This window comes from Lithobates pipiens, unplaced genomic scaffold (genome assembly GCF_037356315.1).
Source record: "Lithobates pipiens isolate NorthernLeopardFrog02 unplaced genomic scaffold, aLitPip1_a1.2 Scaffold_25, whole genome shotgun sequence".
NCBI lineage: Eukaryota > Metazoa > Chordata > Amphibia > Anura > Ranidae > Lithobates > Lithobates pipiens.
Window position 1 is genome coordinate 88,920,828 of NW_027507787.1, and position 144,179 is coordinate 89,065,006.

Sequence of the window (144,179 nt, forward strand, 5' to 3'; positions counted from 1 at the left end):
CCCCACCCTATGTGAATGAGTATGGGGTACAATGTACCCTTACCCATTCACCTGTGAACTAAAGTACAATAAAAAACACAACACAGAGAAAAAATATTTTATTGCACAGCTCCGGGGGTCTTCCGTCTTCGGGGGTCTTCTCGCCGGACTCCTCCGCTATGTGTGTGTAGCTCTTTTGCTAGCGGAGGAGTCCGGCTTTCTTCCTCCCCGCCGCCGGCCTCTTCTCCCGACTTCGGGGGTCTTGTCCCCCTCTTCGGTTCTTCTGCCGGGCCACCGCGCCTGGTCCGGTGGCCCGGTCTTCTGTCGCCGTCTTCCGTTCTTCTGTCGCCGCCTTCGGTTCTTCTGCCGGGCCACCGCGCCTTCTTGTAGCTCTTTTACAGGCGGTGGCCCGGTCTTCTGTCGCCGCCGCCGCCTTCCGTTCTTGTTCTTCTTCTTGTTCTTCTTCTTCTCCTGGAGATGTTGACTCGACGAGCTCTCCGGCCGGAATGCCAGGGACACGCTCCGCTGCCACTTATATAGTGACAATGGGGCGGTGTCACATGGTATATGTCACATGGGTTGGTCACATGGGTTGATGTCACATGGGGACTATGACATCGTAAGGGGGCGGGGTCACCATGTGACCAACCCATGTGACATATACCATGTGACACCGCCCCATTGTCACTATATAAGTGACCGCACAGCGCGGCTCTGGCATTCCGGCCGGAGAGATCGTCGAGTCAACATCTCCAGGAGAAGAAGAAGAACAAGAAGAAGAACAAGAACGGAAGGCGGCGGCGGCGACAGAAGACCGGGCCACCGCCTGTAAAAGAGCTACAAGAAGGCGCGGTGGCCCGGCAGAAGAACCGAAGGCGGCGACAGAAGAACGGAAGACGGCGACAGAAGACCGGGCCACCGGACCAGGCGCGGTGGCCCGGCAGAAGAACCGAAGAGGGGGACAAGACCCCCGAAGTCGGGAGAAGAGGCCGGCGGCGGGGAGGAAGAAAGCCGGACTCCTCCGCTAGCAAAAGAGCTACACACACATAGCGGAGGAGTCCGGCGAGAAGACCCCCGAAGACGGAAGACCCCCGGAGCTGTGCAATAAAATATTTTTTCTCTGTGTTGTGTTTTTTATTGTACTTTAGTTCACAGGTGAATGGGTAGGGGTACATTGTACCCCATACTCATTCACATAGGGTGGGGGGCCGGTATCCGGGGGCCCCCTTCTTAAAGGGCGCTCCCGGATTCCGATAAGCCCCCCGCCCGCAGACCCCGACAACCAACGGCCAGGGTTGTCGGGAAGAGGCCCTTGTCCTCATCAACATGGGGACAAGGTGCTTTGGGGTGGGGGGGCCGCGCGGCCCCCCCTTCCCCAAGGCACCCCCCATGTTGAGGGCACGCGGCCTGGTACGGCTCAGGAGGGGGGGGCGCGCTCGCTCGCCCCCCTTTCCTGGCCGGCCGGGTAGCGTGCTCGGACAAGGGTCTGGTCTGGACTTGGGGGGAACCCCCACGCCGATTTTTTTCGGCGTTGGGGTTCCCCTTTAAGCCCATTCCAGGCGGCGGAGCCCGCGACGTCTCCTTCGCGGGCCCCGCCTACCTGTACACGCGCTCGAAATGGGCGGATTTGCCTCCGCCTTACGTGGGCGAGTCCGTTCATTTCAAAAGTTGAGCGAACTGTTTGCCCAACCTTGTTCGTCAAACAGTCCGCTCGTGTGTGGGCAAGTCCGCTCATGCAAATTTTGAGCGGACTGTTTGATGAAACTGTTTGCCGAACAAGGTTGGGCGAACAGTCCGCCCGTGTGTACGCGGCCTTATTCTGTTAAACCCCAGATAAGAGATTTGGTGCAACCAATAAGTATAATAAAGAGAATGGGTTTATTTACCTACACAACACCTAAAGTATATTAAATACAGATTCAGATGTAATGTAGGTTGCATTGCACAGCATTTAGGAAAAATAGCACAGAATCTACTTTTATTTGCATTGAGGGTGTATAATCCTCCTCAACACACAAAAGCACATTCCTTACAGTGCACTGTAGCATCCTGTCAGAAAGGGTCAATACGTTTTTTATCCAAGGATGGGGGGTCTCATTAGAAGGCACCATCTCCCCATAATAGAAACATTAATAACAAAGTGCGAAAATGGGAGTTGTAAGGTGCCAAATTAATCAATTGAAACACAATCAAAATTTACAAGATTTTATTAAATAAACATTAAAAAATGTTAAAATCAACATATGAAAATTCATATGATCATAGTACATGGTATTTTCAGCTCTACATGTTTCGTCATCAGCATGGCTTCATCAGGAGCTTATTATAAACCTTGTGTACAATATCATCAAACTGCAAGCACCACTCCAAAGGACTACCAGAACCCTCAAATGGACAGCCTTTGGCAAAATATAAGTGTGTCACAGAGAGGATATATATATATATATATATATATATATATATATATATATATATATATATATATATACCCCTTAATTGAACACTGTACTGGATCCAGGTATGTAGAAAAAGGCCTCACTAAGCAAAAACCACGTCAGAAAAGCCACATCAAAAAATCTGTATGAACTTGGGGAAACCATATAACCTAGATACATTAATCTTTGAGTGACAAAAAAGCAATGTCTCTTGTACTATGGCATGGTTTCGCAGGTTTCGCAGGACCCGCGTCTTCAGGAAAAGTTTCATCAAGAACACTCATGGTTAATAGTCAAAAACATCAAAATAGAAAACATTGAATGGTCCTCCTACAAATGGTCATTGTCACCTACAGTATATAATGCCATAATACAATGCTATAAAATGGAAAGCGCACACACATAGTGCATTACCAATGATATTTAATAAATAATAAAATTCATAAAAGGTGGGTGCTCACAAAAAGCAACTCAAATAAGCCATAAAAAACATATAGTGTAAAACCATGTGCCATATACCACCCCCGGGGAGGCACCCTCTTTCTCAGAGTTTGACCCTAGTCTTATCAGTGGTTACTCATCTAAGAGGTAGAAATTGCTTACTGATCAAGGGTGATAATGCTCACTCACCAGATTGGAGTTTCAGAATAGCAGCATTGTCACCACATAATGGGACTACAAAACACATTCCCCTCTTCTTGTGTCGATACCACGGGGGGGGGGGTGTTCTGTAGTCTCAGTGGCTGGGACCAATTGAGCTGATAAAAGTACAAAGCAGGCAAGTTGTCAGCTCACATTACTTCTGGCAGGTATTTTTTATTTCAATAATTCTTTATTAGAAATTGTTCAGAGTATTACAAGGTGAAAATAAAAAAATCAACACTTTAACTTTTTTTTTTGTCTTTTTTTAACAGAAATGGAACACATAAGAAAAGTTCCTTGTCAGGCTTTACATATACTTTAATTAGAGTGAACTTTTCTCCATGTAAGAAACACACAGCTAGTCTTTCTCCTAGATAGGATACAGATTCGATTACAACAGCTTTTGTAACCTGCTACAATAGCGGCAGGTGTGAAACATTAATAACTATAGAATGACAGGACAAGACTGCCATAGAAACCTATGAGACCACAAACTACAACACTAGAGTACATGTAATAAGAACCAAATGCCTGCTGCTGAACGTGTCTGTATATCATCAATGATCAGACCTGTTATCACTGAAGTATTAGAAGTACGGTTTTGGAAGTCTGGTCTACCTTGCAGTCTTGACCATCAAGGGGTAAGTCTCTTCAATTTTTTTTTATCACTTTTATTGCTGTCACAAGGAATGTAAACATCCCCTGTGACAGTAATAGGCAGTGACAGGTGCTCTTTATGGGGAGATCTGGGGTCTATAAGACCTCCAATCCCGAGATTCTAAAACGCAATGAAACCACCAAGATCTGTTTATCTGAATGCTTTTGAATTTCAAAAAATGGTGCCAATGGTTTCTGAGTAAATCGGAAGTGACGTCATGTCATCGCTTTCAGGTTACTATTACGTGTTCTTGAAGGGTAGAGATTGCACTGGACTGACTTGGATGGTCACTGGTTGTAGATAGGAGGTCCAAAGGCAAGGTAAGAAAAGTTTCTTTCCAGAGTTTGATGTCCAACTGTTTTGTGAAGATGGTAAATCCTGTTATGGGTATGGGCTGCTACCTCACTTGTGGCCAGGTGGTCACTCCCATAGGTGAATGTAAAGGAGCTCCCAAAATGCAGTAGTTGTGAAATAAATTGCCTTATTTGGAGTACAGATGATAGAATATAGCCAACGTGTTTTCGGGGGACAAAGGACTCATCCTTCCTCAGGGCTGCTATTTGAATATAGATCCCTTCAGGGTCTGTCTGGGACCTGAGCATCAGGTCTGGGAATGTCCAACCATTAGCTGAGGCATGAGAGGCAGCATTGACTCAATGGAAAGGGGATTCATTTGTTCCCCGAAACGCGTTGGCTTTATTCTATCATCTGTACTCCAAATAAAGCTGTTTAAGGACTCCCCCTGCAATTGAGTCAATGAAGCCTCAGCTCACGGTTGGACATTCCCAAACCTGATGCTCGGGTCTCAGACAGACACTAATGGGATCCATATTCAAACAGCAGCCCTGAGGCAGGGGCAGTCCTTTGTCCCCCAAAACGCGTTGGTTATATTCTACCATCTATACTTCAAATAAAGCGGTTTATTTCACAACTACTGCATTTCGGGTGCTCCTTTACATTCACCTTCTTAGGTTACTATTATGGACAGCCGTTAAAAGCCACTCCCGGCTTTGTTCGGCTGTCCAGCCAGCCAGTGGATGCATCAGCTGGTCACTTGTGTCTCTCAGTGGGATGGGAGAGCCCGAGAGAGCCACCGAAGGTGGCGGGAGGGGGAGGGACATCCCCTCCTTCTGCTTGTCATAGCAATCGAAGCAGCTCATGAGCCACTTGATTACTATTAGAAGACAGCTAACCGCTGGCTCTAAAAAAATGGGTATGTAGCTGGATGGGAAGTGCTTAATGTCCCTCCAAAGGTAATTTTCATGACCTTTGCTAATGTCAATACAGTGCTCCAAAATGACAGTGTAAAACAACAAAATGACCGTGCAAAGCAGCGACTTAACCATGTGATATCAGCACTAGATATGTGAAATTTGTTTCGTAACGAATCAAAATTCGGCCTGATTTTGCATCTTTCTGACAGTCAAATGCATCCGAATGTCCGAAGAAAAAAATAATGAATTTCAACTAATACAAAAGAAATTATAATGAAAATAACAAATTAATTTGGGAAGATTTATCAATTCTTTAAAGGTCTAATGAAACTGCAGGTTAACTCGGAGCAAATCTTGCAGTCCAATCAGCTGATTCATTTTGTGCTGGAGGTTGGATTAATAATACTGACAAAGTGCATTCCTGAGAACTGAGTAAGAAGGGTGTTGTATCTGAGCAGAGGAGACGGGTTTTGAGAAGCAGCCAAAGTGATATTGTGTGTGTGTGTGTGCTAATGCAGTGATTCTTAACCTCAGTCCTCAAGTACCCTCAACAGGCCATGTTTTCAGGTCTTCCTTTATTTTGGACAGCTGCTTTAACCACTTCAGCCCCGGAAGATTTGGCTGCTTAATGACCAGAGCACTTTTTGCGATACGGCACTGCTTCGCTTTAACTGACAAGTGCGCGGTCGTGTGACACTGTACTCACACAATGTGAACGTCCTTTTTTCCCCACAAATAGAGCTTTCTTTTGTTGGAATTTTATTATATTTTATTATATTTTATTTTATCTCTGTGGTTTTTATTTTTTGCGCTATAAACAAAAAAAGAGCGACAATTTTGAAAACAAAACACAATATTTTGTACGTTTTGCTATAATAAATATCCCCATTTAAAAAAAAAAAAGCTATTTTTTTTATTAGTTTAGGCCGATATGTATTCTTCTACATATTTTTGGCAATAAAAATCAAAATAAGCGTATATTGATTGTTTTGCGCAAAAGTTACCGTCTACAAAATTGGCGACAGATTTATGGCATTTTTATTATTATTTTTTTTTTTTTACTAGTAATGGCGGTGATCTGCAATTTTTATCAAGACTGTGACATTATGGTGGACACATCAGGCACTTTTGACACATTTTTGGGTCAATTGACAATCATACAGCGATCAGTGCTATAAAAATGCACTGATTACTGTATAAACGGGATTAACACTAGGGGCCGATCAAGGGGTTATCTATTTTCCCTGACTGTGTGTTCTAACTGTGGGGGGGAAGGGACTGACTATAGGAGATGACAAATTGTGGTTCCTGGCTATTAGGAACTCATGATCTGCATCTCTTCTCAGAACAGAAAAGGGATGTGTGTGTGTTTACACACACACACACACACACGTCCCTGTTCTCTCGTGGCCGGTGGCCATCGCGACCGCCGGTCATCACGAGTATTGGCACCCCCCGAGTGCAGCGGGCGCTTGCGTTCGCCTGCTATTCTGCTTAAAGGAGCCGATGTATAGCTACAATGGCTCACGGGATTGTGCCAACCTGTCACAATATAATGGCGGCAGCTGGTTGGCAAGTGGTTAAATCAATATTAATGACATAGTATTGATAAGGAAGTTCCCAAAACATGGCCTCGTTGGGGGTACTTGAACACTGAGGTTGAGAACCACTGCACTAATGGATTCAAGCTCTAAATATCAGGTTTCTCCTAGTACCAGCAGCATTGACACAACCACTAGCAAATTACATTCTGGGAAGGGTGTTGTATTGCATTTGAGCAGAGGAGACGAGTTTTGAGAAGCAGCAGAAGAGACATTGTCATTGTGTGTGTCAATGGATGCAATAAACAAAGGAACTTTCAGAATTACAATTCGGTTATCACAAACATGTATACATAAATAACACATTTTCCAAAAACCAAACAACTATATAATAAAACAAATCAATTTGTTATAACACATATCTATAGTCTACAGAAATAACAAGTTATCCAAAAACGAATTAATGAAACATAACGAATATAACAGATCTAAATTATGTATTTTACGTGGCCATTTACTTGGTTCAATAAATTTTGTCTCATTATTCTGCACTTAGAGGCGCTCTTCCCTTTTCTGTTTCTCTTGCATACCAGACCCAGCTTACTGCTCCATGCAACAGCTTTCCCTAGTGAATGGGCTTTATGGGAAATGCTAATGACTTTTATATTGCTTAACTGATATTGTATGTGATGAGTGCTTATCCATATGTGCCCACTTCTCACTGTTTATTTTTTTATATACTTCCGACTCCTGCACCTTTTATGTAGGCTCAAGTTCGAAGTACCTCCCACCGCACAATTTTGAAAAACCAACCATTTGCTGCAGCAGGCTATACTGGCCACTCTGCTCCCATTATTATTTAAAAGCTCCTAAATAAGAGTTTTTTTAACTGGGAGTGGGAAGGGAAGGGGGTTGGCGCAGTTTTTATTTTTCGTTTTTTTTTTTCAGGTTTTTTTTTGTGGCCTGAGTTGGTCTTTAATTTTCGCAGTGGTTCCTAGACTAGGCTGTATTGCTTGGTAAAGTTCAGACAAGAACTTCCTACAGACTAAGTGGAGTATTTAGCTATTTGCCTGGAGTTTAGGCATAAACAATTCCATCATCCCTGTCTTTTACATATTACACACAATTATTATGTGTTTAAACCTTTGCAATACATCTCACTTATAAAATGGTACCAAAGAAAATTACATAATGAGATATTGTTGTCATCTTATGGTCAAGTTTTAAAAATGCATGGATAAATCTTATTATAGAGAAACATACATTCTTATTTTTTTTATTTATTTGAACGTGCAACACTTTTGACATTTAATGTAAATAAAAAAAATAATAAAAAAACACACGCAAAGCAAGGCTTCATTATAACATATTTTTTTTTTATTTATGCTATTATATGTGGAGCATTCTTGCCATCTAGTGGTTCATTATGGAAGAGCCCTGGGGCCATCAAAAAAAAGAAAATATTAAATTATGTTTTTGAAAAAAAGAAAATCTGAATTCTGAGTTTCAAAGTCAGAATTCTGACTTTCAAACTCAAAATTCTGAATTATTTTTTTTCAAAAACATAATTCTGTTTTTTTTTTTGTTTTTTTTTGTGATGGCCCCAGGGCTCTTCCATATCTTCCATAGTTCATATTATAAACCCATACAATAAAATATACCCATACAATAAAATATATTATTATATAATCATATATTCTTAAACTAACATTAGACATGTGCATTTTGTTACAAATTTGTTTTCAGATAAAATTCAGGATATTCATTCATTCTGAAGAATCCAAATGAATCTTTTGACAAATGCATACGAAAACAAAATCTTTAGAAAGAAGGAAAACCTGAAAGAATGAAAATACAAAAAAAATACAAAAATCCAGTAGAACAAAAAAAAAAGATTAAAACTACGAATTTAAAGAAACAATTACATTTTCATAATTTAGTTTTTCAGATATTCTATCATAATTAAATTATTATTATTATAGTTTTTATTATTATTACAAACTATTAAATTATAGGTAAAAAAGCTGAAGTCAGTAATTCTTCTATTCATGTCTCTGCGCCATAGCAGCTAATTTCGGATAGATTTGATTTACATTTTTTATGGGATTTCCTTTTCAAATTTGGCTAAAGTATCTGTTAGCGAACTTAACGAATATGAATGTATCTGAACTTATGAATTATCCGAAGTAATGAATGCCACATCTAAACAAATGGAACGGAACAAATACGTATGCATCCAAAGTAACGAATGCCGATCATTACGAATGAACTGATAAACGATAAAAAAAAACAAATGAAACAAAAACTAAACTAAACACATTTTTTAGTTGTGTGCATGTCTAATTAACACTACCTTTATGCATAATAACAGGATTTGTTTACTTAGCAATGTCTTGTTTTCCTCTTTTAGGACATTTAACAATGGCCATAGCTCTAAATGCTGTTCGGATACCCTTTATTTTGTCCCCCCAGTGGAGCACACCTTTAATATATCCAGCTGCAAGTACGAAAACATATTTCAAGGTATTTCTGAATGGACAACCAAAAACTCTGGGGGTGAGTCACGGTAAAACATTCCAAATAGAAGCTGTAAAGGGGTTATAATAAAGGGAAGCCCTCTCGGAAATGCATGTTCCCTGTAAAAATAGAATAGATTGATATGATTATATAAACATATAAATATTCCTTGGAATTATGTATACATATACATTTCTGAGAGGGAGCCTGGGCAAATGTCCTTCATAGGAACAGATAAAGAAATAAAAATGTAAAGCGTATCTACACCCAAAACTTTGTTGTTGAGTTTCGGATGGCGTAGGCAATGAATATGACTCTTATCAGGTTTTACTACTGTCAGAGGCTCTATTGGAGAGATTCCTTCACGTCTGATCTGGTAAAAAAGCTGTCCCTGATAAAACATTTGGGATATAGATACACTTTAACAAATAATGTCATCCTTCACTGCTTTACCCAAAACTAAGTAAAACATTTTGACTAATGTTCGGATGTTAAATGTGAATACAGAGATGGCTCTTAAGTTATGTTTACATGGGCATTGAGTGTGAAAACTGAAAGGCCTACAGCACTAGGCTGAAGTGCATCTGAAATGCAGAGTTGTAAGGAATTTTGGCGCTCTCAGAACATTTTGGAAAGAAAGACCGGCATAGTGCCTAGCCGTAGTAGTAAAACGAATGGAAAATTCAAAGGACGGCTAATGCAATTGCAGCACATTTCAATTTACTTGAATTAAAGGAGTTGTATGGGTTTGTTAAAAAAAAATAAAATAAAATAAAAAACATGTTATACTTACCTCCACTGTGCAGTTCGTTTTGCACAGAGTGGCCCCGATCCTCCTGTTCTGGGCTGTCTCGGCTCCTCCCGCAATAGCTAACCCCCCTCTGGGAAGCTCTATCCCGAGGGGGTTAGCTTGCAGGTGCGTTCCCTGTCATAGACGCTGCGTCCGTAGACACAGAGTGTATGACTGGGTTCCGCCCCCCGGTGGCCGCATCATTGGATGTGATTGACAGAAGCGTGAGCCAATGGCTGTGCTGCTATCAATCTATCCTATCTATCCAATCAACAACCAGACTAAGTGGAGAAGAGGATGCCGGGGGACGCGCACAGCAGGTGAACAGGCTCAGGTAAGCAAAGGGGGGGGGGGGCTGTCATTGCCAGGCGTTTTTTCACCTTAATACATAGGATGCATTAAGGTGAAAAAACACAATCCTTTACAACCCCTTTAAGGCATCTGGCAAGCTCTACAATGCGCCAATTGTTGAGGGCAAGATCAAAATCAATGCACAGAAACGCAAACACGTTGCATGTACCAGACCATTTGCTATATACTTAATAAGCAGGCACTTGTTTTTCAAAGCCTTTGTAAGACATTATTAAAGGGAAGCAAATGGTTTATTACACCAATGTAGATGAAGCCTTATTCAATCAAATTCCTTTGGCTAGTTATAAATTGGCATGATGTTTCCTTTTCAGACTTTACAGATTTCAGCAGCCTTCATACAGATCTCACTCGCGGTGATACTCTACTTTGTGTCCTTCTTCAGCTATACAAACCTTACCATAGAAAGTGGCATTCCGTTGTGGGGACCATTTCTTGTAAGTAAAATCTGGAGTCAATCAGACACTTTTCATAAAATAAAGCCAAACTTTAATTAATTTTCTTTTTTTTTTTTAATCAGCACAAGGGACTATACTTACATTCAAGTGTTCCTTGTGCTGCTGGCTGCTCTCTTAGTTTAAAGTGATACTAAAGTCTCATGTTTATTTTTAACTAAAAAACTGTTATACTTACCTGCTCTGTTACAGTGGATTTGCACAGAGCAGCCCAGATCCTCCTCTTCTCAGGTTCCTTTTTGGTGCTCCTGGCCCCTCCCTCCTATTAATTCCCCCCACAGCAAGCAGTTTGGATATGGGGGCACATGAGCCAAGCCACAGAAATCTGTGCCCACCATTCAGACATGGAGTCACGGCCCAGCCCCACCCCCTTTCTCTCCTCATTGGCTGACTGACTTTGACAGCAGCGGGAGCCAATGGTGCCGTACTGCTGTCTCAGCCAATGAGGAGGGGAGTCCTGGGCAGCCGAGACACTCTCGCAACATTGCTGGAACTAGATTTGGCTCAGGTAAGTATGAGTGGGGTTGCTGCACATAGAAGGTGTTTTATATTAATGCATAGAATGCGTTAAGATTAAAAAAAACTTCTGCCTTTACAAACATTCTTACTTTTAATCAGCACAAGGGACTATACTTACATTCAAATGTTCCTTGTGCTGCTGGCTGCTCTCTTAGTTTAAATCAAATGCCCTCTGCCCCACCCCAATACCTGTATCTGCCAGTGCCACAAGTTTAATGTGAGCACTGCATCTGTTCTAGGCGTTTGTCAAGGAATGTTGACTATGTCCGCCCTTTCCACCCTCTCCTCCCCTGATAGAAGCTTTGCTATAACTTCATCAGTGAATATCTCTGTATGAATGGAGGAAGGGTGCATGAATAAAAGGTCAACTTCCTCCATTCATAGTTCCTTTTTTATTGATAGAAGCTGTATTATAGCTTCCAAGAATGGAGGAGGGAGCAGGAAAGGGCGGACATAGTCAACACTTTTGAATAGTGTCTATGACAAGTCCAGCGGCTCATATTACTAACACATTGCCGTAAGCATATGGTTGCAAGGGTATGGTGGGGGCAGAGGACTGTATTTTAAATAAGAGAGTAGCTAGAATCACATGGGGCACTTTGCTTTGAATGCACATGCCATCTATTGTGCTAATTAAAAAATAAAATAAAAATTGCCTAATCAAATCTGTATTCTTCTTCCCAGTATATCATTTCAGGCTCTTTGTCTGTGGCTGCTGGAAACCATGAGTCTAGTTGTCTGGTAAGTCATGGAACTTTCCAAAGAACATTGTCCACCATCCATAGAATGATCACAGCTTGGTACCCCATTTTTTTATGTGTTCTGTACAGATTGGAGGTTGTCTGGCCATGAACATTATAAGCGCTTTGGCATCCATGTTGGAGCTGGGTCTTCTCATTTCAGACATTTCAGATTTTACCAGTGATTGTAATAATTCAGCTTTAACTCCCTGTGTGGACCATGTGCCTGAAACATGGGTGAGTGTTCTTGTTTATGATTATTTTTTTGCACTGATCGTAAATAACATTTGATCAGCTCCTATACATTTGAGGGCATCAAGATAAAATAAATTTCTAACCACCAATCTTAAATCTAAGCCTAAGACCCCTTTCACACTGAGGCACTTCTAAACTGCCAGTAAAACACTGAGCTCCTTTGAAGAGCTTTTCAATCGCTTTCCATTAATTTCAATGGAGAGGGGCATGTTTTTTCACTGCCCTGCTAGTACACTGCCCCAGTGTGAAAGCATTCATTGATTTTAATGGAAACAGGTTTTTGAGAGCTTTCAGGTGCTTTTTTTAGCATGAAGGTGCCTGAAAATCGCCTCAGTGTGAAAAGGGGTCTTATAGTAACATAGTTACATAGTTAGTAAGGTTGAATAAAGACACCAGTCCATCCAGTTCAACCTGAGTGAGTGTCTACGATTGTCCCTATCCCTGTACATTTCACACTCACATTGGTCCCTACCCTCAAGGAGCCCACAATCCATATACTAGGGCCAATCTTTGGACAGAAGCCAATTAACCTACCTGCATGTCTTTGGAGTGTGGGAGGAAACCCACGCAGGCACAGGGAGAACATGCAAACTCCAGGCAGGTAGTGTCATGGTTGGGATACGAACCAGTGACCCTTTTTACTGCTAGGTGAGAGTGCTAACCACTACACCACTGTGCCACCCATTATAAGCTTCTTCCAAACCATATCATCAAGCTTAACTTTCTTCCTGTGCCCTGGACTTCTTCAACAAAACCAAGACTTGGCATAATCCTAAATACTTTCTCCAACAGCAATTGGTAAATACTACCCTTAAAACTAAAACACTTTGGTTTCACCCTCTGTCTAACCTAAAGGAGCATCAGAGTTACAAGATCAAAATGTGAAATGTTGCTTCACTTTCTTGGTAATAAATATTGCAATATATATATTATATATATATATATATATATATATATATATATATATATATATATATTAGGATTTTTATATACAGTTTACCTGTAAAATCCTTTTCTTGAGAGTACATCTCGGGACACAGGAGCTTCATTACATAGTGGGTTATATAGGCACCTCTGGTGATTGGACACTGGTTAACCTCCAATTAAGGAGAATTCCTCCCCTATATAACCCCTCCCATATGGGAGGCACCTCAGTTTTGTAGCAAAGCAATAAGAAACCATGTAAAACCCAAGAAGGGCGGGAGCTTTGTGTCCCGTGATGTACTCTCAAGAAAAGGATTTTACAGGTAAGCTGTATATAAAAATCCTATTTTCTTGATCATACATCACGGGACACAGGAGCTTCATTACATAGTGGGATGTCCCAAACCAATGCTCAGTTTGAGGGGAGAGAGACACAGATCAGAATTATAGACTGCCATGGATCAGAGGATCTAAACTGCAGCCTGCAGTACACTCCGCCCAAAGGTGATATCCTTTTGCCCTCTGACATCCACCTGATAAAATCTGGTGAATGTGTGGACTGATGACCATGTTGCAGCCTTACAGATCTGAGCCAGGGAGGCCTGGTGATGCACTGCCCAAGAAGCACTTACAGCCCTAGTTGAGTGCGCTTTCACTTGAAAAGGAGGACTCTTCCCCTTTACACTATAGGACTGAAAAATAACCTGTCTAATCCAACTTGAGAGAGTGGATTTTGATGCCGCCTGGCCCTTTCTAGGGCCTTCCGGCAAAATAAATAAGCAATCAGTCTTTCTTATCTGAGCAGTTGCCTGGAGATAGATACTGATTGCCCTTACCACATCTAAAGTGTGCAAAGACTCTTCTTCTGCGGACTGTGGATCCGGAAAAAAGGATGGTAGGATTACATGTTGATTCAAATGGAATCCTGAAACCACCTTAGGCAGAAAGGATCTATTAGGACGCATTACTAACCGGTCCTTATGAATAATTATATAAGGTTCCTTGCTGGAGAGAGCTGCTAGTTCTGACACTCATCTAGCCGAGGATATGGCTATCAAGAAAACCTTTTAGTCAAAAGAACTAATGAAGCCTGATGTAAAGGTTCAAATGGTTGCCCCTGCAATGCAGAGAGAACCAAATTCAGATCCCATGAGCATACCGGAGGTTTGACTGGCGGCCTTAACCGCATAGCCCCCTGGATGAAAGCCCGCACAAGGGAACGTGATGCAAGTGGCTTCTGGAAAAACACTGACAAGGCCGAAATCTGCACCTTGATAGTGCTTACGGCCAAATTAATTTCTAGGCCTGACTGGAGGAAAGCCAAGATCCTGTTAATGACATACTTTCTAGGATGCCATCCCCTGAGTTCACACCAGGAAACAAATACCTTCCAGATTTTGTAGTAAATAAGCCTGAAGGCTGGCTTTCTGGCATTGACCAGAGTAGAAAGGACTTGCTCCGAAAGTCCACAATCTCTCAGAATGTGGGTCTCAGCAGCCAAACCATTAAACTCAGACTGTGTAAAGCAGGATGGTAAATTGGACCCTGCGAGAGTAGATCTGGCCGGAGAGGGAGGATCCACAGGCCTGCTTACTGCCAACTTTATGATCTCTGCGTACCAAGATCGCCTGGGCCAAGCCGGGGCTACCAAACGAACCAACTTTGTTTCCCTCTTGACTCTTCCCAGGAACCGTGACAGAAGCGGGAATGGTGGGAAGGCATAAATTAGATTGTACCGATCCCAGGGAACTGTCAGAGCATCTGACCCCTGAGCAAGTACATCTCTTATCCTTGACACAAAATTATCCAGCTTCCCGTTGAATCTGGATGCAAATAGATCTACGTCCGGAGTGCCCCTGTCACGTACCTAGTGGTGAGCCCGGAATGCAGAAGGAGACCTCTCTTGCGTCCCCGACTCACAACCCCTGATAGTGGTGACAGGAGGCACGGGAGTCAAAGGTAGCACGAGTGCCTGGCAGGATCAACAGCCGGAGGATGGATCAGGCAGACTTCAGGAACTGTAGCTGGACTAGCAGGCTCCAGTGGCAGCGGACAGGAACCAGTAGACAGCAGGAGACCAACAGGAACAGGTGGATCACTCAGGGGCAGGCACGCAGAAAAGTCAGGCAAGCCGAGTCAAATCAGACAGTCAGTACAGGAACAGATGCAGCAGACAGAGAAAGGTACGTGGAGCAGGCTGGGTCGGTAACAGATGAGCACAGATGGACCAGAGGATGAGACAGGTGCAGAGTCGTAGACAAGCCGGAGGTCAGAGGCAGGCAGAAGGCAGGGAAGGTTACGGGTCAGGCCGGGTCAATACACAAACAGATCAGATTCAGGTAATAGTCTCAGGAACACTGTAGATCAAGCAGCAAGATCTGAAGGGAGAACTGGGCTTAAATAGCCCGCCTGGCGCCGGTAACCGTGCGCGCGCGTGCATGCGAACGTGCGCAACCACGAACGCCAGCACGGACACACTCAGGCACCCACAGGCACGCACAGACAGATGATGGACAACTGTCTTCAGCCAGCCTTTCCTGACAGCCCCACTTGTGACATATGTTCTGAAATATGTTGGGGTGTAGAGCCCATTCTCCTGGGCATAACTGTTGGTGGCTTAGAAAGTACGCTTGCCAATTTTCCACTCCTGGAATGAAGACTGCAGAAAGGCATGGAACATGCCTTTCTGCCCAAGCAAGTATGCGGTTCACCTCTCTTTGTACAACCAGACTCCTGGTGCTACCCTGGTGATTGATATAGGCCACAGCTGTGGCATTGTCAGACTGAACTCGAACAGGTGGGCCCCGTAGTCTGTAAGACCAGCTTATGAGAGCCATATAAACTGCCCGAATTTCCGAAATATTTATGGGCAATAGCTTCTCGGTCGCAGACCATTTCCCCTGCGAGCACGTCCCCTCCAACACTGCTCCCCAGCCTGTCAGGCTGGCATCTGTAGTTATAATCTTCCATGGAAGAGGAAGAAAAGTTTTGCCTTTCAGCAGATTCTTGGTCTGTAACCACCAAACGAGACACTTGCGTGTCCCTGGGGATAGACACATAAGAAGGTCCAAGGCCTGGGGCTTCCTGTTCCAAGCCGCAAGGATGCATCTTTGCAAAGACCTCGAGTGAAACTGGGCGAATGGAACGGCCTCGAAGGAGGCGACCATTTTCCCTAACAGTCTCATACACAACCGAATGGGGGAAATTCTTCTGCCCAGAATTAGGCGCACCAGATCCCCTATAGCTATGGCCTTTGGCCTTGGTAGAAACACCCTGCCCTGAGAGGTGTCGATGACCATGCCCAGATACTCCAACCTGGTGGCAGGCTGTAGGAACGACTTTTCTAGGTTTATAATCCAACCTAGGCATTTCAGGTGTTCTAATGCTTTGGTAACACTGCAGTTCAAGAGCGCTACTGTTTGCTCTATGAGAAGTAAATCGTCCAGATAAGCCATGACAGTTATACCCTGAGCTCTTAGGTTTGCCATGAGAGGGTCTAGAATCTTTGTGAAGACTCGAGGAGCCGTAACAAGACCGAACGGCAAGGCCACAAAATGGAAATGACGCTGATCTACTGCAAAGCTTAGATACTTTTGGTGTGCAGAAAAAATTGGCACATGAAGACATGCATCCTTGATATCTATCGATGCCATAAACTCTCCCCCTTGCAGGGAGGAGACCACAGAGCGTATTGACTGCATTCAGAAAGACCGGATGTGCAAAAACTGGTTCAGATCCTTCAGATCCAGGATCGGTCTAACACCTCCATTTGGCTTTGGAACGGTGAAGAGATTTGAGTAAAAGCCTGAACCCTGTTCCTTTGTGTCCACTTCCACTATCACCCCCTGGGATAGTAAGTGGTCTAAGGCCAGAAATAGCGGTTTTTGCTTTACTGGATCCTTGGGGATCCTTGACCTTAGGAAGCGAGAAGGTGGAATCTCCTGAAACTCTAGCTTGTAGCCCAGAGATATCGAGGAGGTTACCCACTTGTCCCGAATTTCTTCCAGCCAGGCTTCTGCAAACTGCAGGAGCCTTCCCCCCACTCGGCCGAGTGGGGGGCGCCCTTTCACAAGGAAGCTTTTGGGGTCTGCTTGGCAGGCTTTTGCCCCCAAGTCTTTTTCTGCCCCTGGGCGTGACCTTGGGCCTTTCCTCTAGAGGGAGGTTGGGAAGCCCTTCGCCACTGCTTAGAGCTTGATGCTCCGGGAGAAAGAGTATGGCTAAATGATGGACGTTTGCTCTTTTTGATTGGAAGGAGAGTAGATTTATCCCCTGTAATCTTTTGGACGAAATTATCTAATTCCTCTCCAAATAAGCGTTCCCCCTTAAACCGGAACCCAATCAAATACTTCTTACATGACAGCTCAGCTGCCCAATTTTCTAGCCATAGGGCCCTTCGCATGTGTACCAACAGGAGAGACAAACGAGATGCTTGTTGGACAGAATCCAAAATTGCATCAATCATAAAACACAGAATTTGAGGAATTTCTGCATAATTCTCCACTTCCTCACTGGGAAGGAGGCCAAGCATCTGCTTAACTTGTTCCTTGAGGAACTGACACAGCTCCACAGTTGCGACTGTAGGTTGCACTACAGCACCAGCCATGGAAAAGGAGGCTTTCAATAACGTTTCCAGCTTCTTATCAGTTGGATCCTTAAATACCTGAGCATTATCCAAAGGACAGGTCAGGTTTCTATTCACACAAGAAACAGCCGCATCGACAGATGGGACCCCCCATTTCTTGGTGAAACTTTCCTCCAGAGGATAAAACATAGAAAACCTTTTAGGAGGAGCAAACAGTTTATCGGGATGTCCGCAATCCTCATACAACAATTTATCCATTAAAAAATAAATTGGAAAGGAAAAGGCAGTCTGTGGGATTCTCCTGACCCCCAGGGAAGAAACAGAGGATATAGCGGCCTCAGCAGCGGGCATTCTGAAAGTGGTACGCACCAATTCAGAGTAATATTGAACCTGCTTTCTGAGTGCCTGGGAGGAGGGGACTCTCTCCTCTTCCTCTGACTCATCCGACTGCTCTTGATCCCTATCCCAAGATAGGGATCTCTCCTTATTGTCAGAGGTGTCATCTGAAAGAGGAATCTCAGCAGAGGGAGGGGATCTACCCCTTTTTCTGCTATTTTTTAGGGAAGCTGAAATAAAATTCATGATTCTCCCTTCAAAACCCTCCAATGTAGCCTTAAGGGAGTCTTCAGTGACATACACTGGGGCTGAAACATTAGGAGAGGCTGCAAAACCTGACAGGGGCACTGACTCATCCTGTGAGGCTGGCTCCAGTCTTGCAGGGGGGGATGGTTATCTACAGGCATTTTTAGAACCCCTAAACCTAGGCAGTGATTTACCAGTGCCCTTGTTACCTCCCCCTGAGACCCTCTTACAAGGAGACATAGTCCTAAGCTACAAAGCAGAGGTACTAGTACAAAAATGCAATCACTGTTGTGCTCCAAGTCTCACAATAAATATATATGCTTAAACTGCACAATCTGATGCTGAGTAGGTGTCTTAGGTTTGCCTGGATCCAATCCCTTAGGATGCTTACTGCCCACAGCTCCTGTGTCTTCCACTTACAGCCCCCTGGCGCTCTGGGCTTTTTAAAATTGCCGCTTTGGAGCCTGCACAGTAAAGCGCCGTGCACGCTGGCATGCACGGCCCACAACCACACCCCCCTCCTTCCATTAGTATGGGAGCGCGCTCAGCACACGTGCATGAGGACTGCCGGTCGTCCAGGGGGGGGGATCACCTACAGAGCCGCGCGGACCCCTAGACAACGTAGGACCTCTCTCTTACCTCTATTGTGGCAGAGTCTGCAACAGAAGACGTGAGCCATCTGAAAAATTAGGCTTCACTGAGCGTGTGTGTCTGAAAGGCATGTAAGTATGCATCAGGTTGCTCTTACTCCCTCTAGTGGTGGAAACCAGGTAAGACATACAACTACTCACATGAAGAAATCCATAATATATGATTTATATAGGATTAACTTCACTTACCTGTCCCCGTCGCAGGAATTGCTGAAAACAGACAGATTCCAGCCTTCACCCATCACGGCGGGCAGAGTTGTGCCAACCTTCAGGATTTTTTGGGTTCCTTCTCAGAGGAACCTCTTACCTGGACCTTGTAAAAGACTCTGCCAGAAACTTTCGTGCCACTATGTAAACAGTACACCAAGTCTGGTTTTCCCAGAGCCCAGTCTTCCAAAGGAGAGGACTTATAGGCAAAACCTTGTTTCTTCGGAATGACGAGACCCGGGTACCATATCATCTTGAAAGTCAAATATCGGCCCGAGATATGGATCCGGTTATCATAGCCCTTAGACCCCCGCAGGGACCTGCACAGAGCTTTCTTCATAGCACATGTTTTACATGACCAACCACCTTAGACACTGGCTAAAAAACTGAGGTGCCTCCCATATGGGAGGGGTTATATAGGGGAGGAATTCTCCTTAATTGGGGGTTAACCAGTGTCCAATCACCAGAGGTGCCTATATAACCCACTATGTAATGAAGCTCCTGTGTCCCGTGATGTATGATCAAGAAATATATATATATATATATATATATATATATATATATATATATATATATATATAGAAAGGCCAGTATGGTGGCCTGAAATTATGGGAGGAGCCCGGTGGTGTATATAACCAGCCGCTCGCCCATCTTCCTTGTCGGTTCCGGTGCGCGATATCTGATACGTCAGATATCAAGGGCCGACTATCCACACCAGACGCAGCGTGCCGTTCGGCAGTTCCCGCGTTATTCGTCTTCAGATTTTGACAAACCCGTCTCGTCCATCAGCGTCCGTAGGTTCGCCGTCGTCGTACCCATCGAATTTGTCGCTACGCCTCGGGCCGGCTGTCGCAGGTAGGGCTTCGGCACCCTCTCTTTCATTATGTTTTCGATGTACCGTCACCACGCTTGTACACACGAGCCGCTCGGTTCTTTCATATCGAATGTTTCGGTGGCTTCGTACGCATGTCACTATATGCTACTTTCGACATAGTCGTTATCATCATTCGACACGTTCGATTACGCCACGTCAGGCGATACATTTTGAAACTGTTCGATTGCCCGTGCATTTCTATTTTTTCCGATCGAATCGTTTGACTCACAACCGACTGCTTGTTACGACAAGGCAATCAGTCCTCACGTTTCACTTGCTCTGCTCGAATATGTCTCTTCATTTATGCAATTATGTTATATGTCTCATTTCATCTCGTTCAATCATTTCAGTCCCAGTCATTTCTACCGCTCCAAATCATTTCTGTCACTAGTCGCGCTCCGGCGCGAATCCTGTCGCACCTCTGGTGCACCGATTCGCTTTGAAGTGCCCCAGGGTTTGGCCTCATTTCTGTACATGCTCCAGAGACGGAATCACTCGCAGGTTCACGCACGGTCCCTGATTCTTGTCTTTGTCATGGCATACCATTTCTGTCACTTATTACGCTCCAATTCGAATCCTGTCGCATTCCTCTATGCACCGATTCGTCCTGGTGCGCCCAGCTGCTACGCCTCATTTCGGTACATGCTCCAGAGACGGATTCTTTGTAACCTACAGTCCAGTCGTTGAATCCTGTCTCTGTCATGGGACATCATTTCTGTCACTTATTACACTCCAAATCAAATCCTGTCGCATATTATTATGCACCGATTCGTTCTGGTGTGCCCAGCTGCTACGCCTCATTTCAGTACATGCGCCAGAGACGGATTCTTTATTTGCTACCGTCAGTCCAGTCGTTGAATCTTGTCTCTGTCATGGGATATCATTTCTGTCACTTATTACGCTCCGATTCGAATCTTGTTGCATTTATTTGATGCACCGATTCGTCCCGGTGTGCCCAGCTGCTACGCCTCATTTCAGTACATGCTCCAAAGACGGGATTCATTGTTAGGTGCATGGGCTCGTCTCCTGACTCTAGTCTTTGTCATGGGTTTCATTTCATTTCACCTATCACGTTCCGGTACGAATAGTCACATTTAGGGACCAATTCGTCCCGGCGTGCCCCAGGAATGGCCTCATTTCAGTACATGCTCCAGGTTCCGTTTCGTGCTCGGTCGCAAGTTTGTGGCATGGCGATTCGGAGCTCTGTCATGGCAGTTTCACTCATTTCACGCTCACGTGTCACTTCCCGCTTCTAGTCCAGTTGATTCTTCAATGTTGGATTCTTGTCGGGGGACTCTTGCTCGTCAGCCTCATTTCGAAAAAAAAAAAAAAAAAGGGAAAAAAAAAAAGGGGGGAAAAAAAAAAAAAAAAAAAAGGGGGGGGGGGTTAAAAAAAAAATAAAAAAAAAAAAAAAGGGAAAGAGGAAATATATAGTATGTATATATGCAATAAAGGGGGTGATTCCGGGGAGAAGAGAAGAGGAAATTTCATTTATTTCTTTCAAAAAAAAAAAAAAAAAAAAAGGGGGTGGTGTCGCTTTTATCTCATGTCTGAAGTCTCACCTCCACTGTTAGCTGGCCTTCGTTAGGTGGGAGTCTCAAACAAACTTCACCTTCATCTCCTCAGGTCAGTCGAGTTCAGTAGGTCCAGCCTGCACCTGGTCGGACGGTGCCTCCTCAGGTAAGCATAATCATCTAGCAGGGGAAAACGCCCTTCAGCAAAACGTCCTTCGTTAAAACAGGTATTTCTTTAGCAGTCTCCAACCAGTTGTAATCCATGTCACCCCTTATAGGTCCGTATTAGGAGAAAAACCCGCATCAGAGGGCTTGTAGCCTCGTCAGACCCACGTTCTGCCACCATGTCCCAGGCTGGCAGTGAGGACCTCACGGCTCCATTGTCCCCATCCGTTTCAGAAGATGGCAGCCAAAGGGCCTTCAGGGCATGGACCATTCCCAGGCTAACAGCCGAACTGAGACGCAGGGGAGTGCCCTTTCCAGCAACAGCCAGGAAGGCAGAGCTTTTCCGGCTCCTGTTTCCTCCCCCCGCGGCGGTGGAGGCTTCTGCTCAGCAGGCCTCCTTAGGCTCCATCGCCTCTTCTATCTCGCAGCTCCACACCATGGTGTCATCCATCACGACCTCGATGTCAGATCTGCAGGGCCGAGTGGCCCTCCTCGAGACCCAACCCTCTGTTTCTCCGCCTGTACCAGCATCCCTGCCAGTTGTTAGTCCTCCTGCAGGTATCTCCGGAGGTGCACCAATAGTGTACCCATCTCATTTGGTGTCAGCAAACATCAGGAAGGACATCTTAGAGGGCAAGGACGTCAATTTGGCTTCCCTTCTGATCTCAATTCACGAGCTGGCAGAGAATAAGGCCTATACTTGGGGGGACGTATCAGTGGTCCTCAAAGCCAAGGATCCCAGATTAGATAGGAAACTCTCTGTCACCGAGTTTACCTTAGCCTTCGGCATGATGAGGGACATCATTTGCTCAGCCTCCCCTGCCAGGAGGGAGGAGCTGGATCGGTACCTCCATGTGGTAGTCGACCTGGGCTACAAGTACGGCGGGTTTTCATTTTATGACTACCACCGATCCTTCTCCGCTAAAGCAGCCGCCAGGCTCTCCCAGTTCCAGACCCCTACGGATTGGAGCACCATGGACACCGAACTGTTCTGCCGCCACTTCGCGGGGCTACGGTCCCCTCTGTGTGCAATCTGCCAATCAGCAACACATACTGCGGCCTGGTGCGCTACCTCAGTGGCAGCCCCGCCCTTCGACGGTCCGTCTACCTCGGGTACCGCTCAGGGCCTGCAAGCACCAGCTCGCCCGCCACAGACCGATAAGCTAGGGCGCCCAGTTAAGACCATGGGCGGTGCTCCGATCTGCAATAATTACAATAGTGGGTCGTGTAATTTCAGCCAGTGTAGGCTGCTCCATGTGTGTACCCAATGTCATAGAGCTCACCCCCGGCTCATGTGTGAGATCAAGCAGCTCAAAAGGTCCTGACTAAGCCGGCTCAATGTGTCATGGCTTAGCGTCTACCTGTCCGGCCACCCTACCCCCTCACTGTCCACCTTCCTCGTCCAGGGCTTCACGGAAGGCTTTCACACTGGACTCATCTCTCTCCCTCACCTCACGCACGAGTGCCAGAACCTCCGCTCAGCAGCCACGGATGAACAAGCCATTGATCAACTGCTGCAATCTGAACTAGATCAGGACTTTGTCATCGGCCCTTTCGTTCAGCCCCCATTCATCACCTGGCGAGTCAGCCCTATTGGGCTTGTCAAGGGCAAGTTCTCTAATAAACTCAGATTGGTTTATGATTTGTCAGCGCCTCATTCCTCTACGGTCCCCAGCCTCAATTCCCTTATTCCCTCTGAGGAGTTCTCCCTTAAATATGCATCAGTAGATATGGCCATCCAGGCCATTCTTAAGACAGGCACAGGTACCTGGCTTTCCAAGGCCGACATCGCAAATGCTTTTAAACTTCTTCCTATCCATCCTTCCCTCTGGTGCTGGCATGGAATCAAGTGGAAGCAGCGGTACTACTTTGCCACTAAGCTCACGTTCGGGTCCAAGAGTAGTCCTTGGCTCTTCGACACCTTCGCGCAGGCTCTTGCTTGGATCTTGTTACACGTAGTCCAGTGTCGGGAAGTCATTCATTATCTGGATGACTTCCTGCTGATAGAGCCGCCTGGCTCGCCTCCACAAGATCTGGGTAAGTTGAGGGTAGTCTTCAATAATCTTAATGTCCCCATTGCCGAGCACAAGGTGGAGGGTCCGTCGCAGGCCATCACCTTCCTCGGGGTCAGCCTAGACACTAACACTATGCAGGCCAGCCTTCCCCCGGATAAACTGACCCGCATCAGGACGGTCCTGAGGGACTTCACTCATGCCAGGACTTGTACCAAGAGACAGCTTCAGTCCCTTCTTGGTATGCTCAATTTTGCGATGCGCATCATCCCCCAAGGGCGCTCGTTCGTGTCACGCCTGTTAGCCTTATTATCCCACTCTCAGGACCCGGAGCAAGTACTCAGCCTGGATTCCGCGGCCGTTGCAGACCTAGCCATGTGGGAGGAATTCCTGTCTTCCTGGAACGGAGTGTCCCTGTTCGTCCCCTCCGTGTCCGCCCTTTCACCTCGGGTGGTGACCGACGCGGCGGCCTCCACGGGCTTCGCGGCAATCTTTGGCAACCTCTGGCTCGCAGCCCCCTGGCCTCCACAGATACTGGCTATTCCTGGCTTCACTGAGACGTCCTCCCTATTTGAGCTATATCCCATTGTAGCCGCTGCACACACCTGGGGCCGCAGCTGGTCGGGCCAGACGGTGGTCTTTTCTACAGATAACCTGGCCACTGCGGAGATTGTGAATAAAGGCAGGTCCAGGTCTCTACAGATTATGTCCTTCCTGCGGCGACTGACCCAGCTCTCATTATTGTTTCAGTTCAACCTTCATTGTTCTTTTGTCCCCGGCAAGTTTAATCAGGCGGCGGATGCCCTCTCCCGCTTTAACTTTGTTTCATTTTTTGATCAGGTGCCCGGAGCCGGACCAACTTCAGCAGCTATCCCGGACTGGTCTCAACTGACCTTGGATTAGCCCCACACTTGTCAGCAGCGACTCAACTTATTGATCACTCCCTCTCAGACAATACCCGCAAGGCCTATCAGTCGGCCTGGAGGGCCTTTACTCGCTTCACATCATCTCACAATACAGAGTCCTCCCGGGTCAAACAAGTCCTTGCCTTCCTTTCCTACTGCCATTCGGACTTGGCATTGTCCTTCAACACAATCCGATTGTACTTGGCCGGGGTACAACACTTCACGTCCCTCCAAGACCCTACCAAGCCCTCCTTATTCACCTGTCACGCCGTCCGAGCTCTCATGCGCGGCATTCAGAAACGTCGGCCGGTTTCCAGCATCAAACGGCTGCCTATCACAGGCGAAGTGTTTAGGGACATGTCAGACATTCTGGCCTCCTCACCTTTCGGTCTCCATGTCAGTGTCGTCCTGCAAGCAGCCATACATCTGGCCTTCTACGGCTTCTTGCGGCCAGGCGAGTTTACCTGTACTAGCCCCTCGGCACGCATGCTGTGCAAGCACCATCTAGTCAGGTTCGAGGACCATTTCATCTTACATTTAGCGGTTTCAAAGACACAGCAGCTTGGTCCAGGTACGGACATACATCTCTACAAGACCTACAACCGCTGGTGTCCGGTTGCTGTCCTCACCCGCTTGCTGACCCTTTTGGCCGATCAACCAGGGACTGGCCCACTTCTGCCCTTTCACTCAAAACCTCTCAACACAGCCCAGTTCATGGAGCATGTCAGGATACTCCTGGGCATCCTTCACCTCAAGCCTGCGCACTACTCGGGACATTCATTTCGCATCGGGGCAGCTTCAACGGCCTCCCGCCAAGGAGTCCCGGTCCATATTATCAAAAAGCTGGGTAGATGGAAGTCCTCCTGTTTTGCCCGTTACGTACCCAATCCGCAAATTGAGATGGCCCAGGCCTTTGTCAAACTTACCCAGTAACAGTCTTGGTTCAATAAAAATGCATCCCCTACCTGAGTGTTTTGCCCCCTTATTTTGGTATACCGTACGTTAGACCAGGGCACACTTTCAGGTCCATTTCAAGTAGCGAGTTTATGTTGTCCTTGTCTATCATCCTTATCCGTATCGGTCAGAGGGCTCTTCACCATAAATAGAAAGGCCAGTATGGTGGCCTGAAATTATGGGAGAAGCCCGGTGGTGTATATAACCAGCCGCTCGCCCATCTTCCTTGTCGGTTCCGGTGCGCGATACCCGCCCACCCGTCCCCTTTATCAGGCCTTCACTCTAGCATACTCCTCATACGAGTACTCATTTCACCCATTTCATATTCATTTCATTTTAAGGTATGCCCCCTTATTTTGGTATACCGTACGTTAGACCAGGGCACACTTTCAGGTCCATTTCAAGTAGCGAGTTTATGTTGTCCTTGTCTATCATCCTTATCCGTATCGGTCAGAGGGCTCTTCACCATAAATATATATATATATATATATTATCTCTCAGATACAATTGTTACACAAGCCATATTGTAATTTATTGGTATTGAAACTGTTATTTATTTATCAATATGCAATACTGTCATTTAATAAATGGCTTTTATGGGTATTATGATGGGCAATTTCTCTTTTGTGTCCTCACATTTATGCTTACAGTAATACTAACAAGGAGTGGAGGAGTTAAAGGGGTTATAGTGCGATTGCATAATCTTTAGAGGAGAGTGAGCATCTACTATTTCATGTAACCCTTGATCTGAAGAGCTGCCTAGCCTTCTATAAATTAGAGGTCTGCCTTTCTAGTAAACCGCTCTATGCCTTATGGAGGTGTTATATATGGATGTGGCATGTGAAGATTGTAAAGATACCTGGGTGTAACTATAGATTGTGGAAAGACTGATTTAGCACTACTTTCCTGTGAATGTACATGCCATTATTTAAGTATACTTCTCAATATTTTTATATTTGATAAAAGTGCAAGGTTATTATATTTTTTATTCACCAATAAGTGTGCAATTCATACTGTTCATATTTTTTCCTGGGTGACCATACCACCTTATCACTGCAGACGTGAGCAAAACTTATCTCCCATGAGTCAAATAATGCTTTCCTAGCTTTGTCAAGTAGCTGTTGTTAGTCGAATTGATCTAATAAGAAAATGGAGGGTTATTCATATTTTCTTAGGGTGTCAGAAAAACATATATATTGGGCTTCAATGGAAAAGAAAGCCAGTTTCCGTTAAAAGTGATCCATACAGGGAACTTGGTGTTGAGTCATTCACTTTCAGGTCATCACAAAGGACAAGGGGAAGTCTGGAAGAAAGAATATTCCTTCACATATAGAAAGGCTTCCTCACAGTAAGAGCTGTAAAAATGTGGAACCAGTTATGGCCAGATCAGTAGATGTATTTTTTTTTTTAAACAAAGAGATGGTTGCATTCCTAAAGACTGGTACACATGGGCATAATATCAGTCGGTTCAACAGAAACCAGCCGTCATTTGGACAGTGTGTACAGCAGCCTGTCCAGCTTTTGTTGAATGGAAATTCTGGAAAACCAGTGGCTGTGATCAATGTGTCCTGGTGAGGATGGCAGTACCCCTGTCAGAACACAATAGTTCAGTTGGGAAAATTGCCACACTAACATTGCTTGGCTAATACGGCAACCTCTAGTTAGTGATGGCCGAATGGTTCGCGGTTGTTTCGCGGTGAATTTCGGCTGTTCGCGGTCCGCCCGTTCGGCGGACTATCGGCGCCATTCGCCCGGCGGACTTCCGTGTTTACTGTGTAAAAGAACTTTGACCTATGATGACACATCCATCATGGGGTACAGGACAGCCAATTGAGACATTACAGCACATGGACACTTGGACATTCCCCCTAACTTATAAATAGACCAGATCCGGCGGCCAATTTACATTCTTTCTTCTGTCACTATAGGGAGAGGTTGCTGTGTGGAGCATGGAGAGATTGCAGTGACCCAAATCGCTAGATATTTGGTACACAAAAGTTCTTTTCAGGACTGGTATAGGTGTTAGGTGTATATAGGTTTGCTGTGCTACTGATTGTTGCAGCAGCCTGAGTGTCTTTTGTCAGTTTAGAGAAAGGGACAGGATGGTGTGTCTGCTGTAGGGACAGTCAGTTTAGTCATTAGCTGTTACTATCAGGTCCACAAAAGTGCTATTCCAGTTATTGTTCCAGCAGCCTCTGTTTTGTCAGTTTATATAGGGACAGGCAGGAAGCTGTGTGTGAGGCAGTGAGGGTCAGTTTAATCAGTAGCTGTTACTATATTAGGTCCACAAAGGTTCTTTCAGTACTGGTATCAGTGGTATGGTAATAGGCTTGTACACGTATAATATTCTTTTTTCCAAATATAGAAAGAATATTATACTTGACTGCTGCCCTTCTGCTGCAGTCTGCTAATCATTCACAACCTACTTGTTCCACAAAGCTCCTTATAAGGACTGGTAATAGCCTGGTGTAGGGTGCTATAGTACATAGGGTTGAGTGAGGTACAGTCTGCTATTCTATAAGGACTGGTATAGGTCCACAATACATAGGGTTGAGGTGCACTACTGCTGACTGCTGCCCTATACTGCAGCAGTCCTTCATCGGTATAGGGACTGACATACAGTCTGCTAATCAGTCACACAACCTACTTGTTCCACAAAGGTCCTTATAAGGACTGACAGTTGGTAAAGTGGTGTGTGACAACGGTGCCAATCTGCTTAGCGCTTTGAAACAGGGCAACATCACGCACGTGCCATGCATGGCACACGTCTTAATCGTGGTCGTGCAGCGATTCCTTGTCAAATACCCTGGGGTCCAGGACATCTTGCGGCAAGGAAAATCTCGGCCCATTTCAGAAGATCTTACACGGCCATGGCTCGCCTTGCTGACATTCAGCGGTGACACAATCTGCCAGTCAGACGTCTTATTTGCGATTGCCCGATGCGATGGAACTCAACCTTCTATATGCTTGATAGGCTGCTCCAGCAGAAACGTGCAGTTAACGTCTACCTGTATGAACTCTGCAGCAGAACAGGTTCTGGGAAGCTGGTTTTTTTTTCACCGCGCCAGTGGCTGCTCATGCGCGACGCATGCAGACTTCTGCGCCCATTTGAGGAGATCACCAAACTGGTCAGTCGCAGCCATGGCGCCATCAGTGACATGATACCTTATGCCTTATTTATGGAGCGTGCATTGCGTCTTGTCATTGATCAAGCTGCGGAGGAGCAGGAGCGGGAAGATGAGGAAGTCGCAATGCTGGATGAATTCCCAGGGGGGGGCTACTCTATCTGAGACAAGTCAACAACAGGAGTCTGAAGAGGAGTCAGAGGAGGATGGTCCCGGGGCGGATGAGGAGGAGCAAGAAGAGCATGCTTTAAATCTTTCTGGGATCCCTGTTGTGCGTGGATGGGGAGAGGAGAATGAAGAGCACGACATTATACTGGATGATGAGCAGGAGCCAGGCCACCACACCGCTTCCACTTTAGTGCAAATGGGGGCCTTCATGCTCCAGTGTTTTAATAGGGACCCCCGTATAAAAAGTATAAATGGTCAAGGACCAGTACTGGGTGGCAACGTACTTAGACCCCCGGTACAAACACAAAATGGCGGAAATGTTACCGCCGTCACAGAGGGCTGGCAGAATGGAGCACTTCCAGGCCTTGCTTCGAGAAATGCTGCATTCTGCCTTTGCGTGCGCTGGCAGAGGAGCAATTCCCACTCCCAGAGAAGGAGTTGCGGGTACCAATCCAACAGCGCCTGCAAGAAGAGGCCGGTTTGAAGATGTGTTGGTGACTTCGGATATGAGGTCATTCTTTCAGCCGACCCATCGACAGGTGTCATCCGGATCCAGCATCAGGGAACGCCTAGACCGTCAGGTGTCCGACTACATCGGGTTAACGGCCGATGTGGACGCTCTGAGGAGTGATGAACCCCTGGACTACTGGGTGGGCAGGCTTGACCTCTGGCCAGAGCTTGCCCAATTTGCAATAGAACTGTTGGCTTGCCCCTCATCCAGTGTCCTGTCCGAAAGGACGTTCAGCGCAGCAGGGGGGATCGTGACCGATAAGCGTACTCGCCTAGCTCATGACAGTGTTAACTACCTCACATTTCTAAAAATGAATGAGGCATGGATCTCGGAGGAATTCAACACATGTGACCAGTAGACCATGTATATGTCTATAAACTATTTTTTTAATCGAGCACAGAGACCTTCTTTCTTCATTTGGCTCACTTCCTTGTCCAAAAAAAGCACACCGTACTATATGTCCGTACCCTCCTCTTTGAAGAGGTTGAGCGGTGCCATATTTCTACTGGCGCTGCTTATTATGAGGGGCTCCCACCATCCCTGTGCTGTGCTGACATCCTCCTGGGGCTGAACCTCTGCTGTGCATATTATGAGGGGCTCCCACCATCCCTGTGCTGTGCTGACTTCCTCCTGGGGCTGTACCTCTGCTGTGCATATTTTGAGGTGCTCCCACCATCCCTGTGCTATGCTCATTATGAGGGGCTCCCACCATCCCTGTGCTGTGCTGACTTCCTCCTGGGGCTGCTTATTATGAGGGGCTCCCACCATCCCTGTGCAATGCTGACATCCTCCTGGGGCTGCTTATTATGAGGGGCTCCCACCATCCCTGTGCTATGCTGACATCCTCCTGGGGCTGCTTATTATGAGGGGCTCCCACCATCCCTGTGCTATGCTCATTATGAGGGGCTCCCACCATCCCTGTGCTATGCTCATTATGAGGGGCTCCCACCATCCCTGTAATATGCTCATTATGAGGGGCTCCCACCATCCCTGTGCTATGCTGACTTCCTCCTGGGGCTGCTTACGGTGCAGGTGTCAGTGCTGTATATCACGGTGCTGATGTCAGTACTCTCTATCACGGTGCTGCTGTCAGTGCTGTATATCACGGTGCTGATGTTAGTGCTTTATATCACGGTGCTGATGTCAGTGCTCTCTATCACGGTACTGTTGTCAGATGACTCTATTACGGTGCAGGTGTCATTGCTGTATGTCACGCTGCTGATGTCAGTGCTCTCTATCACGGTGCTGCTGTCAGTGCTGTATATCACGCTGCTGGTGTTAGTGCTTTATGTCACGCTGCTGATGTCAGTGCTCTCTATCACGGTGCTGCTGTCAGTGCTGTATATCACGGTGCTGGTGTTAGTGCTTTATGTCACGCTGCTGATATCAGTGCTCTCTATCATGGTGCTGGTGTCAGATGACTCTATCACTGTGCAGGTGTCATTGCTGTATGTCACGCTGCTGGTGATCATCTCCTGCACCCTCTTCTTTGCCTACCCTGACCTTCCCTCTCCTCCATTGCCTTCATGCGCTCACACAATTGTTGTCACAACAATTTCCCATATAAAAAAAGAATGCTTGTAGTTGTCGATCCCAGATTCACCTCATACATGTGTTATGTCATTGGCCATGTGGTGGGACTATGTTTGCACAGCTATTAATTATTTTGTGGCTGCAAATTTGACCTGTAGGTTTGCTTAGTTCGCCTCCCATTGAATGGGGCCCGCCGCGAACGTTCCGGTTCACAAACTATCGGCCGCGTTCGCGAAACGTCCCGTCAGAAGTTCGTCCATCACTACCTCTAGTACCTAGTATTAACATCTATAGGTAATAACATCAGAGATTGTTGCTCCAGGGAGTATCTGATTGCCGGTGGCATAAATTGGACCATGACTTTTGGGGTATAGGATTCTGTATATGAAGGCCAACTGTGGGTATAGGATTCTGTATACGGAGGTTTTCAATGTATTTTTTTTCTTCTCTTTGGCTGAACTAGATGGACTTTTTTCAACCTGACTAACATTCTCTTTTTTTTTTGCTAGTTTGTTTCTGCAGATTTTTTTTTATCATAAAACAATTTCCTGCTTTTTGAAGTTGATGAACTTCTAATATATCATATTATTTTTATTTTTTTTCAGATCATCAGAATTACTGTTTTAATATCTTTGATAATTGTCAGCTTGCTGGAGTTCTGCATGGCTATTTCGATGTCTTCTTTTGGATGTCATGCTCTGAGTTATAGGTCCGTTGACTCCTTACCGCAGGTGAGCTAGGTGGAATTAATGTGATCAAATACCATCTTAACCATCTTAAAAGTTTTAGAATTACATGTAAATGATTCTCTCTCTCTCGCCATCCCTCCTCGTCTTATTATTTCTTTTTCAATCTCACACTCCTCTATCTTATTTTTCCTTCACTTCTGTCTATCTTACTTTCTTTATCACAGTTTCATTATATCACTCAAGTTTAATTGACAGGACCTAACATATTTTATAACTGTCAAAATAATTGTGAATTAATTAAATGTTAGATGAGGATTGCCATAAGTGTATAGGGCATATTAAGGGATGAATTCTAAGGCATCATACTCTTTTGTCACGTACAGACGATCGGACATTGCGACAACAAAATTCTGGACTTCCGATGGATGTCGGTTCAAACTTGTCTTGCAAACACACAGTCGCACAAATGTCAGAAATGACGAACGTCAAGAACGCGGTGACTTACAACATGTACGACGATCAGAGAAAAATTAAGTTCAATAGCCAGTGCGGCTCTTCTGCTTGATTCCGAACATGCATGGAATTTTGTGTGTCGGAATTGTGTACACACAATCGGAATTTATGACAACGGATATTGTTGTCGGGAAAATTTGAGAACCAGCTCTCAAATTTTGTTTGTCAGAAATTCCAACAAAAAATGTCCAATGGAGCCTACACACGGTTGGAATTTCCGACAACAAGCTCACATCGAACATTTGTTGTTGGAAATTCTGACCGTGTGTACGTGGCATTACACAGCTACCATTTGTTTAATGGAAGACAAGCAAGTGGTGGCATTGCACATAAGAATTAGAGTACAAAGAATAAATTTGACCCATGTATGGCCTGCCTAATGCCGTGTACACATGACCGTTTTTTCCATCAGAATAAACTCTGACAGTCTTTCTGATGGAGTTCCGCTGAAACGGACTTGCCTACACACAATCACACCAAAGTCCGTTCATTTAGAACGCAATGACATACGATGGGACTAGAAAAGGAAGTTCAACAGCCAGTAGTCAATAGCTGCCCTTGCGTTGTTTTTGGTCAATCGGAGTAGCATACAGACAAACAGTTTTCCCGATAGGAATTGATTCCTTCGGAAATATTTAAAACATGTTCTATTTCTAGGTCCGTCAGAATTTTTGAAAAAAAAAGTCAGATTAAATTATTCCGTCTGACCTTTTTTGCTGGAAAATCCGGTCGTGTGTACGTGGCATAAGTATATATTTTTAAGTAAAAATATGACTGCAGTTTATCCATACCAATGGTTCTCAACCCTGTCCTCAAGTACCCCCAACAGGCCATGTGTGCAGGTTTTCCTTTATCTTGCACAGGTGCTTTAACCACTTCAGCCTCGGAAGATTTGGCTGCTCAATGACTAGAGCACTTTTTGCGATACGGCAGTGCATCACTTTAACTGACAAGTGCGCAGTCGTGTGACACTGTACCCACACAATATTTACGTCCTTTTTTCCCCCACAAATAGAGCTTTCTTTTGGTGGTAATGGCTTGGTATTTTGCACAGCTATTTTATGAAAAATAAATTTCCAAAACATGGCCTTTTGGGGGTAGTTGAGGACAGGGTTGAGAACCACTGATCCATACCACTCCTCTAAAAATAAAACTTTGGGGTGCAAATCTTTGTTGTCCAAATGTCTATTTGCACTCCAAGTGGTCTATTTATCAACAGTTTACTGACTTTTCTTTCTTTTATAATTTTTCTCTCCCCTCTTTACACAGAGCAAACAAACCACTACCACAGAAAGACATGTAGAATATTTATGGTTGAGAATACTTTATAAATGAAATTGACAGAGCAAATAGAGTTTACAATATGTAACTCTACTTATAGTTAGATAGACAAAGTAGTATCCTTGATGAAAAGGAAACCTTCATTTCAGTGGTGTAACTTAAACCTTCAGGGCCCTGGTACAAGAAACCATAAAGGACTTACCTGTGAGCATAGTGGCAGAACACCAGGGCCCGGTCACAAGTGCAACCTTTGTGATTCTGGTAGTTTTGCCACTGGTATCAGTAGTTTTTTATTTTTGTTATTTACATTGTTTTTTATTTTCTTTTTCTTTTTTTTTTTTTTTACAATGGTATTGTTTCAATAATTTTTTTTAATTTTTTGGAAGATCTATATAGATGTGTATAAAATGCACTTTTTATCTATCAAAGCGTGTTTGCCAGTGCTAAACCTTTCATCTGATTTCTAAATTGCTGCTGTCTGAATTGGGACAATTTCATATTTGGTGAAATATCAGGGTCTAAACAGATCTCTGATGTTCCACCTTTTAGACAGAGAAAGGAGATTAAGGACACAGCCCTCTCTCCATCTCTGCAGCCTCATCTGCACTGAATGAATGCTCAGGAATAGCCCTATACATATACAGAGCTTCCCTTCCATTTACAAACTGAAGCACAGTACAAGGAAGGGGCCAAAAAAATGACACATTTACCGGCCCCTTTCCCCACTCTCCATCCTGACAGATCCCCGACAGCAGCCAGCGAGAGAGGGGAGTTAGGAACCTGGCAGTATTGTAGGGGATGAGAGAGGGAGTCAGGAGAGAGCATGGGGGGCTGGAGAGCACACAGGGGGCAGCAGGAAAAGCTAGGTAGGAAGAGTATTGGAAGGGAGAAAAGTTGAGGAGAATTGTTTAGGGCATCTATGCACAGCTAAGAGGCAGAACGGTGACCATACATAGAAGTAGTTCCAGACTCAGAAAACGTGGTCACACCTTTCAGACTTAAATATCTATGATGCATGTAGAATTCTGAAGTAGCTGTAATAATGCATGTGTGCAGAATCTTCTCAATCTTTTTTCATTTTTATAGTGAGAACTATCACTGTAATCTCTATTATTATTTCATGTTTCCAGCAGGCACTACTAGTCAACAATGAATGTTGGATGAGACACGTTCAGCCTGTCTATCCTCACACTTTGATGCCGAACCCTGCCCCTGTTTCTGATCCTCCTATGTATCCAGCCCTTCATGGAAGTCAGAATAGTACCAGCAACTCCGTACCAAATCCCATCATCCAGCCACAACTTATCTTTCCTTAACCGGAATCTACTGGTGGAAGAAAAACCTGCTGTATGTGTGCAGTGTGCTGTGTTTAATTCATTTTTTTAATTGTTTAATGCCTTAGTGATAGAATTATCTTCCTAAATTAAGACACATCTTTAAAGGTCTCATTGAGTTTACAGAAAAGAGAAACTGCCAGATGCTTTGCTTACAACAAAGGAAAGTGAGTGGAAGGGGCAACCATACTGTACAATACTTTTTTTAAAGTGGTTCTAATGTCTAATTTTTTTTTACCTTAATGCATTCTCTGCATTAAGGTAAAAAAAAACTCCCCACTACCTATCCTACCAGCCCCTAAACTCCTAACTGACTCCTATCATGGCTCCAGTGTTGTCTCCAGCTCCATTAGCACTCCCTCGACTTCCGACTTTCACAGGAGAACCTGAGGGTAGCAGAGCTACCTCTCTGTGCAATATCGTTGGACACAGATTGGGTATTACCTCTTCTTTTTTATTTTTAAATAAAAATATAAACTTAGTATCACTTTAAGGACTCGGTTAAGCAGTTTATGTGTCTAAAATTCCTTTTGTGTCCTCCAGTGGAAAACACATGATAATGGCTCATTTATTCTTAGTCTTAGTAATGACAAGATTTTCTTTCCATGTTTGATTATAATATATTAAGGTGAGCATTCAGTGAAATTGGTTTAACCAAGTGTGAACTCTCAGTTTTGTTCATAGACATGGGCGTCCGCATAGGGGGCAAGGAGGGTAAAATGCCCCCCCCCCCCCCTGGAATCCCCATGCTGAATTTTTTTTCTGAGTCCGCTAGCAGCTGCATCCTTCGTTCTCTCCTCTGGATCACAGGGCTAGATGGCTCTGTGTTTGGCAGATGCTCTGTAACACAGTCCCGCCCCCCCCAGACCAGCTCATGTGATAGTAGAGTAAAATCAACGTTCCGCCTATCACATGAGCCGGTCTGGGCGGGCGGGACTGTGTTACATGAATACAGAGCCAGCCAGCGCTGGGATCCAGAGGAGTAGATGCCCATCCGTACAGCCCGTTCTGTGTGCCACAGTGCCTGGATAGGAGGATCGAGGGGGGGGGGCTGCAGTGCTCTCCTCCACCACCACACTTTCCTGCCCCCCGTGCTCTCCACCACCACTACACTCTCCTGCCACCCCCCAGTGCTCTCCTCCACCACCACACCCTCCTTCCCCCCCGTGCTCTACTCCACCACCACACTCTCCTGCCCCCCCCACAGTTCTCTCCTCCCCTGTTCTTGCTGCCCTCCCTGCTCTCCAGCTCTCCCCATCCTTCTCTAGCCACCATCCCAGTGCTCTCCACTCCCCCGTTCACCCCCCAGTGCTCTCCCCCCACAGTGCTCTCCACTCCCCCACCCAGTGCTCTCCACTCCCCCCAGTGCTCTCCCCCTTGTCCCCCCCAGTTCTCTCCTCCTCCACACTCTCCTGTCCCCCCATTTTCTCCTCCCCTGTTCTTGCTGCTCTCCAGCTTTCCCCATCCTTCTCTAGCCACCATCACCCTGTCCCCCTCCCCCAGTGCTCTCCCCCCTGTTCCCCTCAGTGCTCTCCACTGCACCCAGTGCTCCCCCCCGTCCCCCCCCACAGTGCTCTCCACTCCCCCCAGTCCTCTCCCCCCAGTGATCCCCCATTCTCCCTCCAGTTCTCTCCACTCCCTCCAGTGCTCACCCCCCGTTCTTTCTCCCCCCAATGCTCTCCCCCCCCAGTGCTCTCCCCCCTGTTCTTTCTCCCCCCCCCCCAGTGCTCTTCAGCTCTCCCCATCACTCTCCAGCCCCCACCCCAGTGCTCTCCAGCCCCCCATTCTCCCCACCCCTTTTCTTTCTTTCTTTCTGCCCCCTGGTGCTCTCCAGCCCCCCCAGTGCTCTCTACCCTCCGTGCTCTCCACCCCTGTTCTTTTTGGCTCCCCCCAGCACTCTCCACTCCCCACCCCTGTACTCTCCACTCCCCCTGCATTTTGCCCCCACCCATGTGCTCTCCACCCCCTATAGTGCTCTCCAGTCCCCCGTGCTTCCCAACCCTGTTATTTCTGGCCCCCACTGGTGCTCTCAAGCTCCGCCCCCCCAGTACTCTCCAGGCCCCGTGCTCTTCACCCCTGTTTTTCTGCTCCCCCAGTGCTCTTCACCACCCCACACTCTTAGCCCCCCAGTGCTCTCAGCCTACCGTGCTCTCTACCTCTGTTCTTATTGCCCCCCCCAGTGCTCTCCACTCCCCATCCCTGTGATCTCCACTCCCCCTCGCTCTTTGCCCCCACCCATGTGTTCGCCAACCCCGCCAGTACTCTTTGCTCCCCCTTCTCTCCAACTCCCACCCAGTGCTCTCCACTTCCCCAGGACCAGAGTGCAGGCTGACTGGGGCCGGAAAATGAGGACGGCTGAAAGTACAGGTGGACAGGGACCACTCCATCTCACAGCAGACAGATCCTCTGGAAGGAGCACTGTCCCCATCCAAAACGAGAACAGACCCTGCCTGTTGCTGGCCGTCATGGATATCCGGCTGGCATGCAAGGTACTGTACCGAGCATCAACAACACACCTTCCCACAGACAGGGACTGCAGACTGGGACATGGGGCACAGGAGGGGCTGCAATATTAGGCACAGTAAGACTGCATTTGATGGGCACAGTGAGGCTGCATTTGGTGGGCACAGTGAGGCTGCATTGGTGGGCACAGTGAGGCTGCATTGGTGGGCACAGTGAGGATGCATTTGATGGGCACTGGTGAGGCTGCATTGAGCTCTTGCATCAAGTCTGCAGTCTCTGACCATCTCCTGTAGCATGTCTGCAGTCTCTGAGGGAGTCTGGAGAGGAGTCAAGAGTGGGATTGGGATGGGGGTCATGGGAGAAGTCAGACTTGTGTGGACTGTGGACAGGAGACTATAGGATAAAACCAGAGCCACCAAGCTGGAGCCGACTGACTGAGCCCTGCACAGTGCACCTGAGAGGAGGTCAGTGAAAGCACCGCCAGGCCAGTCGGGGGGGGGGGGTCACTGATGTAAGGGGGGAGTGAATACGATAATGTAAGGGGCACTAATATAAAGGGTTTCCTCCTTATATTAGTAACCCACCCCCCTTACCTTAGAGTATTCTCTTTCTGCAGAAGGTGGTCCCCCCCCACCACGTTCTGAGTTTCTGGGGTCCCCTTTGATGATTGATCACTTACCACAATTAACTGAAAATTTAATATATCTATATCTAATACTCTCTTCATCAAATGTGCTTTAAAATGTATGGTTTTCCCTTTCATGAACAAGAAAATAATGACGTTATGCTGTTGGGCTGGTATAATAATGCTGTGAGGCTGGTATGGGCGTCCGCAAGGTTACTCAGGCGGCTGAGTATCATGCCCATATAGCCTAGAGAATGTACATCTTTTTACATTGCAATACATCTGTTGTGGTCCCCTCATTGCATCCTCTCTTGGTGAAGGCGACGCTTGCAGTGGCAAGGGTTTCTCTCATAGGCAGAACAACTCATGGGGCAGACCAGTGCACTGCCCAAAAGGATAAAAAGCAGAGAAAAATACCTGGTCACCAGGGCAGGAGATTTGTTTGGCTTATAGCTGAAATTGTGACTTTGATCCATTATACCATAGGATGGCTTAGGAAGATGGTTTTGGAATCAAGACTGATGAGTAAGCAGCAGGAGTGGGTTGTCGGACTTGATGTATTTTGGCATCCGCTGATCATTAGGCAGAGACCCAGATGTAAACAAGTAGTGAAGGCATTGATCCTGTGTTCCTACAAAGCAGGAACATGGATCAATGCTTGCCCCACAGTACACAAGCATTGGCTAGGCACACAGTTAAACCCTTTAATCGCCCCTGATGTTAACCAATTCCTATCCAGTGTCATTAGTACAGCAACGGTGCATTTTTTTTTTTTTTTTAGCACTGATCACTATATTAGTATCACTGGGCCCCAAAAAGTGTCATTTAGTGTCCAATTTGTCCTCCTGCAATAATGCAGTCATGCTATAAGTCGCTAATCATGGGCATTACTAGTAACAAAAATAAAAATTCTATAAATATATCCCATAGTTTGTAGACGCTATAACGTTTGTGCAAACCAATCAATACACACAGATTTATTTTTTTAATGTATCAGAGAACACATTGGCCTAAATTCATGGAGAAATGTGAGTTTTTTACTTTTTTTTTTTATTGTATATATTTTTTAGTTGAAAGTTAAAAAAAAAAAAGTTTTCTTTTTTTTTTTCAAAATGTAAATTTTTTTGTTTATAGTGCAAAAAAAAAAAAAAATTGCACAGGTGATCAAATACCACCAAAAATGCACGTTCACTACCGAGGAGATTTCCTCCATCATCCACCCATTCCGATATACGGACTCGTATCTGAAATGTAATATTATTAACTCATTGGGAAAACTCAAACTAAGAAACCCAACTGACCTTTCCAATCCAAACCCACTCAGGATCCCTTCTATGTAACCCCAATTTTTTGGAGAGACTCCGCAACCATAACCCTTTGACATAGGAAACCACCACTATCTACTAACACGGTACAACTAGATTAACACGTTAAACTATATGTGACAGTTTTTGCTAATAGTATAAGCTAGGAAGCTTCCACTCCTATAGAATGCATGATATATAACATGTGAATTGCTAATATACTTTTCAAGACTGAAAATATGATTTTGAGAACAGGCAACTACATTTAATTTTTCTTTCTTCCCAGTCCCCCCGCCCCCCATCCCCTTACCCAACTATCCCCCCTTACATGTATATTTACCCTCTTCATTGAATTGATAATGTACCTGGTAATTTTACAAGTATACTTCCCCCTTTTTTGTTCTCCTTTTAATTATGCCTGTTTTGTACTTTGTTCTGTAATATCCCAATAAAAATTATTATAAAAAAAAAAAATACCACCAAAAGAAAGCTCTACTTGTGGGAAAAAAAAGGACATGATTTTTATTGGGATACAGCTTTGCACGACCCGCAATGGTCAGTTAAAATAATGCAGTGGTTTATCATCAAAAATGGACTGATCATGAAGGAGGGGGTAAAACTTCCAGGAGTCAAATTGTTAACCACTTCACCCCCACCCCACCCCTTCCTGTCCAGGACATTTTTCAGTTTTCCATGCTGTTGCACTTTGAATCACAATTGCACAGTCATGTTACACTGTACCCAAACAAAATTTTTATATTTTTTACAATTTTCTTCCCACAAATAGAGCTTTCTTTTGGTGGTATTTGATCACCTCTGGGGTTTTTATTTTTTGCTAAACAAACTAAAAAAAAGTCCAACATTTTTGAAAAATAAAAGGTTTTTCTTTGTTTCTGTTATAAAATGTTGTTTTCTCCTTCACTGACGGGCACTGAGGAGGAAGTACTGATATGTAGAATTGATGGGCACTGATTTATATCCTCCCTCTTCATGGACTAGGGTAAGAATGACTGCGTTTAGTCGGTTGGCAAGTACTTTGGTTAGGATCTTGCCATCGGCATCAAATAAAGATATAGGGCGATAAGAGGTGCACAGTTCCTGGTTTGGGAGTAACGACTATAACCGCCTCTGCCATGGATTTTGGAAGAGCACCAGCCCTCAGAGTCCCTGTAACCATTTCATGTAATTTGGGTGCTAGCTGTTCTCCATATTACTTATAAAATTCAGGCGGGAGTCCATCTACCCCGAGGGTCTTCCCCACCTGGAGCTTGCACAGGGCCTGCTGAACCTCCACTAGGGTAATATTTGGACATTTGGACAGCACAAAGGGATGGAATGGTGATCTGCTCTAGAAAGGAGTTCAGCTCCAGTACCGTATAGTCCACCTTAGAGGAATAAAGGGCACTGTAGTATGAGACAAACCGTGAGTTGATGTTTGCCGGGTCTGTTACCAGTGTGCCATCCTCATCCCGTAGACGGGTGATAGCAGTTACAGGTTGTTGCTCTCTGGTTATCCATGCCTACAATCTGCCTGTTTTCTCCCCCTGCTCAAAGATGCACTGCGTCTGTACCAGTTGTTGCTTTTTAGCCCCAGCCACCCGCAATAGCATCACCTCTCGGTAGGCTGCTTTCATGTCAAGACGCGTGACTGGGTTTTGGGTCAGAACATATCAGGATTCTAGGTCTAGGGCCCTGGCTTCCGCCTGCTGAATGGCTATCATATTATTGTAGCAGGCTTGGGAAATGGAGTTCTGGTAGCATCCCATTACATAGGCTTTAAAAGCATCCCACCTATTATGTAGTGTAGTAGATCCTCCATTAAACACCCAATAGTCAGAGATACATTTAGATAGAAAGCCACCACAGTCTCTTCAGTGGGGGAGTTTGGGTTTGCAGACAGAGGAGCATAGGGGCATGACTCGATATGCCCCTAGGGAGGCACCTCCTGTATTTTGGAAAGTAATCCCCCACTGACATATATCAGGTCTATCCTGGATAGTGAATGGTACGAAGCAGATTGGCAGATGAAGGCCCATTCAGTCGGGAATCTCCACCTCCAAACATCCATCAGGTTGTAAAGGGATGCCCATCTATTCAGGAGGGAGTCTGTACCTGATCCTGCAGGAAGCCTGTCTAAGGACAGATTAGGGGTCATATTGAAGTCCCCTGCTATAACTAGGTTATCCGTGGGGTAGTTAGCAAGGATAGGAGTCAGGTATTTTAACAGAGAGGTATTGGCTGGTGGAGGTATATATAAGCCTAGGATCAGCAACTCAACATTGTCCACCACCATATGTAATAAAACATACCTACCCTCTGGGTCAGTCTTAACATCTAGCAAGGAGTAGGTTAGGGCCTTATGAATTAATACACTCACCAATCGGGCATACTCAGAATATGTGGAGTGGTGATAGTGTCCCACCCATGGTTTTTTCAAGCTGAGAACCTTACGACCCAGCAAGTGGGTCTCCTGTAATATGCATATGTGGGGCGTATACTTCTTCAAGTATGCCAATACAAGGGACCTCTTGATCTTATCATTTAAACCCAGGACATTCCAAGAGATGAATCTTATGGGAGCCATAGTATAGGATACGATGGATAAATGGAGGAAGAGTGACTGTCAGACTGACTTGGGAGGGGACACACATCAGGCAACACATAACCATCGAACCATGGGTCATTGGACATCCAGCTTGTACAATCAGCAAGAACCAAAAAGAATGTCCAATGAGGCTCACCGCGTATATCATGTACATATAAAGAAAGAGAAAAAATAACAACAATGAAAAACGAAAAAACAAGGAACAGCCACAACCAAAAAAAGGAGATATGCATATAGAGGGGGAAAACCTCCCAGCATAGGACCCCGAACCTCCCACCCCGCACCGCACATCCGTTGGGGAACTCGGAGTGCATAATCCCACAACCCGACCCATCATATAATAGGAAGTGCTCCTATGGGGGCAAAAGCAAAAAACGGACGACCGCCAAACACATTTGTGGTCAGATACTGTAGTTCAGCGAGTCCAGAGGCATCCGCCTGCGACCTGTATATAAGTTGAAGTATAGTTGGAATCTACATGTATTTGAGAAAATAAAAGAAAAAGGTAGGAAAAACCAAAAAATGTAAGAGAAAAAAAACAAAAAAACAAACAAACACCTGGCCTTGACCAGGGGCACAGACTTAGGTGAGTTGGCAGGATACATCCCATTGTGGTTCAATATATACTGCACTGTGGTGATAAAACTTTATCAAGCCGCTGACACAGCTTCTAGACAAGAAAGCGTGAATAACAAAAGGAAAATAAATGTGTAGCGCTATGATAAAGGAATAAAATTATACAGATCCCCATATAAATCATTCAAGCAAGAAGAACCATATTCCTTGATATTGATTATGCATAATCAATATCAAGGAATATGGTTCTTCTTGCTTGAATGATTTATATGATGATCCGTATAATTTTATTCCTTTATCATAGTGCTACACATTTATTTTCTTTGGGATACATCCCATTGCCTTATGCGATGTCCATAACGATCGTCCCCCATTACCTTCTCTCATGTCTTCCTGGGGTGAGATGTGATCCACCGTCACTTCAACAGAAAGAAAAGAAAAACATGAGAACGGGTAGTAAGTAAGATGAAGCAGGTGATCCGATGCTAACAGGAACTATGAGGAGGATAGGGGAAGAGTCCATGAATGGCTGCAGATCCACTAGTCTCGTAATGCAGTATGGGTGTTGCACATCGGAGCATAAGGAGAAAAGGGGTAATGGAGGCCTGCCATTAAAGGTGCGGAAGTCATGTACCGTGATAGGCAGTTTGACGGGCAGGTCATTTATTCAAAGGCAATACAGAGAAAAGCATGGGATGTGCCGCCTATTAGTGTAAAAAAAGGAGATCTTGAGCAGAGTCATACCTTTACCGAGCCTGAGGTAGAGTATCCAGCCAGTGGGAAGCCTCTTCTGGTGATGTAAATTAGCGAGTGGCCTCCCCATCTATCACTCTCAGGCAGGCTGGAAATAACATACTGTATTTCAGGCCTCTGGTACGAAGCTGTGCATTGACGTGATTGAATGTTCTGCGGAGCCTCTGAGTGTCGGCGGAGTAATCCAGGAACAACATAATCTTGCCATTCTCGTACCGAAGCTCCGCCACCTTCCAAGCCTCACGAAGGATCAAGTCCCTGTCTCGAAAATTTAACAGCCGGAAGATAAAGGTGCGTGGCTGTCTCAGCACAGGTGGCATTCTGTGAGCTCTCTGTGTGCGTATGGAGGCCTGGTTATCTTGGGCAGAGACCCCCGAATCCCCCACGCGCCGCTCCACTTCAGTCATGCAGTCCAGCAGCTTGTCCATGTCCCTGTGCAGCAGCCCAAAGTCCATTTGGATGGTGTCAATTTTTGCCGTCAGGGTGTTTTGACATCCGGCTATGGTTAGCATAAGAGCCTGGAACCGATCTTCCTCCAACCCGGATCGGCGGGGGTGGTCTGAGACGCCACATGCATGCGGCCACATCTCAAACTAAGTAAGGAAGGTTGAATAGCATGTGCATGTACTGTATATGTATATATTTGTAATACTCTGTGGGGGATATTTACTAAAGCTGAAGCATGCAAAATATGGTGCAGTTCTTCAAAGAAACCAATCAGCTTCCAGATTTTTTTGTCAAAGCTTAATTGAACAAGCTGAAGTTAGAAGCTGATTTGTTACCATGCACAGTTGCAACAGATTTTTTGTGCACCCATTTCAGTAAATCTCCCCTGTATGTATTGCATTGTTTTCCTACAACTGTAAGTAGTTTATATGTACAGCATTCTCGCTTGGTAAAAGCACATATTTTTTACCACAAAGTAAACTAAAAGAAATAGGCAAAAACGTTGCCATCTAGGCAAAAGGGCAGGTATAGTTGATCTTTCTTGATGAGAGCCTGTGATAGCCCCTGCCACACTGCAAATGTATGATGGCAGGGGTCGGATGGCATAGGGGGAAAAATGCAGGGATGGAAGAAAATGTCAACCAAACTAACAGGAATCCACACAAGGGAGACATCCCACGGACTGTAAATGATGTCTCTTGTGATGATTTTTTTCATTTTCAAGTTTAGCAACACTTTGAGTAAAAGCTTTATTTCAAATTTATAGTCTGCAATTTTAACAAATAGTTTTCATATCTCCTTCTTAATAAGACGGTGATAAATCAGATGGTGAGAAAGATGGAGGTGCAGTTGTCACAGTTCCAGAAGGCATTGGAAACAGAGTTCCATTATGCAGAATGAATACCTGTAACGAAATACAGCATTTGTTGTAAAAGGTGAAAAAACAGACAAAGGCAGCAGTGTAACTGACAGCACAATGACACAAATTTCAAATGGTTTCTATAGGAGCTTGAGATATAGCCATTTTAGTGTCAGGCAATGTAGCATCTTCTTTAGGAGCAGTTTGGTGGTTTATTATGTTTTATTCCCCCATAAAGGACCAGAGGTGGCCCCAGTCCCCATTTAGTGTTTAGTGGGTGTTATGCCGCGTACACACGAGCAGAATGTCCGACAGAAAAGGTCAGATTGGAGCTTTTCATTGTATATTATGATCGTGTGTATGCCCCTTATGACTTTTTACATCAAAAATTCTGACAGACCTAGAAATGGAACATGTTCTAAATATTTCCGATGGAAAACTGCTTGTCTGTATGCTGTTCCAATGGGCCAAAGACGACACATGCTCTGAAGCAAGTACGAGACGGAAGCTACTGGCTATTGAACTTCCTTTTTCTAGTCCTGTCGTACATGCTGTAAGTCACTTCGCGTTCTTGACGGTCGGACTTTGGTGTGACCGTGTGTATGCAAGACAGCGGAATTCCATCGGAACTCCATCAGAAAAACCTTCAGGGTTTATTCCGATGGGAAAACCGGTCGTGTGTACAGGACATTAGAGGAAGTTGTCAGGGGGTTTAAATTTCTATCTCATTGGATCTATTTTTTTTAGATTTCTGTATTGATTTCATAGTTTGGAATACCCATTATGAGACAAGACTGTAACAGGAAGAGGAGCTGGAACATGCACAGGTGGGGGAGAAACCCAAAACAGTCAAGAATCACAATAAGAATAACTCGCTGTTGGAAATTTCTATAAATATATACACAGTAGAATATCCATGCTAAAAAAGAAAAACACTTTTGATCAGACGTAACCTTTGCAGTGCATTAAAAAGTAAAACTCAGACTCTTTCACCTGTGTGTAAAAATTGCAGCTTAAGCTATTGAGCTCACTAAACAGGATTCTTCCATCAAAGAAGGCTATAATAGATAGGAAAAGGCTTTAAGAGCTCCTTCTGCTCTCTGCGTGTTAATATACAGGCTATTCATATACAATTTTATTTTTTACAGTTACTTACATAAAGCCATCAATTTACGCAGCACTTTACATACACAGGTATATATTATACATTCAAATCAGTCCCTGCCCTTAATGAGCTTACAATGTAAGGTACCTAACTCCCCCCATTCATACATACACATACTAGGGGCAATTTAGACAGGAGTCAATAAACCTTAAAGGATGTCTTTGGAGTATGGGAGGAAACCCGGGCAGGCACAGGGAGAACATGCAAACTCCAGTGAGTAGTGGGGTGGCTGGGATTCCAACAGACAAACCCCTAGTGCTGTTATGTGGAAGTGCTAACCACTTACCCACTGTGCTGCTGTGTTAATATCCAAAAAATGCATTTCAATTTTTTAGTAATAAGTTAACAAAGAAGAAATATACAAATCCACTGTACATTCTCTTTAATTAAGACTTCTTACCTGAGGAACATTAGTATTAAGATGGCAGAGAGCCCGGCAGCTGAAGGCAGAAATAGTAATTGCCACGCAGCACAGTGTCAGATTTAAGAGAAGGAGCACACTGAGAACAGCAATAGAAGAAGTCTGTAAAGAGACAGAGTTAACATATTAAAGAGTAACTAGAATTCTCTTAAAACTGTAGTGATATATGGGAAAGTGATCAGTTTGGTGAAAACACTTTAATAAGTGTATGTTAGTTTATTAAAGTTATGTTTTTAGTTTTTAATCAGGGGTGTGCCCAGGTTAATTGAGGTGCTCCTTTGGTTGCTAGGACATCAAACCAAAAGAGGCTATGTGTCATTGGTTGTTGTAGTGAAGGTGGCGCCAATATCTTAGCTCAGTAAGACTGCCCTGTGTATATAGGGCAACATTACTGAGCATCAGGAAGGACAGAGTGTTCATTATGGATGCTACCTCAATGATTCCTCCCAGGGCCACCAAAGGTGGCCATCTCAAATTGTTTCATTGGCAGCATGCTCCTGCTTGTAATTGTATACTGTATGTACATAGGGACAGCCATATTCAATCATTACATATGCAGTCTTTGTTTCCTGATAGGCAGTGCTGCATACTGATTGTATCTTGCAGACAGCAAGTCAGGTAGCTCAAGCCATAGAAATCAAGAAAAATTTGGCAGATCAAAACCAGATAATTTTAATTGTTAGCAAAAAACAAAAACAAAAACGTATCTCCGAGGTAACACCACCCCCCTTTCATCAGGGATCAACACAGGAAAAAACCTGGATGGACTTCACAGATCTATATTAGAATCAGCATTGAACTCTCCACATGGAGTAACAACTTGATAGCCTGGGTCCACCCAAGTTTTATTCTTTGATAGTCCCTAATCAATGGGGAGTGATGTTGCTGTTTTGCAGTGCTAAACATTTCATTAAATTTCTAATTTGTTGCATTTGTAAATTTCAAAAGCCGGTAAAAGAAATAGTGGTAAAATAGTGGAAGTTGTTGGTTTAACCAATCATTTTTTGTGTATACACTTCCCCTGGGGGTGTGGCAGGGGTGTGTTCTTCACCTACATGCTTTTTGCTAATGGTGTCACTGTTTCCCATCTCAGAAAGATGGGAGGTATGCAATTAACTGAAATAAAATGGTTGCTGGATTCAACTTATGTATCTTATTGAAGACTTGATATTGAGGCTGCTGGTGGATGATACCAATTCATCAGATGACCACATTCTCTGGCCAGACTGGGTCTAAAGAAGGTGTGTCAATGCATAAAGTGGCCAAAAGTTTGTGAGCAAACCTCCTTGTTCGGTTTCAAATGCCAAACTCTAAAGAAGCAGCACTAGGTCTACAGGTATGTAATTTCAACTAAGCTCAATTTGTCTATGTTTTTAACTACTCGTCCGCTGTATAGACAGCAGGCGGGATCCTCTCTTGTTCTGGGATGACATCATATGACATCGCCCTAGTCTCACTGCTCTTGCATGCCCGAAGGAGCTCCTGGGAACACGGCGCAACCTCGATCTTGGTAAAGAGCTGATGACACGTCTCTTTACCCATCTGATCACATGTAAAGAAGGAAGTGCCAGTATTCGGCTCTCCTCGCCTCACACTGACAGAGTGTGAGAAGAGAAGGGCCGATCAGCAGGATCTCCTCACGGGGAGACTGTACAGATAATCAGGGCACTGACCGTCAGCTCCCTGATTATTAGTGCAGCCCTAACAGTGCCCACTAGTGATGCCAATCAGTGCTCAGGAGTGATGCCAATTTGTGGCCATTACTGATGCCAATCTGTGCCGATTAGTGATGCAAGTCAGTGATGCTGTTCAGTGCCTGCTCATCAGTGCCCATCAGTGAAGCCTGATAGGCACCAGATATAGGCGGCACTATCAGTGAAGGAGAAAAATTACTTATTTACAAAATATTCGGACAGAAAAAGATTTTTTTCTAAATTTTTTGACTTTTTTCGGCAAAAAATAAGAAACCCAGCAGTGATTAAATACCACCAAAAGAAAGCTCTATTTGCGTGAATAAAATGACAAAAATGTAATTTGGGTACAGTGTTGCATGACCGCGCAATTGTCATTCAAAAATTGACAGAGCTGAAAGCTGAAAACTTGCCAAGGCAGGAAGGGGGTAAAAGTGCCCTGTATTGAAGTGGTTAAACTACTGGGCCTTTTAACTGCATAGTGAACTAACGCTTTATGTCAAACCTTCAATTCATATAGCTCTTTTATTAAAGTCCTTTGTGTGGATGACTTAACACATAGTAAATCTGGCTCTGTACATGGCGATATACATAACACACTTAAGGCACTTAAGGGTGGTGTTTAGTAGGAAGAGGTATGGCTTAGTAGGAAGAGATGGAGCTTTGTAGGAAGAGATGGGGCTTAGTAAGAAGAGGTGGGGCTTAGTAAGAAGAGGTGGGGCTTAGTAAGAAGAGGTGGGGCTTAATAGGAAGAAGTGGGACTTAGTAGGAAGAGGTGGGGCTTAGTGCCAACATGATTTTGGCACAGCTATGATATATGAAGAGACTTTTCATATGTACGGAGGAGTCTGTACGGCAGTTGTTTGACTGTCAATTTCAACTGACCTTGAAATATAGCTAAAATTTACCCTTATTCGTAGACACTGTTGATTCTCATAGTAGCTTTCTGTATAATAGCATTTGGTATGTGTATAATCTATACAAATCAGTATTATTGCTGCCAAGCTGATCAATGATGTTAAGATGCTAAAAGCCAATGAATATTTTACCTGTAAAACAAAAGACAACAATCATGACACAAAAGCAGCATCTGTTGCTAAAATGTCAATTAAAGTCTCAAACCTTTTATCACTTTTTGGTCCTGGATATTATGATTTGTAACTGTATTTTATTAGAAATGCAACGAAAAATGTTTTCTCTCTGTGAAAATGCTTCTTCCTGCCCTCACACTGCAGTGCCCTGTGCTGGCAGAGGTTAGTAGCAGCTACACCCCTCAACACAAGTGTTCTTAGGCCAGTCATAGACAGTTTGAACGTGTGTGGCAGGCTGAATGTACCAAGTTGATCTATCAATTTGGGTACAACCAGCCTGCCGGATCCAATTGTGATTACCACTAGCAATAACCACTGTCTTCTCCCAGTGGGGACAGCTTCAACCTGTAGTTGCAGGAAAGAAATTCACATGGTCTGTGGCCTGCCGTACACAGACTTGTATTGCAGAGAAGGGGCGGGGCATGTCTGACCAGGTCTTTGTAAATTGCAGGGAATGCTGATGCCTATTGGACTGAACAGTCATATTTGAATGTTGAATTTATATTTAGACATCCTGCACAGAAACTGTAACAGGAAAGAGGTTGTTAATGCAATGTCTGTCTGGCAGATTATCAATTGTTCTTTGCCCTGTAGCAGGATGTACTGTACATACATCAGTCTGACTGTACTTGCCCTCTTGTAGTTGCTATACATGTGTAAGTCATTTTATTCTGAATTTGTTTAACGGATTTCCACAAATTTGTTAATTCAAAAATGTCCGAATTAACAAAAATCCATTCAATGAATTTTTCCAAATATTCATAAATACAAAATATCGTAAATTTGAAAATTCATAAATTCGAAGATCTGAAATAACTAACAATAACTTAACTATTACTAACTACTAAATTATAATTATTGGAATTTTCTTTCAAATTTGGCTGTTTGTTAATGTAATGAATATGAATTTATCCGAAGTTACAAATTATCAAAAATAACGAATGCCGTATCTAAACGAATGTAACATAACTAAATAATAAACAATAATAATAAAAAATGTTATTATTATTAATTCATTCTGTTCCATTAGTTTATTTGGATAATTCGTAACTTCAGATGAATTCGTATTGGTTACATTCACTAACAGCCAAATTTGAAAGGAAATTCAAATACCTATAATTTAATAGTTAGTTATTAATAGTTAGTTATTTTTTTTGAATTTTCTTTCTTATTTTCGGATTGCAATCATAACGAATAACCCAAAAAACGGAAAAAAAAAACTGAATAAAATGACAACAAACACATTTTTCGACAGTGTACATAGCTAGAAGCTGCATCTGACAGTAAAGGTACTGGGGAAGAGAATTTAAGTGGAGAGGCAGGGGAAAACAATACAATGGTGCTTGGAGTCCAGTCATGCAGCACCAAGATTGAAAGAGCTTTTCCCCAGTGCTAAGGTCCTGATGGGGTTTAATGTAATTTGTTCCTGGAAGCCATGGCTACCAGCTCAGCCTATCCACGCTGTTTAATGTGGCTGGTGTACTTAAGTAACTTTTCTCATTCAGCCAACTAGAAATCTATGTGTGGTTAGCCTTACACAAATACTATTTTTTAACTTCTTAAGGACCGCCTCACGCCGATATACGTTGGCAGAATGGCATGGCTGGTCACAACCACGTACCGGTACATGATTCTTTAAGTGCCCAGCCATGGGTCGGGAGCGTGCCGCCAGCGACGCGCTCCTGACCCGGTCCTGTGCTCTGTGACCACGGGACCAGTGGACCCAATCGCCGCTGGTGTCCCGCGATGGGGTCACAGAGCTGAAGAACCAGGAGAGGTCCGTGTAAACAAACCTCTCCCTGTGCTTCCCTTTGTGGCTGTCACCGATCGTCTCTTCTCTTTTATAGGGGAGGACGATCAGTGATGTCACATGCCAGGCCACGCCCCCTACAATAAAAAAACACATAACGTCATATATAACACTACACTGCCCCCTAGTGGTTAACTCCTTCACTGCCAGTGTCATTTACACAGGAATCAATGCATTTAAATAACATTGATTGCTGTATAAATGACAATGGTCCCAAAAATGTGTCAAAAATATCCGATGTGTCGCAGTCACAATAAAAATCACTGATCGCCACCATTACTAGTAAAAAAAAAATATTAATAAAAATGCTATAAAACTATCCCTTATTTTGTAAACGCTATAACTTTGGCTGCAAATTGGTCCGGGGGCTTAAGTGGTTAACCTTGACATTAATTCCCACAAAACGCTAAGCATCCTTTTAACCCTCACAACCCCCCCCCCCCTTATAACTAGCACTAAACCTCTGTAACCTTAATATTAACCCTTCTGATAACCCTAACACTAACTCCCCCAATAATCCAAACACTAAACCCCAATAACTGTAACATTAACCCTCCCCAACTTGATAACTAACACTAAATCCCCTGTAACCCTAGCATTAACCCTCCTAATAGCCCTAACCCTCCTGATAACCTTAACACTAAACCCCCCATGATCCTAACATTAACCTTCCCAAGAACCCTAACAGTAAATCCCCTGTAACCCTATCAATAACCCCCCTGACAACCCTAATGCCGCATACACACGACCGGACTTTCCAGCAGACTAGGTCCAACGGAATCAGTCCAGACAATCTGATGCTGTGTGGGCTAATTGGATCGTTTTTCATTAAAAAAATCAGACAGACCTAGAAATAGAACATGTTTCAAATCTGTCCGACAGGTTAAATTCCTATCTGGAAAACCGTTCGTCTGTATGCTGGTCCGATGGACCAAATACGATACAAGGGAAGCTATTGGCTACTGGCTATTGAACTTCCTTTTTTAGTCCCGTCTTACATCATCACCATCAAAACGAATGGACTTTCGAACGGACTTAGTCCGTTCGTGTGTGGCCAAGTCCGTTCATTCGGAAAGTTCGTTGGAACTCTGCTGAAAGTCCGTCGGACCTAGTCTGCCGGAAAGTCGGGTCGTGTGTACGCGGCATAACACTAACGCCCTGTAAACCCTAACATTAACCCTCCCAATAACCCAAATGCTAAACCTCCTGTAACTCAACATTAATCATCCTTTTAACCCTAATGTCCACCTTGGCCCACCAATGTAACACTTACACTAATGGAAATCTCAGTTTACCCATTTCATCTAATTAAAGTACATTTTTACAGAATTTGCTATGAACATTCTCAAGGCCTTTTTTATCTGAGAATTATATTATAACTATGCTATAATTCTGAGAAAATAAGTTTAAAATAAATAATAAAGTTTCCTTTTTTTATTTGTCTTTGGCTCCAGTGCTTTATCATAATAATACAATTCAACTGGGATTTTTAAAATGTATCCCACACATATTATAATACTCACCAGGTGAATACGAACTTTTTTCTTACTTCCAATAGTCACAACTCCAGTCATGATGTACTATGAGATAAAACACAATTTCTGAGGTTCGTTTTGTACATACTATATGGGGTTTAATATATATCTCCTTTTCTCTAAAGCTGGCCATACATGGATAAACTTTCAAATGAAAATTCTTAGGAAAATAATGTTCTAAGAAAGTCTGTTCATTTTTCTAATCATTTCTAAGAGGAATCAAATTGACCTTCATTTTGGACCACAGAAAAATAAAAATTTGAAGGAGCAGGATGGAAAACATTTCTCGAACAAATTAATTTCTATCTGGTAGAGCTGCACAATTAATCACGGAGAATCATTATCACGATTCTCCGCCAGCAGGGATCACAACTCCGGATTTGTGCGATTCTGACAGTCAAGCTGTTGTGAGCTGAAAAGCGCGCGCCGCGCCGCTGCTCACTGATCGATGTTGTCCCCGGCATGTTTCCTTGTTTCAGAATGGAGGGGAAGCCGTCGGAGCCAGTGTGCTGACATTACTCAGCAAAGAAGAATGTGATTGGTCAGGTAAGTAATCTTCTTCACAGAAGTCCCGGGGACAAGCGTGACTGCAGCTGCATGCTTCAGCACTGAGAAAATGTGAGCAGCTTTACTTTTATTTTTAGAATCATCAAATGCTTACTCTCTCAATCAATCAATCTCTCTGAATTAATCTCTCTCTCTCTCTCTCAATCAGTCACTCTCAAAGAGTGATTGATTGAGAGAGAGTGATTGAGAGAGAGAGATTAATTGAGAGATTGATTGCTTGAGACTCTCAATCAATCTCTCTCTCCAATCAATCTCTGAATTAATCTCTCTCTCTGAATTAATCTCTCTCACTCTCAATCAACCACTCTTAATCAATTGCTCTCAATCAATTGCTCTCAATCAATTGCTCTCAATCAATTGCTCTCAATCAATCGCTCTCAATCAATTGCTCTCAATCAATTGCTCTCAATCAATCGCTCTCAATCAATCGCTCTCAATCAATCGCTCTCAAATCAATCGCTCTCAATCACTCTCTCTCTCTCAATGTCCCTCCTAAAAAATTGTTAAATTAATTAAAAAATAAAACAATAAAAAGAAAAAAATTAAAGTACCCCCCCAAGTGAACGCATACGTAAGTCTCGCTGTGTAAACGACGTCCAAACCACATATTGTGAGGTATCACCGCAAACGTTAGCGCGAGAACAATAATTCTAGCACTAGAAATCCTCTGAAACTCTAAACAGGTAACCTGTAAACAAAAAATGTAACCCGTGACAGCGTCGCCTATGGAGATTTTGAAGTACCTAAGTTTGGTGCCATAACACAAGCGTCGCAATATTAAAGTGTGACATTTGAGGTATCTATTTACTCAGCAATCACGTAACATCATTCAAAAAAAATGGGCTAACTTTACTGTTTTGTTTTTTTATTCATGAAAATGTTGTCTTTGCACAAAAAAAAAAAAAAAAAAAAAAAATCACACCGGCAGGTTTATTGGGTGACTTATAAAAACACACCGTTTGTTTTATTGCCTTTTAGTGACAGTACATTAGGTGCAAGTGTTTTACATGAAGGCCGATAACAGTGTACACTCTCGTTTTGTTTTCTTTTTTAGGTATATGTGTCCACCGCACCCAGGTGAATACTAAGAGAGAGAGCTAGAAGAGTAGAATAATGAGTGAGGCAGAGGCCACAGAGGCAGAGCAATGCACAAGTCAGTCTTATAAAAACACGGACCTTGTGTTTGTATCGAAAAAAGGATCTTATTCCGAAGTGTGGGCTTATTTCGGTTTCAAACCAGATGATGATACTCAGAAAACCATATTCTGAAAGCAATGTTTAGCCATTCGGCACCAAAGGCTGTAAGGAGATTCCATAATACATTGCATTATTGATTGTTGATTCTGATTATTGCTTTTATGCTTGTCTGCTTAAGTGATTTTAAAGAAACTTTTCTTAATACAATTCAAGAAGTTATCTCATGATAGTATTGCTTAATACTGAATTATCTCATGATCTATTTCTGTTAAAATGTCTTCATCTTAAAGCATCTGTTTGTGGTTTTCCTCTCTGTACACTGTTACTGAGGCTAGATTTGGTTTTTAGGAAGTTGTGGCTGATCAGCAGACGGTGACAAAAAGTAAGGAAATATTGAACTGGGATAAGCTTTGAAATACAGAGGTTAAGGTTAAGGTCACAAGACATTACAGAATAATGAGCTAATGAATAATGTGAGCTAATGTGTATAATTTTGATTGGTCCCCAAAAATTGGGGCAGAGTCTTGTAAAAATAGTATAAAAACGGCAAAACCAGAATTAAAGATTGTAACCATTTCAGCATCACAATTGTGTATGAGTCATTGGTTATCTCGCCGGCGAGGACTTCCACTGAGCCATCTCCAAGAGCCTAGGCCACAAGGAAAAGTCGGGCTACCTAACAGTTTTGGTACCAGGAAAGTGGGGTCTTGCGTTTGTTTGAACAGGTAAGGCACATTCTGCTCCTTTTTACCTATTTTTTGGTAACTGGTGTTGGTGCTTACCTTGTTCAAATAACCTTGTATATCCACCCACTTACATAACTGTGCCTTCGCAACGGGCTAGGCTGGCCCCTTGGAAGGTTAGAGGGGCTCGCAGGTATTTTGGGTTTTTTGAGTAGTCTGACTAGGCTGGTCTGACTGTATTGTATTGAGTATGTTAGGTAGAGGTAGAGGTATATATAATAAGTGTGTTTTAAACTCGGGAAGTATAGGATACGCCCGCAGTATAAGGAGTGGCTGAGTGGACGCCCAATCTTTTTGGGGGAAATATAGTGCACTTATAATAACATGTTGATATAATGTAAATTTGTTTGGCCATTGTATATATATATATGATTTTGCTTGTTTTTCTTTTAGGTACCACCGTAAGTATTTAGGGTGTATAGAGAATTAGAGATAAGTGTATGGTATATATATGTACGATAACTGAATGTAAAGTATTGTATTGATTCGAAGGGTTTTTATTAAGGCATTACACATATATGCACTAAATGAACAACATAAATCAGGAACCCGATTGTAGTGAAATAGCGCCCGCCTGCCCACGTTGCACCTTTGGTTTACTGTTCCTTAGTGTTGACAGGACGTGGATCCTGCTAACTACTAGACCAACTGGGTTCTCATACCGACTTGGTGCAAGGGGAGTATATCCTACCACGAGGAGGGGTTTCCTATACCGAGTACTGAGGGTTAACCTTCATAGCTATATCAGCCCCACAGCAATAACAGACGAGGGGACATATTCACAAGTCAGGGAACAAATTATAGCCCAAACAGGTTGCTTTCATCTGTGTCCCTGTACTAGACACACCCTACCAAGGTTATTGGATGGGGAATTCTGCAGCAACCCAGACCATGGCCAACCCATCCCCCTATGAGTATGTTAAAAACACACTACCAGGGCCACAGGTAGAACCTTTTTGGACACAGGTCAGAGAACGGTGCCAACAGCTGGGAATACATGACCCAGGACCACTAGGTCCCTGTTCAGAGGATGAATGGAAAGAGGTGGGCAAGGTGTGTCAGGTGCACAAGCACTCTTATCCACCTGGGAAATGGGAAGACACCCAGTACATGAAAGATTGTTACAAAACATGGAATAAATGCTTAGCTAAGTACAAAACAAAGTATGTAACTAAAGTCCCCACAGTAAAGCCTGTAAACTCACCCGCCCTATCTCAGCAACCTGAGGCACCACCACCCCCCCCCCTTATGTGATGGTTAAACAGGAAGATGGAACATTGGGTCCATGTCTTCAGCTGTATCCATCTTTAGACTCAGCAGTGTTGGCCACCATAGTGTATGGGGCAGCTGATCAGGCACAAGTTACACGATGGGAAAACGAAAGTAGAAGCAGGAAAGAGGAAGTCCGGACAGAAGGTATAGAAAGTAGGGAAGAAGAGAGGATTAGAAAAATGGAAAGGGAATTAGAAGAGAAGTTAAAAGAGCTTAGAGAAAGAAAGGAGGAAATAGAGCAGAAAATGTCTAGAAGGGAGGAAGAGCTAGAAGAGTACAAAAGAGAGCTGGATAAAAGGGAAGGTGAGATGAGAGAATATTCTGCGATAACAAAGGGAGAAAGGGATGGAAAGACCCTGAAAGAGGGGGAAGAGGAAGGAGTCGGGAAGTTGAGCCCCAGGGAAAAGGAATGGGAGGAGAAACAGAAAGAATTTAATAAGAGACAGCAGGAAAAGGAAGAAAGGATACAGAGGAAAAGGGAAGATTTAGAGGCATACGAAAGGATACTAGATCACGAGAAACATCAGGGGTATTTGAGCAGAAGGGTGGCATTTTTCCCTCCCTGACACCAACCCAGACTCCGCCCACCCACATAATGACAATGCAACCTTATCCACCAATGCAATCTTATCCCCCAGATCAGGCTTACCCACCAGACCAGGGATGCTTTAACTGTGGGGAACTGGGACACTGGAAGTCCCAATGTCCCTACAGAATTGGAACAAACGCTCAGAGAGGAAGAGGTAGGAATCTAAACACCACCCCACAACGCCTTCAGGATATCAGGTATCCTCACCCACCACAACCCCAATACCAGCCTCAGCCTCATAGACCACCCCCACGCATCCCGATGCAGTGGCCATCCGCTCGGCGGACCCCACAATAGAGATGCCAAGAGAATGTCCCGTCCCTCAGCCTTGTGTGTTATAATCCATCGTGGAAAAGTCTTCCGCAGGTACTATTGCGGGTAGACAAACACCTGATATGTCTATTATTAGATTCAGGGGCTACATTCAGTAGTTTGAATGATGCCATATATGACACACCGCACTGTACTGAGGGAAACTCTATTGGTATAAATGGGACATCAATTACCCACCCCATCACTCCACCATTGCCCGTGGCTACTCCAGAAGGGCAGGAACTATGTACCCAGAGTTTCGCTGTCCTTGTGGATTGTCCAGTATCTTTAATGGGGAGGGACCTACTCTCAAAACTGAATATCACCATTAAATTTGACAGAGGGGGCTCCCTCACTGCCAGCTCACCATTTTGCGATTTACATGCTCCAAAGAGACACACTTACAGGGGACTCTTTGCATCATTACCACCCACTCTAGAAACACATGCCATATGGGCAGAAAACAAAGGGAGTGTGGGTTTTATTAACTGTACACCTTACACACCACAAATGCGTCCAGACGCCAAAGTACAATATCACAAGCAATACCCCCTGCCACTCGAAAAAATTGAAGGCATCACACCATTAATTGATGATTACATAGCAAAAGGGATTCTGAAACACATTATAAGCCCCTGGAATACACCAATCTACCCTGTGAAAAAGGCGAATGGGGAGTGGAGGCTTGTACAGGACCTAAGGGCCGTCAACAAGCAGGTTATACCTCTGCCACCGTTGGTAGCAGATATTTCTTTCATCTTTTTGAAAATACCTGCTGATTCCCTTTGCTACACAGTAGTGGATCTGGCAAATGCATTTTTTAGCATCCCGATCGATGAAGGGGTATTGCCCATGTTCTCGTTCTCATGGCAATGGGGAAAAAAGGCTCAGCAGTTGACCTGGTCAAGATTACCGCAGGGGTATGTGGACAGTCCGGCAGCCTTCTCCATGGTCCTTAATGAGACAGTTAAGTCATGGACTGCTGAGCGCGGGTCGGTACTAATACAGTATGTGGACGACTTGCTCCTGTGCAGTCGATCTGCTGAAGATTGTGCGGTCGATTCCACATCTCTGTTACATCACCTGGCCAGGTCTGGCCACCTAGCATCGCGGAAGAAGATACAATGGTGTCAAAGTCAGGTAGAATACCTGGGATGCATTTTGAAGGAGGGAACCAGGCTAGTATCCCCCAAACGTGCCGCAGCCCTGCAGGCTCTCAGTCCTCCGAGAGACAAAGCAACCTTGCTGTCATTCTTGGGCGCAATCGTATATTGCCGCCAATGGATCCCAGATTGTTCATATTATGATGGCATTCTGAGGGAGGCTACCTTATCCACCGCCCCAAAGACAATAGATTGGACAACAGAAAGGCTCCATGCTTTTCAGGCCTTGTTAAAAAGTCTGACTCAGGCCCCCGCCCTGGGATTGGTAGAATATGGCAAACCTTTTCAATTATACTGTGTGGTGTCGGGAAATTCCTTTGCTGCAGTTTTAACACAGCAACATGGAACCGGGTACCGACCAGTCTCCTATCTCTCAAAAAAGTTGCCTACCCAAGTACAAGGGATGCCATCTTGTTTACAAAACCTTGCTGCTTGTGCAATGGCAGTTCAAGAAGCTAACAAATCAGTATTAGGCCATGAGCTGACTCTCTACACTACTCATTCAGTGACTCACCTCCTGCAAAACATGAACACGCAGCATATGACAACACAAAGGCTTAGTGGGTATGAGATCACACTTCTGAATACTGATAACCTCACTCTCAAACACGCACCACCAAGTAATCCCACTGTCCGCCTTTTGCATTCTTTGCTCAGGCTGCCACGAGACCCTGATCAGAAACACAATTGTGTTGAACAGGTTGCAGCAATAACCAGCCCTCGCCCAGATCTCACTGACATTCCCCTACCAGGAGTACAGGACGTTTTCATAGATGGCAGCTGCTCCCGCCCCTCTGATGCAACATTCCTGACAGGGTACGCCATTGTCCAACTCCCTGATGTGGTGTTGGAAGCAAAAGCTTTACCACCTTCCTCGGCACAGGTAGCAGAATTGGAGGCGCTCACAAGAGCTTGCATACTTTTCTCAGATCAGGAGGTAAACATCTACACAGATAGTAGGTACGCTTTTGGGGTCACGCATGACTATGGCGTAATATGGGCAAATAGAGGATTTAGAACTGCTGACAACAAGCCAATTGCTAACTCTACGCAAATTAAAGCACTCTTGCAGGCGATTCTTCTCCCAAAGCGGATAGCGGTCATCAAGGTAAAGGCACATTCATCAAATAACAGCAGAATTTCCAAAGGAAACGCGCTGGCAGACAGGGAAGCAAAAAAGGCCGCTGCCCAATACATTGGTCAGCCAGCCCCCACAACAATGTTCTTCAAAGAACATTTTACATCACCCAATTTTAAAACCATTGTGGCACAAATACAGGGATTAGCTACAGGGGAGGATGTTTCTTTTTGGGTCAAGGATGGCTTGACCAAGGACCAAGAAGGTCTTTGGTCAAAAGAGGGGAAGATATTGGGCATACCAGAAGCAAGCAGTGTTCTCATACTTTCCTATCTCCATGGTCCAGGACATATAGGTACCACCGCCCTAACAAACATATACACAAAGTCTTTCTGTACAAACAACTTAGATCAAAACACTGACATTAACATCTATTCCCAACAGGAAATGTACGTGAAAAATCTGGTAAGTATGCTACAGGAAATGAACGAACATGTCTCTGTCACCTTTTCTCCTCTTTCCACAGAGCCGACACACCCCTTCATCCCAGGAGATCAAGTGCTAGTCAAGCAACTGGCCCACAAAAAGAGGATCGGACCAATCTACTCTGGACCTTGGAAGATAGAGAAGAACTGCTGTACTGACCGATCTAGGAAACACCTGGATCCACGCCAGCCGGCTAAAGAAGTGTCCACAGCAACCCCAGACCCCAGACCCGCCTCCAGCACCCCAGGACTCCTCTGACCAGGAACAGCAACCAGACTTGAAGGACGTTCAAGAAGGCATAAAGCAAATCTCTCTGAACGACGAGACAAATCCCTCACCCACAGGAAGAAACGAGTAGCAGAACTTTGTACACAGTACCTGACAAAAATGATTTCCACTTTTGTGTCAGGAAAAACATTATGCTTCTGGACATGTCTGATTCTGATAGTATTCATACCTGTTTGGTTGATAGCAAATTGTGTGTACCATCCAGAAGATTCAGGGCTACTAGAAGGCATATGTGGGAAAGCGCAGACAGCCAATGCACCACCTAGTTTAAAATATAAAAGAAGTATACACCCCACTGAACCCCCTTCAGGTTTCACCGACAGAATGTTGTTGTTAAAGTTTAAGTACAGTTATGCACAAAAGTCTGGTTTTAAGAAATGTTGGATATGCAGCAAACTCCACCCTAGTACAGCCAGAATCCCATTAATGGCCATTCCCTTAAACATCACTCCTTTCCTGAATGGAACACCCCCTATTGTTCTTGTATGCATGCTTCATGTTACTCAAATGCCTCTGCAGGAAGGGTAGCGAAGCACGTTCTGAAACCATGAAGCTGACTCCCATTCCCAGAGATCCCACTGTATGGTACGAGAGTCAGGAACATGAGGCCGGAGGATATGAATTCATGAGGCCTAAAAACAGAAAGGTAGAGAATGACCATTTCGATAATATCGAATGGTCAAAGGGAGGATTGTAAGGAGATTCCATAATACATTGCATTATTGATTGTTGATTCTGATTATTGCTTTTATGCTTGTCTGCTTAAGTGATTTTAAAGAAACTTTTCTTAATACAATTCAAGAAGTTATCTCATGATAGTATTGCTTAATACTGAATTATCTCATGATCTATTTCTGTTAAAATGTCTTCATCTTAAAGCATCTGTTTGTGGTTTTCCTCTCTGTACACTGTTACTGAGGCTAGATTTGGTTTTTAGGAAGTTGTGGCTGATCAGCAGACGGTGACAAAAAGTAAGGAAATATTGAACTGGGATAAGCTTTGAAATACAGAGGTTAAGGTTAAGGTCACAAGACATTACAGAATAATGAGCTAATGAATAATGTGAGCTAATGTGTATAATTTTGATTGGTCCCCAAAAATTGGGGCAGAGTCTTGTAAAAATAGTATAAAAACGGCAAAACCAGAATTAAAGATTGTAACCATTTCAGCATCACAATTGTGTATGAGTCATTGGTTATCTCGCCGGCGAGGACTTCCACTGAGCCATCTCCAAGAGCCTAGGCCACAAGGAAAAGTCGGGCTACCTAACAAAGGCTAAGCACACTAATCTGTTTAATCACCTAAAACATAACCACATACAACTGTATGATGCGATACAGAAAAAAAAAAAAAAACGGCGATCAATCACAATCATCAATTAAAGCAACAACCTCTCCCAGGTACAAAGAAATAACAGACGCAATCACATTTCATCTGGCTAAAGATACGGCTCCCATGACCACTGTTGAAAAAGACGGATTTAAAAAACTCATTCATACCCTTGATAAGCGCTATTGCGTGCCCTCTCGTTATTATTTTTCACACGTTGGAATACTTGCTCTGTACAACAAATGTTATGAAACTGTTGAAAAAGAATTGCGCAGTGTACTTAATTTTGCAGCAACTTCAGATTTATGGTCCAGCAGAGCAATGGAACCATACATGAGCTTAACAATTCATTCCATTACTGATAAATTTGAGATGAAATGTCAGTGCCTACAAACTGTGTTTTTCCTTGAGGACCACACTGGTGAACCTTTGGAGCAGGGATTAAAAGGATGCTCTCATAAACTGGAAATTGTTTGCATAACTACAGACAATGGAAACAACATAGTAAAGGCCATATCCATAAATCACTGGACATGACTGCAGTGTTTTGGCCATAGGCTTCATCTTGCAATAGAGAATGCAATGAAGGACCCACGAATTGAGTGTGCTATGGGTTTGTGCAAAAAGCGTGTCGGGTGTTTCAGCTACAGTTGGAGGAGGAAGAGGGAGCTTTCTGCGGCACAAAAATAACTCTGTTTACCAGACCACAAGCTCAAGACAGAGTGTCCAACAAGGTGGGGATCTAGGCAGGCTATGGTAAGAAGGATACTTGAGCAGCAAGCTGCCATCACCCATGTCCTCTCTTCTGACCACAAGGCTAGACACCTCTTGCCAACATAGCAAGACCTAGAGGTCCTGGAGGCTGTGGACAAGATTCTCACCCCACTGGCAGACTTCATAGATGCTCTTTCAGGTGACCAGTATGTCAGCATCTCTTCTGTGAAACCTGCTCTCCACCTATTGCAGTCTTTTCTGTTTTGGCTGTTAAGGAAGAGGACTCTGATCTTATTCGGACCATGAAATCAAAGATCATGGGGTATCCGGAGGAAAAATTTACCCCAGGTTTAAGATGACTTACGTCAATGAGGATAACCAAACTGCTGTCTGGAGCAGACTTAAAAATGAAATGTCAAAGCTAGCAGTTAAGGAAAGTCTCCCTACAACAGCTACTACCAATAGCAGTCCTGCAAAGAAGACTTGAAAGCCCATGGGTAGATTTTTTAAAGCAGCACAAAGAAATGAAGGGCCACCACCAGACCCAGCCTCACACACACAGCAACAACAATCCATCACCTTGGACTCGGAGCTAAAGACTTACCTGTTCTTAGGCAGCAATGACAGTGAAGATGAGCAGTATCCTGCATTGGCCAGAAAATACCTTTGCATTCCTGCAACCAGTTCCCCCTCTGAAAGGGTTTTTTAGCACAGGGGTCAACATTGTCTCTTGTCGCTGTTCTGCACTGAAGCCACAAAATGTTGATAGGCTCGTATTTCTAGCTAAGAATCTTTAAATCGGGTTCTCTGACATAATACCTGAATGTTTTTTTGAATGTAATGGTAATTTCTTTATTTCACATTACATTGTTCTTCATTACATTTCTTTCAATTTGACTGAAGTGAAGAGTATTATGGCTTATGTTATTGCCATCTTGTTTGTTCAGAGGTTGTAAATCTTTAAAATAAAAAAGTTTTTGAGAATCGTGATCTTTATTCTATAAGCAAATACAATTTTGATTCTCATTTTTCCCAGAATCGTGCAGCTCTACTATCTGGTGTTAATTTGGATAAAGTCCATTAATTTCAAAATAAAATACTTTGAAAGACTTTTGAATGTTCTTTTGTATAAATTTTCCTAAGACTTTCCTTAATAATTTTTGTTTAAAATTCTATCAATGTCCAGCTTTACTCACTGTATACAGTATATTACTTTCGCTTTGTGATTTTTTTTTTCTGTATATCATGAAACTCTAATAAAAACTTTATGGAAAAAAAGACATAAACATGAATGAACAAAAAACATAGGCACTGAAAATTATAGTTTAAGGTATATGCAAGCAGATAAATGCTGTACAAAAGCAAAGAAAACAGAGATGTGGGTCACATAGGTGTTTCGGATGGTGGTGGTAGCATCAATAAAATAAACTCCTATGATGGAGTCATCATTTTGTTGGTATTCTAGTATGGAATTTTATGAGAGGTTTTGTTGTCGAGGCTAAAAAAAGAAAAACAGGACTTTCCAGTGTTTTGAAGGTTACTCTAAAGGGTAAAGCAACCAGGAGCAAGTGGTTACAAAGCTAGTGTTGTTATTACAGTGGAAGAATTCAAGGAAGGGTTAGTATAAAAAATGTTTTTGTTTAATTAGTTTATTACAGGCAAAAACATTTTTTTTAAAGCATGCTACATATTGTATATTCACTTTGGTGGAGGTTTAAGCAGCCTATAAATCAGTTGTTTTTTTTTCTTGCTCAACCAGTAGGTTGAATGGAAAAAAACTGACTAGATTTCCCCATCCACAAATTTGAGATGGATGGAGGAATCCTCCTGCTGAGCTATTGTATTCTGATGGCCGGGGGACCTCCCTGTTGCTAGAACACACTGATCAGCACCGCCAGCTTTGGCAGCTGGTGCTTATTGAGTAGACATGTGCAATTAGTTTTGGTCTGAATGTAAATTCAGACACATTTTTGGCTATTCAGAGATATGGATGTATCCGAGTCTCTGAATGAAATAGTTAAAAAAAAAAAATTTTATTTGTTTTCTAAGAAACTACAAGTTTTTGAAACAATTTGAATATGGATTAGTCAAAGGGCCGGGAAGCCGGCGACCATGTCCTTAACAACCAATGACTCGTCAGTTGTCAGCAGGCTTCTCTGCTGAGAGATGAAATGTAAACAAAAGAATGCTAGCATTAGAAAATTCAGGAAAAAAAAAGTGGATTTCCCCTCAGTCCATACCAGACCGTTTGGGCCCCCCCAAAATCCATACCAGACCCTTATCCGAGCATGCTGACATTCTAAGGAAAATCTATATGAAAATGCTCAGTACATTCAAAAATCATTAGAAAATAGTTTGGAAGGTCAGCTTCAAGTCCGCAGAGAGATAATCCAGCCATGCATAAGGCTAAAGGCTTCCTGTCCATGGTTATTTGGTCAGCATATACAGCAAAATGAAAAGGATTCCCGCAAGGGGTAGAAATCATAGTCTTAAAGCAAACGTTTATCAACACAAATATAAACCTCACGGCTACTAAATAGACCACACAGGGTCTACTCCAGTCCTGCATGTTCCCTCACAGCTCGCTTGCTTGTCTCCTTTCTCTGCACCAACCCTTATTAACCCAGGGAAGACCAATTATACCCCAGGTGTGGAGAACAGTGTGGCCAGTGCTTAACCCCTAGCGTCCTGCTACAGACTTATGAAACTTAACATTCTGTGTGGCAGATACACTCCATCTACCACTGACAGGGGCTGTCTGTCACAATAGTTAAAAATGTTGTTTGCTTTTTTGGACTTAATGGACTTTACCTAACAAAAAACACATATACCTTTAGAAAAATTGTCATCCTGCTCCTTCGAAATTTCTCATCACTGCTGTCAAAAATGACTGGTGCTTTGACCCCACTAATGATTAGACAAGAAATGAATATTCTTACAATGAAAAATGTCCAATGAGATTTTACAAGTGTACACCCTTTAATGTGGGGGGTAGGGTTAAAGGAATATTAATGTGAGGGTTACTAGAAGGATTAATACTAAGGTACAAGGGTGCTTGATGTTAGGGTTACATGGAGGTTTACTCATATAGCCATAAAACTTATACATTGGGACAAAAAACGTTTTAGGCTTGCAATAAAATATAATATATATATATATATATATATATATATATATATATATCTTTTTTTTCACAATATGTGTATTCTTCTGGAAGCCATAACATCTACTCTGATTAGGCATAACACTATGACCACTGACAGGTAAAGTGAATAACATTAATTAACTCGTTACAGTAAAGTGGGTGGGATATTTTTGGCGGCAAGTGAATATGTTGTCCCTGAAGGTGATGTGTTGAAAGCAGTAAAAATGGACAAGCGTAAGCATTTAAGTGACTTTGACAAGAGCCAAATTGTAATGGATAGACTACTGGGTCAGAGCAAAACTGCAGCTCTTGAGGGATGTTCCCAGTCTGTAGTAGTCATGACCGACCAAAAGAGGTCCAAGGAAGAAAAACCAAGGCTCATTGATGCAAATGGGGAGTAAAAGGTGGCCTGTGTAGTCCAATCCAATAGTCGTCTTTGGCCTATGGGTTCCAAGTAGGGATGAGCCGAACACCCCCCTGTTCGGTTCGCACCAGAACCTGCGAACAGACCTAAACTTCGTGTGAACTTTAGAACCCTATTAAAGTCTATGGAACTCGAATGTTCACAATCTAAAGTGTTAATTTTAAAGGGTAATATGCAGGTTACTGTCCTAAAAAGTGTTTGGGGACCCGGGTCCTGCCCCAGGGGACATGGATCAATGCAAAAAAAAGTTTTAAAAACGGCCGTTTTTCAGGAGCAGTGATTTTAATAATGATTAAAGTGAAACAATAAAAGTGTAATATTCCTTTAAATTTCGTAGCTGGGGGGTATCTATAGTATGCAGGTGAAGGGGCGCATGTTTCTGCTGCTTAGAACTGTCCCTGCACAAAGTGTCATTTGTGCAGGAAAAAAAGTCTTTTAAAATCACTTGCGGCTATTGTCGGGTCCCGTAATACAGAGAACACTCAATGAGTGTTCTCTGCATTAGCCGACAATTCATTCATTCATTGATAAAAAAAAAAAAAAAAAAAAAAAGCGTGGGGGTTCCCCTAAATTCAATTACCAGGCCCTTCAGGTCTGACATGGATATTAAGGGGAACCCCGTGTCAAATTTTAAAAAAAATTGACGTGGGGGTCCCCCTAAATATCCATAACCAGACCCTTCAGGTCTGATATGGATATTAAGGGGAACCCCGCATCAAATTAAAAAAAAATTGACGTGGGGGTCCCCCTAAAAATCCATATCAGACCCTTTATCCGAGCACGCAACCTGGCAGGCCGCAGGAAAAGAGGGGGGGACGAGAGAGCGGCCCCCCCTCCCTCCTGAACCGTACCAGGCCACATACCCTCAACATTGGGAGGATGCTTTGGGGGTCTGTGACCCCTCAAAGCACCTTGTCCCCATGTTGATGAAGACAAGGGCCTCATCCTCACAACCCTGGCCGTTGGTTGTGAGGGTCTGCGGGCGGGGGGCTTATCAGAATCTGGAAGCCCCCTTTAACAAGGGGACCCCCAGATCCCGCCCCCCCCCCCTGTTTGAAATGGTAAGGGGGTACAAAAGTACCCCTACCATTTCACAAAGAAAGTGTCAAAATGGTTAAATAAGACAAACACACTTTTGAAAAATTCCTTTATTAAAAATAAAAAAAATAAAAAAAAGATTCCAGCGGTGCTAATCCACTCTTGCATCAAAAATTGTACTTAAACGCCCCTGTTAAACAGGGGCAGAAAAATTGGGCCTTAGGCACTGGTGCCATCACACTGCAACCTCTGCCATACACTCTAGTTTTATTGCAGGAATTAGCCCTGCTGCAAAGCATTGCATCAAAAATTGTACTTAAACGCCCCTGTTAAACAGGGGCAGAAAAATTGGGCCTTAGGCACTGGTGCCATCACACTGCAACCTCTGCCATACACTCTAGTTTTATTGCAGGAATTAGCCCTGCTGCAAAGCATTGCATCAAAAATTGTACTTAAACGCCCCTGTTAAACAGGGGCAGAAAAATTGGGCCTTAGGCACTGGTGCCATCACACTGCAACCTCTGCCATACACTCTAGTTTTATTGCAGGAATTAGCCCTGCTGCAAAGCATTGCATCAAAAATTGTACTTAAACGCCCCTGTTAAACAGGGGCAGAAAAATTGGGCCTTAGGCACTGGTGCCATCACACTGCAACCTCTGCCATACACTCTAGTTTTATTGCAGGAATTAGCCCTGCTGCAAAGCATTGCATCAAAAATTGTACTTAAACGCCCCTGTTAAACAGGGGCAGAAAAATTGGGCCTTAGGCACTGGTGCCATCACACTGCAACCTCTGCCATACACTCTAGTTTTATTGCAGGAATTAGCCCTGCTGCAAAGCATTGCATCAAAAATTGTACTTAAACGCCCCTGTTAAACAGGGGCAGAAAAATTGGGCCTTAGGCACTGGTGCCATCACACTGCAACCTCTGCCATACACTCTAGTTTTATTGCAGGAATTAGCCCTGCTGCAAAGCATTGCATCAAAAATTGTACTTAAACGCCCCTGTTAAACAGGGGCAGAAAAATTGGGCCTTAGGCACTGGTGCCATCACACTGCAACCTCTGCCATACACTCTAGTTTTATTGCAGGAATTAGCCCTGCTGCAAAGCATTGCATCAAAAATTGTACTTAAACGCCCCTGTTAAACAGGGGCAGAAAAATTGGGCTGCTGGCATCACCCAGAACCAAAAATGTTCTTCCAACATATCAGCGGAGGAGGAAGAGGATAGACAATCAACATAACAGGACAGTCACTCAGCATCAGCATAGGCAGTCTTGAAGGGATGTGGTATTTCAAAAAAAATTATTCGGTTACATCAGCTTCAGGTGCTTGGTAGCTGTGGGTGATCCAAGACTGATTCATCTTGATGAAGGTCAGTCGATCAACTGATTCGGTGGACAGGCGCACCCTGTGATCGGTAACGAAGCCACCAGCAGCACTGAAGGTGCGTTCCGAAAGAACGCTGGATGCAGGACAGGCCAGTAGCTCAATTGCATACTGTGCAAGCTCTGGCCAGTGATCCATCCTCAAGACCCAGTAAGCCAGAGGATTTTCGGTGGGAAAGGTCTCCAAGTCTGACCTTGCCCCTAGGTATTCCTGCACCATGTAAATTAGACGCTGGCGATGGGTGCTGGAACCAATCATACCTTGGGGCTGCGGACTAAAAAATTGTCTGAAAGCATCAGTCAGACGGCCACCTTCTCCACCGCTCCTTCTGACTGATGCCTCAGCAACACGTTGTCCAGGACCAGGAGTTTGTGACCTCCCAGTCTCTGGGAACGCGTTGCACAGAGCTTTCTGCAAGGCCTCCCGGAGATGTCTCATCCTCTGCTCCCTCTGCGATGGCAAGATAAGGTCGGCAACCTTACCCTTGTACCGTGGATCAAGGAGAGTGGCCAGCCAGTAATGGTCCCTCTCCTTGATCCGAAGAATACGAGGATCCTTCCGCAGGCTTTGCAGGATCAGGGAGGCCATGCAGCGTAGGTTAGCTGAGGCATTCGGTCCGGAGTCCTCTGGGTCACTAAGGACAACATGATCCGCAGCTACCTCCTCCCAGCCACGTACAAGTCCACGTGTTTCTTGGGACTGTAAATCATCCCTATAAGACTGCTGCTGCTGATGCTGAGTGCCAGCCTCCACCTCCATGCTGACACAATCATCCTCCTCCTCCTCTTCCTCCTCCTCACCCTCTTCCTGTGTGATGGGTGGCACAGCAGGAACACTGTCTGGATAAAGGGGGCCTTGAGAGGCAAGGAAGTCCTCCCCTTCCTGCCTCTGTTCTGCCTCAAGTGCCCTGTCCATTATTCCACGCAGCGTATGCTCCAAGAGGTGGACAAGAGGTATAGTGTCACTGATGCATGCACTGTCACTGCTCACCATCCTTGTGGCCTCCTCAAACGGTGACAGGACAGTGCATGCATCCCTGATCATGCCCCACTGGCGTGGTGAGAAAAAACCAAGCTCCCCTGACCCTGTCCTGGTGCCGTAGTCGCACAGGTACTCATTGATGGCCCTCTGCTGCGTGTGCAGCCGCTGCAGCATGGCCAATGTTGAGTTCCATCTGGTGGGCATGTCACATATAAGGCGGTTCTTGGGCAGGTTCAACTCCTTTTGGAGCTCAGCCAGCCGAGCACAGGCATTAAATGATCGGCGGAAATGCACACAGACTCTCCTGGCCTGTTTCAGGACATCCTGTAAGCCGGGGTACCTGCCCAAGAACCGCTGCACCACCAGGTTAAGGACGTGAGCTACACAGGGCACATGGGTCAGTTGTCCCTGTCGGAGGGCGGAGAGGAGGTTGGTGCCATTGTCGCAAACCACCATTCCTGGCTTAAGCTGGCGTGGCGTCAACCACCTCTCGGCCTGCCCCTGCAGAGCTGACAAAACATCCGCCCCAGTGTGGCTCCTGTCCCCCAAACAAACCAGCGCAAGCACGGCATGGCATCGTTTTGCCTGCGTACTTGCGTAGCCCCTGCAACGCCTACGGAGCACCGCTGGTTCTGAGGACAGAGCACTGGAAGAGGCCATGGAGGAAGAAGAAGAGGAGGGGGTGGAGGAGAGAGGTGTGTCACAACCAATAGTAGCATTTTGGAGGCGTGGTGGCGGAACAACCTCCAACACTACTGCACCTTGTCCTGCATCCTTCCCAGCAGCCAGAAGAGTGACCCAATGGGCCGTGAAAGACAGGTAACGTCCCTGTCCATGCCTGCTGGACCATGAGTCAGCGGTAATATGCACCTTACCGCTGACCGCCCTGTCCAGCGAGGCAAGGACATTGCCTTCCACATGCCGGTAGAGAGCCGGAATCGCCTTCCGTGAGAAAAGTGGCGTTTGGGGACCTGCCACTGAGGAACCGCACATTGTACAAACTCACGGAAGGGGGCCGAGTCTACCAACTGAAAAGGCAGCAGTTGAAGTGCTAGCAATTTAGCCAAGCTAGCATTCAACCGCTGGGCATGTGGATGGCTGGGAGTAAATTTCTTCCGCCGGTCCAGCAGCTGGGGCAGGGACATTTGTCTGCTATAATCGGACGTGGATGTACCACTAGCAGAGTTCCCGGAAGCACTTGGCTGTGACACACCTAATTCTACACCTTCATTCCTCTCAGAGCAGGTTTCAGAGAGGACTGAAGGTCTAGTGGGGTTGGAGATGCCAGCTGATGAGGAGCAAGGAGAGGTCCGCTTTGTTCTTTGGTGTGGGTCCTTGAGGTATGCTTGCCAACGAGCTGCATGGCAGGTCAACATATGTCTGGTCAAGCATGTGGTGCCCAAGCGGCTGATGTTTTGGCCACGTGAGATACGCTTGAGACATATGTTGCAAATAGCAGCGGTGCGATCTGATGCACTCGTCTCAAAAAAGGCCCACACCAAAGAACTTTTAGAATAACGCGCAGAGGAAGCGCTCTGCGCAGAGGAAGCGCTCTGTGCAGGCGGAGCTCTGCGGTGTGATTCAGTCGGTGTGCTGCCCCTAAGCTGGCCCCCGGAGGGCATCCTGCCTCGTTGGACATGTGCCTCCTCCTCCTCCTCCTCCTCCTCCCAGGCACCCACGTGGAGTCAGTGCCCTCATCATCCCCTCCCTCTTCATCGCTGTAGCAAACCTGGCAGTATGCTGCAGCTTGTGGAACATGACTGCCAGATTGCTGTCCTTCTTGAGCATCCCCTCTCTCTGTGCTCACGCTACTGCCTTCCTCTAGCTGAGTGTCATCATCAGAGCCCACCAAACACTGGGCATCCTCCTGGAGCATGTACCCAACACTGTGCTCAAAGAGTTCAGGAGACTCCTCAGGAGGACGTGGTGGGTCTAGGGAAGGAGTCACTGATGATGACATTGAGAGGAAGGACGACGATGTGTTGGCAGCTGCTTTTCTACTACCCTGAGACTGGGTGAGAGAGGATGAGGAGGATGAAGAGGGCTTGGTCATCCACTCTACCAAGTTGTTGGCATGTTGCGGGTTCAACATGTCCAGCTGCAGAAAAGAAGGACAAGCATGTCCCATGGCCACGTGCTGATGACAATGCACCGCGTCCACGACCAGCACTGTTGTCTCTAGACACAGAGCCTGCTTGCCCTCTTTTATCAGCTCGCGCCTGTCTGCCTCTCCTTGCTGGCCTTCCAGACATGGTAATGGCCTGAAGGGAGTTGGGTAAAACAGTAGTTGGGTAGTTTATATTGTGCTGGAGGCACACAACACCCACTAACTCCTGCAGATGCCTTTTTTATAGAACAGCAGAGTTAAAGGGGTATATACAGATGTATACTGTGCTGTGCTGGAAGCACACACAACTTCCAATAACTCCCGCAGATGCCAATCGGGCCCAAATAGAGAACAGCTATGTAGGTGGATAATAGCGGTATGTACTGGGTACAGAGCACGCACACAGCACGCACTATCTCCTGAGTGACACTACTGACTGCAAGCTCTATTGTTAAAGATGGACCACTAGCTATATAGGTGAGGTGAATATCACGGTGTATACTGCGGTCAGGGCACGCAGACAATAACAAGAAAACAGCAGAGTTAAAGGGGTATATACAGATGTATACTGTGCTGTGCTGGAGGCACACACAACTTCCAATAACTCCCGCAGATGCCAATCGGGCCCAAATAGAGAACAGCTATGTAGGTGGATAATAGCGGTATGTACTGGGTACAGAGCACGCACACAGCACGCACTATCTCCTGAGTGACACTACTGACTGCAAGCTCTATTGTTAAAGATGGACCACTAGCTATATAGGTGAGGTGAATATCACGGTGTATACTGCGGTCAGGGCACGCAGAGAATAACAAGAAAACAGCAGAGTTAAAGGGGTATATACAGATGTATACTGTGCTGTGCTGGAAGCACACACAACTTCCAATAACTCCTGCAGATGCCAATCGGGCCCAAATAGAGAACAGCTATGTAGGTGGATAATAGCGGTATGTACTGGGTACAGAGCACGCACACAGCACGCACTATCTCCTGAGTGACACTACTGACTGCAAGCTCTATTGTTAAAGATGGACCACTAGCTATATAGGTGAGGTGAATATCACGGTGTATACTGCGGTCAGGGCACGCAGACAATAACCAGAAAACAGCAGAGTTAAAGGGGTATATACAGATGTATACTGTGCTGTGCTGGAAGCACACACAACTTCCAATAACTCCAGCAAATGACAATCGGGCTCAAATAGAGAACAGCTATGTAGGTGTATATAGTGGTATGTACTGGGTACAGAGCACGCAGACAGCACGCACTAACACTACTGACTGCAAGCTCTATTATTAAAGCTAGATCACTAGCTATATAGGTGAGGTGAATATAGTGGTGTATACTGCGGTCAGGGCACAGACAGTAACCACTACACAAGAGCAAAATAGTAAATCAGCCAAAAACGATTGGTGTGTAACTGTGTTGAAGGTACACAGAACACCCACTGCTTCAGATGCTAACAAACACTACACGAGGCCGCCTGAAAGGCAGCTTTATATAGTGTGGGGCGTGCACTACACAGCCTGAGCTATGATTGGCCACCATTGCTCTCCTCGTTACTGGCGCTGCAATTGGCCAAGCATGCGGGGTCACAGTGCATGCTTGGCCAATCGTGAGACAGCAATGCATTGCGCCATCGCAGTGCATTGTGGGCCACACGAATTTTGCCGCGAACGGCCCAAACGTTCGGAATTCGGCGAACGCACGAACGACCGATGTTCGAGTCGAACATGCGTTCGACTCGAACACGAAGCTCATCCCTAGTAGCCATGCTGACCAATGTCGATAGTCAGAAGCAACTAAAAATGTGAGAATCAGAACTGGACCACAAAGCAATGGAAAAAGATGGCCTAGTCTGATAAATTCAAGAATGGTTTGAGGAACACAACAATTTTGAGGTGTTGACTTGGCTTCCAAATTCTCCAGATCTCAGACCAATCAAGCATCTGTGGGATGTGCTGAAAAAACAAGTCTTAAAGGATCTGCTGCTGACTGCTTGGTGCCAGATACCAGTTTACCTTTAGGGGTCTAGTGTAGTCCATGCTTAGATGGATCATGGTGGGTGGTCATACTTGTATGGCTGATCAGAGTAAGAGGTTACCCTTACATCAAGTTCCATGATGTGATCAGGTTTAAGATACCAGTGAAGCTCAGGTCCCTACTTGTGGCAAGTTTCTAAAGGTGGCCTTACAGGTGGCAACTTTCAGGAACTTTCAACCTCTTTTAATCATCAGGGAATCGAAAATAGCTAAAATCATGCAATCTACCACTCAGGGGTTTAACTGACCACTTGAATTTGGTTTATTGAACTAGGCACTAAACCGACAGCTTCAAATCAAGGTTATTAAAAAACAATCCAAATGAGGAAACAATATGACAAGTTTTTTGAAAGCGGTTTTTCTCTTGTTAGGTTCCATTGGGGCAACTTTAATCCTATCTCCTTGAGGTCGAAATCACAATTTCATGCCTTCGACTGCTTTGTGATAAAAAAAATAAAAAATAAAAAAATTAATGAAAAGTATGACTTCTTGATTAAATTGCCCATGTATGGCCAGTTTAAGTCTGAAAGATATGGGACTTTATGGGTGCATAGCGACAAGAAATTGAATCAACAATATGTTAAAAAATATATACCGTATTTATCGGCGTATAACACACGCCGGCGTATAACACGCACCCCAAGTTTAGGAGGGAATTTTAAGGAAAAAAACTCTTAGGAGGGAAATTTAAGGAAAAAAAACTTACATTTAAATGCCCATCAATGCAGCCTTATCAGTGTCCATCTGAAGTCTTTTTAGTGTCATTTGCAGCCTTGTCATGCAGCCTGTCCATCATTGCAGCCTTGTCATGCAGCCTGTCCATCATTGCAGCCTTGTCATGCAGCCTGTCCATCATGCAGCCTGTCCATCATGCAGTTTGTCCGTCATTGCAGCCTTGTGCATCGTTGTCCCCTCAGCTTTTGTTTTTAAAAATGGCGCCGCCGAGATGTCCTTTGTATCTCGGCGGGGCCCAAAGTTCTCGGTGGCTTTAGGCCGCCTCGGCCGTACTCGGAGTCTTTCGGCCGCTCTCTGCCCTTCTCGGAGGCTTTCGGCCGCCTCGGCCGTACTCGGAGGCTTTCAACCACCGAGAAGGGCCGAAGGCGGCCGAAAGCTGCGAGAAGGGCCGAAAGCCTCTCAGAGCCCAAAAATCGCAAGGAAATCGCGGCAGATCGGCGTATAACTCGCACCCGTGATTTTCCCCTGATTTTTTTTTTTTTTTTTGACTTTTCAAAAGAGCTTTATTGAAACGTAATAAAAAATGTAACAAAAGGTCTCCCACGCAGGGGAGTCAAGAAAGTGAAGTTCACACAACAGAGGCACAACATAACTGACAAAAGCTCTATCTCTTGCATAGTAAGTCAGAGAGTGAACGGAACAATACCCGTCACCCGGCTCATATCAAATAGTTTCTCAGTAACAACATTAAACAGGGCACATCAGTCAACTTAAAGCAAGAATTGCCCCGAGCCCCCAACACCCCTTCCGGGATCATGCTGTGTCGGGGACGCAGAGCACTCCCAAGATATGATAAATTATAGTTAACAGGGGCCCTCTCTGAGCAGGGTCCACATTTGCAACCTCTGTTAGTTGGGACAATGTCAGATGAGGAAAAAAGGAGCAATGGGGAGGAGGGGTTAGGGAAAAAGGGAGAGAAAGGAGGGGGGAAGAAGAGAAGGAAGAAGATAGACAGGAAGAGAGAGGGGAGTAGAGGGGAGGCCTCAGGGAGGGCCCGGCTCGTCCGGGGGAATGCACCTAGGGGGGGGGGGGAGAAGAGAGCAGGCTTTAACCGAGTGTGATCCCTATATGACTTGCCCAGGGTTCCCATATTCTCTTGAACCGGTCTACTTTGTCAAGAATTACACTGGAAGTCTGTTCTTGGAACATGATCCAAGTAATCTTTCATTTAGTAGAGTGGAAGAAAACCCTAGGTGATTTCCAGGCCCGGGCAATGGATAATTTCGCTCCTATTAGGATGAATTGGACCAGAATTCGTGAAAATTTCTTCGCATGAGGGATATCCTGATTGAGAAGAGCAATCTTGGGGTCCTGGGGAATTCCAAGCCCCGTGACTTTACGGATAAGGTTAAAAACACTATTCCAATATCCTCTGATTCTGGGGCATTCCCAGAAAGTGTGTAATAGGGATCCTAAGTGGCCACATCCCCTAAAGCAAAGTGGGGAAGATTGGGGGAAAATTGACGCAAGTCGTTTCGGGACCAGATACCATCTGGAAATCACCTTGAGGCTGGCCTCCATTAAAGAGATGTTGATGATCCCCTTGAACCCTCTCATGAAGCTGCTATGCCAGGTATCCAGGTCCCAATTGAAATCCAGATCCCGCTCCCATTTCAGCATGTAACCTGCCTTAACCTGTGGATCTGCTAGAGCTGCATAGATCAGGGAGATACCACCTCTCATAACCACGGCTGATGTGCACCATTGTTCATAGGGGGTGACTGTCAGAGGGCCTAATGTGCGGGAGGGGAGTGAGTGTAGGAAGTGAAAGATTTGGCAAAAGCGAAATCTCTCGGTTAGGGGCATCTCTAGTTTAGAAATGCACTGGTCTAGCGTGAGGGGACCGTTGGAGTTGACGTAGTTCCCGATTCTAATGAGACCTTTGTTGAGCCACCATTGGAACGCTTTGATATCCAGTCCAGGTGGAAACTGAGGATTGTTAAAGATGTGTGCTAGAGGACGCCATGGGGAAGTCAGGGAGTTCATTGAGTGTACCGAATCGCAGAGGGCCATTGAATGAGACAGAGTGGGTGACATAATCGGAGGCCTGGACTTGGAGGGTCGCCAGATAAGAAAATCTATGGTGAAGTTGGGAATGGCTTGTCTTTCCATGTCCACCCAATCCGGCTTCCTACCGTTAGTGTAGATACAGGAGATCTGGCTCATCTGAGCAGCTTGGTAATACCACCAAAGATTAGGTAATCCAAGTCCTCCTTTCCGTCTGGGTCGAAAGAGAACCGATTTGGGTAATCTATGGGAAGAGCCGCCCCACACAAAGCGGATTATAGAAGAGTGCAAATTGTTGATGTGGGATTTGGGAACCGAGATAGGGAGCGAACGGAAAAGATAAAGGATTCAGGGAAGTAGGGTCATTTTAATGGCATTAACTCTACCTAACCAGGAGAGCTTGTAAAGGGACCACTGATCCAGGTCCGCCTTCAATTTGTTGTACATAGGGGGGAAATTGTGCTTGTAGAGTAGACCTATGCTTGAGGTGAGGTGAATTCCCAAGTAAGGAATGGACGTAGGGTTCCACGAAAAGGGGAACTGGGTTTGGAGTTTTGCGACCGAGACAGAGTTAACAGAGATGTTAAGGGCTACTGACTTGGACATGTTGACTTGCAGGCCAGAGGCTTGCCCAAACTCGTGAAGCACCCGTAAAACGTTAGGAGTGGAGATGAGTGGCGAGGTAATGAAGAGAAGGACATCATCCGCGAATAACGCGCATTTATGTGAGGAGGGGCCGCAGCTCACGCCGTGGATATCTGGATGTGTCCTGAAAGAGATTGCTAGAGTTTCTATGGCTATAGCGAATAATAGGGGGGATAACGGGCAACCCTGCCTAGTGCCCTTGGCAATAGGAAAGGGGTCCGATAGATGGCCCTGGAGTTTGATCCGGGCACTAGGATGGGAATAAAGGGCGGAGAGAGTATTAACAAATTTGTGGCCAAAACCCACCGCTCTAGTGTGCGAAATAAATAGGGCCAGGTAACGGTATCAAAGGCCTTTTGGAGATCAATGGACAATAGGAAACCCTCCTGGAGAGGACCGCCATCCCAGCCCGACTGGAGGATGGAGATGATGTCTATAGCTCTCCTCACCTGGTCCGGCCCCTGTCTGCCTGGTATGAAGCCGACCTGGTCCCCATGGACATATGAACCTATAAAGGAGCCCAGTCTGTTTGAAAGAATCTTGGTCATTATTTTCAGATCGTTATTAATTAGGGATATAGGTCTATAATTGCTCACTAGGCTTAGGTCTTTATCAGGTTTAGGTATCACTGATATAAAGGCCAGGTTAGCTGTCGGGTCCAGAGATGACTTATTGTTGAGGGAGTTAAAAAACCGGGCCATGTAAGGAGCCAGAACATCGATAAACGTTTTATAGTATTTAGTAGAAAACCCGTCAGGGCCAGGGGCCGAGCCGAGTTTAAGTCCTTTAATGACTTCTCTGACCTCCTCCTCCGTAAAAGAGGATTCCATAAGCTCCCTATGGGAGTCTGAGATTCTAGGGGGTGCGATTCCGTCCAGGAAGGCATCAATCTGTTGAATACTAGCGGGGTCGGTGTCAGAGTACAGATTAGAATAAAATTTATTAAAGGCCTCAAGTATCTGTTTAGGGTTTTGGGTCAATTTTCCGGAAAGGGACTTCACTTTGGGGAGTGCCTGAATCCTGTGCCGGGGGGATAGCCTCGCAGCTAGCTGGGGGCCAAATTTATCAGTGTGGAGGTAGAATCTGCCACTGGTCCATTTTAGATGGCTCTCCGCACTGGAAGTCAGGGCCAAATTCAGAGCAATTCTAGCGGTATCCATTTTGGCTAGTGAAGTGGGAGAGGGATTTTTCTTGTGAGCAGCACTCAGGTCCTGGAAGTCCCGTTCCAGATTGACTATACCTAGGGCTTTTTCCCTCTTGAGCTGGGAGGTCGACTGCTTTGTGGGCCCCCCACAACGTGCCCGGGGAGATTTCAGGAGTGTCATTAATTTGAAAGAACTCTTTTAAGTCTCTCTCAAGCTTTGTACAGTGTATTTGGTTAGCGAGGAGGGACTCCTTAAGGCGCCATTGGGGGGGGCCCGCCGGAGCCAGAAAGCCCACCAGCTTGACGTAGATGACTGAATGATCAGACCATGGTACCTCTTTAATGCCAGCCTGAGATAAAAAGTTAATATCTGCTGTATGGACAAAAATGTGATCAATGCGGGAGAATGTCCTGTGTGGAGCCGAAAAGTGAGTGAAGTCCCTAGCATCAGGGTGAAGCTCCCTCCAAGAGTCTATCATCCCTAGAGAATGTAGAAGTTTAGCAATTTTTAGGCTCTGTTTGGGGGGACGTTTCAGGTGGGTTCTGCCATTGGAACTCTTATCCATAAGGTGGTCAAACGTGATGTTCGAGTCACCTCCCATGACCACCCTACCCTCCAGGTGGGAGGATAGGGTAGTCAGCATGGACGAGAAGAAAGGAGCTTGGTTTTTATTGGGCGCATAATAGGAGACAAAGGAGAAAAGGATATCGTTAATAAGACCCTTAACCAGAATATATCTCCCTTCGTTGTCTCTGATGGTTTGAATGTGGGTGAATGGGGTGTGTCTGGAAAATAAGATGGCGACCCCCCTCGTCTTATCATCTGCGTTTGCTAAAAAAAAGGTAGGGAAATTTCGGTGTAAAAATGTGGGGTTATAATTTTTGGGGAAATGGGTTTCCTGAAGCATAACAATATTAAGGCCCCTAATGTAGTAGCTGTGAAGAGCTTTACGTCTTTTAGAAGGGGAGTTTAGGCCTTGAGTATTATGAGACGCTATCTTGAGCGTCGTCTTATTAATATGCGGATTAGACATGTGCAGACTAGAATATTTCGTTTTGTTTTTTCGTTTTCGTCCGTAAATTTTATTTATTTAGTTACTCCCGAAATTCGTTTTTATTTATTTCGTTTTTCGTGCAAAAATTGCATTCGTCCGAAAATCCACATGAATTACGGTCGAATCTGTCTTGGAAGGCTTATGGTATCTGTCGAATGGATAAAGAAGATTCGATGGAGCTGCTAAACTATATAGCCTATAGGCGGAGCATTCGATTGCCGAAATGTACGATTGCAGTGTCGTATAGTTGCGACGATCCCGTCGAATATTATTATAAACGTGCAACGATCCCGTCGAATATTATTATAAACGTGCAACGATCCCGTCGAATATTATTATAAACGTGCAACGATCCCGTCGAATATTATCATTATTTTTTTTTTTATTTACTTCCCCCACCCAATTCCAGTATCGTTTCTCTCTGTCGATTCTGTTCTCTCTATGTCGAATATTTACTCTCTGTCGAAGCTTTTCTATATAATAGGACTAATAGAGGTAAATGAAACTTAGGCACATTCGACCACAGGTTCAATAGACATATGGAGTCACGTCGAATCTCCTATTCTATATCGAACGGTCACTTCGAATCTCCTATTCTATATCGAACTGTTGTAACAACGAAAACGAAAAAAAGCATTTATTTATGTCGGATCTTTCGTTTTTCGGAATCTGCACTTTCGTTATCGTTTGTCAAAACGAAAACGAAAATACCTGAAATTCGGACGAAAATGCATTCGGACGAAAACGAATGCACATGTCTAATGCGGATCAGCCATGGTTAACAGAGTGTGGGATCAAAATAGAGAGGAACGATCTTACCCTGGGTAGGAGGGCTTGTTTGTTGTTCCGATGTGCAGGATACAGGTGCTGAAATGTGCCGTTATCAGACAGGCTGGAACTCCCCGAGGACTCCTGTAGGAAGAAAAGAATAGAAAAGGAAAGAGTGAGATAAGAAGGGAAGGTAGGGGAGGGGAGGGGAAGGGGAAGAAGGGGAAGGACTCGAGGAAGGAAAAGCTCGGGTCCTTCTGTGGTAGGTCTGGTATGGCAGAGCCTACCCCGAGCCCCCTGAACCAGAAGGACCCGGACTAAGGGCAGTCTAAAATCAGACTGCATTCCTGGTGACCCTAAGGGAGAGAATCTCCACAAGGGGGCAGCAGGTAGAGTGGCACGCGGCAATAAGCCCCGCTCCGGCTCCAGCGCCTCTATTAACATGCCTATAGAAGTGGGCGCCAGCGGGCAAAAACAACGAACCATAAGAAAAAAATACGAAGAGAAAAAAGAAAACATCAACCATAGAGAACTTATAATCAATCGAGATCCGGAACTGCATAGCAATATAGTGAGACATAAAAACAAATGATGTCATTACGACAACAGAGTTGAGAGAAATGTGTCATGGATAGGGGGGGGGGGGAAGGGCAGGGATGTTAGGTGAATAATCGGGACAGACATTCACACCCCGCAGGAAAAAAAAAAAAAAGGGGGGGGGGGGGGCGGGGGATTGGAAAAAAAAGAAATAACATTTTGAGAAGGGAAAAACTGAGTCCAGAAGGTCCTTAGAAGGACCGGAGGGAAGCCGGAAAGTTCGTCGGCCCCTCCTGATAGTCATCAGGATTCAAAAACAAGATAAGTCAGGGGCCTAGAGGCCCTAAGGGTTTAGGAGTCACTTTGGAGGTACAGAATCGCGGTGCCTCTTCGACTTCTGTTTCACCCACAGGGGGGCCAACGGGCTGTTCGGGGGGGGGTCTTTTAGACGCGTTCGTCCGGCTCTCCAACTGGTTGGGTTGTAGGTCTTGTGTAATGAGCCCAAGTTGCAGGAGGAGGGTTTCCCCGTCATGAAAGTTGGTGAAGCTGTGCTGTCTTTCTTTGAACTGGAACTGCAGGCGAAATGGGAAGGCCCATCTATATTTGATCGAATTTTGATTGAGAACTTCCAGAAGGGGTTTGAGAGATCTTCTCTTTTGAATCGTAGCAGGAGAGATGTCTGCGAAAACTTGGATTTTATTGCCCTGGATGGTGAGATTGTCACGATTGCGAGACCGCATCATGATTTCCTCTTTTATCCCATAAAAATGAGGCTTGATCACAATATCAAGGGGCAGACCGTCTTGGCGGGGGGCTTGTAACGCTCGATGGGCCCTATCCAGCTCAAGCTTGTGGTCCGGGACGTCCGGGATAATGTCCTTAATGAAGGCCTTGACGGTGCTTTGAATATCAGTGACAGATTCAGGCACTCCTCTGATGCGGAAGTTATACCTTCTGCTTCTGTTTTCCAAATCATCCAATTTAGAAAGAGCTGAATCCAGTTGTTCCTGCAGGGACTGTATGCATTTAGTGTTCTGGTTGGTGCGTGCTGCTGTATCATCCACTGCCTGTTCTATGACATCTATTCTGGCCCCAAGATTCTGCAGGTCAGCTTTGATGGATGAAGTTATCTGAGCAGCATTTTGAGCTAAGCCTGCTGCTAGCATTTCAGAGAAGCTGCTTAAGAGCTGTGCCAAATCAGGTGGATGGATAGGCTGTGGGGAGGCCTGCAGGGCCTCAGCCAGGCTGTTTGGGGAGATGATTTGAGGAGAGTATGAGAAGCCTGCCAGCGATCTGTGTAACAGAGATATAGTAGAAGCTGGAGAGTTCAGAGGGTCCTGGAGGCTACTCACGGCAGCGGAGGAGAGCTGGGGAGGAGGGGGGTCCGCTATGTCATCCCTGATGTCTGTGTCTCCGCCAGGAAGAGGAGCGGTCGCCATCTTGGAAGGATCAGGCTCGGCTAGGCCGTAATGCAACTGGCGGCTGGCAAACGATTTTGCCCGGCCTTTGGGCATATGGGCGAACGCCTGGCTTCTTCCGGAGCTCGGTGGTGTAGGCGGCGGAGGTTCCCGCTGGCTGGGGAGGCTGATGTGTGCGCCGAAGGGCCGGAGCGGTACGGAGCTCCCGATCAAGGCGTCCGACCGGAAGTCCCGCGCATGCGCACTCCCTTTTCCCCTGATTTTAAGGGAAAAAAAGTGCGTGTTATACGCCGATAAATACGGTACAAATTTTATTAAATGAACAATGTCATAAAATCAACATACAATATAATAATAGCCATAGGTGTGTGCAAAACATCCTTTTAGGGACAATGATTTACTGTAATCACGTTCATGTTTTCTTCATGTTTTGCCGTAAGGCTTCTTCAGAAAGGAATGTGGTGGTTCATTTGCTTAAGAATAAGAACCTATAATCCGACAACTTTGTGCAATAAAGACAGAGAAAAAATACAGATTAATACATCAGATATAGACATATTATATCTTATTACATACTTATGGCTGCACTAGAGGAGGCAAGAGACACCCAATGAAAAAGATCAAAACCTCTATCTCATGATTTGAATGTGGGAGCCTGAACAGACTTAAAAATTGGATAGAGAATGAGATCCGGCAATATGCTGCATCCACATGACCATAAATCACCAATTATTACTAGGTCACCCGTAGGGAGGGGTGAAGAGTGATATGATTTCAAATGTTTAAATGATAACATGCCAATAAAAATGAATGTATACTAAATTCAATAGATATATATAGGGTATAAAAAAAAAAAAAAATTAATGGCAGGACTATGGGCCTATGCTAAACTATTTTTTCAAGATAAACTTGATCAGAATTATAAACTGGGAGCCTCAAACGCTAACAGGTAACAGGAATTGTGTCCCAAATGAAGAGACCATTTGACAGTTCTAGAATGGCACAAAAGAAGGAAACAAGGAAAAAGATGAAACCATTAACATACAATATTTATAATGTAGTAAATTCTCCTAAAGGGCTAAATTGAAATCCAATCATACTTGACTCAAATGTGGGTCAAAAACCCTTTCATAGGTCAAGACGTATATTCCAATCAGCAAGACAAAGGGAAACAAAGGGGGCCCCAATCGCCAAGCGATACCTATATATGTTTGAGAGAGTTCAAATAAGAATTTTCTATTGCTATTTTTTACCAATTTAGAAGAACAAGAAAAAGGACTCCACCAATTTATATACAATATAAGAATCCAAAAACCTTGTCTAGTAAAAAGCAGGATAAAAAGAAACATCATACCAACATTCCCACTGTAGTACTACCTACTATAACTCATCAAAATAAGGCTCAAAACGCTAAAGAACTTACTCCAAATCTCCCCCCTCCTATATTAGATTTTGGTATTAGTAATCTCAATATCACATCATCTACAAATACTAATATACCCAAGAAGCATAATAATCATATCGCTCAGAGTACTGGTTTACCCCTAATGGGGTCTACCGATGCCACCTCATCTTTTAACTTACCTATAGGAGCCATTACACTATCAACTGTTTCCCCTAACGCTCAGAATTCCTCTACCTCCGAGCCACACTCGCCTTTTTTAGCAAAAAACCCCCTCCACTGCCCAAAAAGAAAACTCATAGACGAGGCAGAAGAGGGGGGAGACATAGACACAAAGAGGCGCGACAGGTTGCGCAGACTGTGAAAATATTTAATCTCTCGGATCATAATTTATCCGCCTCCAATTTATCCCTATTAGCACGTGGCCTCACTTTTTCTCCGACGGCCTTATCTAATCCTCTTACCCTATTTTTAGATCTCAACAGATTGAAATATCACCATAAAACGCCATTACAATATTCAAAATAATAAGAAACATATAAAAGGTGGAATGGTGGCCAACTATGACAACTCCCAGAATCCCAGTACCAGTGTGGATATCCCTGCGCCTTTCGGATCATCCGAACTCCAAGCACTTGAACAATTGGAGGAATTGTACAATGATGACGACCCAATATATCAAGATGACGATCTCGCAGACTTCCTAACTCAATACCTACCCACCTCACCTCCTATACAACACAGCAACTTCAAAGCAAAGTCCATTTTTTACCCTACCTTTTCCAAAGGGCCATATGTTCAAACTTTTTATCAAGTAGTCTACTCAGACATGTTAAAGATGTGTCAATCATCTAAATCGCAAACTCGCCCCTCATCCAATTTAACCACTGCTAAACGTACTTCTCTTAAATCTCTTACTGACAATAAATCCATTATAATCAGACCAACTGATAAAGGAGGCAGCATTGTAGTCCTAAATCGTACCGACTACATACAGGAAACAACTAGACTCCTTTCTGACACCACCACTTACAGGAGATTACGTAGAGACCCCTTACCCGAGTTCATGATTGTAGTTCGATCGATGATCCCGTGAGCTTCTAACGATGAGATGGTCAGTACTGCTGAAGCTGCTTTTCTCAAACATGATTTTTATCAAAGACCCTATTTTTATTACCTACCAAAAATACATACATCCCCCGGAAGACCTATAGTGACAGCAATGGATAGTGTCACTAGTGTCACTAGTTATTTTTCTATCTATCTCGACCACTTTTTGCAAAATATAGGCAAAAACTTACCTTTATACATCAAAGATAGCACTCATTTATTGAATACCTTGCAACCCTACTCTTGGGAGTCGACCTACCATTGGCTCTCCCTCGATGTTGTATCCTTGTACACTTCCATTCCCCACGAAATTGGGTTACAAGCCGTACAATACTTTCTCAACAATGAATCACAACTTAATCCCCAGCAAAATTCATTTTTAATGGAAATACTAAAATTCTGCTTAACACATAACTACTTCGAATCAGATGGAAATTACTATATCCAAACAAAAGGCACAGCTATGGGGGCAAATTTTGCCCCCATAAAATCACGATACATACACACCAACAATCCCATTTCTGTGAATATAATTTTCTACATAGATGACGTAGTTATCATCCGGGACAGCCCCGATAGCCTCATTCCATCATTTGTTCATCATTGCAACAACAATGGCATGGGTTTATCCTTCACCTCCGTCACAGATGGTGATACTTTGGCTTTCCTGGATCTGGAACTCTTTCATAAGTAACACCATCTGTGCCCAAAATTACATGAAACCTACCTCCGGAAATTCTTACCTACATTTTGAGGGTTGCCACCACCCAACATGGCTAAAAAATATCCCAAAAAGTCAATTTTGTCGTCTCAAGCAGAACTGTACACTAAAACAAGATTATATCTCCCATAGTCAAACTTTGATTAAAAAAATTCAAAGACAAAGGCTACCCTGATCAGACTGTCAATGAGGCTAACTCATATTATCTGGATAATTTTACCCCTGAGACACGATCCCGTTTATCACATCCCACCGATACTCGTAACACCAACATCGCTCAGCCAATAAGATTTGTTACGAAATTCCACAATAGGTTTAAGACAATGGAAAAGATTATCAATAGACATTGGTCTATCCTACAGGAAGATCCTCACCTCAAACATAGTCTAAGTGATAAACCGGTTGTTACCTATAGACGCGCCAAAAACATGAACCCACAAATAGCACCCAGCAAAATCACAAAGTCCGGTCCCCCAGCCAACACCCTTAGAACTTTCTTCGATATCAAAGGCATGTACCAGTGTAAAAAAACGCTATGTCTCACCTGCGCTCATGTCAATCACAAGCAAAAAAACTTTCATCATAATAGGAAACAATACCCCATTCCTGAATTCTTTAATTGCAGTTCAGAGCATGTAATTTATTGCCTTACTTGTCCCTGTGGCCTACTATATGTAGGCTGCACTATACGTGCACTTCGTAAAAGATTTGGCGAACATCGCAATCTAACTGAGAAGGGTAATGACAAACATAGCGTCCCCAGACACTTTAAAGAATATCATGAACAATCTATCACAGGTTTACGTGTCTGGGTGATAGAATCCATTCCGTCAACGTTTCCAATCGCTGAACGTTATAAACGTCTATGTGAAAAAGAAAATTACTGGATATATAAATTAGACACCTTAGCCCCTGGGGGCCTAAACGAGGGAATCAAAATCAATATTCTTTTGTGAAATACATATATTTATTTATATATTTATATTCTTATATCTTGTATGATTTTCTCATCTCGCTTAGCCTTTAATCCTTCCTTTTCCCGGTTTTTAGTTTATATCATCATCAGTGTATATTTTAAAATGTGTATGAACTTAGATTTTTGTATGTATATATTTACATCAATATGGAGATTTTTACATCTATGAGGTCTATTGTATTGGTCCCCTCTCCCATATGTACATGGCTCTACATGCGTCTACTAACCCTAAACACCTTATTGTTCATATCCTCCTTTTTGCTTTACTTTATACTTTATTCACCCTTATCCCCAATTTCATCTTTATTTTTATTTTAGTTTATTTTATTTTTATTTTAATTTTAATTTTAATTTTTATTTACATTTATTTATTTTTACCTTTATTTTTATAAATTTTTTTTTGTATTTTCATTATTATTTACCTATATATATATATATATATATATATATATTTTTTTTTTTTTTGTCCATTTATTCCTTGTCCATTCTCGTTCCCCTTCTTCCCTGCAGTTTTCTCAAGTGTTACTTTTCTTAGTTATGTCTTCTCCTTCAATGCTATCTGTCTGCCTTTTGCGCCCGATCGTTGCTATGACCGCGCTGATGCCGTCCTCTCGTCCTTATTGGGAACTCTCTGTTGCTACTGCGCATGTCCGGTTTCTATAGTTACCCTCCTTCCTCTCCACATGACGTACCACAATGATGCACACATCGTGTATCCCTTCTCACAGGGAATCCCCGCCGGCCACTGCGCACGCTCCGTCTCTATGGTTACCCCCTTCATATGGCGCGCTATAGCCATGCTCACACCGCACCTCGGTGTGTGTAGAGAACCCTCCGTACATGCTCTGCAACCATAACGCTGACATTCTCTGTATGTTTCATTTCCACCCACATGATACACATTTTTTAGATTTTGGGTCACCGCCCACCCTTCTCGCCCCTCCTATCTAGCATTTAAATCTGCCTCTATTAACATGGCCACTATCAATGCCTGATGAAGGAGCATGCATGCTCCGAAGCGCCGCCTATCTCAGCCTGTCTCCTGATGACACAGACTCCTTGAAGATCAAACTAAGGGCACTACAGCGACCAGCACCACCCCGACCATCCCGACCATCCTGAAAATTCTCACGGAATGGACTAAGCCACTAACCACCGGCTAAAAGGATAGATGCTTTGAACCTTGTACTACAGCCCCATGAGTCGTGCCTATGGACATACGGATGAAACACTTTATCTAATATGTGCCTTTACACAACTAATCTAATGTGAGTGTTTTTAAACCGTTTTAATACATTTTAGTAATTTTATTGCTGCACTTAGAGGGCGCCGTCTCTCTCTCTCTATTTATTAGAATATAAGAATACCTGTTATCCTGTCCAATTCGATATGAGGCTCCCAGGGATCCCAACAAAATTGCAGCTGCCATGTGGGTCCTTACCCCTCCCTGTTGCGTCAGAGCACGGTGCAAACCGCTGCGCCATGATGACGCCCCACGGATGCAAAAGAGGCAGTGGTCATGTGACGCGGAAGCTCCCAGATATCCGGGATCATGCCGCCCACCCAGACACACACTCCCACACAGAGTGTCATGATACACATGCCCATCAGGGCGGAGACTACAAGCCACTCCTCCATACATGACGGGAGAGATGCCACAGCCCACAACACAATATGGAACCAGAAGACCACACCACAGAGACCCCTCGCAGCAGGCACACACTGGAAGCCCACAGTAAATGCAGGACAATACTATGGGCGCCCTTGGGCGTCCGTACAGGGACCCAAATGGCAAAGTAGCGAGAAATGGTGCTGTCACAGCAAATGCTGGATGATATCCCTCAAAAAACCTGAATTAAAAATGAATGTATGGGAATGATTGGGGTCTCACCAAACGAACAAGTGCAGCCATGCACAATCAAGTATCAACTTGGTGCCAAATGCATTACACATTTAAACATAGGTTAGCAAATGATAATAAAGATAATTGTATAATGTAAATAACATAATGGGGTTATTTACGCAAAGGCAAATCTACTTTGCACTGCAAGTGCACTTGGAAGTGCAGTCACTGTAAATCTGAGGGGTAGATCTAAAATGAGGGGAAGCTCTGCTGATTTTATCATCCAATCGTGTGCAAGCTAAAATGCTGTTTTTTCTTTTCCTTGCATGTCCCCCTCGGATCTACAGTGACTGCACTTCCAAGTGCACTTGTAGTGCAAAGTGGATTTGCCTTTCGTAAATAACCCCCAATGTGCTTACCTCCGCACAAAATAAGATAAGTAACACTAATTCCAGATGTGGTGACATGTAGACAAGACATCAACAATCCTTCTTGGGGAATAACCAAGACTGGAAGAGAGCAGCAGGGGACATGAGGAAGGCAGAACCAGACAACAAAACCACTGATCATCCATTCGCAAAGGCATTGTCAGGGCTGGCTTAGCCCTCCCTCCTCTGAGCTGGCCGCTCAGCTGTTGGCTAATTGCCAGCTCTCTTCTCTTTCCACAGTTACCAGCTATTCCCGAAGATGCTCGTTTGACCTGCCTATTTAAAGCCTTCCATCTCACTTTTGCTTTGCCTTCACATTGGTCACATCACAAGGAACCATCTCCTGCTGTTTGTTTCAAGACTGGCTTGCTGACATCCCCCCTGGCTTCTTATCCTGCTTGCAGTTTCTCTCCTTGGATCCCTGACTTCTGGCCTGGCTGATTTCCCGATCTGGTTAATGAACTTTGGACTGGCTGACTACCCGATCTGGCTACTGGACTCTGGCTATGCTTGACTACGCATTTTTCTATTTACCCTTTTATTTTTATTAATAAACAAGTGTGATTTGATTGTACTTCTGTCTCTGTCTGTTTCATGGTTTCTGACAGGCATCTACAGAAACGGTTAGTAACTAATGCCTTCATTAAAGCCTGGGTAACGAGTTGATTGTAGCAAATAAATCCACCTGGTATCAAGTTGTAAGAGTTTATTGTCAATATCACCCCTAGTGATGGACGAACTTCCAACGGGACGTACCGCGAACGCGGCCGGTAGTTTGCGAACCGGAACGTTCGCGGTGGGCCCCATTGACTTCAATGGGAGGCGAACTTTGCAAACCTACAGGTCAAATTTGCAGCCACAAAATAATTAATGTGAAATAAAAAGGTTATGGCGCTAAACCCTATCAGTGATGTGATGAGTTAACCTATCATCAAAACCTGGTGTTTATTTTTTATATGGAAAGAAAAAACTGTTGGTGGTAACGTGCATAGATTTCCTAAAATAATTTTATCCTAAAGAAATGTGTGTGATCAATGTGGAGTCAACATTCGTGTTCCATCATAATTAAAACCAAAGTAGGTATTGAATTATCTTATACGTATCAACCTACTATGGGTGGGTACTAAAAACATGTAAACATTCATTTAGGTATGCAAAATGGTGGAAATATTGTTAATATTCAACAATGTGCTAGTTCAAAACAGACTGTGCAAACATGTGCAAAAAAAAATGTGCAAAAAAGTAACTAAGGATCAGAACAACAGAAATAATTCAACCAAAAAATCGCATGAAGACGCAAGCTATGTGCAAAAAACAACAACTAAGGATCAAAACAACCAGGGGTCTGAAATATTTTCAACCAATAATCGCATGAAGACGCATCTATGTCCAATGTAAGTCCAAAGTTAAATATTTGGCTTAATAATACTGCCTCTTCAGATTATTGTTGTAATTGATGCATAAAGTCAATAAGGAATATTTGATTCACTCGTGCAAATAGTGCGGGTTTTCAATTAGAGAACTTCATCCCCGGTGCGCCACTCAGTGCTATAGTATGTGAATGCTCTCACCAGAGTTAATGCCCCTGTGGGGCTGGATGGACCTTCACAATGTAAGCCACTGTGTCGCTCTCTGGTTGCTGCTGGTGCACTGGGTGAAGATTTAATATTAAAAGCATATGCGTATGGAAAAACTCAGCCGTTCGTCTCAAACGAGTGCACACAACGTGGCCACGCCCTACGCGTTTCGTCACTACGACGTCCTCTGGAGCGGCCATGTTGGTGCACCTTACTACTTAAATAGGGTGCAGTGCTCCACTACGCCTGCGCTGAACTGACAGCGCCATTTTGGGTGTGGGATGCCCTTACTCTGCTAGGGATGAACACAATTACTTCCCCTATAGCGCCCTTAGGGAAGACAGATAGAATTGGCCTTGGAGCACTGCAGCCTACCCATAAACCATACCCAATTAGGATGACATTCCTTAGCATTTTCCCATTTAACCGAAAATTTATATTTAGGGAAGAATATATATAATTACTTCTGTCTGGGGAATATTGAATAAGTAACTCCCAGGTAAAATCGGACAGAAGAGAAAACAAAAGATATGGAATAAAAATGACAATAAAATACAATAAATGAATATATGTATAAAAATACATATATAAAATTCACATATATAAAATTCATACATATATGAAAAATTCATACATATATAAAAAATTCATACATATATAAAAAAATTCATACACATATATAAAAAATTCATACATATATAAAGAAGGGGGTACACATTAATGCTGAAAAACGCATGAAAATTCATAAAAATGATGTGACATTATTTAAAAAGTTTTTTTCTATATTTAAAAAAGGTTTTCTTATGTATGCTAATATATGAATTAGAAGAATATAGAAGAGGAGATTATTCCAGAGGGAAGTTTTTTCAAGAGTAAAATTTTTTTTTTTTTTTTCGGGAAAAATTTAAATTCTTAAAAAGATTTATGTACATGTGGAGGTACGGGGAAGGTCTGTTTAGAATTGTCCTATAGGTGATTGTGATGCTTGTAACTGTATGTTTGGTTCCAACAGGGGGACCTTTAGATTATTATTACTTCCCAATTGGGGGTAAGACTATTTATTGTTTGATCGTGCTCTAAAAATTTAAAATTAAAGAATATGTTCTAACCTACAAAGAATAAAATGTAAATAGAAAGTGTATAAAGGGACGTTCATATACCTAAAGTGTCTGGTAGTCAAGTCTTGTTGTAATTCCGACACATCTAATGTATTTTGAATGAATAACATTCGACCCGAACCCAAAGATTTAGGCCATGAAACTCATGAATTGTCTTGTGTTGGGGCAAGTTGGCTACTTATATATGTGGCTAGGTCTTGTCGGAATCCTGCAACATCATGTATTTGTATGGATAACATTCGACTTTGACCGTGGAATATTCGACCAGCATTATCCAATGCTGAGGCAAGCAGTTAACTATTAAAAGTTAGTTAAGAAGCAATTGAGGTCTAAGTCTATGTTCATTCCCCTTGGCTGGAGGGTGTCTAAATTGAAAATCCATTTTGTTTCATTCCTGGATATTTTGATCGTTTTGTCTTCCCCTCTCCAGTGGCCTCTTATTTTGTCTATTCCGTAGAAAATCATTTGTCCAGGGTCCCGGTTATGGAAATCCCTAAAGTGTTTGGAAACACTGTGTTTCTGGAAGCCTTTTTTGATATTTGCAATATGTTCCCTTATCCTGACTCTTAACTCTCTGGTGGTCCTTCCCACATATTGCTTGTGGCAAGGACACTCAATGACGTAAGTGACGTGGGAGCTATTACAAGTAATCAATTCTTTGATTTTATATTCTTTTCCATTAGAGGTGGATTTAAAAGTGGTTTTCTTTTTTTCCGTCTTTTTGCTATTTCTGCAAGGGAGGCAATTTCCGCACTTATAGAATCCTTTTAGGGTCTCAGAGATTCTTATTTGTTTTGGTGGGTCCACCACATTTTTTACTAATTTATTTCGGAGTGTTGGAGCCCTCCTGTAGATGAACCGTGGTTTGTTCGGCAGCATGGCCTGGAGTGAGCTGTCTGCTTGTAAGATCGGCCAGTGTTTTTTGATGATACGCTCCACGTCTTTGTGTTGCCTGTTGTACCCTGTAAGGAACGCGATATCATGGAGGTTCTGTTTTGGTTTTGCTTTCTTGCCTTCTAGTAATTTTTTCCTATCCATATGTTTTACTTCATTTTTTAATTTACGGAGATTTTCTTCCTTATATCCTTTCTTCCTAAACCTTTCGATGACGATTTCCGCCTGCTTATCAAAGTCGTCAATTTTACTGCAGTTCCTGTACAACCGTAGAAGCTGGCCCTTGGGTATATTCCCTAGCCACCTAGAATGGTGGCAGCTATTTGTGGGAATGTACCCATTGCGATCTGTGGTCTTGAAGAAGGTACGGGTGCCAAGATTTCCTTCATGTTTGTAAATTTGGAGGTCCAGGTAATCTACACTCTGGGTGTTAAACTTTCCTGTAAATTTAATGTGATATATATTGTTATTAATTTCTCCAAAAAAGTCTTGCAGTTGTTCTACCGTGCCTCCCGATATCAATACAATATCGTCTATATATCGACGGTAAAATTTTAAATTTTGCCTATGCACTCCATAGATTTGTTCTTCCTCCCATCGGTTCAAAAACAAGTTCGCCACACTTGGAGCGTACTTTGCCCCCATTGCCACGCCTTTCGTCTGTGTATAGAAAGTTCCATTGTACCAGAAATAGTTCGAAGTCATTGCCATCCTTAGGCCTTCAATGATATATTTTATTTGCTCCTGTTTTAAATCCGATAGTCGTTGCAATGCCCACTCGACACTGCTGATGCCATCCTCTTGTTTTATATTTGTGTATAACGATTCTACGTCTATCGTCACCAGTATGTCACTTTCACTGATGGGGATTCCATTCAAGTCCTCTAGTAATTGCTTACTGTCCCTTAAGTATGACCTTCCTTTTATCACCAAGGGCTGTAGGAAACCATCCACATATGCCCCTAGCCTGGAAAACAAAGAATCGATTCCACTTATTATGGGTCTCCCAGGTGGATGAGTTTGATTTTTGTGGATCTTAGGGACGTAGTATATAACTGGGGTCTTTGCCGCCTTTGGGAGTAGGTATCTTGCCTCTTTTTTATTCAAAATGCCTAAATCTTTACCCCTTTTGATATATTTCTTAAGTTTAGTTTCATATTCTGATTTCGGGTTTTTCTTCAACTTCTTATATGTGTTAGGTATGTTCAACAAGTTCTCCATTTCTTTCTCATAGTCTTGTCTATCCAAAATGACAAGGCCGCCTCCCTTGTCTGCGGGTCTGATGATAATCCCCTTTCTCTTTTCTATTGATTTGATGGTGTCCCATATTCCTTTTCCTTTGGTTTTCCTAACCTCTATGTTCCTTAGGTCGTGTTCAACCATCTTCTTGAAGACCTTAATGTTTTCATCCTGCTGGACTTTGGGATTAAAGGTTGAGTTATTTCTTAATTGCGAGTGTTGGTAAATTGTGTTATTATCTTCCTTTGTGTGGGGATTCCTGGTTGCAAAAAATTTTTTGATGTTAAGTTTCCTCACGAATCTTTGGAGGTCTATATATGTTTCAAATTTATCTAGTCCCTTATCTGGGGCAAATTTTAAGCCCATGTCCAGCACCCTGAGCTCTTCCTCCGTAAAGACCACCTTACTTAAATTATAAATGCCCTCCCCTATTGTTCCCTTCTTCTTTTTCTGGAGGCCTCCTTTCTTTCCTCGTATGCGTTTTCTGCTCTTCTGTCTTGTGTCCAGTGTGTTTCTTCCCCTCTTTGGTTCCGATGACGGCCGTTTCCCCCATAGTTCCTCCTCGTATTGTCTTCTCTGGTCCATCTCGGGTTCCACCCACCATTTCTTCTGGGGGGCCCATACTGTTGATTCCTTATTGGATATCGGAAAGGTCTCCATTCCCTCTGGGGACCATGTCTCGTATCTCTCGGGCCTGGTGGTCTGTGTTCCTGTCCCCTGGGAAAAAAATCTCTTTCAAATCTCCGGTTTCTAAATGGGGTATATTGTGGGTATTCCCTTAGAGGAGAGTATCTGTTGTGATGTCTCGGAATATTGGGTGTATAGGGAGTGTGATTCCCCCTATATCTGTCTTGCTCATATTCCCCTACTATCCTCCCTTCGGGTCTCCTATACCCTGGTTTGTGGGGGATATCAGTTCTTACTGTTCCATCTTGTGTGTGTGTGGGTTGGTCCCACTCCTGTTCAGTATCTTGGGTTGGGTTTTCCCTGGATTCTTCCATTATGGATAGTTCATTATCTTCCTCATTGTAGTTGCCCTCTATTTGCCACTTGTAAACCTGCTGGTTTTTGTAATCCAGCACATCCCTCTTAAATTTCTTTTGTTTCTTTTGTTGTATTTCCTTATCATACTTCTTTATGTGTTCTTGTAAAATCTTCCCCCAATCTATATATTATGCTGTTTCTTTGAATGGTATGAGTTGATCCCTAAGTTGTGATATCTCTGTTTCTATGTTCTTCAATTTATGTTGGCGTCTGATCACTATTTTCTGTAGGAGTGCTCTCGCTCTGATTGAAAAACTGGTACCACTCTTCCATAAGATGCCTATCGCTTATTGCATCGTTTGGGGAAACATCCCATCTTAATCTCCTGGGTGTTATTTGTTCCGCTATATACTTTTCAAGAATGGCCACATCCCACCATACCCTCAATTGCTTCTCAAGGCTATGTTTCAGGTGTTTGAGTGTCCTTGCCACAAGCAATATGTGGGAAGGACCACCAGAGAGTTAAGAGTCAGGATAAGGGAACATATTGCAAATATCAAAAAAGGCTTCCAGAAACACAGTGTTTCCAAACACTTTAGGGATTTCCATAACCGGGACCCTGGACAAATGATTTTCTACGGAATAGACAAAATAAGAGGCCACTGGAGAGGGGAAGACAAAACGATCAAAATATCCAGGAATGAAACAAAATGGATTTTCAATTTAGACACCCTCCAGCCAAGGGGAATGAACATAGACTTAGACCTCAATTGCTTCTTAACTAACTTTTAATAGTTAACTGCTTGCCTCAGCATTGGATAATGCTGGTCGAATATTCCGCGGTCAAAGTCGAATGTTATCCATACAAATACATGATGTTGCAGGATTCCGACAAGACCTAGCCACATATATAAGTAGCCAACTTGCCCCAACACAAGACAATTCATGAGTTTCATGGCCTAAATCTTTGGGTTTGGGTCGAATGCTATTCATTCAAAATACATTAGATGTGTCGGAATTACAACAAGACTTGACTACCAGACACTTTAGGTATATGAACGTCCCTTTATACACTTTCTATTTACATTTTATTCTTTGTAGGTTAGAACATATTCTTTAATTTTTAATTTTTAGAGCACGATCAAACAATAAATAGTCTTACCCCCAATTGGGAAGTAATAATAATCTAAAGGTCCCCCTGTTGGAACCAAACATACAGTTACAAGCATCACAATCACCTATAGGACAATTCTAAACAGACCTTCCCCGTACCTCCACATGTACCTAAATCTTTTTAAGAATTTTAATTTTTCCAGAAAAAAAAAAAAAAATTTACTCTTGAAAAAACTTCCCTCTGGAATAATCTCCTCTTCTATATTCTTCTAATTCATATATTAGCATACATAAGAAAACCTTTTTTAAATATATAAAAAAACTTTTTAAATAATGTCACATAATTTTTATGAATTTTCATGCGTTTTTCAGCATTAATGTGTACCCCCTTCTTTATATATGTATGAATTTTTTATATATGTGTATGAATTTTTTTATATATGTATGAATTTTTTATATATGTATGAATTTTTCATATATGTATGAATTTTATATGTGAATTTTATATATGTATTTTTATACATATATTCATTTATTGTATTTTATTGTCATTTTTATTCCATATCTTTTGTTTTCTCTTCTGTCCGATTTTACCTGGGAGTTACTTATTCAATATTCCCCAGACAGAAGTAATTATATATATTCTTCCCTGAATATAAATTTTCGGTTAAATGGGAAAATGCTAAGGAATGTCATCCTAATTGGGTATGGTTTATGGGTAGGCTGCAGTGCTCCAAGGCTAATTCTATCTGTCTTCCCTAAGGGCGCTATAGGGGAAGTAATTGTGTTCATCCCTAGCAGAGTAAGGGCATCCCACACCCAAAAAGTTCAGCGCAGGCGTAGTGGAGCACTGCACCCTATTTAAGTAGTAAGGTGCACCAACATGGCCGCTCCAGAGGACGTCGTAGTGACGAAACGCGTAGGGCGTGGCCACGTTGTGTGCACTCGTTTGAGACGAACGGCTGAGTTTTTCCATACGCATATGCTTTTAATATTAAATCTTCACCCAGTGCACCAGCAGCAACCAGAGAGCGACACAGTGGCTTACATTGTGAAGGTCCATCCAGCCCCACAGGGGCATTAACTCTGGTGAGAGCATTCACATACTATAGCACTGAGTGGCGCACCGGGGATGAAGTTCTCTAATTGAAAACCCGCACTATTTGCACGAGTGAATCAAATATTCCCTATTGACTTTATGCATCAATTACAACAATAATCTGAAGAGGCAGTATTATTAAGCCAAATATTTAACTTTGGACTTACATTGGACATAGATGCGTCTTCATGCGATTATTGGTTGAAAATATTTCAGACCCCTGGTTGTTTTGATCCTTAGTTGTTGTTTTTTGCACATAGCTTGCGTCTTCATGCGATTTTTTGGTTGAATTATTTCTGTTGTTCTGATCCTTAGTTACTTTTTTGCACATTTTTTTTTGCACATGTTTGCACAGTCTGTTTTGAACTAGCACATTGTTGAATATTAACAATATTTCCACCATTTTGCATACCTAAATGAATGTTTACATGTTTTTAGTACCCACCCATAGTAGGTTGATACGTATAAGATAATTCAATACCTACTTTGGTTTTAATTATGATGGAACACGAATGTTGACTCCACATTGATCACACACATTTCTTTAGGATAAAATTATTTTAGGAAATCTATGCACGTTACCACCAACAGTTTTTTCTTTCCATATAAAAAACAAACACCAGGTTTTGATGATAGGTTAACTCATCACATCACTGATAGGGTTTAGCGCCATAACCTTTTTATTTCACACTTTTCATTTCCCTCTCCTCCCTATTAAGGAAGTGAGGGCTTCAGGCACAGGCAGCTCTAACCCAGTATATTTTCTTTTCTCTCTTCACTTTTTTATTAATTTTATTTCACATATTTCTATCGCATTGGAGATCTGATTTTTCCATAGCGCGACTTTAGTTATTCATTTATCTATACAAAATAATTAATAGCTGTGCAAACATAGTCCCACCACATGGCCAATGACATAACACATGTATGAGGTGAATCTGGGATCGACAACTACAAGCATTCTTTTTTTATATGGGAAATTGTTGTGACAATTCAGGACTGTGGAGCGCATGAAGGCAATGGAGGAAAGGGAAGGTCAGGGTAGGCAAAGAAGAGGGTGCAGGAGATGATCACCAGCAGCGTGACATACAGCAATGACACCTGCACCGTGATAGAGTGATCTGACACCAGCACCGTGATAGAGAGCACTGACATCAGCAGCGTGACATACAGCAATAACACCTGCACCGTGATAGAGAGCACTGATATCAGCAGCGTGACATAAAGCACTAACACCAGCACAGTGAAATAGAGCACTGACAGCAGCACTGTGATAGAGAGCACTGACATCAGCAGCGTGACATACAGCAATGACACCTGCACCGTGATAGAGTCATCTGACAACAGCACCGTGATAGAGAGCACTGACATCAGCAGCGTGACATAAAGCACTAACACCAGCACCGTGATATACAGCACCGACAGCAGCACCGTGATAGAGAGCACTGACATCAGCAGCGTGACATACAGCAATGACACCTGCACCGTGATAGAGTCATCTGACAACAGCAACATGATAGAGAGCACTGACATCAGCAGCGTGACATAAAGCACTAACACCAGCACCGTGATATACAGCACTGACAGCAGCACCGTGATAGAGAGTACTGACATCAGCACCGTGATATACAGCACTGACACCTGCACCGTAAGCAGCCCCAGGAGGAAGTCAGCATAGCAGAGAGATGGTGGGAGCCCCTCATAATGAGCATAGCACAGGGATGGTGGGAGCCCCTCATAATAAGCAGACCCAGAAGGATGTCAGCATTGCACAGGGATGGTGGGAGCCCCTCATAATAAGCAGCCCCAGGAGGAAGTCAGCACAACACAGGGATGGTGGGAGCCCCTCATAATGAGCATAGCACAGGGATGGTGGGAGCACCTCAAAATATGCACAGCAGAGGTACAGCCCCAGGAGGAAGTCAGCACAGCACAGGGATGGTGGGAGCCCCTCATAATATGCACAGCAGAGGTACAGCCCCAGGAGGATGTCAGCACAGCACAGGGATGGTGGGAGCCCCTCATAATAAGCAGCCCCAGTAGAAATATGACATCGCTCAACCTCTTCAAAGAGGAGGGTACGGGCATATAGTACGGTGTGCTTTTTTTGGACAAGGAAGTGAGCCAAATGAAGAAAGAAGGTCTCTGTGCTCGATTCAAAAAATTGTTTATAGACATATACATGGTCTACTGGTCACATGTGTTGAATTCCTCTGAGATCCATGCCTCATTCATTTTTAGAAATGTGAGGTAGTTAAAACTGTTGTGAGCTAGGCGAGTACGCTTATCGGTCACGATCCCCCCTGCTGCGCTGAACGTCCTTTCGGACAGGACACTGGATGAGGGGCAAGCCAACAGTTCGATTGCAAATTGGGCAAGCTCTGGCCAGAGGTCAAGCCTGCCCACCCAGTAGTCCAGGGGTTCATCACTCCTCAGAGCGTCCACATCGGCCGTTAACCCGATGTAGTCGGACGCCTGACGGTCTAGGCGTTCCCTTATGCTGGATCCGGATGACACCTGTCGATGGGTCGGCTGAAAGAATGACCTCATATCCGAAGTCACCAAAACATCTTCAAACCGGCCTCTTCTTGCAGGCGCTGTTGGATTGGTACCCGCAACTCCTTCTCTGGGAGTGGGAATTGCTCCTCTGCCAGCGCATGCAAAGGCAGAATGCAGCATTTCTCGAAGCAAGGCCAGGAAGTGCTCCATTCTGCCAGCCCTCTGTGACGGCTGTAACATTTCCACCATTTTGTGTTTGTACCAGGGGTCTAAGTACGTTGCCACCCAGTACTGGTCCTTGACCCTTATGCTTTTTATACGGGGGTCCCTATTAAAACACTGGAGCATGAAGGCCCCCATTTGCACTAAACTGGAAGCGGTGTGGTGACCTGGCTCCTGCTCATCATCCAGGATAATGTCATCCTCTTCATTCTCCTCTCCCCATCCACGCACAACAGGGATCTCAGAAAGGTTTAAAGCATGCTCTTCTTGCTCCTCCTCATCCGCCCCGGCACCATCCTCCTCTGACTCCTCTTCAGACTCCTGTTGTTGACTTGTCTCAGATAGAGTACCCCCCCCTGGGAATTCATCCAGCATTGCGACTTCCTCATCTTCCCGCTCCTGCTCCTCCACAGCTTGATCAATGACACGACGCAATGCACGCTCCATAAAGAAGGCATAAGGTACCATGTCACTGATGGCACCATGGCTGCGACTGACCAGTTTGGTGATCTCCTCAAATGGGCGCAGAAGTCTTCATGCGTCGCGCATTAGCAGCCACTGGCGCGGTGAAAAAACCCCCAGCTCCCCAGATCCTGTTCTGCCGCAGAGTTCATACAGGTAGACGTTAACTGCACATTTCTGCTGGAGCAGCCTATCAAGCATATAGAGGGTTGAGTTCCATCGCGTCGGGCAATCGCAAATAAGACGTCTGACCGGAAGATTGTGTCGCCGCTGAATATCAGCAAGGCGAGCCATGGCCCTGTAAGATCTTCTGAAATGGGCCGAGATTTTCCTTGCCTGCCGCAAGATGTCCTGGACCCCAGGGTATTTGACAACGAATCGCTGCACGACCAAGTTTAAGACATGTGCCATGAATGGCACGTGCGTGATTTTGCCCTGTTTCAATGCTCTAAGCAGATTGGCACCGTTGTCACACACCACTTTACCAACTGTCAAATTGAGCGGTGTTAGCCACTGATCTGCCTGTGAATGCAAAGCTGAAAGGAGTGCCGGGCCAGTGTGGCTCTTGGCTTCCAGGCACAACAGACGCAGCATGGCATGGCAACGTCTCACCTGGCATGTCGAATAGGTTCTGGGGAGCTTGGGCGGTGCAGCGGAAGAGACGCTAGCAGCGGAAAAGGAGGAGTCAGCCGAGGAGGAGAGGGAGGAGGATGGAGTAGGAGGAGGAAGAGGAGGAGAAGAAGAGTCAGGCCTGCATGCAATCCGTGGCGGTAAAACCAAATCTACACGGGTGCCACGGGTTACATGCTTGACGGCCGTCAGAAGGTTCACCCAGTGGGCAGTAAAAGTGATATACCTTCCCTGCCCGTGTTTGCTAGACCACGTGTCTGTGGTCAGATGTATCTTGGCACCAACACTGTGTGCCAGAGATACATTCACTTGCCGCTGAACATGGCCATATAGCTCTGGGATGCCCTTCTCTGAGAAATACTTCCTTCCTGGGACCTTCCATTGTGGTGTTCCAATGGCCACAAATTTGCGAAAGGCCTCCGAGTCCACCAGTTTATATGGCAGTAGTTGGCGGGCTATGAGTTCTGACAAGCCAGCCATCAACCGTTGGGCAAGAGGGTTATCCGGCGTCATAATTTTTTTTACGCTTGAACATTAGGCCCACGGAAGCCTGCCTTTTTGCAGAAAAAACGTGAGCTTGGCGGGATGGAAGGTGGAGTGGAGGACAATTGTGAGGAGAGAGGAGAAGTAGAAGACGAGGCTGGATGGTGAGAGCCTGGAGTGTGGCTTTGTGTGTTCTGTTGCTCCCACTGGGCTCAGTGATGGCTGCTCATGTGCCTTCTTAAGGCGGTCGTCCCTCGGTGAGTGTTGGGCTTACCGCGACTAATGCGTTGACTGCAAAGATTGCAGATGGCAACGCTATTGTCAGCAGCGGACACGTTAAAAAGAGCCCACACTGCAGAGCCATGTGCCGGTGTCCTGGCAGTGGCGGAGTTACCAGGGTCGCAACAGTCGCACTTGTGACTGGGCCCTGGCATTCTATCACTGTCAGGGGGCCCCAGCGGGATTGCTATTCACACGGCTTTGAGCGGAGAGCATGTTTCTCATGGAACAGCAGCACAGAGCCGGACATTTGACAGTTCTATCTCCCCCTCCATCTGTCCTCTCTCTCACAGGATGATAGAGGACACAGCTGATCTTCTGCCTCTCCCCCCCTCCCCTCTCCTGTTTGTGCTCCATGGGCAGTCATTGTGAAGCTAATGAGCTCTCATTCCCTGCGGAGCGCAAACAGGAGAGGGGAGGGGGGATAAGGGGGAGCAGATCAGCTGTGTCCTCTGTCATCCTGTGAGGGGGTAGATTGACAGTTCTATGTTGGCTCTATGCTGCTGTTCCATGAGAGACATGCTCTCCGATCAGAGACGTGCTGTCCTGAGAAGGCAGACTGCACTGATGGGCAGTTGGGCACTGAAAGGATCCTTGATAAGCCCTGATAGAATGCACTGATGAGCACTGATACAAGGCACTGATGGGCACTGATAGAAGCCACTGATGGGCACTGATGAGCACAGATAGGAGGCATTTATGAGCAATGATAGGAGGCACTGATTGGCACTAATAGGGGGCACTGATGGGCACTGATAAGAGGCACTGATGGACACTGATATGAGGCACTGATTAGCACTGATGGGGCCATTGATGGGCAAAGATAGGCAGCACTGATAGGAGGCAATAATTTGCACTGATAGGCTGCACTGATAGGCTGCACTGATGGATATTAATGAACACTGATAAGCAGAACTTATAGGCTGCCCTGATGGGCACTGAGGAACACTGATAGGAAGAACTGGTAGATGGCACTGATGGGCAGCATTTAAGAGTACTGATAGATGGCACTGATGGATGCTGTTAGGTGGTATTAATGAGCACTGATAGGTGGTGCTGATAGGCGGAATTGATGGGCACTAATAGGTGGCATTGCTGAGTACTGATAGATGGCATTGATGATTGGGGCACTAATTATCAGTGTAAACAATTTACTGACAGACATTCTTGACAGTTAAAGCTGTAGTGTACCTGCATAAAAAAATAAATAAAAGGCAAAGGCATAATGAGCAGTATTCACTGCATACAAGCTCATTATGAAATACCTTAGAACGAGGTGTCAGCATCTGATCCCGGTCACCACGCAGGAGTTTTCTTTCCGGCAAGTTCAGGCAGCTGCTGCGGACCTTCACAGCACATGTGCTGCTGACATCAATATCTTTTAAACTGTACAGGTTTAGGAGATATTCATTATTTTATTTATTTTTTATTTAAAAAATGATATACAACCACTTTAATGGCAGTTCTTTCCTTACACAGACACAGCATAGAAAAAAAAAAGGGCTGCTGATAACCGGCAAGTCTGTTTACATGTGATCATCTGATCACATGGTAAAGGGCCGCTGTGATTGTGCTGGATGCAGGTCCCAGGGGGCTTGCAGGAAGCAGGGTTCTGGGAGGATGTCCATGGACACCCTCCCAAAATTGGAAGCCCGGGAAGTGGGGCCCCATCATAGTTTCTTGCACCGGGGGCCCTGAAGGTCCTAGTTACGCCTCTGTGTCCTGGGAGTGCTAGATGTGACCGTACATGGTCGATGACTCACTCCTGATACATTTGCAGTCTGCTTTGTCCCTACTGTGCAATGTAAGTTATTCCTGCTTCTCCTCCCTATCTGCTGGTCCATATCTCCCTCTGAACTCCCCTCCTCTTCCTCTCTTGTGGGCAGCCACGTGACATCACTAGACACGTCATCATCGACGTCACCTTTCCCACCGCTATAAGTAGAGATCTCGGAGTAGGCAGCAACACCAAGGACCAACCTCCTCCTTGGGCTGATCTGGGTACTGTCGTCAGACTGCTGAGTAGCGGTTGTTGCTACCTCCTCTTCCTGATCCAATACCAAGAGTGACTGCGCATCAGAAATGTCTTGATATGGATCGGAAAATAATTCCTGTGACTCAAGCAGAAGGTATGTGGTGGTGGTGGTGGTGGTGGTGGTGGTGGTGGTGTTGTTGGTGGTAGTGTCTTTTGGGGTGCACATAGCAGAGAGTGAAGAAGAGGGTGCCGATCGAGAGGATGAGGAGGGTGCAGAAGAGTAAGGCTGAGTGAGCCACTCAACCAAGTCTGGTGCGTCCTTTAAAGTAATTGAACGCACCTTCTGCAACTTCCCACTTTGGCTCAAGCCTGTTGCTCCTGCCCTACCCCTACCACCCCTGCGGAAGGGCCTGCCTCTTCCTCTGCCTGTCATTTTTTAAAGGACCTTTGTGGAACAAGTAGGTTGTGTGTGACTGATTAGCAGACTGTACGTCAGTCCCTATACCGATGAAGGACTGCTGCAGTATAGGGCAGCGGTCAGCAGTAGTGCACCTCAACCCTATGTATTGTGGACCTATACCAGTCCTTATAGAATAGCAGACTGTACCTCACTCAACCCTATGTACTATAGCACCCTACACCAGGTTATTACCAGTCCTTATAAGGACCTTTGTGGAACAAGTAGGTTGTGTGTGACTGATTAGCAGACTGCAGCAGAAGGGCAGCAGTCAAGTATAATATTCTTTCTATATTTGGAAGAAAGAATATTATACGTGTACAAGCCTATTACCATACCACTGATACCAGTCCTGAAAAGAACCTTTGTGGACCTAATATAGTAACAGCTACTGATTAAACTGACCCTCACTGCCTCACACACAGCTTCCTGCCTGTCCCTATATAAACTGACAAAACAGAGGCTACAGGAACAATAACTTGGATAGCACTTTTGTGGACCTGATAGTAACAGCTAATGACTAAACTGACTGTCCCTGCAGCACACACTGTCCTGTCCCTTTCTCTAAACTGACAAAAGACACTCAGGCTGCTGCAACAATCAGTAGCACAGCAAACCTATATCCTGAACTACACCTAACACCTATACCAGTCCTGAAAAGAACTTTTGTGTACCAAATAGCTAGCGATTTGGGTCACTGCAATCTCTCCCTGCTCCACACAGCAACCTCTCCCTATAGTGACAGAAGAAAGAATGTAAAATGGCCGCCGGATCGGGTCTATTTATAAGTTAGGGGGAATGTCCAAGGGTCCATGTGCTGTAATGTCTCAATTGGCTGTCCTGTACCCCATGATGGATGTGTCATCATAGGTCAAAGTTCTTTTACACAGTAAACACGGAAGTCCGCCGGGCGAACGGCGCCAATAGTCCGCCAATCGGGCGGACCGCGAACAGCCGAAATTCGCTGCAAAACGACCGCCGGGCCAACCGTTCGGCCATCCCTAATCACCCCCCGTTCATGATGGGGAATGTGTTCAAGGCTAAAGAAACCAATTGAGTTCAGGTCAAAACTATGATATAGTCCCACACGCCTACCAATAAGGGTTTTCATTTTGCATTTAGAGATTAGGGAGACATGATCCCTAATTCTGCAAAAGAGTGTTAGTTTTGTCTTCCCTATGTAAAATGTTCCACAGCAGCACTTCATTATGTATACAGCTCCTATTGATTGGCAAGTGATCCTATATCTTGGAATCCAAATTGTATTGTTGGGAAAAGTAACACTCTTAGCTTTGAAAATAAAAAAATAAAAATTGCATTTCTTGATATTGCCTCCATCCCTCCATTAGGGTTTAATAAATTTCATTTCTAATAAATACCAAAATTTGCTATATAAATTGCGTACATTCTTATGCTGTCTACCATACTTAGTAATGATTTGTGTGGATGTTGTTTGTGTATTATTTCAGGGTTTATAGATAAGCAAGTGTCTATTCTGTGTTGTGACCCTGTTGAAGGGCTTTTTAAGGCTTGTTGTGCTATAGCCCCTTGTCAAGAGGCGTTCTCGCAATAGATCAGCTTCTCTCTGGAAGTCCTCATGCTGGGTACAATTTTGTTTAATTCAAAGGAATTGACTATAAGGGATGCTCTTAATTAATTGTTCCGGGTGTGAACTGCTTGCATGCACCATGCCGTTACCAGCTGATGGTTTCCTATATAATGTGGAACAGAGAACCCCCATATCATTGATGAACATTTCCACATCTAGGAATTTAATCCTTTCCTGATCAAATGTGAAGGTCGACTTAAGATTGTATAAATTCTGTTGCTAGCTGTCCAAACAATTTGATCAGGTCATCTTTTCTGCTCATACCATAAAGACTTTGTCAATATAGCGGTGCCAGCACAAAGCTTGGCCTATTTCCAAAGTTCTTGATTCATCTGCAAATAAGTACCATTCCCACCCACCCCCAGGTACAGGTTGGCTTATGAGGGGGCACATTTGGCCCCCATAGCAACTCCCTGTGCCTGGAGGTAGTGGGAACCCTTGAAAACAAAAATATTGTGGAAATGTTGAGTTTTATTCTTACAAAGTCATTGTATTTCCATTAATCTAAATCTCACTCATCTATAAATTCCTGTATCAATTGGACCCCTCGCGTGTGAGGGATTGAGTTGTATAATTATTATTATATATTATTCTTTCAAGATAAACTTGATCAAGCAAGTTGAGCATAGGTCCTTATTCCTGCCATGAATTTTTATTTTTTATTTATACCGAATATATATCTATTAAATTTGTAAAGCACTACGTAATCTGTTGGCGCTATATAAATCGTGTATAATAATAATAATATAATAATAATATTGCATTTAGTATACATACATTTTTATTGACAGGTTGTCAATAAAACATTTGACATCATATCACTCTTCACCCCTCCCTATAGGTGACCTCGTAATAATTGGTGATTTATGGTCATGTGGATGCAGCATATTGCCGGATCTCATTTTTTATTAATTTTTTAAGTCTGTCCAGGCTCCCACACTCAAATCATGAGGTAGGGTTTTGGTCTTTCATTGGGTGTCGCTTACCTCCTGTATAAGTTCAGCCATAAGTATGTAATAAGATATAATATGTCTATATCTGATGTATTAATCTGTATTTTTTCTCTGTCTCTATTGCACAACCAAAGTTGTCAGATTATAGGCTCTTATACTTAAACAAACGACCAGCCACGTTCCTTCCTGAAGAAGCCATGCGGCAAAACATGTGGAGGACATGAACGTGATTACAGTAAATCATTGTCACTAATGGGATGTTTTGCATACACCTATGGCTATGATTGTAGTGTATGTATTAATTTTATGACATTGTTCATTTAATACAATTTGTATATATTTTTTAACATATTGTTGATTCAATATCTTGTCGCTATGCACCCATAAAGTCCCATATCTTTCAAATATTTCCTCTTATCTACACGGGATGTTGGTTGATTTTATGTAGACCTTGATACTGGTTTCTGCCCACATACTTTGTATAAAATCTCATCTCTAGAACAGACTTAAACTGGCAATGTCACAACATAGTCAGTTTGGTGAATATTGATACTTACAACCACTAATCCCCAGAATGGAATGTAGCTCTTCCACGTCAAGTTAGCTATAGTGTAAAATAGGCAATATCCAATTCCAGCTTGTAAGAATGCCAAAGCCACCAGTATTGACTAAAATTAAAACACAATTATTGGTCAGATAAAAATATTTTAATGTTTTCTTCATTAATTCTGTATGATACTTAGCAGGAATAGATAAATTCACTAAGTAAAAAAAAAATCAGCATAACAAACTAATAAAGATATTTTTACATTTCAATGGGCTCCTAGGATTAAAAATAAAAAAGGTATCTTAGGTAAGATCTTAGGTATCTTATGCTCAAGTTTACTCCTGAGCATTCCTCCGCTGTAATTTTTGCCCATAAGTTTTTCTCATGCCGCGTACACGCTATCAAACTATCCGGTGGACGTGTGTGTGGGCTCCGGCGGACTTTTTTTCCCCAAAAGTCCGGCGGACTTAGAAAGTAGTTTTGACTCAAAAATTGTCTGCTGGACTGCGAGTCCGGCGGATAATCCGGCCGTGTGTGTGCTAGTCCGCCAGACTTTTGAAATGAACAGACTTTCCTACACATGGAGCAAAGTCTGTTCATTTTGAGCACACCTCCAGGTAGCTGGGACTAAGGCTTGTTGTATATGTCCCCACCCATTATGAAGTCACAGTCCCAGCATCCTCTGGGACTGTGACATCATAATGGGCGGGGACATCACCCGATGACCCTGCCCATTGCCCCTATATAAGTCGCCGCGCAACACATCCCTGTCATTACGGCCAGAGACAGCGACGAGTCAACATCTCTAGGAAGAAGATGAGAAGAACAGAAGGCAGCTAAGACAGCTGTGACAGAAGACCGGGCCACCGCCAGTAAAAGAGCTGGAAGAAGGAGCGGAGGCCCGGCAAGAAGAGCCGAAGAGGTGGACAAGACCCCCGAAGTCGGAAGAAGAGGCAGCGACAGAAGACCGGCCACCGCTAGTAAAAGAGCTAAAGGAAGAAAGTGGAGGCCCGGCAAGAAGAACTGAAGAGGGGGACAAGACCCCCCAAATAGGAAGAAGACCCCCGGGCGGCGGCGAAGAAGAAAGCCGGGCTCCTCCGCTAGTAAAAGAGCTAGCAAAAGAGCAGAAGATAGCAGAGGAGTCTGGCAAGAAGACCCCCCAAGATGATTTTGAAACCTTGTGTTGTGTTTTATTTACATTTTTTTCACAGGTGAATGGGTAGGGGTACATTGTACCCCATACTCTTTCACATAGGGTGGGGGGGCCGGTATCTGGGGGCCCCCTTATTTAAAGGGGGCTCCCGGATTCCAATAAGCCCCTCGCCTGCAGACCCCGACAACCAACGGGCCTTGTCCTCATCAACATGGAGACAAGGTGCTTTGGGGTGGGGGGGCCGTGCGCCCCCCTTCCCCAAAATACCCCCCCCATGTTGAGGGCACACGGCCTGGTATGGCTCAGGAGGGGGGGGCTCGCTCGTCCCCACCCCCTTCCCTGACCGGCCGTGCTGCGTGCTCGGTTATGGGTCTTATATGGACCTTTGGGGGGACCCCCATGCCTTTTTTTGGCATAAGGCTTCCTCTTTAAGTCCATACCAGGTGATGGGGCCAGCGACGTGTCAATCTCGCCGCCGAAGGCAGGGAAATTGACTTTCTTCTCTAGTCACGGCTACCTGGAGCCTAGTTCAAAATGAACAGACTTTGCTCTGAGTGTGGGCAAGTCCATTCATTTCAAAAGTACGGCGGACTCCTGCCATAGTCCAGCGGACCTAGTCCGCCGGAAAAGTCCAGTCGTGTGTGGGCAGGTCCGCTCGTTCGGAAAGTCCGGCGGTTTGTCCGCCAGACTAAGTCTGCCGGATAGTCTGATCGTGTGTACGTGGCATCAGTCTTCAGGAAGGCTGACACTATATGAAGAGGAACAGGGCCATGATATCATTCATAGTATCCTTTCAATCTCTCAATCTGGAGTACTGCTGGGAGAAGCCTGAAGAAGACAACCCAGTGAGCTAAATTACTGGTCTGAAGACTTCAGAAATTGACAAGTTCGTTATTATAAAAAAGCATAACATACTGTGAGGGTGCTCAGGAGGAAGGTAGTATCCAATGGTGGCAGGCTGAGTTTACAGAGTAAAGTCTTATTAAAGAGCAGATGTAAATGAACTACATATACATTAAATACATTTAAATATAATGGATACATGGACAACATTTTCTGATGGACTATCAACATTAAAATTGAATTACAGGCAGCATGAAATTAAATCATGTATTTAATGTTGTATTACCTTTCAAAGGAGCCACTGAAAAATTGACAAGTTCTCCCTATATGGTACAGTGGCTGCCAGTCACACAAGCAACAGTCCATTCAATTTGACATCATTAAAGGATAAGTTCACCTTTCGTACACCTCCCCCACGGGGTTCTTCTCTCTCCCTGATGTTTAAAACGTGGCATTCCCCGCCACGTCACTGATTTACAGGGCTCTGTGCATGGAAAACTACAAGGTCCAGCAGAGTTCGTGATTGTCGGCTTTTAGTTTTCAATTAACCACCACAGCACTATGGGGCGCCGTGGAAGTTCATTCATGCTTCCTGTCATATTGGATCTGCTTACCTGGCAGGATGTACAGGCAATCAGATATACTGGCAGATATGCTGGAGACCTGCATAGCTTTACAGGCTCCCAAAAAAAACTAAAAAAAAGCAATTTTTTTTTTTACTTGCAAAAAAATTTGCATTTATTATTTTTTTCCAACAAAAAGTAAACTGATCGTTTCAACAGTCTAGGAGATGTATTTTTCTGATTTATTGCCTGCAGAACTTTAACAGAAGAAGGATAAGGGGTGTATGCAATGCTCCAAAACACTTAGAGAAAAGTGTTCTCTGCCTGCTTTTCTCATGTAAAGATAGCACAGTCCAACTCTCAGAGCTGAGAATCATGAGGTACTTTGGAATAGGTAAAGTCCAGTGGTGGCTGGTGCTCCCTTTTTATGGGTGGGGGACAAAAAATCCCATTTGAATCCATGCGTCCAGCGTCCCGCATGTAGATTAGGGGCCGGGCACATGGATTAGGGCGGCAGAGCCCCTGTGCCCCTTATGGATGGGCCGACACTGGTAAAGTCTCATGGTTTTGGAACCTGATATAGCTCCAGAATAGTTGAAGTCTCATAACTGGAGACCTCTGTTTAAGCTATTAGAGGGAGTCAGTCAGGGTTTCTCATTACAAGTCTTACAGCATCCATCTCTTCTTCAGTGAAGTTCACCATTTGGTCCAAAGATGCTTCAGGGGCAAGCATCCCTCTGAAACTCACAGATCCTTCCCTGATGGGAAAGAGCCATTCTGCCCACTGATACAGCCTTTTTGCAGCCTTCCTGACCACCTTCTGGGCACATCTCCCCAGGGATGGGCCAGGGCATAGTAAATATTGAGGCCAGTCATTTGAAATTCCTTCCCTAAGCTTTGGAAGCTTCTCCCGTAGGCAGGGGGAAACCATGAACAGACCAAGGCAAATAATCACTGCTCCTCTGATTACAGAACAAGCCAAAAGACGAAATTTACCTAGCATCCCATCTTAGGAGGGTGCTACATCAACAAATAAAAAAAATACAAGGGCTGTACCTAAAGTAATGCCAATGCAGCCATAACTTTTTTTACTAACTTACATAGGCTATTCACATTTCAGATGTTGGTAGAGTAAAACTTCATTTAGAGTAAGTAGTCTTCTTCTCTTTCATTGCAGGTAAATAATGGATTCCAAGAAGAAGCAATGTGCCATCAATGAGTTATTGATGAAGGAGGAGCTGCTGGCTGTTCAACGTCCACAGAATGCTACAGAATGTTTAGTGAGATGACACATTGAGAAGAGCAATGTGCACAGATGGGTGAAGAAGTTTAAAGGGGGAAACCAGCACTAGAGACAAACCATTAAGTGGGAGACCATCAATGTCGCACAGCCTGCACCACTCCACCAAGAACTCAAGGATGGCAGATTGCTTCTACATGAGATCTATTATTTACCTGCATTGATAAGAATGGAATAGCTGGCTATGTTTTTCATGGATCATTAGAACAAAAAAGGTGTGTGCTCTTGGTATAGTGTTCCCATACATAGGACAGTTGTATTCCAGGATGTCTCTCTTTTTTCCTTGTTTGCATTTCATTTTACTTTCTCTTATATTATGTAACCCTAAAATATTATGCACAGGCAATTGTTAAATCACTGTAGATGTTTACTGCTAGAATGTATTTAAAGTGGAGATGATAGATGGGCTAATTGCCTGTTTATTATAATGCTAATTTTTCTTTTTTTTTCCTAATACAATTAATTTCTTATTTATTTCTTTATTTATTATTTATGTATTATTTATTTATTATTATTGATTTCTTCTTGTTTTTATTCTTATGCTTCCCATACACTATACGAAAAATCGGCCAAAATTCAGTCATTTAGACAGTTTGTTTGTTTTTCGGCCAGTTAATGGGCACAAAATCGATAATCGTTGGGACGTTAATGAGCCGAAAAAACGAAGGACGAGTTTGGAAATTTTCTACCAAACGAATGATACATTGAAAGGTTAACGTGTTTCCCGTCCAAACTGTTTTCATTAGGTATATGTAAAACAAATTAACAAAAAATTGATTCATTTATGTCGCTGGACAATTTTTCAGTCAATACATGATGGCACTATCGTTTGCTCTCACGGCCGAATGTCTATTTTTCGAAAATGGATTTGGCTTATTTTTCGTATAGTGTATGGCCAGCATTATTCAATGGATTATGATTTTCCGTTGATCCAAACTACGTAATCATGGCTTTTGATGACTTACCCCCATTACCTTTGGTTTACCCTTTAGGAACGCCTCATGGAAGAGTGTTAGATCTCTATTTAGAGGCATAACAGTTTCCGTCAGGACATTCTGAGACCGAACCATAGAAGGCACTGTAGCAGCAGGATGAATATTCCACTGTTGAGGGTTAGTGACAGTAATAGGCTGTGGTGCTGCATTGTAGATGTTCCATGCTGGGTTGGCAGGTGGAACATTAGAGGAATAAATGGGATACTGAGAGGGGGAAATGCATTGATAAGGGGGTGGGTCTATCTGATCCAAAGCTTGAATTCCGATCTGTTGGTTACCATTGTTCACTTGTGAAGTCATCTATGAAATTTCCTGTAATATAAATATACAATTAAACAGGACCTGTGTATGAGGTAGTTTTACAAATTTTCATAAAACAGTTAAAGGGGATGTCCATGTAAATAGAAACCCCTAGTCCCCTGACACTTTTAATTCCTCACACGCCTCTTGAAATCTGGAATTTCCTGTTAAAACCAATTTACAGCGAGTGCGTTTGGTGATAATAAACAGATCCCCTTTGTCAGTAGACATGTGCATTCGTTTTCATCTGAATGCATTTGCGTCCGAATTTCAGGTATTTTCGTTATCGTTTTGACAAACAATAACGAAAGCACCGAAGAACGAAAGATCCATACATAAATAAATGCTTTATTTTCGTTTTCATTGTGACACAGTTGGATATAGAATAGGAGATTCGACGTGACTCTGACAATAACAATCTGTGTCTATTGAACTTGTATCATTAACAGTCCATTCACACAGGGGCAACACGACTTCCAGCATGACTTTGTGAGGCAACTAGGACACGACTTAAGTGTGAATCACAGCGAGACTTACAACACGACTTTAAGTTGCCCCCAGGCCAGGCGACTTTAATTTAAAAAAAAAACGGCATGGGTTCCCCTTCAAGAGCATACCAGGCCCTTCAGGTCTGGTATGGATGTTAAGGGGAACCCCGCACCAAAAAAATGGCGTGGGGCCCCCCTCAAAATCCATACCAGACCCTTCAGTTCTGGCATGGATTTTAAGGGGAACCCCGCGCCAAAAAAAAATGGCGTGGGGTCCCCCTCATAATCCATACCAGACCCTTATCCGAGCACGCAACCTGGCAGGCTGCAGGAAAAGAGGGGGGATGAGAGAGCGCCCCCCCTGAACCGTACCAGTCCACATGCCCTCAACATTGGGAGGATGCTTTGGGGCCTCATCCCCACAACCCTGGCCGGTGGTTGTGGGAGTCTGTGGGCAGGGGGGCTTATTAGAAACTGGAAGCCCCCTTTAACAAGGGGACCCCCAGATCCCGGCCTCCCCCCCGTGTGAAATGGTAAGGGGGTACTTTTCCTACCATTTCACCAAAAAAGTGACAAAAGTGTTAATAATGACAAGAGACGGTCTTTGACAAGCCCTTTATTAAAGTCTTCTTTCATCTTCTTTCTTCTGGTCTTCTTCCTTCTTCTTTTCTTCATCTTTCGGTTTCTCACTCCATCTTCATCTTCCTCTGATCCGCTTCTTCTTGCTCCAGTGTTCTAGTCCGGCATCTTCCTCCACGGCATCTCTTCTTCGTTCTCGGGCAATGGGAGGCTCCCGCTGTGTGATGCTTCTCTTCTTCTGAAAGTTCTTATATAATGGAGGGTGGGGCCACCAGGTGACTCCTCCCCCTATGATGCATGGAACCGTGGGGATGAGGCCCTTGTCCTCATCAACATGGGGACCTGGTGCTTTGGGGAAGACCCCAAAGCATCCTCCCAATGTTGAGGGCATGTGGCCTGGTATGGTTCAGGAGGGGGGTGCTCTCTCATCCCCCCTCTTTTCCTGCGGCCTGCCACATTGCGTGCTCGGATAAGGGTCTGGTATGGATTTTGAGGGGGACTCCCACGCCATTTTTTTCTTTTTTTTGGCGCGGGGTTCCCCTTAAAATCCATGCCAGACCTGAAGGACCTGGTATGGATTTTGAGGGGGACACCCACGGCAAAAAAAATGGCGTGGGGGTACCCCTCAAAATCCATAGGGCCTGGTATGGAATTTCGGGGGACCCCCATACATTTTTTTTCTTATTTATTTTTTTCCTTAATGCTAATGCTAACATGACCTGTGCGCAATGCAAATAGCTTTAAAAAAAAACCCATAGAAGACGTACAACATTAGAATCCTACTATAGCTTATAGTCGAAATAATCGACCGGGAATGTATGATTGCAGCATCATACAGTGAGATTAGCTGCTCCATTGAAACTTCTTTAAACATTTGACAGACACCATAAGCCTTCAATGACAGATTCAACCTTAATTCATTTGGATTTTCGGATGAATGCAATTTTTTTTTACGAAAAACAAAATAAATAAAAACAAACTTCGGGAGTAACTAAATCAATTTCATTTTAGGACGAAAACTAAATTCCGAAAATAAATATTTCAGTGTGCACATGTCTATTTGTCAGGGCTGCAATAGAAAACAGGTCTCCGCCCCACTGACAATGTCATTGTCAGCAGGGTAGGGGGTAGTAGGAGCTGTAGATTTGCACAGAGAGTGGGTGTCTTTCATATTAACAAGTGGGTAATCGCTTGCTAATATGATAAGTTGGGCAGCTCCCACCCTCCGTTCGGATCTGCAGCTCCTCCTGGCCCCTGCCCAGCTGAAAGGATGACATTACAGGGTCTCCCACCCCACTGACAAAGGAATATACAGGTTGAATCCTGCCTTTGCCCTGTGGAAGGTAGAACTGTTCAGGGGAGGCAGCAGAGAGTTAAAGGGGGCACTAGGATTAGAGAGAAAAGGGGAGGGGGCATGACTGCAAGGGGCACTGTGCTGTGCTGAATTGTTTAAAGTCTGAAAAGGGGATCTAAGGCCTCCAGAAAGCTTGCATCTTTAATAAGTATAAGTTCACCTTTCAGGAAGCTTTCCAGAAGATTCCCTGTGCAATTCTACATCCCAAGAAAAGTAGATCGCTCCTCTTGTTAAAAAAGGTGAAGATCCTCCCATTATAGATGCAGCTGTTTTGGGTCCTCTCTACAAAAAAGAATTGGCCCCATTCCTCTTTGTTTTAATGTCTGCAGGGCGGGTTGAATCTCACAATGTTGTGCCCACTAGCAGCCACTCTGAGACATTCTAATTTCTATTGCACCTCCATCTTTCCTTAGTAGCTTGTAGGCAGATTTAGTTTAGCCCCCCTACAGAGGTGGTGCTGTTCGGCAGCTCCCGTGCATGGAGGGTGGATGACAAGGTAGAAATCATGTTTCTCTGAGGCCCGTGTAGTTGTCATCAGGGGAGAAGCTGTTCGATTGGACGCTGCTGCCCTGATTGATTCACTAGCCACCCTTGATGTGGGCAGTGCTTAAAAATAACGCTGCCCACCTTCAAGTTGGCACACATTTCTGCTTAGTGGGTAGGTCAGGGACAGATCTCCTTCTGGCTGATAACTGGACAAGCATAGATTCAGGTTCCTGTGGAGGAGTAACAGAGTGGGGACTGTAGCTCATTAAAAGGCCCTGTTGGAAGAGACGCCCCAGAGACACTCATTCATCCACAAGCAAAGGGGGGGTAGGCAATGGGATGCGGTGAGGGTGGGGTGTATTTGCCAAAAGGGAAAGTTTGAAACAGAGCTCTCTCTCGCTCCATCACGAGGCTCAGCTACGAGGACCTGCTAAGTATATTACTTGTATTGTTTTCTGATTGTATGCGATGTCATTTTGTAACTCCTTTTAATACATTTTAACCCTTCCATACTCCATCAAAAAAAATGTCTACAGTGTGTATAGCAAAAATAATCCCCCCCTTAACAAAATAATCACATTTTGTTGCTTTGCATCCTGAAATGAAGACAGACACTGTTTTTGTTATGTCTCTGACTTGGATATTATAAGTTGTACTGAGTAAATACAGCTGGATACATTTTCTGACATGTTGATGTTATAATAGCAACATCTCATTAAAAAGTAAAATAAAAATAGAATCACTGAGTTGGAAAAAGGATCACCCCTTTCGGTCAGTATTTTGTTGTACCACCTTTTGCTTTAATTACAGTCTACTAACTTTGCAGCATTCGCCCACTGTTCTTTGAAGAACTGCTCAAGTTCAGTTAAATTTCATTGTGACCGTTTGTGAACTGCAGTCTTCAAGTCATTCCACAGATTTTCAATGGGGTTTAAAGTGGTTGTAAACCCCGTACAACCTCTTTTACGTACAGGTAAGCCTATAATAAGGCTGCTTTCACACTGTAGAGCTTTACAGGCACTATAGCGCTAAAAATAGAACCTGCAAAGTGCCTGTAAAGAGCCTCTCCTGTCTCTCCAGTGTGAAAGCCTGAGTGCACCTTTTTCCATGTGACCTCAGCATCTTCAAGGTGCATTTTGGCAAAGCTCAGTCATGACTACATGGAGGCCTTTCTTGAGAAGCGGCTTTTTTCTTGCAACCCTCCCATACAAGCCACATTTGTGTGGAATTTGTGATATTGTTGTCACATGCACACAATAACCACTCTTTGTCATAAATTCCTGAAACTGCTTCAGAGTTGCTGTAAGCTTCTTAGTAGTCTTCTGATCAGTTTCCTCCTGGCCCTTTCTTCCAGTTTGAAGTGATGTCCCGATCCAGGGAGGGTCTGTGTTGCACCAAACACCTTCCACTTCTAAATAATAGATTTCACTGTGCTTCTAAGCATTGATAAAGCCTTTGAAATGTTTTTGTATCCATCACCTGACTTGTGCCTGTCCACAACTTTATCCCGGAGATCTTTTGGCAGTGCCTTGCCACCCATAGTTGATTGTTTGCTTCAGGTGCACTACCAGGGACTGAAATGTTCCAGGAAAGCTCTTATCGTGCTGAACTCATCAAAATGGCCACAGCTGATCGCAGTTGAAAGTCAAATGTCATTGTGTGCCATTGAGACGGTGATTAGCTACACCCAAAGAAACACAATTTCTTTTTTTAGGTTTTCCTGACACGTTGGTGTTATATCTTTCACTTGGATGTTCTAAGTTGCACTGAGTAAATACAGCTGATAAAACAAAAACTGTGTCTGTCTTCATTTCAGACTGCAAAGCAACAAAGGGTGATTATTTTAAAGGGGGTAACTTTTCTGTATATACTGTATACACTTTAATTTTTCTGCAATTATTGCTGGTTGGCTGCTTTAGCAAGTGGCACAAATGTGGTAGTAAATGGCAATGGCATTCTAGCCTCCTCTAGACATCTTTCTGCTCTTAAGACCTCTATAGTGTATCTTTTATAACTTTTCAGTCCACCTTGTTGTAAGCCCTGTTCTTTTGATTTGTCTTACATGCACACCTTCATGACTGCCCTATAGTAATTTTATGTTACAGGGCGGACTCTGTGTGCATGATCACGTATATAAACGTGATCCTGCACTTCCAGGTATTGGGCGCTGATGCGTCCCGCTGGTGGCTTACTCCGCTGTGATTATACACAGCTGGAGCTAATCGGCAGGTGCCACAGACTCAATGTCCACTGGTACCCGCTGAACTGCAGTCTGCCTATGTAAACAAGACAGATTGCCGTTCTATCAGTAGTGAGGGCATCGATCATGTGACAAGGATCCATGTCTTCCCTTAGTAAAATGACCACCCACAGTATACAAAAACAATGGTTAGGCACACAGTTAATCCTTTGATCACCCCTAATGTTAGCCCCTTCTCAGCCACTGTCATTAGTACAGTGACAGTGCATATTTTTAGCACTGATCACTGTATTAGTGTTACTGGTTTCCAAAAAAGTGTCAGTTAGTTCCATTACTAGTAAAAAAAAAGAAAGAAAAATTCCATAAATATATCGTTTATAGACGCTATAACTTTTGCGTAAGTCAATCAATATATGCTAATTGGGATTTATTTTCACCAAAAATATGTAGCAAAATACCTATTGGCCTAAATTGATGAAGAAATTGGATTTTTTACATTTTTATTGAATATGTTTTACAGTAAAATGTAAAACCTTTTTTTTTTTTTTATTCTCTGTCTTTTGTTTTTAGCACAAAAAACAACGCAGAGGTGATCAAATACCACAAAAGAAAGCTCTATTTTGGGAAAAAAAGGACATACATTTTATTTGGTTACAGTGTTGCATGACCGCGCAGTTGTCAGTTAAAGTAATGCAGTGCCGTATCGCAAAAAATGACCTGGTCATGAAGGGGAATAAATCTTTTGGAGCTGAAGTGATTAAAGACTTTATTGTTCATCTAAATTGCCGGATTTAAAGCTCTTTTACTGAGATAGTTGCAGGTAACACACAAACAGTTTTCAAAAACTTCTTCCATACACCTTGCTGCATAAACTCCTCTAAGTGCCCCAAAGTAGTTCCCCATGTCATAGTCATTTCTCAGACAAGTGGCTAATCCATAAAGAGTCCTTCTCAAAGCAAGAGTCCACAACTGGCAGTAATCCACAAGAGGTAGCAATAATCCATATCAGTTAAAGTAGCAAAAGTCCACGTAATCCATTTAAGGTAGCACAAGTCCATATAGATCTACAGACTCCAGACCCCATTGGGAACCCGACTGGACCCCCCAAGGGGTGGTTCAGACCAGCAGCATAATGGCTACATTTTGTCAGTATTTCCCTAGGTGAATGGGGCTTATTAAGCCCTAATTTTACGGTATGAGCTGCAGGGGGCGGTATCTCAAAAAAGTGCAAACACCTGTCCAGCTGTATTAACCCTTCCTTTACCAGCTTTACCAGCAGATGCAACAATCTTACTTTGTAACAACCTGATTAACCTCAGAGCATGAACACAGTAAAAGAACATACTAAACCTTTTGATAGCACCTGCTGACACTCATTTCTACACAAAGCACTTCCAGCACTGTGACCACAGTATTTCTCCAAACTGCATCACACTAAAACATGAAGATGAAGAGGGTTCTATTCAGAAACCTGTACATAACGTATTACTATTACTTATTCATTTTAAACATGTACAGTATGTAGAATGCATGTAAATGTGTAAATAAACAGTTATGCTGCTATATTACTTATCTGGTGTCCAGACCATTTTAGTAATCAGAGCAGTAAGAGATCTAGCAGAGGATACGGACTGTCTGCAAGTTCACTATGGGGCTTTTCCAAAGGTTGTCACCCTGTTCTACTTGCTCAACACGCATCCATCTTTTACTGCCGTTATGTACTCAGGCCAGTAGTCTTTCAATAACTTCTGTATCAAGGTCACCCAAGATGTGGGCTCTATCCCATCCTTGGAACCATGCCATACCAACACAAGATCCCCTTAAATCAGTCCTAGAAAACTAGATGTTCAGGTACTGCTTATTATATCCAGAATACCGCTCCCAGAATATACTCACCTTGCTCTGGGCTTTGCTGCTTATTCTTTCTGTGAAAACTTGAAGATTCTCTTGTTATTAAAGGTCGCTTGATATGGTAAGGAGAGCTGTTGCTTTCTCCTTATCAAGTAACATTGACCTCTGATGTATGAAAATCAGTACTGATTAATTTATTGAGAATGAAAATAAAAGGCAGTAAAAGTTGTATTACATGCAGGATAAAAGTTAAGTTAAGTTAAGTTAAGAGATTTACGAGAAATTCAAGCAATGAAACTACAGTATTTATTGCCGTATAACACTCACTTTTTCACCATGAAAATCGGGTGCAAATAGCGTGTGCGTGATATACGCCAATACAAAAATTTAAGTTTTTGCCTGAAATGTCCCTCTTAAAATGAATGTACGTGTTATACACCTGTGCGTTTTATACGCCGATAAATATGGTATGTTTAAGCTGGTAATGTCCATTATCCACAAGTTGTGATATTATCCACTTCCAGCCCAAGCCAATGCTGGCATTACTCTCTTACATGTAAAAATCATACACATATAATGTTTGAGGGTTCTGAGTATTTTTCTAGCAAAAACAATTATATTTTTAGCACAGACCCTAGAGAATAAAATAGCTGCATTTTGTTATGTCACACAGTATTTCCGCAGCAATTTTTCAAATGCAGTTTCTTTGTGAAAAAAACACTTTTATGAATTAAAAAAGCAAAGAAAAAAACCCACAATATTTACCCTGATTTGCTTATATAATGTGAAAGATGATGTTACTCCAAGTAAATAGATAACTCGATGTCACACTTTAAAATTGTGCACACTCGTGGAATGGTTCCAAACTTCAGGACTTAAAAGTCTCCATGAACTAAACTTTCAAATCTACAGAGGAGTTCTTGTGCTAGTATGATTGCTATTGCTCTAACGTTCGTGGTGATACCTCACACGTGTGGTGCAGAAGCCGTTTGCCTCTTTGAGAGTCCTGTGTCCCTTTTACCCTAATTTTCACCAAGACCAGGGCTTTAACTCTCACAATAGGTAGTTTGAGAAGTTCCAGCAGACGATTTGTGAGCAGAGAAAGCTATGCTTTAGGTATTTTATGGATTTTGTAAGTCTGGATTGGGGCTGGAAACACTCATAAGGCAGATCTGAGCATTTATCAGGGGAGTTGGTGTGGGAGCAGTTGCTGAAGCCAGGAGGGAGGTGTGTTACCATTTAAAAACCCAGGCAATATCCTTGAGACGGCACTGCATGTGGGAGAGGTTCCAGGTCAGTGGACTGAGAGAGTTGGGCCAGCTGAGAGAGTCGGGGGGCCATAACTGAGACAACTGGAAGAGGGAGTCCTGGGGACCAGAGGGGGCCGTGAGTCTTGGAGGAGTATGAAAGCCTGGAGTGTCAGGAGAACCCCTTCCTAGAGGCCAGCAGTCGGCCTGCGCAGCTTTGTACTACAGCCAAGGGTGAGTGAACCTTGAGAGCCAAGTGGCTGTAATTTTTGGGAGAAGAACCCCTATGTGGCAAACCCATGCATATATAAACTTTCATTTTTGTTACTTTCAATAAAAGTGGGCTACCACGCCCTTAAACTGAAGTTTCTGTTGGCTGTAAACTCACTGAAAATGCATCTACCACTGAGCTAGACATCCCCCAATATCACACTATGTATGCATTTGCTTCTGCTTGCAAACACGAGGGGATGGGGGCTCTTTATAAAAAAACATTTTTTTTTTCTTTTTACACTGTCCCTTTAACCTTTTTTTTAACACTTTTATTCCTATTACAGGAAATGTAAGCATTCCTTGTAATACAAATAATGCATGACAGGTCCTCTTTATGGAGATATCAGGAGTCAATAAGACCCCAGATATTTCCTCTACCGTGGAAAGCATGAGACAAAAAACAAACAAACATCGCTCTGCTTTCCAGGGAAAAAAAACTGGCAGTGTTTATATCTGCCAGAGCCGAAAGTGACATCATGACATGAAATCAGCTTCTGGCCTCCCAGGGTCATAGAGCTGGCCAGGGACCATCTGGTCCCTCGCCAGCTTTATGGTAATCTGGCGCCACAGCCGGATCAGTAATCCGGGTTCCCGATTGCACAGGAGAGCCTGGAAAGGCACCGGAGGAGCTGAATAGCTGCTAGGATGGCTTTTATATTACAGGAAATCGACGACTGAAAACACAGATATCGAAATGATGCCTAGTACTGCAGACATCATTCATTCAGATATCACCACTTCAACCTAAGGACATCATATGATGTCCTACGGGCAGGAAGAGGTCACAGAATGTATCTAAGAAGATCCTTATGCGTGCCGCCTAAACGTGTTAAGTGCTCTAACAGCCAAAACTGGCCTCAAAAAATTGAAACCTCAAGTGTAGTATTCTTTATGTCTTTATTTAACAATATATAATCCAGTTGCACATCTACAATGTTAACTGATAAATTGCAGCGCAAAGTCCATAATCATTCCCCCCACTTCTTTATAACAAGTTCAATGCTGTGAAAAATTGTGCTACCACAACTTCCTCACACAATAGGCCCAGAAGTATTTGATTCATCAATGGATGTACATTATATTTCAATCTCCTTAATGTGTCAATATTTTGAGTGGCCACCATTATTTTCCAGCACTGCCTTTACCCTCATGGGTATGGAGTTCACCAGAGCTTCCCAGGTTGCGACTGATGACATCACGGAGCGGATGGATGTTAGAGACCTTGCGTTCCTCCACCTTCCATTTGAGGATGCCCCACAGATGCTCAATAGGGTTTAGGTCTGGAGACATGCTTGGCCAGTCCATCACCTTTACCCTCAACGTCTTTAGCAAGGCAGTGCTCATGTTGGAGGTGTGTTTTGGGTCGTTATCATGTTGGAATACTGCCCTGCAGCACAGTCTCTGAAGGGAGAGGATCATGCTCTGCTTCAGTATGTCACAGTGCATGTTGGCATTCATGATTCCCTCAATGAACTTTCACTCTACAGTGCTGGCAGCACTCATGCAGCCCCAGACCATAATACTCTCACCACCATGCTTGACTGTAGGTAAGACACACTAGTCTTTGTACTCCTCATCTAGTTGCCGCCACACACGCTTGACACCATCTGAAACAAATACGTTTATCTAGGTCTCATCAGACCATAGAACACGGTTCCAGTAATCCATGTCCTTAGTCTGCTTGTCTTCAGCAAACTGTTTGCAAGCTCTCTTGTGCATCATCTTTAGAAGCGGCTTCCTTCCGGACAGCCATGCAGACCAATTTGATGCAGCGTGCGGCATATGGTCTGAGCACTGACAGGCTGACCCCCCACCGCTTCAACCTCTGCAGCAATGCTGGTAGCTCTCTTACATCTATTTCCCAAAGACAACCTCTGGATATGACACTGAACGTGTGCACTCAACTTCTTTGGTCGACCATGGCAAGACCTGTTCTGAGTTGAACTTGTCCTGTTAAACCACTGTATGGTGTTGGTCACCATGCTTCAGCTCAGTTTCAGGGTCTTGGCAATCTTCTTATAGCCTAGGCCGTCTTTATGTAGAGCAACAATTATTTTTTTCAGATCATCAGAGAGCTCTTTGCCATGAGGTGCCATGTTCAACTTACAATAACCAGTGAGAGAGTGAGAGCGATTACATCAAATTGAACACACCTGCTCCCCATTCACACCTGAGACCTTGCAATACTAATGAGTCACATTACACCAGGGAGGGAAAATTGCTAATTGGGCCCAATTTGGACATTTTCACTTAGGGGTGTACTTACTTTTGTTGGCAGTGGTTTAGACATTTATGGCTGTGTCTTAAATTATTTTGAGGGGACAGCACATTTACATTGTTATACAAGCTGTACACTCACTACTTTACATTGTAGCAAAGTGTCATTTCTTCAGCGTTGTCACATGAAAAGATATAATAAAATATTTACAAAAATGTGAGGGGTGTACTCGCTTTTGTGAGATACTGTGTGTATATTGTGGACATACGACCCCATGTCACAGGTGCATATAAGCAGTATATGCCTGATTTTGTTAGGAATACTAATTATGGGTTCATAAACATGCCAGGAAAAGAAGTCAGTGCTCAGACTTGGAGACAGCTCCGCCCGGCAGACAGGAAGTCTGGCCAGGAGGGTTCCAGTAGGAGACGGCTCCAGAAGAAAGAGACAGGAGGTCTCGGAGTCTAAGACTGCAGGTGACAGTCTATGTGTATGTCTGAAACAGGCAGGTGTAGCCTGTGACTAAAGGAGCACAAAGCTGACAGTGAGTAAGCCAGGAAGCTATTGTTTGTTTATACAGTGATGGTGGAGCCCCCTTGAACTTTTTTTCATTTCCTTTAAATAAAAGTGGGCTGCCATGCCCTAAAAACGTAAGTCTGGAGTGGCACGTTTCTGGAAAATTGCATGCACCACTTGAACCTAAACACCCGGATCGTCACTATATGTATATATATCAATCACCCTCTACCTTAGGTAGGTGCTAAGTGTAAGGGTTTTTGTGTGGCTGTTTGTTTTGATCTGGGGGCAAGAAGTGGTTTAGTGTAGCAGTAGGTGACTGACATGTACTTCAGCTTTTGGGTGCCTCCTCTGTTTGTCTGTCCTCTGTCTGTCCAGGGAGAATGTTCTGAAAAAGGGGCAGGGCTGGGAGCTGGAATGACATGGGGTACATGCGAGGAGCTCTGAACAATCCCCAACTAGGATTGGCAGGGGGCAGGCATATACCCATGGTCAGCCTGCTAAGGGAGGAGTTCTCACCTTGGTGAACCTGATGATGGAGTATTAGACTGTCATGCAGGAGGGAACCCCCATCTGAGGGAGGTTGTACCTCAGGCGGAGGAGCTTGGGAGCTAGGAGGGAGCCTCTCCTTACATGGTCATGGAGAGGTGTCCTGAAACAAGCTGGAGGAGACAATTGGTTTGCATGTCCGGAGTAAGTCATTCAGGAAGGATCCAGGGCAGGTGTCAGTAAGTGGAAAGCACAGTGGAGAGATCTGGAGGAGACATGCCAGGGAAGCTGGATGTAGAGCCAGAGGGAGAGACTGAAGTTTGTGTCAAATTTATGCAGCCATGATGAGGGTGGGCAGGATTGGCAAGTCGGACTTGCTGGGATCAGTAGTCCATCACCTTTTATTGTTCTCAAGTAAATGGTTGCTGCCATAAAGGGGTACTGTAGGCCCTGGCCTATAAAGAGGGTCATCAAGTAAATTCACTGATATTTATTCAGAGTGAGGCCTAGTCATGTTCTGATGGGGTGACAGGATTACTAAGACTTGGAAAGTAAAGTAGTGTGCTGGAGGGAGAAGTGTTCTGAGGTAAAAGTCTGTCAAGTTTAGGGTCAGCCATCTTGTTCTTCTGAGAAGTGTGACGCAGTACTAATTCATCCTATGGGCATCCCATGTCCCTTTTCCCCAACCAAGTTCAATCCCCTAATAAAATAACAAAAACAAGCAAGACATTGTTCATTGACTAAAGGAGTTTGTCTAATGGATGTCTGGCAGTGAAATGTGTGGATGTTGTAACACGTATCAGCCAACTGCTACATATATACATACACAATTCTAATTTTACTGCCCTGATCTTTGTTAGTGCGGCCTACATACTGAAATGTACAAGGGTATTAAAGCATGAACACTATCACTTTGATTTTTATAATTCTTATTTGTGTTTTTTGCTTTAAATTCCTGTCTACTTCCTATATTTTCCTTAGTTTGATTACCCCTGTCATCTTCCCATCTTCCTCATTCAAAGAATCCCTTCCGGGGGGAGGAGCCGGCAGCCGGAGCGCATGGTGGTGTGAGAGGAGAGCTCCATCACATCGGGAAGCATTAAGCGGCTCACAGCGAACCTGCCAGCCTAAAATCAGTATCCTCAGGTAGGGGAACCTGCCAGGCATACACCGGTAGCCATGAGCAAACCGTAGGAACGAGAGGGGCCTCGTAGGCTGACTGATTTCTTCCCTCCAGCACCGAACAGAGAGGTCCAAGATGGCACCCGCGATGCACACAGTGCAGTGGCCTCCTCGGGACGTGCAGCCCACACAGACCAGCCGGACCTGGGTGAGTCATGCCCCTCGCTTCCACCAATGCCCCCCTCCCCATCTGTGAGCCCGGTCAAACAAAAACGAAGGCTAGGGGAGGATGGGGACACCCAGGCTGATACAGTGGCAGAAGGGGATGGCATGGAGGAGTCCTCCATATCTGCACAGCAGCTAGATACTTTCCCTACATCAGGGCAGCCCATCTTGGACACCACTATGAAAGAGATGTTGCAAACTCTAAGGGAGGCCCTGCAACAAGATATGGCTACATTTGTACGCTCCACAAAGACTGAACTTTCGGCAGTTAAAGAGAGAGTAACATATGTGGAACGCAAAATGGAGGAATTCACTTTAGCACATAATGAACTGGTTGATGCTCATTTTGATGTTGAGGATGAAATAAAGGCTATGCGCCTTAAGATGGCGGATATCGAAGACAGGGCGTGCAGAAACAATGTGAAGTTCAGAGGAATCCCAGAGACTGTTAAACCATCTGACCTTACTGCCTATCTTCAAAAGCTCATGTCTACAGCCCTCCCAGAGCTGGGGCCTGCAGATCTTATCATTGACCGAGCGCATAGACTGCCCAAACCCTCCTTTCTATCTGAGCAAGTCCCCAGGGATGTTATAGCAAGAATTCACTTCTTCCACGTGAAGGATTGACTAATGCGATATGCTAGACAACATCCGTCACTCCCGGATCCCTTCACAGGGATTGCTCTTTACGCTGACTTATCACAAGCTACACTTGCGGCTAGGCATAATCTAGTCCCCATCACCAAGATATTGCTTAATCATAAGATTTTGTACAAATGGGGCTTTCCAGCCAAGCTCCTTTTGGAAATGAATAATGAATCGCATGTGACTGCTTCCATAGAAAAAGGTATGGAACTCCTCTGGAAATGGCGCCTTCTCCCAACCAATGGAGAAGCGGCGGACCCGGACCCCCTGCAGGACAGAAGGAACTACCATCGGCACCACAGACGGAACAGATAAGTACAAGAATGGCACCATGGTGCTTTATTGATGAGACTTTCCTCCGCTCCACCCTCTCATCCTTTCTACAACATGCCACCTAAGTGCCTCTTATGCTGAAGTTGCCTGATCAGGCATTGGTTCATTTAAGCACCCGCTGCACGGCTTTTTGTGTTTGTTTCCTTCCCCCCTCCTACATTTGCAGGATGAACCCTGTATCCAGTTCATTGGACCCTCCTATGGATGTTCCTACCCAGTTGTTTGTTGACCGTGTAAGGTCCTACCCCCAGTTTCTCGTTCCCCAACCATCTCGATCAGAGATACTGACATTCACTACCCCCCTGATCACTATCACTGACCTCCTGGCTTCAATCCTACCTCTTATGCTTGGATGGCAACGATTAGCTCACCTGCCTTGGAATGAACATTAAGTTTATGTCTCACAATGTGAGAGGCCTTAATAGCCCCCACAAGCGTAGGTCACTCTGGAAATCTGCTATTGATATGCACTGTGATATACTATGTGTGCAAGAAACCCATTTCCCCAGTACCAATCCTCCTAGATGCACACATAGAAAATTTCCACATGTATTCACTGCAAATGATCAGAAGAAAAAAAATGGTGTAATGATTGCTGTAAAGGACACTGTTGCCTTTTCTCTGTTGCAGGAACACATTGACCCCCGCGGTCGGTACATTATCTTGATTGCTGAAATTAATAACTCGGTATACACATTGGTAAACCTCTATGCACCAAATACTAAATCTATACACTTTATCCGTAAAGTGGTGCGCAGGGCAAAAGCCATTCAGAAAGGTTGTTTCATAATATGCAGTGATTTTAATGTAGTGCTTAATGCTGATCTTAGTTAGTAAGGTTGAATAAAGACACCAGTCCATCCAGTTCAACCTGAGTGTCTACAATTGTCCCTATCCCTGTACATTACACACTCACATTGGTCCCTACCCTCAAGGAGCCCACAATCCAAGGTCCTCATTCATATACTAGGGCCAATTTTGGACAGAAGCCAATTAACCTACCTGCATGTCTTTGGTTTGTGGGAGGAAACCGGAGTACCCGGAGGAAACCCACACAGGCACAGGGAGAACATGCAAACTCCAGGCAGGTAGTGTTGTGGTTGGGATTTGAACCAGTGACCCTTCTTACTGCTAGGTGAGAGTGCTAACCACTACACCACTTGATTCCTCCTCTGTGGCCCTCAGGCAGCATCCTTGCCTAGACAACTTTTTTCATGAGGAAAGACTTTTTGACCCCTGGCGGTGCACCAGGGCCACTGAGAAGGACTATTCGTATTACTCTACGGTACATGATAGCTATTCAAGGAATGATTATTTTCTCACGGATATGCATGTTTTACTAAATGTTGTTAAATCAGATGTCCATAGCATCACTTGGTCAGACCACGCTTTAGTGACAATTGAAGTTGTGGACATCAATAAGGCTACTGGTAGACCACTCTGGCGTAATAATACCTTTCTTCTGTCTCGCCCCGCTATTAGGGATGAAATAGAGGCAAAGGTTAAGGAGTTTTTAAAATGATAATGAGGAATGCTCTCCGGCCACTATTTGGTGCGCTCACAAGGCTTTTATCCGAGGCGTCCTCATTCAGATAGCCTCGAGAGAACGCAAAAAAAAAACCACCGCATAACACAGCTCCACAAAAAGATTGCTAAATTGGAGAGTCTACATAAAAACCCAACTTCCACCTCCCCCACCCTACTTCAACAACTTACTAAATGTCGTGAAGAGTTACGGCAAGAACTTAAAGTAGACCACGACATCTACTTTAAAAGAATGAAACTATCCTACTACTCACAGAATAACAAGGCTAGTAAACTCCTGGCCCATCAACTTAAGAAAAGACAGGCTAAGGCTAACCTACCCTTTATCTGACATCATAAATCACAACAAATTTTTCGTAACCCTAAAGATATAGCGAACGCCTTTAAGGATTACTACCACTCATTATACGATCTCAGAATTCCTTCACAATCCTAAATTGCCCAAAGTAGATGCATCCACCCTACTCACGCTAAACTCCCCCCTTACATGTGAAGAAGTGACCACAGTAATCAAATCTTTACCCATGCATAAATCCCCAGGGGCAGACGGCTTCTCGGACGAATATTACAAAGCACTTACGACGGTTCTAACCCCTAAACTGACGAATGTCTTCAACTCTGCTATTTCCACAGGCTCCTTCCCAAAGGAAATGCTTCAAGCTATCATAGTTACGATCCCGAAACCAGGCAAAGATAACTCCCTCCCCCAGAATTTCAGGCCGATCTCCCTCTTGAACTCAGATCTTAAAATTTATGCTAAAGTACTCGCAAATAGACTAATGAATGTTACCCCCACCCTCCTGGGACTAGATCAAGTGGGCTTTGTTAAAGGCAGGCAAGCACCAGATGGGACAAGAAGGATGCTCAACCTCCTAAGATGCACGTAACTTAACAATCTCCCTAGCGTCTTCCTAGCCTTAGATGCAGAAAAGGCCTTTGATAGGGTAAACTGGCCATACTTATCTAGAACCCTACAAAAATTCGGACTGTCAGGCCAAATCCATACAGCTATCATGTCTTTATATTCCCAACCGTCGGCGAGAGTCTATAGTTCAGGTCTCCTCTCTGACCCCTTTAATCTCACTAATGGCACTAGGCAAGGATGCCCGCTGTCCCCCATTATCTTCTCACTCGTCATAGAACCATTAGCAGAGAATATTAGGAACGCTGCAGCCATAAAAGGCATTAAAGTAGGCTCGGAGACTCATAAAATAGGGCTATTTGCTGACGATGTCATTCTCACCATTACAAATCCTGTCTCATCCCTTACATCCATTCAGACTCTGATAAAAAAAATTTGGGAAAGTATCCTTCTACAAGGTTAATACCAATAAATGCTACGCGCTGGGGACCAATATACCTCCCATCATCCAAAATAAAATTAAACAGATATTCCCTTGTAACTGGAACCCACCCTCTATCACCTATCTGGGGGTGCAGTTGTCTCCCTCCTCTACTGACACATACCTTCACAACTACCCTCCTTTGCTGAACAGGCTAACGGATGAAATGAACCAAATAGCTAAGGTACAACTTTCATGGGTGGGGAGGATAGCTGCATACCAAATGCAAATTCTGCCTAAACTGCTATATCATTTCAGGACTTTACCAGTCCCTGTACCCCACAAGTTCTTCGCTCAATTAGCCAGAACTCTGAACAATTTTATTTGGGCGGGTAAGAAACCAAGAATAGCCCTATCACAACTTTACAAGCCCAAGTACCTGGGTGGGAAGGGACTTCCTAATGCACACACATATTACCAAGCAGCAGTGTTGGACCAAATTAAATACTGGTTCTCGTGTCAATCCGACAACAGATGGTCGGATATAGAGTGTGCCATCACCCCTGGACACGACCTTCCAGCTCTGGCTATGGCGGCCAGCATTCACCATAAACCTGATGCTCCCAACTACCCTACTGTGCAAGCCACACTTAAGGGGTGGTCAGAACTAACTCAGAGGAAAGCCACTGACACCAATGAGCAAACTGCAAATTCCCCTAGCAAGCTATCAATACCTTATACCCGACTTTTCATCCCATCAATGGAAGCAAACGGGTAATTACTTCCTTGCACCCCCTGAAAGGGAAAGAGAGATGGCAGACATATACAAACTATATCAAATTAAGCATTATAGCTTGGCCAACGCGACTAAACCAGTGGAAATCTCTCAAGCGCTTTGGTATTATCTCCTTAACAAACGCCTAATTGCAGGAAGGGGATTTCGCTCTTCTATAAACTAACAAACCCTCTCTATTTGAACTCCAAACTGCCCTGTATGTTGCGATGGGAACAAGAATTAAGGAAAGAATACTCAACCTCGCAATGGCACATAGCAGTTAAATATAATGGGAAATCCTCTGCCTGCATAGACCATTGGGATAACGCTCAAAAGATACTGCACCGATGGTACCTAACACCACTTCGCCTCCATAAGATGCACTCGGATGTAACCCCATTGTGTTGGAGGAACGGTCAACACACTGGGAGCCTTCTCCATATTTTCTGGAGCTGCGAACTTATAACCCCATGCTGGAAAAACATAGACTCCTTACATAGGGAAATTACACAATCTAGATGTACCCTTGAACCGGGCTTAGCACTACTCAGCCTTTCCATTGAACAGTTCCCCCATTTGTTGAGAAAAATAGTGGTTAATATTCTATATGCGGCCCGCATCTCATTGGCGAAACAATGGCGATCTCCCACACCACCTTCCCTAGAGGTGGTAATAGCCAGGGTGAACAATCAATTCCTCATGGAAAAAGCTACTGGCTTATAAAGAAGGAAGGGCTCCAGGTTTCCACAAATATTGGGAGGCCTGGGATTCTTCCAAATATGCCTCTACGCATTTCTGACCTAGGTTTGATTTCTCTTTGCTGAATATATATCTCTGATGAAAGTTGCCTAAATTGTAAGCCATTCTTTATATGGAGTCAGTACTTACGTATTGGGAGGTGACTGCGATACTAGAGCACTCCCTAAGGGGTGTGGTAGGCGCAGTCTCCCCCACTCTGATCCAGGGGTAGTGCCAAGAGCTGCATACATATCTCTGTTCTTTTTTGGATTTACTTGTTTACTGTTTTCCCTATGCTTTGTGAACAGTTTTGCTATAATTGGCTAAAATTTATTAAGATGTACGGGTGGCTGTGGGAACGCCAGCACCCCTGAACTACCACCCTAGACCCTCATTAAGGTCAAGGGGAGCTACTTTTTCAATTTTTACTCCAGAGCGGAGCCTGATCACAGTGTGAACCCAATTGGGGTGATGGGCTCTACCTCGCAGGAGGCCAAGTACCTATGTAATCTTAAGTAGCTCTAATGTGAAGTATTAGTTCCATGTCTAAACATATGCAGTTTGATGTCATAATTGTGTACTACAATGCTACCTATACTCTTGTTTTTAATACTTGTATTATGCAAAATTTAATAAAAATCTTTTGGTTAAAAAAAAAAGAATCCCTTCCTATCAAAAATAGTTGTCAGATTATTTTTAGGTAAATTATTACAATTTTTCACAAAGTTATTCCTCTGTGTTTGTTTAAAAACAAAAACAAAAAAAACACCAACTTTGGCCTTTTCAATAATATGGATTTATATAGAGATTTATATAGAAGGGGTATATGGTGTGGAAAGTGAATTAAAAGTGAAAGATGTAGAGAGAAAGTAATGGGAGAATGAAGATTTCAGCTTACACCTAGTTTTGGATTTCAATAAACAATAGTAGAAAAAATATCATTGTATTTTGCCAAGAAACTCTTTGAGAAGAGTATTATATAAGTGGTATATAAATGTCTGATTAAACAACAAAACAGGCATATGCTAGAATTATGTATTTATTAAATAGGGTATTTGTCTGTAAAGTAAATATCAATGAGATAGGACATACAATATTGGTTGTGGTCAGACAAAAAGCAGGTGGCCCGATATGACATCCCATACTTATTGTACATCGGAAGATTGGGTGCGGGGGCATTGGAATGTCTTTCACGGCTGCTGTGTGGGGGGTAGCCCTCGGACCAAATCTTCTGATGTATGGCATGTCATATTGGGCCTCCTGCTTTTTGTCTGACCACAACCAATACTGTATGTCCTATCTCATTGATATTTACTTTGTTTATACAAATTTGTCTGTAGACATCCACTCCTGAAGAAGCAAGCTGAGCTTGCAAAAAGCATCGGGTATACAGATGTACATGCATTTTTTGTATTACTACCATTGCATATTACCATGTGTATGGCTGTTTACAACTTGCAATATAATGTTTCAATGATGTTTACTATTCATGTCTATGTATATTTTTTTACGCCAATAAATTCTGAGATTTTACTTACTCAACTTACTCTATTTACTGGTTTTGACCTTTATGATCACCTCATATTTCCCATGGGCGAAATTTTGTTGTATTGCATGTTATTTGGGGATGGAGGTATGTCATAACAAAGAGACAGGTGAGATGCACACCCTAATGCAATAGGTTGCAATAGGTTGTGAACACCTATGAGCGGGCCATACATGGATCAAAATTCAGCTGGTTCAGCAGGAATTTTAATCTAGGTTTACCCTCTCTGTTCAACAGAAGCTGGTCATTAAACCGGCTTCTGTCGAATGGTCCTGCAAAAATAACAGCATTCAATCAGCGTATGAAACCAATGGGCTTCATTGATCAGTGTATTTTAAAAGCGGAGGAGTCCCACAGTCAGGATACAAAGACATAGAAAACAAAATTTCCCCATCCACCTTAAATGTGAAGATAGGGAAATCGGTTTAGTTTTTTCGTTCAGCCAGCTGGCTAAATGAAAAAAACTGAGGCAAGTATGGCCAGTATAAGTGAGGTGACACTGTATCATGCTGATTGCACTGCTCAATGAGGCAGTCTTCATTATATAATAATGCTGATGTTTATCTTGGATTATTTTGTTAATTTTGTTGAGACCATCAGAATGAAGAGTTTTGAGCATAAGCATTCAGTATGCTTACCTTGGCTTGAGTCTACTGTGCCTATTGTACTGTTATGAGGTTTTTATCTGTTCGATTGGCATGACTTTCAACAAAGTATCAGCTTTTTCTTGAAATAAGGTAACATGTTTGGGGGACCCTGTGTTTCGTAAATCCCTTATTGATGTTTCTTAAATAATGTCCAATCCTACTTTCCAATCCTCTTTTGTGTTTGAGTGGTTCATCCTATATATTGTAGGCCACAGGGACATTCAAGCATATAGATAACAATCACAGGTTAGAAAATATTTCATGGGGTATGTTTCACAAGTGCCGAATGACCTGACCAGGGTAGGACTGAGGTGGTGGAGTTACATAGTTAGATTGTTAAATAGTAAGTGAGGTTAAAAAAAGACACAAGTCCATCAAATCAAACCTGTGTGTGTGATTATAGGTCAGTATTACATTGTTTATCCCTGTATGTTGTGGTTGCTCAGGTGCTTATCTAATTGTTTTTTTTAACTATTGTTGCTTCCCACTGATACCACCTCCTGTGAAAGAGAATTCCACTTCCTTGCTGCTCTTACACTAAAGAACCCTCTACATAGTTTAATGTTAAAGCTCTTTTCCTCTAATTTCAATGAGTGGCCACAAGTCTTGTTAAACTGCCTTCTGCAAAAAAAAATGTATCCCTATTGTGCGGTCATCAGTACGGTATTTTTAAATTGAAATCATATCCCCTCTGAAGCATCTCTTCTCCAGAGAGAATAAGTTCAGTGCTCGCAACCTTTCCTCATAACTAACATTCTCCAGACCCTTTATTAGCTTTGTTGCCCTTCTTTGTACTCTCTCAAGTTCCAGTACATCCTTCCTGAGGACTGGTGCCCATAATTGGACAGCATACTTGCACCTGCGTTACATCAGAGGGGGGCGGGGTCATCCATACGTCACTGGGGAAGCCCATGACTTCCCTCATCAGCGTCAGAGGGGGCGGGGTCAGGTGACGGGTAGCCCTGCCCTCCTAATATAAGAAAAGTCAGCGCTGGGATCCCCGCAGTGTCTCCGCAGAGGAGACAGAAGACGGATGCGTGTATGGACAGCGCTGGACTGAGAGATCCCCCGTCGCTGGATCAGATCAGCCATCGCTGGACCCCGGAGAGATGATCATCCATCGCTGGATAGCAAGAGTGGATTACCACCGCTGGAATCTTTTTTTTATTTTTTTTATTTTTAATAAAGGAATTTTTCAAAAGTGTGTTTGTCTTATTTAACCATTTTTACACTTTCTTTGTGAAATGGTAGGGGTACTTTTGCACCCCCTTACCATTTCAAACAGGGGGGGCGGGATCTGGGGGTCCCCTTGTTAAAGGGGGCTTCCAGATTCTGATAAGCCCCCCATCCGCAGACCCCCACAACCACAGGCCAGGGTTGTGGGGATGAGGCCCTTCTCCACATCAACATGGGGACATGGTGCTTTGAGGGGTCACAGACCCCCAAAGCATCCTCCCAATGTTGAGGGCATGTGGCCTGGTACGGTTCAGGAGGGGGGGGCGCTCTCTCGCCCCCCCTCCTTTCCTGTGGCCTGCCAGGTTGCATGCTCAGATAAAGGGTCTGGTATGGATTTTTAGTGGGCCCCCACGTCCAATTTTTTTTTAAATATGATGCGGGGTTCCCCTTAATATCCATACCAGACCTGAAGGGTCTGGTATGGATATTTAGGGGCACCCCCACGTCAATTTATTTTAAAAATTTGACACGGGGTTCCCCTTAATATCCATACCAGACCTGAAGGGCCTGGTAATTGAATTTAGGGGAACTCCCACGCTTTAAAAAAAATATATATATTTTTTATCAATGAATGAATTGTCGGCTAATACAGAGAACACTCATTGACGTGGTACACTATGCTTCTCAATTTTCTTTTCTATGAATCTCCTATGCTCACCACAACGGGTCCTCATTTCACGTACCATCCTACCTACATAGAGGAACCCGCATGGGCACCTCAAACCATATACCACAAACTGCGTACTACAGCATATAAATTGCTTGATTTGAAACCCACGGCCATCCTTACAACTAAATGTTGTTAGTCCATGTGTGATAAATCTATATGCTTTACATTTTTTACTCTTACATCTGAAACTACCTATGATGTTAAAGAGTTGGGGTATGGTACGCATTTTTTTGGTAATAATTTTTTGTATTTTTTATACAGCTAGGGGCAATAATACTCTTAACGTTTTTTTGTTCGTCTAAAAACAACCTGGGTTGCTATGGTGTATACAGACTTCAAGAAAATATGTGAGGCACAGCATGGAAAAATGAACATGCACAACTTATCCAAGCAAGAAAGAGATGCATTATTGGCATTTAAATAAAATGGTAATTTGTTCATTCGTACGGCGGATAAAGGAGGTGGTATTGTCATCCAGGATAAGGTGGAATATCTGAAGGAAGCATATAGACTCCTATCGGATAGTGCCACCTATGAGATACTCCCATATGATCCACATTTAGTTGTAACGATGGCCGTAGGTTTCACATCAAGCAATTTATATGCTGTAGTATGCAGTTTGTGGTATATGGTTTGAGGTGCCCATGCGGGTTCCTCTATGTAGGTAGGATGGTACGTGAAATGAGGACCCGTTTTGGTGAGCATAGGAGATTCATAGAAAAGAAAATTGAGAAGCATAGTGTACCACGTCATTTCAAACATAAACATGAAGGTAGCACTAAGGGGCTTGAACTTTTTGGCATAGAAGCTATACCAATGTCCATTCCAGAAGGCGAACGTTTTGATAGACTGTGCAAACGAGAATCTATTTGGATTTTTATGCTAAATAGTATGGCGCCGGAGGGGTTAAATGAAGAGTTGGAAATAGGTGCCCTTATATGATTATATGATTACTGTATATGATGAATGTACAGTCTGGCAATGATTGTTGAAATATAATACATACATGTATGGATAATGTGTATGTATGTATACATATATAACTAATTAGTAATTTTTGGTTTTTCCTTTTTTTTTTGTATATAATGCATGCATATATGGATAATGTGAGTGTATATGCATGTATATATAATTAATTAGTAATTTTAGAAATTAATTTTACTACTGATTTCTATAATGAATTTTTATAAATGAATTTTTATTATTTTTTATTAATTGATCGCTAAATAAGGTGTTTTAAATATATATTTTTTACCCCTTATATTATTACTTATTAATAAGTAATAAGTAATATTATATTACTTGTGCAATCGGGTCTGGTGAAAGATCTTAATCTGAATGATGCGGTCCCTGGAGGCAACAACAGAGGTTTTATTCCTATCACTGAATTCTGACCAGTCTTCTTCCATCAAAGATATGTCCAGTTATGTCCATTTCACTTGTGCTTTATGAAACCTGGGGTTAAAGTCAGACATTAGGGCTGCATAGTAGGTGGAAACTAGTTTAGTGGGGTCTGGGTGTCTGATTCGTTTTTCCAATGTGGGCAAGTCAGTGGGGTCGTCCAGGGAGCCAAACTGTGCGTGGATCTCATGCCTGAGCTGGTAGTAGTAAAACAGGTACGATCTTGGTAAGTCGAAGTCTAAGTGTAACTGGGAGAAGGTTTTAAAACCCTGGGCATTGTACAGGTGGCATAGATATTTAACCCCTTTGGAGTACCAGCGATTGGGGTCCGGGAGGGAAAACAATTCCTGAAGATTGGGGTTGAACCACAGGGGGTTGTTTGGAGATTTTAGCCAAGTACGTTTGGATATCTTCGTGACAATATAGCAGAATAATGACAGAGGGGTGTTAAGTATAGAGGTACCAGGGCGGTCAGGGACTTGGCTATAAATGATATTATGCAAGGTTTCCAGGGAAGATGCAATAGCCCCTTCTGTGGAGGTGCATGCGTTGGCTGGGGCCGGGCACAACCAATCGTGAATGTGCACCAGCTGAGATGCTAGATAATACAGGAAAAAATTAGGAAACGCCAGGCCATCCAGGTGTGCTGGCAGCTGCAGTATCTCAAGTGCCACCTTGGGGGAACCACCCTTCCACAGGAAAGTCATGCATATTGTGTCTATTCTTTTAAAAATGGATTTCATTATTCTGCATGGGGAGTTAGCAAGGATGTAGAGAAATCTCAGTGAGTATATCATTTTGAGTATATATATCATTGGCCCTTCCCATAAGGTCCAGTGGCAAGTCCATCCAGTGCCTGGTTTGCTTCTGAAGACGGGCCAGGAGGGGATCTAAGTTGTTAGTGATAAATAGAGATAAAGGGGTCTGCACCAGCACCCCAAGGTATCTAAAGGAGCCTGGATTCAGGGTGTATCTGGTGGGAGCAGTCAGATCAAAGAGGAAAAGGCTGGACTTATTCCAATTCACCCGGAAGCTGGAGTAGTCTCCGAAGGTAGTGACCACTTCCAACAGGGCCTGCAGTGACCCATCTGTGTCAGCCAGGTACACCAATGTGTCATCCGCTTAGAGTGAAATGCATTCCTCTATATTAGCAATTGAGAGTTCCTTAATTAGAGGGGAAGAGCGGATGCGAATTGCCAGCGGTTCCAGGGCCTGGGCAAATAAGAGGGGTGACAATGGGCACCCCTGTCGAGTGCCTCTGGTAACCTGGAAGGGATCGGTAAGAGTGGAATTGGCTCGGATCCGAGCTACCGGGGAGGTGTAAAGGAGTTTTATCCATGGTACAATACGGGGGCCAAAGCCATACATTTGTAATACCCAAAAAAGGTATGGCCATTCCACCCTGTCAAAGGCCTTGCAGGTGTCCAAAGACACAATGGCAAGGGTGGGAGGGCAATCATGTGGGAGGGCAATCACGTGTGGAACAACCTATGGATATTCATCTTAGTGGACCTGCCGGGAATAAAGCCCCCTTGGTCACTGTTGACCAAGGACGTAACTACACTGTTTAAACGATTGGCTATTATTTTGGCCAGAATCTTGACGTCCACATTAATAAGTGAAATTGGACCATAAGATTCTCATTTAAGTAGATCTTTACGGGGTTTCAATAGAAGTATGATGAGAGCCTCCTGCATCGATGGGGGGAGGTCTCCGATATCCAGGGCTTTGTTATAGGTACTTAAGAGGAGAGGGGACACAAGATCTTTAAATTTCATATACCATTCGGTCAGGAAACCGTCTAGACCAGGGGTTTTATGTGCACGCATTTGTGAAATGGCCACAGTAATTTCTTAATAGGCTCCTACAACGCATCTCGCCCCTCATTGGATAAGGAGGAGAGAGATATGTCAGCCAAGTAATTGTTCAATTGGGAGTCGTCATAGTCAACCCTAGATGTATACAGGTCTTTGTAAAAACATAAGAAGGAATTTAGGATATCTCCCAAGTTATCACTGATGGTACCCTGGGCAGTGCTAATACGTGGCATGGAAATGGGTAATGTCTAGTCAGGTATGCCAAGAGACGCCCGGCTTTGTTACCATGTTCAAATGATTTTTGAGTAACATGTAGCATGCGTTTCTGCGTGAGATCTAGCAGACGGAGCTCATACTCCCTGCGGCTCCGTAGCCATGCCCCCCGAGTGTCGGAGGCAGGGCTAGAGGCATAAACAGACTCTGCACGAACCATGACCATTTTGAGTTCATCTGTGAGCATCTGATTATTTTTGAGTATAACCCCCGTTATGGACATAAAAGTGCCTCTCAGTGTTGCCAAATGCTTCCCATTTGGTGGATGGGTCAACTTTGTCCAAGTTGTTCCTCCAGTATTCGGCAATGCCCTTCCTGCATTCACCCTGCACTTCTCGTCCTCCAGCCAGTAAGGGTTCAGGCGCCAAACAACGGGTCCCGAAACTGGGAGGAGGAGGAGGTCCACAGAAAGAGGGGTATGATCCGAAACTCCCCAGGGCAAATATGATACAGCGGAGACTACTGGAAGGGTCTTTGCTGGGGCGAACGCCATATACAACCTGGAAATGGTGTGGAAGAAGTCTGAATGACAAGACTACTGGCGTACATCCGGGTGCTTCCAGTGTCACACTTCTGTAAGGCCATGGACTTGGACCCAGTCCACAAAGGAGGGGAAGAGCCTACTCCCACCCCCCAGGCGGTCCATTGCTGGATCCAAGATAGCATTAAAGTCTCCTACATATAGCAGGGGGCCAGTGGGTCTATTCAAAACTGAAGTGGCAAATTGAAGAGTACTTCCACCGAAAACAATGGGGGGAATATATATGTTCACCAGAGTAAAAGTCACCGTGGATATTTGTAGAGTAAGAACAATAAATCGTCCATCAGGGTCAGTCTTAACCTTTATCATCTCAGCTGGAAGAGATTTGGCTAATAGAATAGAAACCCCTCTGGAATAATTAGTGTGGTTGGCATGGTAGGAGTTAAACAACCATGGGCGTTTTAAGGCCCTTATTTTGGAGCCTGGGAGGTGAGTCTCCTGGAGACAAATAATGTGGGGGCGGCACTTTTTCAACACCGAAAAAAACAGGGATCTCTTCTGGGGTGCATTCAGACCCCTAGTGTTCCAAGAGACTATCCTCAGAGGCTTCGCCATAACATAACATGAAAACCAGTGCATAGATGACCAGAAAAGCTGTGTCCCATGAAGCACACACAGGCACATGAACAAAAAAGTGTGTGGATCTGCCATTAGGAGGGTGTGGGCCAAAGTTAACCAACAGAAAAAAAATCTTCCCAATGGGGGGGTTGTGGGGGGGGAAAAACCCCAATGGGAGAAAGGGGAAAGAAAAAACCATGAACAAAATCCCATAAAACCTTAGCCTCCCTTCCCGCTCGACCATCCCAAACACAGCGAGCCTTGGATCCCAAACCAACAGACCGTCCCGACCGTACCTCGGTGGGGGTCAAAAAAGAAAAAAAGGAAAAAAACTGTCCTGTGGCCACCCCACTATCTGGTGTGGGGGTAAAGTGGGGTCAGGTGGGGGGGGCTCCCAACTAATGCTTTTTAGGGGTACAAAGCATGTCCTGTTGGAGGATGTATGGCCTTGTTAGCCTTGGGGGGAGAGTTCAGGGTCTAGTGAACTCCTCCAGATAAGGCAGGATGGCAAGTTATGCGAATGAAATAATAAAAAAAAAGGAGAAAACCTGGAGGGGCAAATAGGTAAGTCACAGTAACCTGTTCTCCAAGCTAGGAGTGTAGTCCAGCCAAGGGGATAAAGAGGTAGAAGGGAGGAAAAAAGGGAGGAAAAAAAATAAAAATCAGACATTGTAGATTACCGCAGAGGTGCAGGATAGACTCATGGATGCATAGGAGGTCTGGTAACAAGGCAGTCATTAAGATGAATCCTCGGTTCAATGGCATTGTCAGGTCTGAGAAGGAGATGCATTCCCCATTGTGCTTTCGGGGCTGCGGCCTACGTGGTGACATGATACACATTTGGTGGACTTGCCCTAGAATATGGCAGTTTTGGTATAGGATCTTTACCTGGATCTCCAAATTCTCCGCCACACCGGTTCAGATGTCTCCTCTGGTGGCGCTCCTTAATTTCCCTACAGAGGGAGCCTCCAGGAATACGCAACGCCTCATCACTTTTATTTTACTGGGAGCTAAGCTTACTCTAGCCAAAGCCTGGAAGCAGCCCTCTGTTTCCACTGTACTGGCCAAAAGAAACATTTCCTGGATCATGCTACAAGAAAAGACGGCAAGCGTACTCCTGGACCGCTCGGACAAATTCAGGGCCACTTGGGAACCATGGGCGCGCTTCGTGGGAGTTTCTCTGTCCACATAAATGCTCCCGGATTTGGACCCTGATTACGGTTTTGATTCCCCCCAAGCGACTCCTGCTAGAAGATGCCATTTTCCTTTACCTTCCTTTTCTCTTCCTTTCTCTCTCTTCTTCTCCTCTCTTTTTATTTTCATTCTTCGCCTTCTTATATGTAGCCTGGTGAGAGACGGTCTGTAGTAGGTGCTTCATTGCAGAGCGGGACCATGCAAGCTAGTCCCAGGACCTGTCCCTGCATTGCAATGTAGGCCTCAGTATATTAGGCTCGGTTCACAGGAACCTGGTTTAAATATATTCAACTAGATGCACTGGGCTTCTGTGCCCGTTCGGGACGTTGTTCCATTCATCCCTGGTTAATTTTTGCATTACAGTCATGCAACATGTTTTGGTTACATATTTTGGTTCATTTGCATAGTTCAATACCTCTGGTGAGCATGCTCCTGGTCCTCTCTGTCTTTATTTTTGGCAGGGGGATAGGGATCCTCGGCCACAGCAAAGAGCCCTTATGGGGTGGCGGAGATCCCTCCCTCCTTCCTTGGCCTTTTCTTTTTTTTTTTTTTCTGACTGGGATTTTGTACAAATGCATAAGTTAGCTCCGGTCTATTAGAGGCGATTGACTTTTACAGGTGCATAAATGTGTACTCCCTATCATCCTTATTTTGTACTGGCTCCTGGATCATATTATATTTCTCTGTTTGAATGCAAACTTGCTTGGCATTTTCAAGTTTAAGACTGTCTGCACTTTTGTATTACCTCTAGCTATGTTTTAGTCATATCCACATTGACTTTGTTTCCTTTTCTTGATGCAAAATAAAAATATATTGAAACGAGAAGGAGATGCATTGGCGTTGAACTTCAGCAGACAAGTCAGGATAGACAGATATAGTGTTGCTGTTGTACTTGAGCGGGCGTTTTTCACATGCAAGACGCAGAATAGTGACTTTATGCTGAAAGTTGAGGATGCATGCAATAATAGAACGTGGTGGGGCTCCCTCAGGAGGGGGGCGAGGGGGTTTACGGAGTGAATGCTCTATAACATGGGAGAATGAGGGCGCATCTGACCCAAAAATGTCTCGTAGCCAGGAGTAAAGGAATTTTTTAGGCTGGGGGCCCTCCGATTGCTCTGGGAACCCCACAAATCTAAGATTGTTCCTGCAAGAACGATTTTCCAAATGGTCGATTTTGGCGCGGAGTGCCGCCATCTCACTGGTAGTATTTTGCATGTTAACAGTGTCCTCGAGAGTACTAATGTGTTCCTCTGCATCTCCAGCTCTGTCCCGGAGGTTCCGGACATCTTGTTTTAATAGTGAAAAGTTCATGCGGATAGAGGCTAGCTGTGTGGAGAGGGAGGCCTTGCAATCTTGAATAGCCAGCATAATGGTGAACACTGTAGGCTCAGCAGGGGAGGAATCCACAGTCTGAATGCTCTCATTAACATGCTGGGAGTTTGGTGACAGCATTGAAGCACTCACCCCATTAGCTGTGCTCTGGTCTGCAGAGGAGGAGGCCTGCAGCGCGTCTGTGTGCTCCGCATGTGTCTTGGCGTCATTTTGTCTCCGGAATCACGCCAGTTGTTTCGGCATGGATGGGGGCCAAGGCGGCCCGTATTTCACCATGTCAGCCAGCCTGCTACATGCCCACAGCTGAGGGGGACAGATCAGTGCCACTGGCAAGGAAATAGGACCCAGGATAAGGTAAGGATGGTAGTTGGTAGCCGGAGCTTTGAGACTATGCGACCGCTCTCTCCACCATCAAGCCATGCCCCTCCCTCCGTTCCCCAAGATTATGCACAATCAATTATAGCCATATCTACACATTTACCAAGAGGGTGGGTGAGTGGACCAGATTGTCTGTTCCTCCATGAGGTTTCTCTAAGCTATGACCACATCTTTCCTGTATGAGATGGCATGTAAGGCATCTGGAGTGGTTTTATCTATACTTTCCTATTACTGAATTATTAAAGAGAAAGTAAACCCTGATGAGTTTACTTCCTCTTTTATTCCCTGCAAAGGTAAAGCATAATGGACTACTATGCATCGCATAGTAGTCCATTATGTGTCACTTACCTGACACAGGAGCCAGCAAAGTCACCGGTGTTCCCTGTAGTCTGGCGCATCCATCTTCTCGGTGGGTCTCGCTGCTCCGCCGCTGTCATTCGGCGAAGCCGCGATGACGTCACTCCCGCGCATGCGCACGGGAGCCGCCACTTGCGGCATATTGCCGTTGACCGCGGCACGCTCACGGTGCCTGTCTTTCGGCAAATATCTCCTAAACCGTGTAGATTCAGGAGATATTTATTGGACCTACAGGTAAGCCTTAATCTAGGCTTACCTGTAGGTCAAAGTTGGTTGTAAGGGTTTACAACCACTTTAAAGTTGTTGTAAACCCTCCCCCACAACTTTGTCCCATGTAAATCAGCATAAAAAACCCTAATGAACACTGCTTGTAGATATCTCCTTACTTGCTTAGTATTGTTGTAATCTTTGTTGTTCTGTAGAATGAAGTCACTGAGCATGCCCAGATCTCCCCCGGTTTAAGGCACACTCTCTATGTCTTATCTATCTGTTATCAGGACTTCCTTTGGCACAACACTGAACTCTGCTAATCACTCAGAGCTTCCTCCTACACACCATGTGACCATGTGACCTCACATACAGTCTAAACTGCAGCCATTACTGCAGTCTTATCAGCTGAAGCTGATAAGTCTGACAAAGGCAAACATTAGACATTGGCACAAGTAAATACTATGAAATAAAGAAGTCAGCTATGAACAGGGAAGCATGGTTGCCATAGAAACGTTTGGATTGAGAAGGAGGCTTGGTTAACAGTACAGGAAGTGCTCAATGTAAGGGTGAAAATACACTCCACTGTGAACTCAGAAAACAATACTTAAGTTGGCGCTGCCTAACCCATGGAAACAAGTTTTTTAACGTTTCTTTAAACAGTAAGTAATATGCGATTTCGGCTGGATTACAGTGGCTATAGTCTGATAATTACTTATTATAATGGACTAAATGAAAAGAAGCATCAGAGTGGGAGAGTTTACTTCCTCTTTAAGCAGATCACTTTGTAGATTTGTGTTTCATTTTTTGGGTTTTAATCTGCTAGGTGCTAAAAAAATGTTTTATTGTTTTAGCTTGTCTAAACGGAAAGTGTGATCCTAGAAAGTTTTTATTTATTTTTATTTTACTGTGCTCTGTAATGTATCTACTGATGAAATGGCATCCTTGTTAAAAAAAAATTGAGTCAAGATAAAATCAACCTTTTTGATTACAAACGTTTTTAATTTGGGTTCAAAAGACAAGCATGTGCAACTCTGAGGCAGACAGTAATAAAACTTATATAAGTTGCGTATCCATATTCTCCAACATAGCAATAAATGCCTCAATGAAGATTCCATACATACCAGATAAAATTAACATTGTTAGAAAAGTTTTAAATGTTTATTGTGTGACTATTAGAAAAACAATAACCCTCAGACTGATTTTTAAAATGACTTCTAAGCACGTTGTTGTATTAACTTGCTGTATTGTTTTGTTTTAACTTACTCAATAGTATGTTGTAGGATGATTAGGCTTCAATTTGTATGCAATCAGGCAGGTCCTTGCACTACATGGTTTTGGTAAATCTGAAGGAAAAAATCAGCAGAAAATCTGATGTGTATGGGGCTTTACTGGATTTTTTTGCCCTGTAAGGCCGCGTACACACGGGCGGACTGTTCGCCCAACCTTGTCCGCTGAACAGTGTTTGGGCGGACAGTCCGCTCGTGTGTGGGCTTTCAGCGGACAGTTTCAGCGGACAGTTGGACGGACAATGTCTTTCGGAAATTCCGAAAAACTGTCCGCTGAAACTGTGTTTGAGCGAACAGTCCGCCCGTGTGTGGGCTTGTCCGCTGTACTTTCGAAATGAGCGGACTGTTCCCGCTCGGAAAGTCCGCCCATTTCGAGCGCGTGTACAGGTAGGCGGGGCCCGCGAAGGAGACGTCGCGGGCTCCGCCGCCTGGAATGGGCTTAAAGGGGAACCCCAACGCCGAAAAAAATCGGCGTGGGGGTTCCCCCAAAGTCCACACCAGACCCTTGTCCGAGCACGCTACCCGGCCGGCCAGGAAAGGGGGGCGAGCGAGCGCGCCCCCCCTCCTGAGCCGTACCAGGCCGCGTGCCCTCAACATGGGGGGTGCCTTGGGGAAGGGGGGGGCCGCGCGGCCCCCCCACCCCAAAACACCTTGTCCCCATGTTGATGAGGACAAGGGCCTCTTCCCGACAACCCTGGCCGTTGGTTGTCGGGGTCTGCGGGCGGGGGGCTTATCGGAATCCGGGAGCCCCCTTTAAGAAGGGGGCCCCCGGATACCGGCCCCCCACCCTATGTGAATGAGTATGGGGTACAATGTACCCCTACCCATTCACCTGTGAAATAAAGTACAAATAAAAACACAACACAGGGGGAAAAAATATTTTATTGCACAGCCGGGGGTCTTCCGTCTTCGGGGGTCTTCTCGCCGGACTCCTCCGCTATGTGTGTGTAGCTCTTTTGCCAGCGGAGGAGTCCGGCTTTCTTCCTCCCCGCCGCCGGCCTCTTCTCCCGACTTCGGGGGTCTTGTCCCCCTCTTCGGTTCTTCTGCCGGGCCACCGCGCCTGGTCCGGTGGCCCGGTCTTCTGTCGCCGTCTTCCGTTCTTCTGTCGCCGCCTTCGGTTCTTCTGCCGGGCCACCGCGCCTTCTTGTAGCTCTTTTACAGGCGGTGGCCCGGTCTTCTGTCGCCGTCGCCGCCTTCCGTTCGTGTTCTTCTTCTTGTTCTTCTTGTTCTTCTCCTGGAGATGTTGACTCGACGAGCTCTCCGGCCGGAATGCCGGGGACGCGCTGTGCGGTCACTTATATAGTGACAATGGGGCGGGGTCACATGGTATATGTCACATGGGTTGGTCACATGGGTTGATGTCACATGGGGACTATGACATCGTAAGGGGGCGGGGTCACCATGTGACATCAACCCATGTGACATATACCATG

General features: G+C 44.2%; 2 protein-coding genes and 1 long non-coding RNA gene across 5 annotated transcripts; 2 read left to right on the forward strand and 1 right to left on the reverse strand.

The window, feature by feature from the left end:
• Positions 1-3,567: 3,567 nt before the first annotated feature.
• LOC143929913 (membrane-spanning 4-domains subfamily A member 8-like) lies at positions 3,568-36,219 on the forward strand. 3 transcript variants are annotated; one of them, XM_077453849.1, is made up of 8 exons: positions 3,568-3,697; positions 3,948-4,034; positions 8,880-9,025; positions 10,460-10,582; positions 11,804-11,860; positions 11,950-12,096; positions 31,426-31,551; positions 34,434-36,218. In XM_077453849.1, the coding sequence occupies exons 3-8, from the start codon at positions 8,891-8,893 to the stop codon at positions 34,617-34,619; spliced, it is 774 nt and encodes a 257-aa protein (XP_077309975.1). In that variant the 5' UTR covers positions 3,568-3,697; positions 3,948-4,034; positions 8,880-8,890; the 3' UTR covers positions 34,620-36,218. The 3 variants fall into 3 exon arrangements, with proteins under 3 accessions (XP_077309975.1, XP_077309977.1, XP_077309976.1); XM_077453851.1 differs by lacking the exon at positions 3,948-4,034 and having other exon boundaries at positions 3,569-3,697; positions 8,880-8,992; positions 34,434-36,219; XM_077453850.1 differs by lacking the exon at positions 3,948-4,034 and having other exon boundaries at positions 3,569-3,697.
• Positions 36,220-42,722: 6,503 nt separating this feature from the next.
• Positions 42,723-110,939, reverse strand: LOC143929914 (membrane-spanning 4-domains subfamily A member 4D-like). Its single transcript, XM_077453852.1, has 6 exons — positions 110,604-110,939; positions 105,790-105,900; positions 51,971-52,027; positions 48,455-48,595; positions 45,835-45,957; positions 42,723-44,314 (listed from the first exon to the last, which is right to left on the reverse strand). The coding sequence occupies exons 1-6, from the start codon at positions 110,931-110,933 to the stop codon at positions 44,213-44,215; spliced, it is 864 nt and encodes a 287-aa protein (XP_077309978.1). The 5' UTR covers positions 110,934-110,939; the 3' UTR covers positions 42,723-44,212.
• Positions 53,850-60,854, forward strand: LOC143930372 (uncharacterized). The gene is made up of 2 exons (XR_013262766.1): positions 53,850-54,471; positions 59,430-60,854. It is a non-coding gene; the product is annotated as an uncharacterized LOC143930372 (long non-coding RNA).
• Positions 110,940-144,179: the final 33,240 nt, after the last annotated feature.

Excerpts from the sequence above, each read along its gene's own strand:
- LOC143929913 (XM_077453849.1), top strand. The coding sequence starts at position 8,891 with ATGGCCATAGCTCTAAATGCTGTTCGGATACCCTTTATTTTGTCCCCC. Across the intron at positions 10,583-11,803 it reads CGTTGTGGGGACCATTTCTT|TATATCATTTCAGGCTCTTT; the intron begins GTAAGTAAAATC and ends TCTTCTTCCCAG. Across the intron at positions 11,861-11,949 it reads ACCATGAGTCTAGTTGTCTG|ATTGGAGGTTGTCTGGCCAT; the intron begins GTAAGTCATGGA and ends TGTTCTGTACAG.
- LOC143929914 (XM_077453852.1), bottom strand. The coding sequence starts at position 110,933 with ATGACTTCACAAGTGAACAATGGTAACCAACAGATCGGAATTCAAGCT. Across the intron at positions 45,958-48,454 it reads AACAGTGTCTACGAATAAGG|ACTTCTTCTATTGCTGTTCT; the intron begins GTAAATTTTAGC and ends GTCTCTTTACAG. Across the intron at positions 44,315-45,834 it reads TTAATACTAATGTTCCTCAG|GTATTCATTCTGCATAATGG; the intron begins GTAAGAAGTCTT and ends ATTTCGTTACAG.